This window comes from Homarus americanus, unplaced genomic scaffold (genome assembly GCF_018991925.1).
Source record: "Homarus americanus isolate GMGI-L3 unplaced genomic scaffold, GMGI_Hamer_2.0 scaffold52806, whole genome shotgun sequence".
NCBI classification, from domain to species: Eukaryota; Metazoa; Arthropoda; class Malacostraca; order Decapoda; family Nephropidae; genus Homarus; species Homarus americanus.
The window spans coordinates 1,906,874-2,051,052 of NW_024720773.1; the positions used below are offsets into that span (position 1 = coordinate 1,906,874).

At 43.5% G+C, this 144,179-nt stretch overlaps 3 protein-coding genes across 5 annotated transcripts; 2 read left to right on the forward strand and 1 right to left on the reverse strand.

Moving 5' to 3' along the window:
* Positions 1–18,338: 18,338 nt before the first annotated feature.
* Positions 18,339–63,659, forward strand: LOC121860893. Of its 3 annotated transcripts, XR_006087942.1 has the most exons (4): positions 18,341–18,455; positions 36,442–36,572; positions 60,743–62,206; positions 62,270–63,659. XR_006087942.1 is itself a non-coding variant. In XM_042358254.1 (3 exons), exons 1-3 carry the CDS (start codon positions 18,430–18,432, stop codon positions 61,156–61,158), a joined length of 573 nt encoding a protein of 190 aa, XP_042214188.1. In that variant the 5' UTR covers positions 18,341–18,429; the 3' UTR covers positions 61,159–63,659. The 3 variants fall into 3 exon arrangements, 1 of the variants encoding a protein (XP_042214188.1); XM_042358254.1 differs by having other exon boundaries at positions 60,743–63,659; XR_006087943.1 differs by lacking the exons at positions 36,442–36,572; positions 60,743–62,206; positions 62,270–63,659 and adding an exon at positions 33,391–33,519 and having other exon boundaries at positions 18,339–18,455.
* Positions 62,036–79,214, reverse strand: LOC121861111 (putative proline-rich receptor-like protein kinase PERK11). The gene is made up of 3 exons (XM_042358674.1): positions 79,061–79,214; positions 75,715–75,994; positions 62,036–62,285 (listed from the first exon to the last, which is right to left on the reverse strand). Exons 1-3 carry the CDS (start codon positions 79,212–79,214, stop codon positions 62,036–62,038), a joined length of 684 nt encoding a protein of 227 aa, XP_042214608.1.
* Positions 79,215–104,518: 25,304 nt separating this feature from the next.
* Positions 104,519–104,995, forward strand: LOC121861112. The gene has a single exon (XM_042358675.1). It carries the CDS (start codon positions 104,519–104,521, stop codon positions 104,993–104,995), a length of 477 nt encoding a protein of 158 aa, XP_042214609.1.
* The last annotated feature ends 39,184 nt before the right edge of the window (positions 104,996–144,179 follow it).

Sequence of the window (144,179 nt, forward strand, 5' to 3'; positions counted from 1 at the left end):
ACAGCCCAGAACAGCAGCAGGTGTACACCCACCTACAGCCCAGAACAGCAGCAGGTGCACCCACCACAGCCCAAGAACAGCAGCAGGTGACACCCACCCACATCCCAGAACAGCAGCAGGTGTACACCACCTACAGTCAGAACAACAGCAGCATTTGTACACCCACCTACAGCCCAGAACAGCAGCAGGTGTACACCCACCTACAGCCCAGAACAGCAGCAGGTGTACACCCACCTACAGCCCAGAACAGCAGCAGGTGTACACCCACCCACAGCCCAGAAAGCAGCAGGTACACCCACCTACAGCCCAGAACAGCAGCAGGTGTACACCCACCTACATCCCAGAACAGCAGCAGGTGTACACCCACCTACAGCCCAGAACAGCAGCAGGTGTACACCCACCTACAGCCCAGAACAGCAGTAGGTGTACACCCACCTACAGCCCAGAACAGCAACAGGTGTACACCCACCTACAGACCAGAACAGCAACAGGTGTACACACCCACCTACAGCCCAGAACAGCAGGTGTACACCCACCTACAGCCCAGAATAGCAGCAGGTGTACACCCACCTACAGTCCAGAACAGCACAGTGTACACCCACCTACAGTCCAGAACACAGTACACCCACCTACAGCCCAGAACAGCAATAGGTGTACACCCACCTACAGTCCAGAACAGCAGTAGGTGTACACCCACCTACAGCCCAGAACAGCACAGGTGTACACCCACCTACAGTCCAGAACAGCAGTAGGTGTACACCCACCTACAGCCCAGAACAGCAATAGGTGTACACCCACCTACAGTCCAGAACAGAAGCAGGTGTACACCAGGGCTGTGGAGTCGGAGTCGAGGAGTCGGAGGAAATTTCGGCTTGGAGTCGGTAAAATTGTCCAGACTCCGACTCAACTGAAGCTATTCTGTTCCTAAGAACAAATATATGAACTCAGGCATATTCATTGCAGTGATTCCACTGATCCCACTAATTTTCTTAAATTATTAAAAGAATTTATTTCCATTTTATAAGCATTATTATGAATTTATTGTACACACAGTATAGCACTATAATTTTGGACATAGTCTTCTTTACCATTTGAAATTTTGAATTATATCAAATTTTGTTTCTTGTGAAAACTGCACAGAGGCTCAGCTACAAAAACAATTAGCTACAACCTGTTTGGTGAGATTACAAATTTAATTTAATAACTTAATCATGTAAGGTTTATCCATTTTCCTTAATAAGGTATTCATTTTTAATGTACATAAATATATAACTTTACTTTAAAAGGAATTGTAGGATCATCATTTAGATCCACATCAGATTATGAGCTTAAACAAAATTCATATGCTGAGATCGAACTTTAGATACAATGTAAATGGTGTTTTCTAGTTAATATCTTGAATTCTTAATAAATTTATTTTCTATTGATTGAAACTTGAAAGTCGCCTATCATCTTTTGTAGTTCTTAAATATCGTCCAGATCATTAATAAAGCTGTAGCAGTATAGCCACGGTGTTTTACTTTTTACCTACGCAGGTTACAACATACAAATTACAATTAGGATGGTAGAAATAGTTGTTACAAATAGGCCAAGGAGTCGGAGTCGGAAGCATAAAAATTTGAGGAGTCGGAGTCGAAGGTTTTGTCTTCGACTCCACAGCCCTGGTGTACACCCACCTACAGCCCAGAACAGCAATAGGTGTACACCCACCTACAGTCCAGAACAGAAGCAGGTGTACACCCACCTACAGCCCAGAACAGCATTATGTGTACACCCACCTACAGCCCAGAACAGCAGTAGGTGTACACCCACCTACAGCCCAGAACAGCAGCAGGTGTACACCCACCACAGCCCAGAACAGCAGCACATATAGAACAGGTGCACCCACCCACAGCCCAGAACAGCAGCAGGTGTACACTCACCTACAGCCCAGAACAGGCAACAGGTGTACACCCACATACAGCCCAGAACAGCAGCATGTGTACACCCACCTACAGCCCAGAACAGCAGTAGGTGCACACCCACCTGCAGCCCAGAACAGCAGTAGGTGTCACACCCAACTACAGCCCAGAAGAGCAGTGTACACCCACCTAAAGCCCAGAACAGCAGCAGGTGTACACCTACATACAGCCCAACAGCAGCAACAGGTGTACACCCACCTACAGCCCAGAACAGCAGCAGATGTACACCCACCTACAGCCCAGAACAGCAGCACATATAGGAATAGGTGTTCACCCACCTACAGCCCAGAACAGCAGCAGATGTACACCCCACGTACAGCCCAGAACAGCAGCAACAGGTGTACACCCAACTACAGCCCAGAACAGCAGCAGGTGTATACCCACTTACAGCCCAGAACAGCAGCATGTGTACACCCACCTACAGGAGCATGTGTACACCCACCTACAGGAGCAGGTGTACACCCACCTACAGTAATAAACGAGATAAAGATCTGACCCAAAAAGAAACTTTCAAGTTTATGAGAGAATACGCTCTATGCCCTGGATCCATAAACGCTGCCCTGTGGTCGTGCCAGTAAACAGTACTGTACCACCATAAGCTAACACACATAACACTGATTTGTGAAAGTACTGAGACCCAGAAAAACAAAATAAGAGGCCAACAGCTCATTCTCGGGAGACAGAATCCAGCCATAGTTGGGGTCACATGCAGGACTGAGTCCCGGGTTGAGATGAGGACCACTCCCGCAGCTGTGAGCTGGCAGGTCACAGTCTCCACTCTGCTGAGCCTCCCACATGTTACACTTGACTCACTGTCAGAGCTATCCATAGGGTGAATACTGTAGTAGGAAGTGTATCTACGTCATGTTTATGTCCGGGTGTCATTCTCTGGTCATAATCTGTCTCTGGTAACAACAATGTGTGTTACTGTGTGCCATGTTCCTACAGTTAACTAATAAATAGTTGTTTACAAGGTAACCTCTTAGATCATATTAATGATATAAACTTGTGTCACAATCCCTCCTCCTATAACTCTCACTATAATGATGCCAATGGTGTCACAGGGACCCATTACAATGGTGCCAACAACAATAACAATAATAACAATGTAAAGAACATTAATAATAAAAAATAACCACAACATTAGCATTAATAATAATAATAAAGTAAAAACACTAACAATAACAACAATAATCGTAAAAAATTAATAACAACAATAACATTAATAATTAAAAATAGAAGAGAAAAAGACAATACTAATCTACACCACGAAGATGCCGGAAAACCGTCTTTTTGAAGTGAGACAGATTGTATAAGTATGGAAACACAGAAGAAGGCAGAGCATTCCACAGTTTGGCTGTGTGAGGAAAGAAGGAGGTACTATAACGCTATTCTAGTGTGACCGACATCCACACAAAGACGGTGGGCACCGCGGGCAAGACGAGAGTTATGAGCCCACGGCCTTGCTAGCGGTACACAGGATGCCAACCAATAACATACCTGGAAGAGAGAGAGAGAGAGAGAGAGAGAGAGAGAGAGAGAGGAGAGAGGGAGAGGAGAGAGGGAGAGGGAGAGAGAGGGAGAGAGGGAGAGAGAGAGAGAGGGAGAGAGAGGAGAGAGAGAGGGAGAGAGGGAGAGAGGGAGAGAGGGAGAGAGAGAGGAGGGAGGGAGAGAGAGAGAGGGAGAGGGAGAGAGAGGAGAGAGAGAGAGGAGAGGGAGGAGAGAGAGAGGAGAGAGGGAGAGAGAGGGAGAGAGGAGAGAGAGAGAGAGAGAGAGAGAGAGAGAGAGAGAGAGAGAGAGAGAGAAAAGATTATCAACTAAAGGAGGAGAGTTAATAAGACGAAATGCTTTTGATTCCACCCTATCTAACAGTTGGACAGAAGAAGAGGCACCCTTAGATATAAGAGCAGTACTCCAAGTTAGATGAATGAATCCCTTATAAACTTGGAGAAACTGCTCAAGAGTGAAGTAGCACATCTGTACAGTATTCCCAGCCGAGGCAGCTTTAGCAATGTTGAGTATGTGCAGCTTCCATGACATATTAGAGGAAATGGTGAGGCCTAGCATATCGGTTTTAGAATTTGGCAGAATGAATGCGTCCTGTAATGCGATTGGTGGGAGATCTTCAATTTTGTAAAGTGTAATTAGTAAATACTGTGTTTTATTACTATTGAATTTAACCAAATTTTTACTACCCCATTCAGAGATGCTGCAAAGATCTGCATTGATAGATGAAATGATATCGACTCTAGAAACAGATCTAGTTTGAGTTAGGGGGAATATGTGAAGAGTTAAGAGTAGAATCATCATGAAGAATGGATAGAATTAGTAGTAGTGTGAAGTCAATGATTGATAAAAAGAAGGAAGAGAGTAGGTGAAAGAACAGAACCCTGTGGACACCACTATTGGTAGAGAAAGAGCGAGAGATCAATCCCTCGACAACAACTGCCATGGATTGGTTCTCAAGGAAGCTAGAAATTAAAAAACAAAGTGGGGGAGAGAAACCATAAGAGGGAAGTTAGAAAGCAAAGACTTGTGCCATAACCTGTCAAATGCTTTGCAGATGTTGAAGGCCACGAATAAAGTTTCCCCATAATCCCTAAGAGAGGATGACCAAAGATGGGTGCAGAGAGTAGATCACCAGTAGATTACCGGCTAAAGCCATACTGGTGATCTGACAAAAAGAAAGGCATTCAAGGTGATGGAGAAAATGAGTTTAAGATAGTTTTGAAAATCTTAGAGAAGGATGAAGTTAGGGCAATTTAATTGGAGTTAATAGATCGGGTGCATGTACTGATAAAACGCTGACCGCCATGTAACTAGGGGAGACAACTGTTGTCGCTTCTCAGCAAATATTTTTTCTATTCAAATTGTCTTCCTGAAGTCAATAAGCTAAAAAGACTTCAAAAAGCAGGGGAGGAGGGAGGAGGAGGAAGACGACGCTTGACCTAGCCACGCAGTTTCATCCTCCAGGCCACACGCGTTGCGGTAATCGCATCCATTAAAACCCAGAAATGGCTTCCCCGCCGACCACCACTCCCCAGGAGAGAAACCTTCCTTGCCTGACCCAGCCGCCCTAAGCCCAAGAAGACACGACATTCCTTGTTACGAGAGTTAGAGAAAGCGAACAAGACAGGTTGGATGATGCTACTACATGGTGTGAATGAATCTACGATTCTAACAACAAAGAAGGATGCAGTTAAGATAAAGGAGCACATGAAGATCACAAAGTCTACAGGTGCTTCTATGATCAAGTATTTTCACAACCAGGTGCTTCTCACACAAGAAAATTACTAGAGCTACTTTGCGCCAGGCGCGACGAACATGGTGGTGGCGGTGGACACGCCGCCTACAGTTATGAGTGAATGACGTGAACTGTGGAAGTGCTGCAGTGTCACGAAAAGATGGGGAATTACATTCAAACTCTTTAATGCTTCCTCTGCGGTTACAGGTTTAAGATGTGGAACAAGATCACCAATATAAACATTGGTGGTGAAGAAGCCAGCTGACTGCGGTTATGGCGGGGAATTTCTCCATTTTTGAAGCGTGAGATTGCGGAGAAGGACAGTACACCGACGACCAGGTGTTTAACATGGACGAATCTGGTCTTTCTGGAAAAAGCTACCTTCCAAGACCTTCACAGAAGACTCGTCAGCAAGATTCTGGGCCTGAAGATGCAGAAGGAGTCGCGATCAGTCTCTGTTTACCACCAATGCCTCCGTACCTGTAAACCTGCTATCGGTGATCCACACAGCCCGCAAGCCGCGACGCTTATCAAGAACATGGACATGACCAGCTAATGTCCACTGGCTGACCAAGACGAAGCGCGTGGATGTTCTACACCGTCCCTCTCCAGGTTTGATGACTGTTTCTGTTCCCGATAAAGAAATTCAGAGCAACAGAATGCTATCTAATATTTTGTTGCTGCTGGACAACGCATTCAGACACTCTCGCCTTACCGTTAGGATCGCCCCAACGTAAAAGTGCAGGTCTTCTTCCTCCCCCGACTACGCTCTATATTACAGCCCATGACCAAGAGTTAATCTGCAATGTAAAAAGCTGCATTCTCAACAAAAAAATCTAGCTCCTGAAATCCATCATTACACCACCAGGGAAGAGTTGCGAATCTGAGTGACACCACCACCGATAGCAAGAGCGAAGACGAGGATCAACAGTTGGCAGAGCAAAAATATTCTTTTCAAACAATTCTGAGAATATTTACATCAAGAAAGCTGTGACCCTCTTGGTGGAGGCATGGGATCAGCTGTTCAGCAACTGTTCGCAGACGCATGGAGACATGTGTTGCAAGGCATTCGGGCGAAGGCAGAGTCATCTGACTGTGTTCAGACTGTTACAGTAGCAGTGGACCTTGCTATGAGAGCTGCGCTGAGTGTTAAGAAGCAGTAGGTTTCTCCCGAAAGACCTTTCACCAACAACGCATGTTCCTGGAGGTGATAAGGATCCGATGACACCGACGAGACAGTAGATGATGATGACGTCAGTGAAGAGGCAGGTGGTGCGTCATCCCAAGAAGAACACCGCTTATCCCACAGTAATGTTAGGGGTGCCATCGAGTGTGTCGAGAAAATCAAGCTCCTCCTTTCCGACGACCATGACACAAACAGGTATGAAATTGTTACTACCCAGCTGTTGCAGACTATGGAGCCCTACTTCAAGGTTTATCACGATAACATAAACACCAGCCGTCAGCAAAGCATAACAGAGTTCTTCTCCCGTAACCCACCACAGCCAGCCCAAGCCAGTGATAGTGACAGAGGTAGAGACAGTGAAGATGACTGAGGGATTTGTCAGGGAGGCCCTGACAAGTGTGGATGACAGTGACGGTGACTCACCTGAGGGCCAGTAGCCTGCCCTCTGCCTCGGAAACAACCTCCATCCCCGTACGCCGACCCATCTCTTCTACTAACGTAAGTGTTCAACCTAACTTTTAGTTTTCCTAACCTCACCTTTATTTTTCCTAACTTAACCTATATTTTTCCTAACCTAACCTCTTCTATATTACTTGTGTGTGCATACCATCATAAAGTTAAGATAAAATGTTTACTACAACATAGTTGTGTGTCGTCAAAAAGTGGAGTCTGGGGGTCGGCCCGGTCTCTATTTCAATTAATCCCACATGTTATGTTGTTCACTTTACGCGTTTCTCACTTTCTGCGGTACCCTCTGGGTTATATTAACCGCGTAAAGTGAGGGTTGACTGTATAGACATTGTTCTCAGGGGTATAATTTCCTTAAAACATCTTACATTCCGCTATTCATTTTTAATCCAAGTTAATGTTAATAACCTGACATGCCTATTAGCATAAAGACAAAAACATCAAAGGAAATGGGGCAGTTTTACTCTCGAGATGAAGGAATCGTATGCCTGAGATGCACTCATTCTGATTTCGGTAAAAACAAAACAGGTTTGTTGATATTAGTTCATATGTTGAAACTTGACTGTTTGTGTTAGTCTTCCATGATGATAACCTGATCTCAGTGTCTTATATTTAATCCTCGGATTATAATTCCACCCGTATCTTTAATCTTCTTAATCTTTTCACCAATTAATCCCAGGATTTAAAAGGCTCTCCTGCGCCCGGGGGAGAGACCTCAAAGTGATCAGCGGATTAAACTATTATTATGTTTGCCTGACATATTATCCCACGTGGTTAAGTTGTTTCTGTCACTTTGGAGTGAATTAAGTCAGAAACATATATTAGGTCTGTACAATCTAGCTTGTTCACACATTCTTATCTGAACGTCAGTACAGCTATATCAGTGTTACTTCCAAAACTGTGAAATGGCTCCCAGAAAAGTCCGTCGGTATCCTTGTGGTACTTGCAAGAAGAACTGCAAAGAGGAAGACTGGTCTGTCTTTTGTAATCTTAGTCAGTCATGGTTTCATGATCGCTGCCAAAATTTGACACCTGATCAAATGACGGCCTCACGAGAAATCGAACTGGAATTTCTTTGTACTTCTTGTACATATTTTGGTGGGTCATTCGACTATTGCGCATCGCTGACTAGGCTAGGTGCAGCAGCTACCCAAGCCAGTCTATCTAAACTGCGGAGTGCAGCGCAACTCGAAGCCATCATCCTGAGGAATGCAGAAAGTCCTAAAAGTGCATCCGATGTTATGTGTGAGGCCAGGTCAATAGACACCGTGGCAGCAAGGCTGCTACAGAAGATGGGTGGAGCAGCTGACCGAAAACCAGTGACCGTATCAGCAGACGGGAACTGTTTGTTCAACGCCTTGTCCGTGGCATCCGTTGGTGATGAGAGTCTTTCTGTGGAGATCAGGGTTAAGACTACGGTCGAATTGGTGAATTACCAGGAGTACCATGTTCAACAGCTGACACCTAGTGAAATTCACCTCGTTACTCCAGATTACGAGGAAGCTTGTATAGCCAGTGCAACCCTGGGTAACTATTCATCAGCATGGACGATCCAAGCTGCAGCAACCGCTATGAACAGACTGATAGATTCCACCAATCCTTCTGTCAATGGTGTTCTTGACCGGTGCTTCAGTATTCTAAACACCACTTTTAGACCCAGAGTGCATGAAACCCTTTCACCTATCAACATCATGTGGTCAAGGGTAGGAGACAACACATCGGCAACTTGGACTCCCAACCATTTCGTTCCACTACTGCCGACAACAACCCCACCAGTACTGGATATATCATCCGAAAGCGAATCTCATGTAAGTTACATGTCTCAACTTAACTTTCCTTAATGCATACCATACATTTGCTTATTTTATTCAAATTTTTGGATTTAAGTTGTTTTGTGTCCTAATTAACGAATTACGTGTATTTTTTGCATTACAGACCAGCTCCAACAGTCCGTACGAAAACCTACCACCGATACCCCTTTCACCAATTGAGGACGACCCCATGTGTGATTATTACCGCCAGGAGGGACATGTATCGGACACGTCTTTACCCCAAGAGACACCTAACACATCCAGTCCACGGGAATGCGTCCGCATCCATGTTGACGACCAAGATGGCATTTGCGACTTTCCTACACTTTCATCTCCCGGCAAATTTTTTACATTGTGTCAACTTATAGACGTTCTAAAATCTGGCTCTGAACTCGATTGTGTCCCAATGGGCGTTAAGAACAACGTATATTTCCTCATCTCGAATATCGCGAACGTTGCCAAGCGAAAGATGAAGGGGAGAAGTGATTATGTTGATGACTGTGGTGTATGGGACAGTTGCAAAGATATCACGGTTAATAGTTACGTTCTGCTAAATAGTGATGGTGGATCGAGGGTAATTTATTTGAAGAACAATGTGTATTGTACAGAGAGTCGCGTGGGAGGGAAGTCGAAGCGGCTTCCACTAGCTCCACAGCCACACGGACAGAATGTGATGAAGCTTCACCGTTACTACGCCACCCTGAAAGGTAACGCCTCATTTAAGAAGCGGGTAACATGTGTGTCGGGTGGTGTGTTTGATGGCTTGTCTGTGGTGGAGTACAGTGGTTGTCTATGTGGACACAACAGTGTTACATGGTAATGCAAAAACTTCTACCCAGGCGTACGTACAGAGTAATCCTACTGTGGTAGAGAAAATTAGAGAGGAGGTGAAAAGCAAGACACCCCACGAGGTGTATCAAACAATGGTTGAAGAAAATTCGTTGGAGGCACCAAGAGACTTTAAACAGATTCGCAATAAGATATACAATGAGTCGAGAAAGGACAGACCACAGAGAGCGAATATCGCGGATGATGTGCTGTCCCGTGTTGTCCATGCTAAACGATAATGCAAGTGTTCAAGAGATTGTTCACAAGAAAGGGAAGCCACCTTGTGTTATTCTATATTCCGAAGAACAGATGGAGGATTTGAAGCGGAATCTTTGTGTTGGTAGTGTTATAGGTGTGGATAGGACATTTAACTTGGGTGTGTGCTTTGTAACAACAACAGTCTACAAGAACAAATCAGTGCTACATAAGGAGTCAGGTGACTTTCCAATTTTTCTGGGACCAATGTACTTACACTAGGACGGTGCTTTCGAAACTTACCATTCCTTTTTTGCACACCTGAAAGCAAAACTTGTAGACTCCATTGACTCTATTGAAATATGCATAGGTAGTGATCAGGAACTGGCCATGATGAAAGCCATTAGGAGTTGTTTTCCAAAGGCAGTGTATATTCTGTGTAGTAAACACATGAAAGACAATGTTTCCAGGCATCTGTGTGATGTTGTTGGTTGTAACACACACGAGAGACTTGCCATTGTAAATAAGATTTTTGGTGAAGGGGGTTAGCTAGCTGTAATGATTTGCTTAGTTTTGAGGAAAATTTTTTAGAATTAGAACCCCACATTTAGAACATGTTTTAATAAATTGAAGCCATTATTGTATTCATATGTATGTGAGCCTCACCAGAAAGGCATTTCTGCAAAGCTCTGGACAAATAATAACTGAATCTGTAAATAATATTTTGAAATTGACTGTGAACTGGAGACCTCATAAACTTCCAGAATTGGTTGAGAAGCTGTGTAGCGTGAGTAGGCTACAAATGTTAAATTTGCGTAGGGCATTATATGGAAATGGTAATTTTATGTTACTGCCTAAGTACAGAAAGTATGTCCTAAAGAAAGAGGTTTGGGTAAAAAAGAGTGAAGATGAGAAAGCAAAATATTTACTTGATTTTTTGAGCAGGAAAAAACGTACAGGTTGACAATCCCTTATCCGAAATCCTTGGGACCAGATGCATTTCGGTTATTGGAATTTTTTCGGATTTCAGAATGGTTAGGTTTTTTTTTTTTTTTTGGCAGGGATCAGCCCACCCGGGCACAGCAGGTCACTGACTCACATTGGGGCCTGGGGGCTAAAATATAATAATAATAATAATTCATAGGTCTAGGTCATGTTTCTCACTTTTGATCTTTTTTTCATTCTTGCATCTCTTTATTATTATTATTATTATTTCATTATTACAGTATTATTGTTATTATTATTGTTATTCTTATTTTATTTTTGTGTATTTTTTATTAAAAATTCTATTTACTATGAATAATTATTATTATTACTGTATTATCATTATTATTATTATTACCTGTATTATTATAATTATTATTACTATTACATTTTCACCCCCCAGGCCCTGATGTGGGTCAGTGACATGTGCCCGGGTGGGCTAATACCCATTAAAAAAATAAATAAATAAATTGCTCCACAAATTTTTTTTCGGTTTTCGGAATTTCGGATAAAGGGTTGTCAACCTGTATTTCAAATAAGATAGAAGCCACATGTGTTAACTTTACAGTCCCCAATACAAGCCAAGTTGCTAAAAAACCCGGTCAAAGAAAACGTAGCCGTAGTGAGCGGGTTAGGTAATTGTACTTGCATGTTAATAGCTGTATTAGTGTATCTTTTTGACAACTGTATTATAAATGTGCATTGTATAACATTGATATTTTGAACATGTACTTAACTTTTGTGTAAATAAATGTATTTAACTGTCAACAAAAACGTATTTTCTTTGTTGGTAGATTTTTTATTTATCGAGAACAGATTGTGAAGCCTGCACCAGCAACCAATAGCAGCCGGAACCTCGGCTAAATTAGATTAAATTACCCAAATGTATATACATTTGTACAATGTACCCAAATGTACACAAGTGAAAGTGAAATTACATCATTTGCACCTGCTTTTTTTAAGCCAATTTTTTTTAGCTTATTGACTTAGTGCAAAAATGAAATCAACCATGGCGAAAAAACATGACACAATCGCTACCAATATACTGGAAATCAAGGGAGACAACTTGAATAGAAAAAATATTTGCTGAGAAACGACAACAGTTGTCTCCCCTAGTTACATGGCGGTCAACGTTCTATCGGTACATGCACGCGATCTATTAACTCAGTTTAAATTAAGTTTTCCAATTTTTTGTGACTTTGTGACACCAAATACAAGTCGAGAAGTGATTGGCAGTCCGATTTATTCATGTAGGACCATTATTTGACTTCACTGCGGCTACATTTGGGTACATTTGGGTAATTAGTCGGACCCACCTGGGACTTGAGTCACAATTTTTGTGATGACACATGTTCTCTGACTTTTCCATTTTTTATTCACGGTTTCTGTGCTGGTTCATATTTATTTACTAAAGTGGTTAATGTTTTAAAGCAAATTCTATTGAAATATGAATGGCAAATGAACAAAAATGAATAGAGGGAATTAAATGAGGTAGGTTAGGGATAGGTACTTTGAAAATGTATGTTTTATTCCGTAGACTTTATGTACTATTAACCGACCTTTCGGATTATCCGTCGGCCCCTTCCCCCCATATGTGGTCGGTTAATCGAGGTTTTACTGTACTTGGAAATGAACACAATAACACGTACACAACAGTCTCGATTAGGTTTGCGTTTCTGATCGTGAGTTGCACCTTTCGTTCGTTCTTCTTGCACCTGAATATCACCATGATATCTGCAGTATACCACATATTCTCTACATCATGTAAAGAAATAGGATGAATTGTGATACCATATGCTAAACCAATAACGTCACGAGTAACTCCGCTGATTTATGGCACCTTAGATACCATTTCAGCCCCCAGGGGATGGGTCGCCAAATAGGAATACAGTGGTCCCTCGGTTAACGAATTACCTCCCATAAGGATCTTCAATTCGGTTAAAGAATAAAACTTCGATTAACGAAATCCTTACGAACAACACGTTTTGTTGTGAGCATCAGTTGATCAGCTGATGGGCCAGTCTGCCAATTCAGTAATCCGTTCTATGTTTGCATTCGTTTCCAGTGGAGTAAATATCAAGAAAGTTGTGCTCTTTGATATTTTTGCATTTTTTATATTAAAACTATTAGTCATTTTAAAATTTGGTTAACATATTGATAATATATGCAGTACAGGGAACTAGTTTTTTGTGCGCCCATCAGCCGCATGACTCACCCTCCAGGCGTCAGTTTGGCTTTGTTGACAGTGGAGTGAACATCGATTTTGTTGGTGTCCTGAATATTTTTGCATTTTTACATTGAAATTATTGGTCATTCTGAAATTTAGTTAACATATTGATAATATACTGTATAGTGCAGTGTTGATTTAATAAAGTAATCTTGAATAACACTTAGTGAACTTAAAATTTGATTGGTGAAATGACGGCATCAAGCATGGGTCCCCTGAAAGGTGAGTTCTCCTTCATCCCAACTTCTTTCTCATCTCCCTTCTCCACCATCCCCACTTCCTTCTTTTCTCCTTTCTCCTCCACCCCACTTCTAATTCTCATCATCATCATCAACCAGGAACCTTCTACATACACACCTCAAAGCAAGTGTACTTTACTGCATTTTTTTTTACTTTGTATGTACTTTTCTGTAAGCTGGAACCAATTACCCAACATCCCATTGAAACAATGGATTCGGTTAACAAAATTTTCGGTTAACGAACGACTCTGTGGAGGGACCACCGTATAACGTTATTGTGTTTTCATGAAAGGAAGTTATGATGGAATCGCTTTGAACGAAATTTGAAACACTATGATCCGATATTACATTCATTTGCCAAATCCAATTACAATGACATTATGATTCAATGCATTTTGATATTATTTCTACGTCAATTGATGAGGTAATACAACGTATCATCTCATGACTGGTGCTGGCAACGGAACATTATCCGATACACACTACGAGACGATGTGGTCAAGTCCTCCCATAGGATTGACAGTCACTATGGAAACATCACAGGTAAAACGAGGGGGTGGATATACTAAATATTGACAGGTAGAAACTCTAATAATAAAATTAAAAAGTAAAAAAAAAGATCTCTATCAATATTGTTTTCATTTCCTGGAATGTGTTGTCATTGCCTAACATAGTGTTATTATTTAATAGTCATTGGCACTATATGACTATTATACTTATACCTATTACAGTTACAATGAGGTAAATAAAATGCTAACAATCATTGATTTATAGCTATGCTATTATTCAGAAAGTAACATTTCTCCATGTCTGTCGGTGCAAGTTGTGTTTTCCAATGAGTCTCGGGTACTATTGTTGGTCATGGATTTCCAGCAGAAAAGCCCACTATTTGACTACCACTGTTATTTTTTCGCTACGTTAATATCAATATATTATTGTACTAAAGATGGAGCACAGTGATTCACCATAATTACAACAAATGCCAGAAATAATAACTGGCTACCTCACAGTTACTAGGAAGGCAGACCTATCAACATAATGCAGGAATCACAATTAGTGATCAGAAATATTCCTCCATTGTGACACATTGTATCAATTAGGAAAGGGGCCGATAATTTTTGGGGAGAGTGCACATGTTAAATAAATATATAAAGAACATTAGAATGTGAATGGGGTAAATCTGAGGGAAAATTTTTTATTTATTTTTTTAAATATCAGAGTACAGTATTGTTACTATGGAACAATGTGATTATTATAGCAGTTTTGAGAGAATATATGGCTTTTAGTTCTGAATATCTATGTCAAAGTTATGAACTGGAACTATTAGTGGAGGAAGAATTTTGAATCTTTTATCATGAAACATCGAAGTATTCTAAAAGACCGACAGAAAAAACCGAGTCAACCATGCCTCCCTCCACCCCCAATCAAATGCATTTCACGTACGTTTTCTTTTTATAAATTCATGTGAAATTACAATATGCACTGCCATAAATTCTTACACCACCATAAGCTCTCACAAATGGTCGTCCAAGTTTTATATTGTTTCATGTTCATTATTTTATTTTTTACCATATATCCAATAAAAAAGAATTCATTGGACAGAAAGGACAATGATAATTAAATAATTAAGTTTTATTTTCATAAGTTTTGTAGGAGAATTAAGGAAGCCTGTATGCATTTAGGTAAATATGTACCAAGAAATAGGCCGAGAGAGGGGCTAAAAGAGCCCCGTCCAGCACCAGGTAGGGTTTAACCTTGGGCCACTGACAAATAATTTTGTTTAACATATTACCAGTTTTGTACTGACCACCACTAAGGTTTATAGAATTCATTTCCCTAATCAAACTCCCTTCAATCACAAGTCTTTCTGTGACACATGATGATTTATACACTTCTAAACAGTTTTCCAAATCCATGTGATGATTATTGTTCCTTCTATGAACGAACAGTGCACTGCTTTAAGATACTGTTCTAATATTATACTTGTGTTGTGTTATTCTAAGTTGTAATGCTTTCCCAGTCTGTCCTACATAATTTCCATTACAATTGCTACATGAAATACAGTAAACACTTCCATTTACTTTCAAGGTGTGGCTGTTCTTAATTAACATACTAGTAATAGTTGAGTCATACTTAAAAACAACATCAATGATTAATAATTTAAGGGGCTGAACTAACGAGACAACGATCAACAAACAATGTAGGGTAGCTAGGTTATTGTGCAATGGACAATGTGTTACAGTTCTTCAATAAATAAAGGGTCATATATGCAAACATCTCAAAAACATAGCAGAAAAAAATGACAAGCATGTGTGTTGATCATTGTCTTAAAAGGGGTAAAAGAATCCCTTTATTGTACTCACACTAGACAAGTCCCTACATTTAAGAATATTTTGACTACCTTATCGCAACGAACTTGTCCCATTAGTTGAGTCTCTTAAATCCTGCCCACATTTCCATTGTGGATCTAGTTGAAATATTAAAACAAATAAACTTTGAATTTTGTGAATCGGAAGTTTGAAACCGACAAGAAGCACTACGTAAAGTGTGATATGTGTAATGAATGGCTGCACAATAATGGTATATTATGGGACTTGTATAAAAAAAAAAAAAAAAGATTATCTTTCCTTGTAACTGGAAAAAATGGCCTCATATTTAAATCCTGACCGTTAATATCATTGTTCACCTCGGCCCACATCCTATGTGGGCCGAAGTCACCACTGTAACCGGGCCGAAGTCACCAAGGGCCGACTTCAATGGCACCCTAGAGTGTTGACAGTGACGGAGACACAAGGTACTGCCCGGGAGACTGTCCTTCACTACTACTGTAAAGTGACAGTGACACAAGTTGTTGGCAACACTATAGTACACTGCATCATACTAACAAGACAGGGACCAACTATGACACACCAACACGTCACTGTACTCTATATGTAATAAATTATTTCTCTTCATTCTTTATTTTCAACCTTTGGGCTGATACAACTGTTTCAATGAATGAGACAGGTAACACACGAGACAGGTAACACATCAGACAGGTAACACAAGAGTCAGGTAACACACAGGACAGGTAACACATCAGACAGGTAACACAAGAGACAGGTAACACACGGGACAAGTAACACACGAGACGGGTAACACACGAGACAAGTAACACACGAGACGGGTAACACACGAGATAGGTAACACACGAGATAGGTAACACATCAGACGGGTAACACACGAGACGGGTAACACACGAGACAGGTAACACATCAGATAGATAACACACGGGACAGGTAACACACGAGACAGGTAACACACGAGACAGCACGACACCACAACCGCATCCAGCCCATACGTGCACGAACTGATCGCTATAAGAACAGCCCAGTCCCAACCATTGTATAAATTATCAATAACTTGTAATAAATCAGTGTATTCACTCCCAGTAAACACTGCTCCTTACACTGTCACTATGTTGAAATGAACTGTAGTTTGAGCTTTTCCCCATCTAGTTATTATATATCTTATTTGTGTCACTTATGTTACTTGTATATTATTTGTAATTCGTAACCCATTCCCCAAATATGTAACTGTATATTTTCAGCCATCTGGCTGCCAAGCTCTTTCAATAAACCGTTAATTATTATTATTATTATTATTATTACATCTGACAGGTAACACATCAGACAGGTAACACATCAGACAGGTAACACATCAGACAGGTAACACATCAGACAGGTAACACATCAGACAGGTAACACACGAGACAGGTAACACACGAGACAGGTAACACATGAGACAGGTAACACATGAGACAGGTAACACATCAGACAGGTAACACATCAGACAGGTAACACACGAGACAGGTAACACACGAGACAGGTAACACATCAGACAGGTAACACATCAGACAGGTAACACATCAGACAGGTAACACATCAGACAGGTAACACACCAGACAGGTAACACACGAGACAGGTAACACACGAGACAGGAAACACACGACACAGGTAACACCTCAGAAAGGTAACACACGAGACAGGTAACACACGAGACAGGTAACACACCAGACAGGTAACACACGAGACAGGTAACACACGAGACAGGTAACACATCAGACAGGTAACACATCAGAGAGGTAACACATCAGACAGGTAACACACGAGACAGGTAACACACGAGACAGGTAACACACGAGACAGGAAACACACGACACAGGTAACACCTCAGAAAGGTAACACACGAGACAGGTAACACACGAGACAGGTAACACACCAGACAGGTAACACACGAGACAGGTAACACACGAGACAGGTAACACACGAGACAGGTAATAATTCTAAACAACGATAATATTAAAACAACTCCAGATAATAGTTTAAAAATGTGTTGCTTCATATTAATGGAGGTTAATAAATATAAAGACAATTAATGAGTAAAATAAACAGGTAAACATTGCCACTAAAATAAACATATTGATCACAAGTTAATTGGCTTTGTTGAGGTGATCTAGTATTGTTATGTGAGCTATAAGGTTATGTAGTTGTTAGTAAAGACCTGGTTGTTGTGTAGTGAGGGAGATGTAGAGTTATTTAGAGGAGGAAGTTGTTGACAAGGCGGACAAGAGGGAGGACAATGGTTCCCTCTCCTCCGTAACTTCTAGCTTATATTTACCTCGTCTAACTTTACAGGCGAGTCCATGGGGATCATATTCAAGTTTTATTGTCACTGGTTCCCCGTATTTATTTGTTCGGTTGCCCTCCTCGTGCCAAATATACACTGTGACCTTCTCGAACACCCGACCCGACGCCATTTTTCCTCTACTGTCACGGTTATACACCTTCGTAAATCGCCTGTATACATACTATTATTATTATTATCTATTTCCTTAAATACCTCTTAAAGTGAATAAATTATATCTAAATTAATATTTAAAATTATATAAAAGATAATTTATAATGAGTAAATTTATATAATATTTATTTTAATTAAATATGAAAGATGTATATTACTTAACCATTTGACAAAATTAAAAGATTATATATAACTCAATATTTAAATTAACACTAAGGAGTATTCATAATGAAGAAATTTATGTAATATTTATTTAAATAAGATATGAAAGATGTATAATTAGGTAGACTCGTTTTGATCAACGCTTCAAATTATACAAAGACGCAACAGACTATCCAAAACTAGTGTATGAGCCTCAGTGTCCTGGCAGTGTTGGTGCTGCTGAGCCACAACACTACAGGACCACACAAAGCCCGAGCACCACGCTAACACCTCACTCACACTAACATGGTGACAGATGATGAACTCTCCAGGTAATATTATCTCTTTCACCAAAGTTACTAGGGCCGTTTTGGTGTTACTATATGGTTAAACTTCTCTTCAACCTCCACTATGGTGTCTAAAGTCAGCCATCTCTATTGTTATATATATACTGTATATATTTTTACGGGAATAACAATAACTTGTACCTGGAGGTTAAGTGTTAGAATATTTTATTATGTATACTGTGTATTACTGTGACTATATGTTGTGTGGATAAACGGTAAATTTGCATTAGTTAACACAACTCTGTTAGAAAGTCAAAACTATATTTTTCTATTGTATTTTTGTGTGTTGATTGGTTTTGACCTTCATTTCCGTCGGAAATTTCCTGGTTTTTTTTTTGTTATCGGGGGTTTTGGGTGGGGCGTTTTCCAACAAAAATCATGGCCAAGCGAATACAAAATACACAAAAAATACTAGAAAAACAGGCACATAAACTGAACCTTTTTGGGGATGGGGTGACCTAACCTAACCAAAATAACCTCACCTAACTCACCATATGATGGAACCACTTATTTCTTACCTTGCTAGCTTGGTTATGGTTCGTTGTCGGATTTACCACAATGCCACATAATAATAATAATAATTAACAGTTTATTGAAAAAGTTCTGCAGCCCGAAGGCTGAAAATATACATTGGACATAAATGACTTATTACATACATTGGTGGTTTAAGGAAAGCCTTCATTAGAGAAAGGTAAAGGAACATACAGTGAACATACAGATTAATGTTTACAGTGGAGGTCACGTAGATCATGTGCACTGAGGTGTTGAACACCAAACACGTAGTGTAGTAACTCCCTCACAGATGGTGCTAGGAGGGACCTCACGTGGTGTAGTAGTTCCCTCACAGATGATGTTATGAGGGACCTCACGTGGTGTAGTAATTCCCTCACAGATGGTGTTATGAGGGACCTCACGTGGTGTAGTAATTCCCTCACAGATGGTGTTATGAGGGGCATCACTTGGTGTATGAATTGCCTCACAGATGGTGTTATGAGGGACCTCACATGGTGTAGTAGTTCCCTCACAGATGGTGTTATGAGGGGCATCACTTGGTGTAGTAATTCCCTCATAGATGGTGTTATGAGGGACCTCACGTGGTGTAGTAATTCCCTCACAGATGGTGTTATGAGGGGCATCACTTGGTGTATGAATTGCCTCACAGATGGTGTTATGAGGGGCATCACGTGGTGTAGTAGTTCCCTCACAGATGGTGTTATGAGGGACCTCACATGGTGTAGTAGTTCCCTCACAGATGGTGTTATGAGGGGCATCACTTGGTGTAGTAGTTCCCTCACAGATGGTGTTATGAGGGACCTCACATGGTGTAGTAGTTCCCTCACAGATGGTGTTATGAGGGGCATCACGTGGTGTAGTAGTTCCCTCACAGATGGTGTTATGAGGGGCCTGACATGGTGTAGTAGTTCCCTCACAGATGGTGTTATGAGGGACCTCACATGGTGTAGTAGTTCCCTCACAGATGGTGTTATGAGGGGCATCACTTGGTGTATGAATTGCCTCACAGATGGTGTTATGAGGGGCATCACTTGGTGTATGAATTGCCTCACAGATGGTGTTATGAGGGACCTCACGTGGTGTAGTAGTTCCCTCACAGATGGTGTTATGAGGGACCTCACGTGGTGTAGTAGTTCCCTCACAGATGGTGTTATGAGGGGCATCACTTGGTGTATGAATTGCCTCACAGATGGTGTTATGAGGGACCTCACGTGGTGTAGTAGTTCCCTTATAGATGGTGTTATGAGGGACCTCACGTGGTGTAGTAGTTCCCTCACAGATGGTGTTATGAGGGGCATCACGTGGTGTAGTAGTTCCCTCACAGATGGTGTTATGAGGGGGCATCACTTGGTGTATGAATTGCCTCGCAGGTGGTGTTATGAGGGACCTCACGTGGTGTATGAATTGCCTCACAGATGGTGTTATGAGGGACCTCATGTGGTGTAGTAGTTCCCTCACAGATGGTGTTATGAGGGGCATCACTTGGTGTATGAATTGCCTCGCAGGTGGTGTTATGAGGGACCTCACGTGGTGTATGAATTGCCTCACAGATGGTGTTATGAGGGGCATCACTTGGTGTATGAATTGCCTCACAGATGGTGTTATGAGGGACCTCACGTGGTGTAGTAGTTCCCTTATAGATGGTGTTATGAGGGACCTCACGTGGTGTAGTAGTTCCCTCACATATGGTGTTATGAGGGAACTGATGTGGTGTAGTAATTCCCTCACAGATGGTGTTATATGAGTGAGGTGTGGTCCCAGGCCTTCCTATCGTAGACGGATTAACACATCGCTGGTTGTTGCTGGGTCTCACAGGCAGTTATCACTGGGTACCTGGGACCTCAGTGTGTGAAGGTTAACTGTCTCGTGTGTTATGGCTCGGCTGTTACTGTTGAGTTGCACTGTTCACCTCTGTTCAACACTGGTTCCGTTCCTTTCCTAAATGAAATTGTAACTTCTGGCGAGAACTTGTTGATATTCCGATGGGGAGGAGGGTTCAGGGGAGGGAGTTGGTATGGGCCAACTTAACAGTTGACCTGGCTGCTCCCAGAGGAGTGCCAGGTACCTCTTGACCCTTGGGTGGTCTTGACGATATATGCACTCGTTCTTACACTTAGGACACTTAACTGATGTCGGGAGAACACCATGAAATCTAATAAATGCTATAGCTTGTTAGTTTTTTCCCCAAAACTCTCAATCAGCTCCACATAATTGAAGTGACACCCATCACAGACTTCCATGGTCGGAAATAAATTTGAATTTTGAAATATGAGAAACCCAAAATCACAATCGAATCTGACCGGGCAAAAAAATACCACGAATTAAACCACAATTCATTTTGATTGGTGGAAAAAAAACGCCTTTGATTGGCCGCGTGACGTGTATGGGAACGCATGCGAGTGACAATTTATGAAGGGAACAGGCAGAGTGGGAGGTGAGGTAGGGGATAATGGTGGAAGATTAATGGAATAAAATAGATAAAGATTTGGCAAGTGTTATCTCCGTTATTATACGTTTGCGATGGTAATGTAATAGAAGAAAATTATCTTAAAATTATCTTTTTCGAATATGATAATAGATTTGGGGGTAGGAAAGTTGTGTGAACTAATACAAAAACTGTACTGCATAAACCTCATCGAGTGAGGTAATTATCGGGCATAATACTCCATTGATTCTGAATTTGGTAATAATATAGGACAAACCCGCAAGCGAAATTGATTGAAAGCAATTATATAAACGTCTGATTTTCATTGTTATATTATAGTGGACACTGTTGTAGTTTGTGGAAATATATTAAAAAATGAATATTATAAAAATAAACGCTATTTAACATTAGTGGGTATGGAGAACAAACAAACCTACCTAACCTTACCTAACTTCTCCGGTATATTAAACAAAGAACTTACTATGACATGGTGAAATTTGAAGCATTTTCTGGACGTGAGATGATACGGCCACATTGGCAGTATGCAGCCCTGGCGGGTTAGTCCTATTATATATTAACCACCAATTATTGGTACAGCATGTGTTATCATATACAGTAATAAGTCTCTGTATTAAGCCTCCATTAATCTTCACTCAATAAATTCAATTCAGGGTAAATTTATAATAGTGAACCGTTCTCTCTTTGGGTATTAGAAATATGGGTAAAAATCCAACCTAACCTAATCAGGGAGGTCTACTTGATAAGGTTAGGTTAGATAGAATGGCGCACTAATATAAAGTGACCAAATAATTATTATAATGTTGAACGTAAAAACAACAATAATAATAATAATTATTATTATTATTTTTATAATAACTAATAACAATAATGTACTTACAATAATAATAATGTTTTTAATGGAATTTCAACATAATTTGTATTATTATAGAAGGTAATGGTTGTATTATAATTTTATTTTGACCTTTTCCTCATCACCAAACAATGTCCAAGAGCCATACCTTAACCTAACCAAACACTGTGTTATGTGTGTAATGAAACCGAGTTTGCCAGTACATAACTAAGTTCTTATAACTGTCCTACAGCAATACTGTACAATAGTATTTGAAACAAATCGATACAACAAAATTTGATTAAAGAATACTGAAACACAGATGGAACATTTAGGCAGAATGATAGTACAGTACAGAAATTCTTTATCCATAAAGCATTACATCCCTTATATATACATTAGTACATGAGAACAATATACCAGTACTGTACTGTACAGTAAACTCTCAGCACCCACCAGTACTGTACTGTACAGTAAACTCCCAGCACCCACCAGTACTGTACTGTACAGTAAACTCTCAGCACCCACCAGTACTGTACTGTATAGTAAACTCCCAGCACCCACCAGTACTGTACTGTACAGTAAACTCTCAGCACCCACCAGTACTGTACTGTACAGTAAACTCTCAGCACCCACCAGTACTGTACTGTACAGTAAACTCTCAGCACCCACCAGTACTGTACTGTACAGTAAACTCTCAGCACCCACCAGTACTGTACTGTACAGTAAACTCTCAGCACCCACCAGTACTGTACTGTACAGTAAACTCTCAGCACCCACCAGTACTGTACTGTACAGTAAACTCTCAGCACCCACCAGTACTGTACTGTACTGTACAGTAAACTCAGCACCCACTATACTGTACTGTACAGTAAAACTCTCAGCACCCACCAGTACTCTGTACTGAAGCAGTAAACTTCTCAGCACCCACCAGTACTGTATCACTACTGTAGGTAAACTCAGTACTCCACCAGTACTGTACTGTACAGTAAACTCTCAGCACCCACCTGTAGTACTGTACTGTACAGTAAACTCCCCAGCACTCCACCAGTACTGTACTGTACAAACCTCAGCACTCCACCAGTACTGGTATCACTGTATAGTAAACTCCCAGTACTGTACTGTACAGTAAACCCCAGCACCCACCAGCATTGCACTGTACAGTAAACCAGCACCCACCAGTACTGTACTGTACAGTAAACTCCCAGCACCCACCAGTACTCACTGTACAGTAACCTCAGCACCCACCAGTACTGTACTGTACTGTACAGTAAACTCTCAGCACCCACCAGTACTGTACTGTACAGTAAACTCTCAGCACCCACCAGTACTGTACTGTACAGTAAACTCTCAGCACCCACCAGTACTGTACTGTACAGTAAACTCTCAGCACCCACCAGTACTGTACTCTAAACTCTTAGATGCCTGCGTCAGCACCTACCATCTTCTCATGTTGTAAAAATAAAATTAGAAAAGGAAAAACAAAATTTGTAACTTGGTATTTAGTTTGTGTAAATCAAAACCTGGGATAGTAAAATGTGTAGCCACAGGTTTTCATGTAACTTGATCATTGTAAATTGTGTACTGTACCTTACACAGAGGTGCAATAACTGTACATACACAACACCACTGTGGTTGAGACTGGCATCATAACTGTACATCATAACAAACATTTACAGAAGGGTGAGCTCCACTGTTAAGCGGCAGTGGTCACACCAGCCTGGTCCATCAGTATTGGTGGATTTGGGAGGGTTTTGCTACTCCGCCTTCACTGGACAGTTACCAGTGGATGCTGAAAAGTAATGAGAAACTTTAGTATCCTTCCCTATTAAAATAAAAAAAAAAAATTTTCAGGTACATGATAATAATAATAAATGTACTGGTATGCCAAATTAATATTTAGAAATACAAATCTATTGTTAAGCATTAATTTATCGGGCAACACTCACTTAACCGTTGATGATAAACAACACCCACAGTGGCCAGCTTGTGTTGTGCTACAAACATTTTATCATGGAGCAACACATTTCTTAGTCTTAAGAGACAGTACTGTACTTGGTTTGCTTTAGTAAGTTAGGCAGGAAGATATTTTGGTGTCAAATTACTCATAGTTACTGTGGCTGAATTGTTAAAAAAATTATATAAAGTAAGACCTTCATGGGGTGGACTATATGGCTAGTCCAACTTATATGCTGCCCTTAATTTCAACCACCATTTTGCTGAAAAAAATCTCATCCAAAAATAAAATGAAAGTTAATAATATTTATTTAGTGTGTGCAGGAAAGTCTCCCATAACGACTGTTCTACTGGTAATGACGATTCATATTTGAGACCCTGGTTAATTTAGGACCCAATTTAATTTACGCCTTTATTTTCTTCGTATTTATGACGAAAATAGAATAAAAAAAATCATATAAATAATAATTAAATCCCTATGGGTATTATACAAAAAAATATAAAAAATAAACCCACCTTGCGCACGGAGGCTGCTGGGCTTGTGAGTGGTGACGCCAGCATCCCTAGTATAAACACTCGCAGCTTGGCGGGCCCTTTGTTTTCACACATCTGAACAGGAGAAAAACTTTCTCAGGTTTCTTACAGCATTTTTGTGTCCCTATTCAACATGAGCAAGAGAACAAGTGATAGTAGTGTTGTTTCAAAAGCTAATAGAAAGTGTCTAAGCTTAGCCGAGAAACTAGATGTGTTAAAACGATATGAAAAAGGTGAGAGGTCTGTGGATATTATAGGAGCAAGCAATGAACATATTTTCTGAAGTGGATCCATTAACAGAACAAAGCATTAAAATTTAAATAAATGCAAATGACCTCTACATAAAGATGTATAATAAGAAAATAAAGCAGCTGTGTAAGGTTCTTTCAAGAGCCTTATTATTCGAAGGCCTAAACCATCAACTTCAGCTACACCATCAAATTCAGCATCATAAGCAGCTTCAACAACAACTTTTTCAGCAACAGTTTTATGGAAAGCTACAGCTTCAGCCAGAGTTGAACCTGATGACTTCTTCATATGAGTAAAAACTCGCACTATATTCATTGTCTGCCCTTATGTTTTAGACTTTACCACCATTGTTGAGTAAAATTTTTGTTTTACATTCGTAAATATTATTTTAAACATATATGAACAGTAAATAAGTGTTGCTTTCATATTCGTATGTTGAGAAATGACGATATGTTTTCACATGTACGCACTTACTGTTTATACGTTGGCGTTCCCAATCGTCTCGATTTATTTCTCTACCATTAATGGTTAGCTACTTCTATTGTTCCATTTATTAACATTAAATAACATTACTTAAAACATACATACAGGTATTAAATTTTTTACATTAAGTTCACTACAGGTACAACCAGGGTCTTATTTTCTTCAGTTTCTTATGTAGAACCATCGTCACGGGTGTAAACACTAACGAAAACAATGCCGTCTTGTCTCCTCTTGTGTGTTTTAATATTCTATGTATTATTAATAAATTGTATTGTTCATTTCACAGATATAAACATTAATTCAATCAAATACATGTTCAGCAATAAACAATAATGAATCTTTTGTACATATTTTTAATAAGATAAATGATGCGGTTTCCTTAAAAACGCACATATATGTTGGCGTTCTCAATCCATCTCGCTTTTTTTCTTTGCCATTAGTGGTTAGCTACTTCTATTGTTCCATTTACAGGTACAGTGGTCCCTCGGTTAACGAGCACAATCCGTTCCAGCAGGTTGCTCGTTAACCGAAACCATTGTTTCAATGGGTTTTTGGGTAATTGGTTCCAGCTCACCGAAAATTGCCTAAATTCAACAAAAATGGTAGAAAAGTTCACTTACTTTGAGGTGTGTATGTAGAAGGCTCCTGGATGATGATGATGATGATGTGCATTTGAAGTGGGAGGTGGAGGAGGAGAAGGGAGAAGAGAAGGAAGTGGAGGTGGAGGAGAAGCATTTTACTGCTTCTTGGAAGGTGAGTCACCTTCCATGAAAATGTCAGGAACCTCTGGACTGACAGATTCTCCACCATGAACATCCTCTCTCTTCTTGAAGTGGAAGGCTGAGGGATAGCATCTTGTTCCCTCTGCCTTTTACTGAAGAAAGTGTCAATTGTGGTCTGTGGGGCATCTGTCCTCCTCACCATTAACTTATGTTTAAAGGAGACCACTGAGTCCTCAACATGACACAAAGTTAGTTTAGTTTTTTCCACATCTGGGTGCTTTGAAGCCAGTTCCCTGAACTTCTCCCAGTAGTAAATCACATCTTTCAACTGTTTAGCTGACATACGGTCATCACTTTCAATTTCCTCCTCACCACTGTCAGCCTCTACCTGTAACATCTCATCCAGTTGCTTCAAGTCATCAGGAGTAAGTTCCTCCTCATGAGACATCACAAGCTCTTCCACATCCTCCTCCTCCACTTCAAGGCCCAATGACTAACCAATGGACACACTCTCCTGGTCCAACTCTGTTTCTTCCTCAAATCCCTCAAAATCATGGACTACTGATGGCCACAGTGCTTTCCATAAAGAATTGAGGGATCTACTGGAGACTTCTTGCCATGATGACACAATCAATTTTACAGCCTCCAGGATGTTGAATTGTGTCTTCCAGAACTGTTTCAGTGTTAGTTCAGGATCAGTGGAAGTTGCCTGATGACACCTAAACATTTTCTTCATGTACAACTTCTTGAAGTTGCTGATCACATTCTGGTCCATTGGCTGTATGATTGATGTAGTGTTTGGAGGCAAAAACAACACTTTCACAAAGTCAAATTGATACTCCAAATTGCTGGCAAGGTCAGGGTCATGACCAGGAGCATTATCCATGAGGAGAAGAGCCTTTAAAGGGAGTTTATTGGTGGTTAGGTAGCTCTTGACAGAAGGGCAAAACACATCAACAGCCCATTCATTAAAGAGCTGTCTTGTCACTCATGCCTTACGGTTGGACTTCCAATAAACTCCAAGCTTTGTTCTTACCACTTTCTGTTGCTTGAACACCCTGGGGTTTTCAGAGTGGTAGACAAGCATAGACTTCAGTCGGAAATGCCCTGAAGCATTGGCACCAAGCAATAGAGTGAGACGGTCTTTCATGGGTTTATGCCCAGGTAAAGAGGCTTCATCTCTGGTGATGAATGTTCTTTTGGGCATCTTTTTCCAGAACAGCACAGTTTTGTCCACATTAAACACTTGCTGTGGAAGATAATTTTCTTCTTCCATCAGTTCTTTAAATTCATCTAAAAACTTTGCTGCCCCTTCCTTATCAGCACTCGCAGCATCACCATGCCTAACACTGAAAATGTCGCTTCTTTTCTTAAATTTTTCGAACCAGCCTTTGCTGGCCCGAAAATCTTCAAATTCTGTGCCTGAAGAACCAGGTTGATCTGTCTTTAAATGTTCGTAAATCTCCCTGGCTCTTTCACAAATGAATTCAGTAGAAACTGAATCACCTTTCATCTGTTTTTCCCTAATCCAGATGATAAGTAACCTCTCAGTTTCTGTGATTAGGGATCTACTTTTAAACACTTGTAGATTTGTCTCTCACTTTCACTTCTTTAAATTTGTCTTTCTGTGCAAGAATTGTCGACACAGTTGATGTCGACATGCCATATTCTTTGCATAGTGCATTTGTTCTAATGCCTTGTCATGTTTTTTTATAATTTCCTGCTTGGTTTGGATTGAAATAGCTTTTCTTGATCTCTTAGGCTCCATGCTGGATTCAAACAATGTCATCACGTGTTTTTCAAAGTTAAACTTGTTGTAAATAAAGAATATTTTCTTTAAAATAACACTGCATTGCGCTATATATTGTCAATATGTAAAATAAATTTCAAAACGACCAATAATTTGCTTGGAAACACAGAAAAAAAGCGTTTAGTTGAGTCTCAAGCAAGATGTTACCTCCAGTGAAAACAGAGAGAGACTAACGCCTGTTTGCTGTGTTAAGAGGCTGGATGCCTCGCATTAAACTAGTCACTTTACCTTCAATTATGTTCAATAATTGTTAAAATGACTAAAAAAATGAATATTAAACATTTAAAATTATTGAATAGTATAAACTTCTTGATATATACTAAAATAGTAAGGAATTTAAGCCCTAGAGCCGATTTATGTATTGGCGGACTAATACTACAGATGGTTGACCGGCCAGTGCAAGCGAAAACATGTTGAGGTCGGCTCGTAAGAAACTCGTTAACCGAGGGGTTGCTCGTTAACCGAATTTAAGAATCTTATGGGAGGCAGCTTGTTAACCGAAATCTCGTTAACCGAGGGACCACTGCATTAACATTAAATGACGTTACTTAAACCATACATATTCATTTTTTTTTATTAATTTTACTACAGGTACAACCAGGGTCTTATTTTCTTCAGTTTCTTATGTAGAACTATCGTCCCGGACTCCTGGGTTTAAACACTAATGTAAACAATGGCGTCCCATCTCCTCTTGTGTGACCATATTATTATTCATTTATATTATATAAGGTGCATTCAGCAACATTATTTAAAGAATGTAGTTTGCAATTTTCATTAATTGTATTGTTTTGGGGGGAAAAGAGAGTAAAAAGCCACACAAAAGATATAAAAAGGTCACACTTGGGAACACATCTCATAATTATTGCTTTATTTTATTGGTAATTAATGATTCGCAATACAATGATTCACCTTACACTGCAATATTGGGGGACACACTACCGTCATTAATCGAGGCTTTACTGTACTTACATTGTAGCAGATGAATCCTGATGACCTTTGAGTAATATCTCTGTTAGCTGGAATTCCCCTTAACTGGAACTCTCTTATAGCCGGAATTGAAATTTTATCGGAAAATCATTCCCAAATCTAGAATTTTCTGGAAAATTCTAGCTTTGGGAATGATTTTCTGGACAATTTTCCCGATACCCGGAAAATTCTGGGGGTGGGGGATTTTTTCGGCTTTCTGAGATGAAATAATGCATCATTCTGGAATGTTCCTGGGATGAGGGATTTTTTTGGGCTTTGAGAGAATCTTCTCGATACCCAGAAATACCTTACTATCTCCTTCCCAGATTGTTCCGGCTAATGGGGATATCACTGTATTTAGTTTATATTTATCTGTACAGTTACACTTAAATCAAGCATTTATTTCTTGTTGTAATCAGTCAGAATTGAGGATGTGAGGTGACAGGTCAGGGGTTACCACCAATTCTGACTGAGGTGTTGGGTGAATGATGGCAAACCCACAGACCCTAGGCCGCAGTGTTTCTCAAACTGGGGGTCACGGCAATATTTTAGTGGGGCCATGGCGGGCTAGTGTAAGTAGTATATGTTTGGAGAAAATGTGGAAATTCCGATTCAACTTTTTTTTTTTACTTGGCCGTGTTAGGGGAGAAGTATTTTATTGTTATTATTTTATTTTTTGTCATTGTGTGTAATCATAATACCCGTACGGTACAGTTTACACAGTATGGTGCAGCGGCTAGTTTTTCATTTCCAACGGATTCGCTCAGATTGCACGATTCTAGTTCCTGTCAGCAGGGTGAAGGGCACTGGACTGGGTCACTGATCTCACATGTTCTTTACATGTTTGTGTGTCATCGCTTCACAAGTGGTGATCAGACCGAATGTTCTCAGTCTGGTTCAAGATATCATTAGGAAAATATGTGAGTGGACTGTATGTGTGATTGCATAGGCATTTTATGTATGTTTACATACAGTATGTATGTACAGTAAAGCCTCTGATAACACCGGTTCAACCAACAATTTTTCATATTTAAGACCCTAGTTAATTTAGGACCCAATTAAATTTACGTCCTTATTTCATTCGTGTTTACGACGAAAATATAATAGAAATAAAATAATATTTTCATATAAATAATAACTAAATCCTGATATGTATTATAAAAAAATACTGTAAAAAAAAAGATCGCCTTGTGCAAAGAAGCTGCCTGGCTAATGAGTGGTAATGCGCATCACCAGTAAACAACAGTCGGAGCTTAGCGGGCCTTTTGTTTTCACGCATCTGAACAGGAGAAATACTTTCTCAGGTTTCTTACAACATTTTTGAGTCCCTATTCAACATGAGCAAGTGATGGTAGTGCTGGTTCAAAAGATAAAAGAAAGTGTATAAGCTTAGCCGAGAAACTAGATGTGTTAAAATGATATGAAAAAGGCGAGAGGTCTGGATATTTCGCGTGCTTTGAGGATGCCGGAATCAACAGTGAAAACTATCCGTAGAAATGGGGAAAAATTAAAGAAAGTGCTCTGTTTACAACTCCGTTAAGTGCAAATAAAGTTTGTCAAAGCAGGAGTGGGGTTGTGGAAGAAATGGAGAGACTTTTAAGAACCTGTACCCTGTATATGGATTGAAGACAAAAATCAGAAGCATACTCCATTGAGCACTATAATTATTCAAACAAAAGCCCTAGCATTGTTTAATGATATTAAAAATTCAAGTAAAAGGGGAAGCGCTAAAACAGAAAAGTTCAGTATGAGTCAAGGCTGTTATGCTAGGTTTAAAGAACGCCACGGATTACATAATTTAAAAGTCACTGGTGAGGCCGCAAGTGGTGATTCATCTGCTGCTAATGCTTATCCAGAAGAACTATGCAAATTAATCGAGGAATGCGGCTACTTGCCCAGTCAAGTTTTTAACGTTGATGAAACTGGACTACCTGTATTGGAGGAGAATGCCTTCCCGGACATTTATTTCCATGGATGAAAAAGCTGCCCCAGGATTCAAAGCAGCCAAAGATCATATCACACTCCTCTTGGGTGGTAATGCAGAAGGTGACTTTAAACTCAAACCTCTCGCTGTATATCACTCTGAGAATCCTAGAGCATTCAAAGGTGTGTGTAAACAAACTTTACCAGTAATTTGGCAGTCAAACAGTAAAGCATGGATGACAATGACTCTTTTTGTTGATTGGTTCAAAAAATATTTTTGCCCAGCGTTAAAGGAATATTGTGCCAAGAAAAACATAACACACAAGGCACTGCTTGTATTAGATAATGCTCCAGGCCACCCAGCTCACCTACTTGAATTGTCTGAACATGTACAAGTCATTATTCCTGCACCGAATACCACGTCCATGCTTCAACCTATGGACCAAGGGGTTATCTCATCAATGGACCAAGGCGTTATCTCATCATTTAAGGTCTATTATTTATGCCGTGCTATGTCTCAACTGATTGGAGGAACAGCTGGTGCTGGAATGCCGTCCATAAAAGAATTTTGGCGTAGATATCATATTCTAAAGGCTGTTAAAAACATTGGACAGTCATGGAAGGAAGTAACAGACGACAACATGAATGATGTGTGGAGGAAATTGTGGCCGGAATGTGTAAAAACCTTCAAAGGTTTTCAGGAAACCATGCCAAACACTTAAAGAAATATTGTTGAGCTTGCCAAGCACATTGTAGGATTTGAAAAAGTTGATGAAGAAAATGTTCAGGAGCTGTTAAACAGTCACGAAGAAGACCTAACCAACGAAGAACTTATACAACTTGAACGACACGACCGGACCACAAACACACCAACAGATACCCCCTACCTCATCTCACAAATGTATGACTAAGTGTTTGGCAGAAGCATTTGCTCACATGGAGCAAGGAATGAACATATTTTCTGAAGTGGATCCATTAACAGAACGAAGTAGTATTAAAATACACGGACGTGAAAAATGCATATGACCTCTACATAAAGATGTATAATGAGAATACTAAGGCAGCTGTGCAAGGTTCTTCAGACAATTTTATTATTCAAAGGACTAAACCATCAACTTTGGCTACACCATCAACATCAACTACAGCATCAACATCAGCATCTTCAGCTACAGCTACAGCATCTACTTCAGCTACATCAACATCAGCTACAGCATCAAATTCAGCAACTATAGGTTCAGTAACAGCTATGGCAACATTATAGAAAGCTACAGCTTCAGCCAGAGTTGAACCTGATGACTTGTCAACTTCGTCATCCGAGTAAAAACTCGCACAACAACATTGGCTGTCCTTATGTTTTCAACTTTACCGCCATTGGTGAGTAGAATTTTTTATAAATTCAGAAACATTAACTAAAACATATATGAACAGTATTAAGTGTTGCTTTCATATTCTTATGTAGAGTAATGACGATATGTTTTCACATGCGCGCACTTACATACGTTGGCAGTTTTATAGTAGAACCAGTCAGTCACGTGTGTTAACATTAACGAAAACAATTGCGTCTCGTCTCCTCGTGTGTGTTTTAATAATCTACATATTATTAATGAATTGTATGGTTCATTTTGCACACATTAACATTAATTCAATCAAAAAGACAATCAGTAATAAACAATAATGAATCTTTTGCCCATAAGAAAAATGACGCTGTTTACACGATTGTGCACGTATGAAAGTTGGCCTTCTGCAGTCTCACTTTTTTCTTTACCATCAGTGGTTACTTCTACTGTACATTCATTAAATAACATTTTTTTTTTACGTTACAGTGAAACCCCGCTTTACGCGGTTTCACTTTACGCGTTTCTACGTTTACGTGGTACCCTGCCGAACACGGAATGCTCACTTTACGCGGTGCGTGTACTCTTTTACGCGGAGAGCGGCGCGGGCAGGGTGCGCACAAGGTCGCCCAGTCATCAAAACATTACCGAGTTCTTCACCCGCCACCCACTACAGCCGGCCCAAGTCAGTGATAGTGATAATGATAGTGAGGATGTGGACTTATATGGACTTTGAGGGGTTTGACAAAGAGGCCCTGCAAGCCTCTGTGGTGGATAGTGATACAATTGATACAGGTGAGGGCCAATAATCTGCCCTCTGCTTCGGAACCAACCCCCCATCCTCATGTGCCCAGCCATCTTTTCTACTAACGTAAGTGTTAAAAAACATAATATTATTATTGATATTTCTCTTGATTATTAATTGTGTGCATACCATCATAAAATTAAGAAGTTATTTTTACTACAACGTAGGTATTGTCTGAAAAAGTGGAGTTTGTGGGTCGGCCCGGTCTCTATTTCAATTAATCCCATATGTTATGTTGTTCACTTTACGTGTTTCTCGCTTTACGCGGGCCGCCGTGGGTTCAATTGACTGAATAAAGTGAGGGTTCACTGTATTTTTACTACAGCTACAACAAATTTTATTTTCTTCAGTTTCAGATGCAGAACCATCGTCCCGGGTGTGAACACTGATGACAACAATGGCGTCCCATCTTCTCTTGTGATTCCATATTATTATTGATTTATATTGTATAAGGTGCATTAATAAAAATTATTTAAAGACTATGGTTTTTATTTTTCATTAATTTTCCTTTTGGGGGGGAAAAGAGGGTAAAATACCACACAACATATATGGAAAGGTTCAGACTTTGGATCGCATCTCATTATTATTGCTTTATTTTAATGGTAATTAATGATTCATTATACGATGATTCACCTTACACTGCAATATTGGAGGACACATTACCGTCGTTATTTGAGACTTTACTGTACTTTATGCATGTTTGTGTTTGCCATTTCGATTATCGTCTCATTTTTGTTTTTTAATATTATTTTTAGTCTTTATCATTCGTCTGTTTCTGTCTGTTTGGCATTGCTTTTTTAATTTCATTAGATTTGTGATGGCTGCCAGCGTTGCTAAGAAGCGGAAGTACAATGATGAATACATTAACGGATTTACATCATTCCTCGCTGATGGCATTGAGAAACCTCAGTGTGTGTTGTTTCAAAATGCTGGGGAATGATTCCATGAGGCCTAGTAAGCTGAAGCATCATCTGACGACAATCCACCCCCAGTATGAGGAGAGAAACCCTGATTTCTTCAAGTGCCATGAACTGAGTTTGGGAAAACAGACTGGATGAGAGTGGTGCCTTCCAACAACAGAACTTAAGTGTGGTTGAGGCATCATATGAGGTTTCCATTGAAATAGCAAAGAAGAAGGCCCATGTGCTTTAAAGATGGTCAAGTGGGTACTTGGACAGGCAAGTGAACGTAAGATTCAGCAGATTTCCTTGTCAGACGACACTGTGAAACAGAATTAGTGAAATGTTAGATGATATCATGGAACAAGTGTTACAGGAGATTAAATCATCTCCAACTGGTATGTTTGCAATACAGTTGAATGAGTCAATGGATGTGAGTTCTTGTGCACAGCTACTCGTGTTTGTTAGGTATGTATTCTTGCGTGACATCAAGGATGAATATCTGTTCTGTACATAGCTTGAAACTACCACAACAGCTTTAGATGTGATGGAAAAGTTGACTTCTTTCTTCACAACTAAAGGAATCGCCTGGGAAAATTTTTGTGGAGTCTGTACTGATGGGGCTCCGATAATGCTGGGATCGAAATCAGGTTTACAGAAACACGTCAAGAAAGTAGCTTCGAGTGCCAAAGGGGTTCATTGTATGATCCATCGTTTTGCACTGGCGTCAAAAACCCTCCCTGATGCCCTTTGCAAGATCCTGGAGGCAGTGGTAAAATGAGTCAACTATGTGAAAGCAGGAGATTTGAACTCTCCTTTTCTAGAATGTCTGTAGAGGCATGGATTCAGAGCATGAAACTCTCCTCTTTTACTCCAAAGTGCGATGGCTTTCCAAGGGTAATGTTGTGAATTGAGTGTTTGAACTTCGGGGAGAACTTAAGTTGTTCCTGGAAATGAAAGGGAAGGATGATCTACTAAGTCACTTCAACGAGGTGTTGTGGGAGCCACGTCTTGTGTACCTGACAGACATATTTGAGCAGCTAAACAGGCTGAATCTCAAGCTACAAGGCAAGGAAAGAAATGTTTCACCACATGGATTGTATTCGTCCATTTCTTGACAAACTCCAGAACTGGCAAAGGAAAGTCAGTGCAGGAAATGTTGCCATGTTTGAGAATATCTCAACTGTTCTTGACGAGATTGAAGAGGATCATCTACTCGACCCATTACTCAAAAATGAAATAATTCAGCACTTGAAATCCTTGGAAAGTGAACTCAAAAGGTACTTCCCAGAATTCGAGGAGGAAGAAGGGAAATTGGTGAGGAATCCTTTCTCTGCCACTCTTGATATTGCTGCCGTTCCCGACAATGGTCAGGACGAATTCCTTGATCTCGGGAACGAATCTGCTGCCAGAGACCTTTATGAAGAAATATCTCTGACTGTATTCTGGTGCTGAATGTATCAAGTCATATCCAAACGTTAGTGAGATTGCACTTCGAGTCCTCTTGCTATTTTCTACTATTTATGTGAAATCTGGTTTCTCCACTCTTCTTCAAATAAAGAATAAAAGCTGAAACCGGTTACATGTAAACCCTGACATGAGATATGCTTTATCAGGGACTCGACCTCGAATGAGTCGACTGACTGAAAGGAAACAATGTCATCCATCCTATTGAACTGTAATGAAATATGCATTCTGTTTGATGATTGTAAACATTAAAATAAAGGAAGGGAACCAAAACAGTTTATTTTCAAAATTATTTGTGTGGGACTTGGGAGAGAACTGAAGGGGAGCCATGTTGAGTGTTCCTCATGGGAGGAATGGAGTGAAAAAGGTTGAGAAACACTGGACTGGGGGGGGGGGGCTTTACTGTAAAGTATTACTAACAAAGAACAACTTCGAATTAAAAAATAAATAAAAATAATAATTACAAATATGAGAATAACTTGTATTGTAACATAACTTGTGTACACCATCCCTACCTAATTACTGTACAGTACAATTCTGTATACAGGGTACCTAACTTATCATAACCTCCATCCATGGTAACACTAGATTTGTTTTGACTGTGGCCAGCTGTGATGAGTGGATGGCTTCAACCCAGCCTAAAAATCACCCAGTCCAGGGATATCACTGGCTAGTGTGGCTCTAGGGTACAGTGCTGTACTGTTCTTAGTCAACATTTTAATGTTACTGTACAGTACTGGCCACATTAAAAGAGTAAGCATAGCTACTGTACTGGTTATAAAAAATAATGCACTGTTTTAGCATATTTTCACTTGTACCAGTGAAAAAAATTTTATAATAATTACCGGTACCTAAATTGTTGTACAGTAACTTTTGGGGTTTGGTTTGTAAATCAAAGTGGGATTTATTTATTTTTTATTTATTTTTTGGTAAATGAGGATCTATAGACCATTTTAGATGAATAGTTAATAATTTAAGAATGTAAACACAATGATAATTAAAAAAAATATTTTTATAATGTTATGCCTTTTACAGGTTAGCTGAACAAGCCATACTGAGGGAAGCCAAGAGAGGTGCTCAAAGGGCTGAAATCTCAGGTCCTTCTGGATGGCTCAGATGCAGACTTCCTTCCACCAACAAGACTTTCCTTCATAATACTCTCCATGGTGTGTTGACAACTGTGGCTCTTACTTTACTTAATTCCCTATTAAAAATGTCTTCTTACTGTACTGTACAGTTGGCAGTGTTAGGACCCAAGACTAAATGTGGCCCTCATCTGTGTGTTGGTACGACAACATGTTGGATTACTGGAGGCGTGAACATCCAGTAAGTTGTGAGGGTGAAGTGATACTGAACACAATAGTACAATGCTGGAATAACAACACTGATGAAAATATTGTGGTAAATGGGGACGTTGTACATGTCCAGGGTGAACATGTAGTGTGGCTGCCAAATACTGTGTATATTAATGCAGTGCAGTACTAGTGTTTGTAACTCTATGACACAGCTCACAGGTAGTCTTGGCTGGACTTATGATTGGTAGAATTAGGAATCAAATTAATAGTTAATTCCTCTCCATAACAGTCATCTCTGTGTAATAGTTGCCATCAAAAGCAAGAGGTGTACCATAAGTCTTGGAGTAGGTGTACTGTACCATGACCAGCAGCTGTCAGCTTCTATACCTTACTAATATTGGCTCGACCCACCAGTGTTGCCTGGTTAACAATACTGTACTCGCTTTATCTTCCTGTATCATGGAGCTAATCTGATGGAGAGACTGTACGGTACACAGTCCCGTTTTGGTGTAAATGGCAAATTTTACAAAATAATGCCTTATTATAAGGATGTTTGAACTTTATTTACCACCCAATTGATGGTTTCAACTAGTGGGACTGTCTGATGTAGTTTGTAGCATTGTACAATTTTTAAGGTGTTGATTACTGGAGACCATGGACCAAGACGTGAATCTCACCTGCATTGAGCAACAGAACCCTTGTCTGAGCTCAGACAGGCCTGTAATGTACATAAGAACATAAAGAATGGAGGAAACTGCAGTGGGCCTATTGGCCCATACTAGGCAGTCCTGTTTACACTCATATGTTCATCCAACCTATGTTTGAAGCTATCCAGCGTGTTCGAGTTAATGATGATGTTTGGTAACTTGTTCCACTCATCCACTACTCTATTTCCAAACCAATGTTTACCTATCTCTCACCTAAATCTAAATTTGTCAGATTTAAAACCATTGCTTCGAGTTCGTTCCTGGTTGGATAGTTTGAGTACCTTTGTTTAGCCCTGACTTCCATTTATACACCTAGATCATATTGCCCCTCACTCTACGTCTCTCGAGGGCATGCAAATTAAGATACTTTAACCTGTCTCTGTACTCAAGGTTCCTTATGCCCAGGATTAGTCTTGTCATTCTTCTCTGAATTCTTTCTTGGGATTCTATATCCATTCTGTAGTACGGTGACCAGAATTGAACTGCGTAATCCAAGTGAGTTCTCACAAGCTCAAGATATAGTTTAAGGATGACCTCACTAGTCTTGTAACTAAACTCCTTTGTATGAACCCAAGTACTTTGTTAGCCTTGTTTTGAGCAAATATGCATTATTGACTTGGTTTAAGATTCCTATTTATCATTGTTTCTATATCTTTCTCACAGTTGGATTTCTCTATAACAATGTTGTTCATCTGATATCTGGTTTCTCTGTTTACATCTCCTAGGCTAAATACTTTACATTTACTTACATTAAATTCCATCTTCCATTTTTCAGACCAAACGAAAAATGTGTTTAGATCTTCCTGTAGATTTGCCGAGTCCTCGTCAGATTTAATGACACGCCCTATTTTAGTGTCATCAGCAAATTTACTTATGTTGCTGTCTGTGCCTATATCTGTCATTTATATATATATAATAATTAGTAATGGTCCAAGTACTGAGCCTTGGGGTACTCCACTAGTGACATTACCCCAATCGGATTTGATGCCTTTTTTTTTTTTACGGGGATTATCCCAACCGGGCACAGGTCAAACGACCCACAACGGGGCCTGGGGGGGGCGAAAAAATAAGAACAAAGAAATTGAAAATAGAAAAGGAAAAGGTTATAGTGTATTAATCTACACCACAAAGATGCTGGAAAACCAGCTTTTTAAAGTGAGACAGAGTGTATAAGTATGAAAACATAGAAGAAGGCAGAGCATTCCACAGTTTGGCTGTGTGAGGAAAGAAGGAGGTACTATAATGGGTTATTCTCGTGTGACCGACATCCACAGAGAAACGTTGGGCACAGCAAGCAAGACGTGTGTTACGAGCCCTCGGCCTTGCTGGCGGTACACAGGATGCCAAATCCACTGAACATTGCCCGTTTAAGTACCTGTAAAAGAGAGAGAGTGAAGCAACATTGCGGCGAAGAGAAAGGGAAGAGAGATTGTCGACTAAAGGAGGAGAGTTAATAAGATGAAATGCCTTTGATTCCACCCTATCTAACAGTTGGACAGAAGAAGAGCCACCCCAGATATGAGAGCAGTACTCCAAGTTAGGACGAATGAATCCTTTATATACTTGAAGCAACTGCTCAGGAGTGAAGTGGCTACGGCATCTGTACAGCATTCCCAACTTTCGGGAGGCAGCTTTATCTATATTAAGGATGTGTGATTTCCAGGACATATTGGAAGAAATGGTGAGGCCTAGCATATTTATATAAGAATTTGGCAGAATGATAGCATCCTGAAATGTAATTGGTGGGATATCAATTAATTTAGAAAGTGTAATTAGTAAATACTCAGTTTTATTACTATTGAATTTAACCAAGTTTGTACCTCACCATTCAGAGATGCTGCACAGTTCCGCATTGATAAAAGTAATGATATCAGCTCTAGAAACAGATCTAGTTTGAGATTTAGGAGGAAGGGTAAAATGTGAAGAAGAGTGAAGAGTAGAATCATCAGCATAAAAATGGATAGAATTAGTTGTAGTGTGAAGTAAATCATTAATAAAAAGAAGGAAGAGAGTAGGTGAAAGAACAGAAGCCTGTGGGACACCACTATTGGTAGAGAAAGAGCAAGAGATCGATCCCTCGACAACATCTGCCATGGATCGGTTCTCAAGGAAGCTAGAGATTAGAAAACAAAGTGGGGAAGAAAAACCAAAAGAGGGAAGTTTAGAAAGAAAAGACTTGTGCCATAACCTGTCAAATGCTTTGCAGATGTCGAGGGCCATGACAAAAGTTTCCCCATAATCCCTAAGAGAGGATGACCATAGATGGGTGCAATAGGAGAGCAGATCACCAGTAGATCTCGCCTGGCGAAAGCCATACTGGTGATCCGACAAAAGAGAATGGCGTTCAAGGTGACGGGGAAAATGGGAGCTCAAGATAGTTAAGAAAATCTTAGAGGGGGGTGAAATTAGGGCAACGGGGCAATAGTTGGAGGGATTAGAAAGGTCACCCTTCTTCGGGATGGGCTGAACCAAGGCATGCTTCCAGGAAGAAGGAAAAGTTTGAGTTTTGAGGCAGAGGTGAAAGAGACAAGCAAGCACAGGGGCCAGAGCTTCAGCACACTCCCTCAGAACACGATGGGGTATTCCGTCTGGTCCATGCGCCTTACTCACATCCAACCTGGATAACACACCAACAACCCTGTGAGTGGAGATTATAGGAAAGTGCATAGGTTCAGTAGGAGGAGCAGGAGTAGGAGAGATAGAGTGGAAATCGTCTGTTTCCTGTCCTGTAACCACGCCCTAATCCATTTTAGAATATCTCCTCCAATTCCATGAGCCTCCACTTTACTTATTAATCTTTTGTGGGGGGGACTCTGCTGAAGGCTTTGCTAAAGTCGAGGTATACTACATTATAATCATGTCCGTCGTTCACCGATTCAAAAACAGTTGAAAAGAATGTTAAGAGATTAGTCAGACATGAACGCCCACTTGTGAAGCCATTGCTGGGAATCAGTGATTAATTTGTGCTTCTCTGGGTAATTTAAAATTGAGTTTGAAATTATTGCTTCCATCAATTTGTCTATAATAGATGTTAAACTGATTGGACGGTAGTTAGAGAATAGTGATCTATCTCCCTTCTTGAAAATCTGTATCACATTCGTTATCCTCCAGGATTCTGGTACTTCACCCGTTTTTAATGACATGATAAACTAGTCTGCCAAGGGCATACTAAGCTCTTCCTTACATTCCTTTAATTCTCTGGCAAAATATCTCATCAGGACCTGGTGACTTATTAGGTTTTAGTTTATCTACAGGTGTATTTGTTTATTAACATCTTTACTAGTCACTAATATCTCGCTTAAAGGATTTACTTCACTGTCTCTGTATATAGTCGGTGCTATGATGTTGAGGGATAGGAAACCATGTTAAGAGCTAAGCAGGCAACTGGATGTTGAGAGTATTGGTGAGGTAAACTGAGGTGGTTAGGGTATGTGGAGAGAATGGAGAAAACCAACTGGGTCAAGAGAGGCACGAGCCTAAATGTGGAGGGAGAGAGCCAGCGGAGGCGAGAATGATATGGGGAGATGGTTGTGAGAAATTATCCCAGAGAGAAGACTAGCAATGCAGGGTGCAGGCGTGGAAAGCTGTCATCAGGTATTTGTGAAGCCTAACTCATGCAAGAGTGGAAAATGACCCTAAAACTTAGATGATAATTTATGATGTTTCCTCTTTGTACCACTACCCATGGGGGTTATGCTGCTCTTGTACATGTGGTTGATGCCTTAATAAGATAACACAGACAAACAGAGCATCCACATGATGTTTGTATAGGTATTGTTACACTACACTAACAATACCCATAAAAAGAATGCACTAAGAACATGCCTGTACTGTAATGTGCAGAACACTACAGCACTGTACAGTATAGCACAGTACTGTACAGTAAAGCACAGTACTGTACAGTATAGTACAGGACAGCACAATACAGTATAGTACAGTATAACATAGTACAGTGCAGTATAGCACATTACAGTACAGTATAGCACAGTATGGCACAATACATTACAGTACAGCACAATACAGTACAGCATGGTTTCGCGGTTCTCGGTTATTAACGGATGATACCCTGGATGTACCCAAGAATGTCTGCGGGTAATTTTAAAATTGCCGGCATTTTCGTGGCTGGGACAGGGAGCCATTTCACCACACATACACCCTCCCGTTTCTGGCCGGGGGTTCGTTCTTAATCACCGCATGTTTCAAGGCAAAATTAAACATTTTACCATAAAATACATAAAATGAATGGGTTTGGGAAAAAACCATATAACTGTCATAATATTCTTTTACCTTATCATTAATAAAGAAAAAACAAAAGTAAATACATCTTAAATAACACTTTCATTGGCGACTTCTGTGACCAAAGGTGGAGTAGGGGAGGAGGTTATAGAGGCGAAGGTTCAGGCCAGTTGGGAGGAGGGTGAGGTATTGACCAGCGTGGGGTCATTACCCAGTGTGTCGATATCAGTCATACAGAGAGTAAAAGTTTTAGCTTATAAAATGTCACTGAATTGACTTGGGAGAATATAACATTGCTGGAATCCTTGTAAGACAAAATTTTTAGTAATTATTGCATTTTGGTATACAGTACTGCAGGTTTGCCCTTAGGACAATTATTTCTTTTACTTTTTTTCACAATTATGTATTTAGGATGGTGTGTGCATGTAAATGGCTAAAAATAAATTAAGAAAGTTATGTACAGTAAAGCCTTGAATAATGACGTTAATGTGTCCTCCAATATTGCAGTGTAAGGTGAATCGTCTTATTGCGAATCTTTAATTACCATTAAAATAAAGCAATAATTATGAGATGTGTTCCCAAGTGTGACCTTTTCATATCTTTTGTGTGGCTTTTTACCCTCTTTCCCCCCCAAAACAAAACAATTAATGAAAAGTGGAAACTATATTCTTTAAATAATGTTTCTGAATGCACTTTATACAATATGAATGAATAATAATATGGTCACACAAGAGGAGATGGGACGCCATTGTTTTTGTTTGTGTTTATACCCAGGAGTCCGGGACAATAGTTCTACACGAGAAAATTAAGAAAATAAGACCCTGGTTGTAGCTGTAGTGAAATTAATGTAAAAAAAGGAATATATTTTTAAGTAATGTTATTTAATGTTAATAAATGGAACAGTAGAAGTAACTAACCACTAATGGCAAAAAAGAAAAAAGAGATGGATTGGGAACACCAACATATATGTACGTGTACATTTAAGGATACCACGTCATTTGTCTTTTTAAGAATATGTACAAAAGATTCATTATTGTTTATTACTGAATATGTATTTGATTGAATTAATCTTTATATACGTGAAATGAACAATACAATTCATTAATAATACTACATAGAATATTAAAACACACAAGAGGATAAGAGACGGTATTATTGTCAGTGTTTACACCCATAATGTCAGTTATCCACCTGAAACTGAAGAAAATAAGACTCTGGTTGTTATTGTAGTTAAATTAATGTAAAAAATATGTATGTTTTAATTAATGTTATTTAATGTACAGTAGAAGTAACAACTGATATTAAAGAAAAAATGACTGATAGTGGAATGCCAATGTATACAGTCTGACCGGTCTCCCTTGTTCTTATAAATATTGATAATGGAGGCGTCTTTAACCCTTAGGCCCCAGGTGACGTTCCAGAACATCCGCTTATTTCCACCATGTATTTATTTATTTATTTTTTGGGGGTAAAGTTGATTTTTTCTTGATTTGTCCCGGGGAGGGGAGGGTGGGAGGGTACTGCCAACAGCACCCTAATCCGGGGCTTAAGGGTTAAGAGCTTGGGGGATTTCCTCCTTTTCCCATATATTCTCCAGGAGAGAGTGGAGGCGACTGGTAAGCAGAGGTCCTCCTGCTTTATACACCTCGGCTGGGACTCCATCAAGCCCTGAGGCTTTGTTACTTTTCATCTGTTTGATAGCAGTAGCTACCTCACCCAGGGATGGAGGATTGTTGAGGTGGGTCAGCTCTGGATGCTGAGGGACCTTCTGGGAAGTCAGGACAACCACATTGGTGTTTCGGTTGAGGAGCAAGTGGTAGTGCTCTTTTCACTGCTGATGGATGTGTCTTTAATCAGGGAGTTAACATCAGATGAGCAGAGGGGGGCTGTGCCATGAGTGATTGGCCCGTAAAATGTTTTAGTGGAATTGAAAAATTTTTGCATCTTATGTTCATCTTCAAGTTTTTGTGTTTCACATGCTTTATTTTTAAACCAGTCGTCCTTTAGTTTGCGAGGTTAATGCTGGGCCGCCTCTTTCTTCTTGTGGAAGGTATCAGCTTTGGTCTGAGACTGAGGGTTGTTTTGCCAATCAATTAAAGCAGCACATTTACCATTGACGAGTACATTGATTGCCGGGTCATTTTCATGAAATTAGTCCTGGTGTATTCTTTCGATCTGGCCAAGGGTCTCTCTGCAGGTTTTTGTCATTACAGTGTCGATAATACTTCATTCGGCACTGGGATTTAGAGTTGTTTGTTGTCGGGTTGTTTATTGTCCTATGTTCGAGTTGCTCTCTGAAAGCATGTGCTACCACTGGATCCTCCAGGCACTTAGTGTTAAAACCTCTTCTGGACAATACACTACACTAATAATGGTTGCCCCTCGTGTAACGAGGATGGCCACCTAGATATGAATTTGTTTAAGGTGTGGAAGCTGTCACCAACACAACACACTCAAGGAAACATAGTCATTTATCTTAAGAATATGTACAAAAGATTCATTATTGTTTATTACTGAATATGTATTTGATTGAATTAATGTTTATATATGTGTGAAATGAACAATGCAATTCATTAATAATATGTAGAATATTAAAACACACAAGAGGAGACAAGACGGCATTGTTTTTGTGAGTGACGATGGTTCTACATAAGAAACTGAAGAAAATGAGACCCTGGTTGTAGCTGAAGTGAACTTAATTTAAAAAAAAAATGAATATTTGTAGTGTTTGTTTTAAGTAATGATAGTTAATGTTAATAAATGGAACACTAGAAGTAGCTAACACTAATGGTAAAGAAATAAAGCGAGACGATTAGGAACGCCAATGTATGAACAGTAAGTACGTACATGTGAAAACATATCGTCATTTCTCTACATATGAATATGAAAGCAACTGTTCATATACGTTTTAAATAATATTTACAAATGTAAAACAAAAATTCTGCTCACCAATGGCGGTAGAGTCTAAAACATATGGACAGCCAATGAATATTGTGCGACTTTTTACTCAGATGACGAAGTCATCAGGTTCAACTCTGGCTGAAGCTGTAGGTCCAACTCTGGCTGAAGCTATAGCTTTCCATAAAGCTATTGCTGAAACTGTTACTGAGCCTGAAGTTGATGTTGAAGCTGCTTATGATGCTGAATTTGATGGTTTAGGCCTTTGAATAATAAAGCTGTTGAAAGAACCTTGCACAGCTGCTTTCTTTTCTCATTATACATCCTTATGTAGAGGTCATTTGCATTTATTTAAATTTTAATGCTTTGTTCTGTTAATGGATCCACTTCAGAAAATATGTTCATTGCTTGCTCCATATAGTATCCACAGACCTCTCACCTTTTTCATATCGTTTTAACACATCTAGTTTCTCGGCTAAGCTTATACACTTTCTATTAGCTTTTGAAACAACACTACCATCACTTGCTCTCTTGCTTATGTTGAATAGGGATGCAAAAATGCTGTAAGAAACTTGAGAAAGTTTTTCTCCTGTTCCTGTTCCAGATGCTTGAAAACAAAAGGCCCGCCAAGCTCCTTTGTTTACCACTCATTAACCAGGCAGCTTCTTTGTGCAAGGCGCTCGTACTTTTTTTTTTAATACATATCGGGATTTATTTATTATTTATATGAAAATGTAATTTTATTTTTATTATATATTGGTCACAAATATGAATGAAGTAAGGACTTAAATTGAATTGGGTCCTAAATTAACTAGGGTCTTAAATATGAAAAGTTGTTGGTTGAATCATTGTTATCTTAGGCTTTACTGTATAACGAATCTAATTGGTTCTAGAACCTTGTTCGTTATAGGATTAATCCGTTCCAGGCCCCCAAATACAACCACTTAACACTGAAAAATATAATATAAAATTGTAAAAAAGTGCATAAATGTGCATCTAAACCCCTGAAATAAAGAATATCATTAATACTTGTAATAAAAAAACAAAAAATTAGTAAAAAAAAAATCGTTGTAGGAGTTTCGTTTGTTATAGCATTCTCAATTTTATAGGTAAAACCATTCGTTATAGGAATATTCGTAGTAGAATCCATTCGTTATAGCATACCCCACTGTATCTATCGAAAAATACTTAAATGGACTAAAATTTTGGAACCTTGTGCAAAATGTATGATGTATATATTCAAATTATTCACTGTCTTGCAAGGATTCCAGAAATGTAAGTTATATTACTGCTGAGACACAACTGACGCCTCACACCTGCGTGGGTCAAGGTTTGGCCGTGTTCTGTAATGTTCGGCATCACTCTGGTTAAGTCACAATTATAATAAATTTGTTTCTGATTATTTTTGAGAGAATTTTCCCATAATTATATATTTGTATGTGTTTTGTGTGTAAAAGAAATAATTATCCTAAGGCAAAACACACAAGGGAATATACTGTGATTCGTTGTCATTTTGAGAACCTAACCCCCGCGAATTTGGGGGCCCCTGTACTGCACAATACAGTATAATACAGTACTGTCCATTACAGTATTGCACAGTACAGTTTTATATATATATATTTTTATATATATATATATATATATATATATATATATATATATATATATATATATATATATATATATATATATATATATATATATATATATATATATATATATATATATATATATATATATATATATATATATAAATATAAATATATATATATAAATATATATATATATATATATATATATATATATATATATATATATATATATATATATATATATATATATATATATATATATATATATATATATATATATACAGTGACCCCTCGTTTAACGAACACCTCGGTTAACGTAATTTCGATTAACGAACTGCCTTCCATAAGGATCTTCAATTCGGTTAACGAAAAAAAATTCGCTTAACGAACTTCTTACGAACCGACCTCAACATGTTTTCGCTTGCACTGACCGGGCAACCAGCTTTAGTATCAGTCCGCCAATACATTAATCGGTTCTAGGGCTTAAATTCCTTACTATTTTTGTAAATATCAAGAAGTTTATACTATTCAATAATTTTAAAAGTTTAATATTCAATTTTTTAGTCATTTTAACAATTATTGAACGAAATTGAAGGTAAAGTGACTAGTTTAATGCGCGGCATCCAGCCTCTTAACACAGCAAACAGGCGTCAGTCTCTCTCTGTTTTCACTGGAGGTAACATCTTGCTTGAGACTCTCTTCAACTAAATGCTTTTTTTCTGTGTTTCCAAGCAAATTATTGGTCATTTTGAAATATATTTTATATATTGACAATATATAATGCAGTGCAGCATTGATTTAAAGAAAATAATCTTGAATTAAACCAGAGAGCTAAAATTTTATGGGTGAAATGGCACCATGGGGTGACTTCTCTTCCACCCCAATGCCTTCTCTTCTTCCTTCTCCTCCACCCCCATTCTAAATCCCATCATCATCATCATCATCCAGGAGCCTTCTACATACACACCTCAAAGTAAGTGAACTTTTCTACCATTTTTGTTGAATTTAGGAAATTTTCGGTGAGCTGGAACCAATTACCCAAAAACCCATTGAAACAATGGTTTCGGTTAACGAACTTTTCGGTTAACGAACGACCTTCTGGAACGGATTGAGTTCGTTAACGGAGGGGTCACTGTATATATATATATATATGTACTGAATATACTATGTACAAAAAATGAATGTTCAATGAATTATTTATGGTGCATTAGGGTACTGGCCACTTCAGACACAAAGACGGGCTATAAATAGCCTTGTTATCTACCCCTACATCTCACCCTGAGCCAGAGGGAAGCGTCTTGGTAAATAACATTTGTTTGCTTATTTTCCATTTACTTGAAATAGATTTACCGAATTATTTGTTTATTTATTTATAATATACTGTAATATATTAAACACACTGTAATTATTTTCTTTAATTTATAAACTTGTTTTGCGACAAAGGAATGTTTCAGTGATGAAAGCGGTGTCTGTACTAACTGTTATAACTTAACATGTCTTTTAACCTACATCCTCCTCCCTGTCCTAATCCTCACCTCACCCACCTTACCCTTCCTCCCATCCCTGCCCCGCTCCGCCGTTCCGTGCCCCGCCCCGCAAAGCCCCGGCCTGGCCCGATCAACCACGCCTCGCCTCTTCCCCACTACACTTAACTACGCCTCACCCGCCTCGCACCGTCCAGTGTGACCACCAATCCCCATATGTTGTCCCGTGAGTTATGCTTCGAAATCGGTGGTTAGTGTTACTTAATATTGCGATAATTACAGAGCATCACTCAGTGTGTTTTTATGCAAGTATGATTTGTAATGTACTCTTTGACGTGTAGTGATAAATAGTTTCTTAAAATAAGGCCAATTCACTTCAAGTAATGGCATCAAATGTTACCAGCTAGTGTAGTGAAAACACTAGTGACGTCTTTTAAGCGTCTGTATTTAACTGTCAGTAGTTTCAAGAATTAATGCAGTCATTTACTGAATATTCCTTGTAAAAAAATAATTTTAAATTAATTATTTATAGGAGATAAGTATTATTATCAGTAAATATACCGATATGCATTACTGACCACCTCCATGGCTAAAAATAGCCCAATCTCGCGGTCACTTTTCCTTTCTTGTCTCCTCACTGGCAAATGGGGGGGGCGTGGGGAGGGGTGTGTGATGATAGCTGTGTTTATTACAGGGGTATAATTCTCTTTTACGGTATGTTAGACAGGTTTATAATACATTTTTATTATTTTAATATACCGATAATCTTAATTTGAATCCAGCTTGCCAAACGTAAGTTTCAGTATAAAATAATTAGTGGTAAGACCTTGTGAGTGGCTTACGATGTTTTCATCACCACTCTTGACACACTAAACCACAATATTTAAGAGGTAAGAATTTTAAACTTGGTGGTTTAGACGACCCCCTAACTTTGGGCAGATTTTTTTAATGTTCAAATTTCGTCTTATAGGCCGTGATATACGGTATATATATATATATATATATATATATATATATATATATATATATATATATATATATATATATATATATATATATATATATATATATATATATATATATATATATATATATATATATATATATATATATATATATATATATATATATACACACATATATATACATATACATACACACATATATATACATATACATACACACACATATATACATATACATACACACATTTATACATATACATACACACATATATATACATATACATACACACATATATATACATATACATACACACATATATATACATATACATACACACACACAGTTGGGTCTTCATTTACGCGGTCAATTGAACCTGCGGAGTACCGCGTAAATGGAATAACAGAACATATAGGATTAATTGAAATAGAGACTGGGCCGACCCCCAAACTCCACTTTTTCCGACACAATACCTACGTTGTAGTAAAAATAACATCTTAATTTTATGATGGTATGCGCACACAATTAATATTTAAGAGAAATACAGTCACCGGTTAATGTCCATTCAAATAATGGACTCAACCCCCCCACCCTCTTCCCACGCTCGCTGGCTCCTCCCTCTCTGAGAAATGTTTGGGTGAAAACAGAAGGCTTACATTTTTAGTAATAAATCATACCTCAGACTAAATTTAGGATCCCTCTAATTGACATTGCTGGATTCCTTGCAAAACCAGGAATATTTTGAATATAAACGTCATATATTTTGCACAAAAGATAAAATTTTGGCTCTTTCTAATCAAAATTCTTACATTAGATCTAAAATTTGTATGTCTAATGCAAATTCCATGATGTTTATATTTAAAATAATCACAATCTTATAAGAATTCCAGCAATGTAAATTATATTCTGGCCGGGTAATTTGTATGAATTTTATGAGCTAAAACAAATATCTTCAGTAAATAAACAAATTATACTTCACCCAGACACTATCTGTCAATCAAAATACCCCACCTCCACTCCCCCCCTCTTCCCACGCTCGCTGGGTCCCTCCCTCCCTCCCTCCCTACCCCTCACCTTCCCTCCCGACCAGTGAAAAGTTTGGGTGAAAACAGTAGGCTTACATTTTTAGTAATAAATAATACCTCAGACTAAAGTTAGGATAATATAATTGACATTGCTGGATTCCTTGCAAGACCAGGAATATTTTGAATATACACGTCATATATTTTGCACAAAGGTAACATATTTGCTCCGAGTAAACAAAATTTTACTTGGGACTAACATTTGTATGTCTAATGCAAAAAATCCATATGATGCTTTATTCAAATGATCATCATATTGTAAGAATTCCAATGTAAATTATATTCTGGCCGGATAATTTGTATGAATTTTATGAGCTAAACAAAAAAATTATACTTCACCCGCGTAGATGAGTAGATGCACCGCGTAAAGTGGGAATTCCGGTTCTGGCAGGGTACCGCGTAAATGTAGAAACGCCAGAACGAGAACTGCAGAAAGCGGGCATTACTGTACTACAGCTGGTGGACCGCCAAAATGCAAGCTTAAAACATGTTGAGGTCCGCTTTGTGAAACTCAGAATCGAGGGATTGCTCGTTAACCGGCTAAAAAATCTTATGGAAGGTAAATCGCTAACCAAATCTCTAACTGAGGGTTACTGTACAATTATCTTTTAATTAATTAAAAATAATGTGTAAAGTAAGCAAAACCATTTTTAATTGTGGAGTTAGGTTAGGTAGAATTTAGCCTTCTGGAGACAGCAACTGGGTGAATTCATTAGCTTACGGGAGACAACTTCACAAATAGGACGCAGGCTGATTTTTTAGCCCCCTTTCAGACAAAATAGTGTGTCTTATATGCCATGTAAAAATAGCAGTAATCATTTGTTAAAAAAGTTAACTCTAATTGCACAACATAAATCTTTTGTTTCAAACTTACACTCCAATGTCATATTTATTGACAGTTCTTAACACTTATTCCTCTATATAAATGATGATGTTCACAGTTAAACAATTTAGTGAGCACAAGGTTAGTATATTGACGCTGTAGTGGACGCCTCACAACTGCGTGATCCGCATTCCGCCGATGCGCGCCGGTGATCCCCGCAACCGTAATCACTGACTGAGGAGTACAGTTTGAGTCACAACTCTGGCAGCACCTCCTACAGTTCCTCGGCACGTCTAGACAACGCACTACAGCATACCACCCTCAAGCCAACGGCATGGTAGAGCGTTTTCACCGGCAGCTGAAGGACGCACTCAAGGCACAGCACGACCCTTACAGCTGGACTGATGCGCTTCCCTTAGTGCTCCTCGGCATCCGTGCGTCACACAAGGAGGCTATGGACTCTAGCCCAGCAGATCTGACACTAGGCGAGCCCCTTCGGCTACCCGGGGATTTCTCACTCCCTCCTGATCCCAACCAAACCACTCCAGCCGTTCGTCACGACTTACTCCAAAAGCTGCGACAAGCAGTTTCTGCATTCAGAGCTACTGCTCCACGCCAGCCTACTCGGCACCCTGAACACATCCCTCCTGCACTACTCACAGCCGAGTATGTTTTCGTCAGGCATGATGCTCACCGCAACCCATTACAACGCCCCTACGATGGACCCTTCCAGATGGTTACCCGTTCAGCAAAGTTCCTGACAATTATCCGGAATGGCAGACATGACACCGTCAGCATAGACCGAGTCAAACCGGCCGCCTTACCCGTCGGGCTCCCAGCCCAGCAGCACCATCAACAAACTACGCCTGCACCAGTCTACCCGCAGTTACCACCGGCAGCAACACCACGCCCACGACATTTCTGGGCACCCTCTTTTCACCCTCATGTACAACCTGCTCCTGTCATAGACCCTCCTCCTGTCATAGAACCTGAACCTGTAATAGACCTCCCTTCTATCATAGAACCTGCTCCTGCCATGGACCCTCCTCCTGACCCAGCCCCTGCAGCAGCAGGAGCACAACAACCATTGCTTGTACAACCTCCTCTAATCCCAAACCCTCTTTCTCCTCCTAATTCTCCCACAGGTTTTGTGTCACTAGACGGAGTTGTTACACGTAGCGGTCGAGTCGTACATACACCTGCCCGGTATGTGTTATGTGTGGGACACAACCCGGACAACATCCAGCCTCCCGCCGCGCCGGGAGGGGAGGGGGAGTATTGTAGTGGACGTCTCCCCTACAACTGCGTATCCGCATTCCGATGCGACGCCGTATCCTAGCAACCAAGCGAGCGGCGACACCAGATGTTACCATATCCTAGCAACGGAACCAGGGACCGGCGACTTTCTCGGGTTTTCCCAACATGACTCATAGAGGACTCACGGCTGCTGGGTATATAAGCTCTGTCTCTCCATTGAGATTCATTCTGGTCTCTCTTCTTGAACAAGCAACACCTCCTCCAGCAAGCTCCACGCTGTCAGCATTCATTCAACCAGGAGGCCAGCAACAGGCAACATCTTCTCTAACGAAGCTCCTGCACATCTACCTCCTTCAACACGCTACTCACCGAACGTCTCTACTGAGCAGCTCCTCACCACACGGCACCTCCAGCACCAGACTGTCTATCATATAACTTATATTATACAAGAAAACCACCTTAGAGTTTCCATCCATCCTGAGTGCTAGACAACATTATACCACGAATTCCTACAAATGGTGACTCCCTGAGATAAGCATTCACACAGGATGGAGGACGGACGGATCTCTCTGCCGACTTTCAACCACAACGTCGAGGACTGGCTAGACCATGTGGAAGCAGCCCTCGCCGGCTCACGAGCGACCGACGAGCAAAAGTATTGCGCCCTGCTCTGTGCCTTGCCCACGGAAATGGCCACGCGGGTCTCACAAACCATTTCCAACCCTCCAGATGACGACAAATTCGCTACCCTGCGGGCTGCCTTGAAGACGTGTTATCAACATTTCCAGCACTTCCTCGAGGCCCGTCAGTTGACCATCTTCACTGATCACAAGCCCCTCGTCCACGCCTTCGCTTCAGCTTCCCAGTCACATACACCTCGTGTCCTGCGCCACTTTGCTTACATCTCGGAGTTCTCCAGCGACGTCCAACACATTAAAGGCAGCCACAACGAGATCGCCGACGCCCTCTCTCGTTGTATATCCACCATTCTTCCCTCATCTCCACCCATTGATTATGGGCAGCTAGCCGCGGCTCAAGAGAAAGACGAAGACCTGGCAGCATACAAGACATCCCCCTCAGGCCTCATACTCCAAGAACTCCCTGTTCCTGGCACAAAGATAAAATTGTGGTGCGACGTATCCTGTGGACAGCCTAGACCGTTCGTGCCTCACGTCCACCGCCGCGCTGTTTTCGACCGCATCCATGGTCTCAGCCACCCGGGTGTGCGGGCCTCCCAGCGCCTCCTCACGCAACGTGTCGTCTGGCCCGGCATCAAGTCTGATACTAAGAAATGGGCTGCCCAGTGCCTGGCCTGCCAGTCCTCCAAAATACATCGTCACATACGGGCCCCCTTACAAGCCTTCCCTATTCCCAAAGGACGTTTTCAAGTAGTACACCTCGACATCGTGGGACCTCTACCATCATCCTACGGTAGCACCTACATCTTCACCTGCATCGACCGTTTCACCAGGTGGACAGAAGCAATTCCCATGCCCAACGCTACAGCAGAGACTACTGTCCGCGCCTTCATGTCCGGTTGGGTTTCCCGTTTTGGCCCCCCCGCAACCGTAATCACTGACCGAGGAGTACAGTTTGAGTCACAACTCTGGCAGCACCTCCTACAGTTCCTCGGCACGTCTAGACAACGCACTACAGCATACCACCCTCAAGCCAACGGCATGGTAGAGCGTTTTCACCGGCAGCTGAAGGACGCACTCAAGGCACAGCACGACCCTTACAGCTGGACTGATGCGCTTCCCTTAGTGCTCCTCGGCATCCGTGCGTCACACAAGGAGGATATGGACTGTAGCCCAGCAGATCTGACACTAGGCGAGCCCCTTCGGCTACCCGGGGATTTCTCACTCCCTCCTGATCCCAACCAAACCACTCCAGCCGTTCGTCACGACTTACTCCAAAAGCTACGACAAGCAGTTTCTGCATTCAGAGCTACTGCTCCACGCCAGCCTACTCGGCGCCCTGAACACATCCCTCCTGCACTACTCACAGCCGAGTATGTTTTCGTCAGGCATGATGCTCACCGCAACCCATTACAACGCCCCTACGATGGACCCTTCCAGGTGGTTACCCGTTCAGCAAAGTTCCTGACAATTATCCGGAATGGCAGACATGACACCGTCAGCATAGACCGAGTCAAACCGGCCGCCTTACCCGTCGGGCCCCCAGCCCAGCAGCACCATCAACAAAACTACGCCTGCACCAGTCTACCCGCAGTTACCACCGGCAGCAACACCACGCCCACGACATTTCTGGGCACCCTCTTTTCACCCTCATGTACAACCTGCTCCTGTCTAGCTCCTGTCATAGAACCTGAACCTGTAATAGACCTCCCTTCTATCATAGAACCTGCTCCTGCCATGGACCCTCCTCCTGACGCAGCCCCTGCAGCAGCAGGAGCACAACAACCATTGCTTGTACAACCTCCTCTAATCCCAAACCCTCTTTCTCCTCCTAATTCTCCCACAGGTTTTGTGTCACTAGACGGAGTTGTTACACGTAGCGGTCGAGTCGTACATACACCTGCCCGGTATGTGTTATGTGTGGGACACAACCCGGACAACATCCAGCCTCCCGCCGCGCCGGGAGGGGAGGGGGAGTATTGTAGTGGACGTCTCCCCTACAACTGCGTATCCGCATTCCGATGCGCCGCCGTATCCTAGCAACCAAGCGAGCGGCGACAACAGATGTTACCATATCTTAGCAACGGAACCAGGGACCGGCGACTTTCTCGGGTTTTCCCAACATGACTCGTAGAGGACTCACGGCTGCTGGGTATATAAGCTCTGTCTCTCCATTGAGATTCATTCTGGTCTCTCTTCTTGAACAAGCAACACCTCCTCCAGCAAGCTCCACGCTGTCAGCATTCATTCAACCAGGAGGCCAGCAACAGGCAACATCTTCTCTAACGAAGCTCCTGCACATCTACCTCCTTCAACACGCTACTCACCGAACGTCTCTACTGAGCAGCTCCTCACCACACGGCACCTCCAGCACCAGACTGTCTATCATATAACTTATATTATACAAGAAAACCACCTTAGAGTTTCCATCCATCCTGAGTGCTAGACAACATTATACCACGAATTCCTACAACGTGTGTCTGCCACAACTTCACATTGTAGGAGTGTGTCAGGGAGCATGGCTGGGCTCGCAGTGTAGTTACAGCCCACTGCCTCAACCTTTACGTTCACTTCACACACACATGCTCCTCATTTTTTTTTTTTTTTTAGTTTTATTTTATATTTTCTTTATTTCTAAGTCACATTAAAGTATTGAAATTATTTCTTTTTCTCATACAAACATGGACAAGTTCATGAAAATGCACGGATTTGCAGAAAAAATGGACTTTTGAAACAAGAATTTGCGAGGTCAGACTGTATAAAGGTTGTGGAAAAGTCGTTTCAATACTCTAATGTGACTTGGAAACAAATATAATATATTATCAAACTTTAAAATAAGAACTATGAAGAGCATGAGTGTGTATTCTGTGTGGGAGGTGATCATAAGTGTGGAAGGAGTGGGCAGTTTGTCAATAGTCCATCTGGCAACTTGGCTGGTTAGGACTACTTCAGTTTAGATGCCCACCACAACCACCTGTGCTGTAAGTTTCCTTCATCTTCTTTATTACTGATTGTCAAGTTGATTTCAGCAGAGAATATTTAGGAAAAATAATGAAAGCATAAGAAAGGTAAAGTTATACAAGATAGTGCACACACTGCATCACAATTTAGGCCGAGAGAGGTGCAGGTGGAAGCATCTCCCCCAGCCATACGCTCCTACACTCACTGGGTCTTTTTTTCCCTAATCAAGTCTGTAAAGTTGAATGTGCGTAAGATACGACACGACTATATAAAATATACACAAAAATAATTGATAATTGAATGACAATAGACACTCGGTATTCTACATTACAAAACAAAACAAAATCTATTCATTGGATGGTTTGAGACGAGACCAAACTAAAGTTGTATCCGAGTATATCAAAGCAGAGCCTTTACTAAATATTTAAACAAGTAGATTTGTACTGTAATGTTAGCTTAGTGAAGTCTACAAGTAATTACTTTTCATTGTTGCTTCCACACTGCAGCAACTAAAGAAATATATTTAACATTTCTTTCAAAATAAATTATGGAAGATTCACGTTGTTGAGAGGTGCATAATTGGCGAATCATGGGCCCAGGGGTGCCAAATTACTTGGCAAATTAAATACCAAAGGAACATTTTCATATCTTAAATTAACTGTGATTCTAAAATAAAAAAAATAAAAAGAAATTTAGAACAAATGTATATAATTTTTCAAATTATGGGAGGTTTCAAAAATTTATTTCAAGCCTTTACGTTTGGGGTAAGATTTTCAAGATTGGCAAGATATTTTAAGCAGTTACCTCTGGTAGCTGTCTGGTCATCCTCCCACCACACAAACAAGCAAGTTCAACATTTAGCTCTGATACTTCCATTTCTCAATAAGGACTGGGAAAGATGTCATGGTTTTCTTTAATAAATTCACAAAACAGTTTATCCAATCAATTTTTACATTATTTGACATAATGGTGCACATTAACAGACAGTGGGAATACTACAGGGGTAGACCAGAGCTGGTGGAGGCCACCCATGCTGGACAGGCTACAGTTCATCATTGAAAAGCGGAGCAGCTGGACTGGCTACTGAATGAATAATTTTGGTGACTGTGTTTTATGCTTATTTTCTTTAATCTAAAGAATTTATATTGTTTGAACCATTGTTTTACCTTTTTTAACTGTAAACAAAGATACTGAGCCTATACAACAACACCTAAGAACATTTATGGTTACCTAGACAACTAATAATAAAATATGGTCATGCTGTTTGTACCTTATTGTTCCCTCCAACCCAAATGAATGGTGTTGTGACCTTCTATAGTGCATTTTTCCCAGCTGAGAAGAGATCCGCCTCCCCCCCCCCTCAAGAGTTACACCTGATTGGCTGTTGCAAATCTGTCCAATTTTGTCCTGAAGTAATGATGTATTTCTAAATTATTTTATTCATAATGGCCATTTTTGACGAGAAAGATATTTAGCTAAATTATATAAAGATACATACTTTACTTTAACTACAGTGGTCCCTCGGTTAACGAGATTTCGGTTAACGAGTTACCTTCCATAAGATTCTTAACTCCGGTTAACGAGTTTCTTGCGAGCTGACCTGAACATGTTTTCGCTTGCATTTGGCGGTCCACCAGCTGTAGTATTAGTCCGCCAGTACAGTAAACAGTTCTAGGATTTAAATTCCTTACCATTTTAGTAAATATCAAGAAGTTTATACTATTCAATAATTTTAAATGTTTAATATTAAATTTTTTAGTAATTTTAACAATTATTGAACATGCCATCCAGCCTGCCAACACACCATACAGGCATCAGTCTTTGTGTTTTTTCAGTGGAGGTAACATCTTGCTTGAGACTCTCTTCATCTAAATGCTTTTTTTCTGTGTTTCCAAGCAAATTATTGGTCATTTTGAAATTTATTTTACATATTTACAATATATAATGCAGTGCAGTGTTGATTTAAAGAACATAATCTTGAATTACACCAAGAGAACTGAAATTTTATGGGTGAAATGGTGCCATGGGGTGACTTCTCTTCCACCCCAATGCCTTCTCTTCTCCTCAACCCCATTCTAATTCCCATCATCATCATCCAGGAGCCTTCTACATACACACCTCAAAGTAAGTGTACTTTTCTACCTTTTTTGTTGAATTTAGGCAATTTTCGGTGAGCTGGAACCAATTACCCCAAAACCCATTGAAACAATGGTTTCGGTTAACGAGTTTTTCGGTTAACGAGCACCCTTCTAGAACGGATTGTGCTCGTTAACCGAGGGACCACTGTATTTCAAACATAAGCACGTAGGAAGTTTATCAAAAATATTATAGTACATGAATTAACTGTTAAACTCGGGGAGGAAATTCACGCTTTCTTAGGATGCATTTAATATATGCTTATTTTTACCCACAATAAAGCATACTAAGACAGATTACATATCAGTAACACTACATTATGCAAAAACTAACATTTTAAAAGATCAGAATCACATTGAAATATTACACGGCCATCAGCAGAGGTGGGAAATACGACTGAGAACAACTGATGCGTAATTTGTCTTAGTATTATGTCTTATTGTGGGTAAAAATGAGTACAGTACAGTGATATCTCCATTAGCCGGAACAATTGGTGCAGAGAACTTCCGAGAACGAGAGATTTCCGGTAATGAGACGACTCTCAAAGCCGGAAAAAATCCCTTCATCCCCGGAATTTTCCGGGTAAAGTTAAAATGTTTTCAGAAGTTTCAGAAATAATCCAGTACATCATCTCTCAAACCCAGAAAAATATCCCTTATCCCCGGAATTTTCTAGGTAACGGAAAATTTTTCTCGGAATTTCTGGAGAATGGGCATGATTTTCGTATCTCAAATCCGGAAAAAAACACACCCACCTACGGAATTTTCCGGATATTGGGAATAATTTCTCAGGATTTTCTGGAAAATCGTTCCCAAAGCCGTAATTTTTCGGAAAATTTTGTCTTTGGGTACGATTTTCCGAGAAAATTTCAATTCCAGCTATTGGAGAGCTCCGGGTTTGAGAGATTTCGGCTAACGGAGATATTACTTGTACAGTCAACCCTCGCTTTACGCGGTCCCACATTCCGCGTTTCCACGCTTACGCGGTACCCTGCCGAAACCGGAATGCTCACATCCCGCGGTGCGTGTACCCCTTTATGCGGAGAGCGGCTGGCGAGCCGCGCCATTTTTGGATCCAAACCTCCCGCCATCCGCCATGTTGTGTAAGCGGCGCGAGCAGGGTGCGCACAAGGTCGCCCAGTCATCAAAACATTACCGAGTTCTTCACCCGCCACCCACCACAGCCGGCCCAAGTCAGTGATAGTGATAATTATAGTGAGGATATGGACTTATATGGACTTTGAGGGGTTTGACAAAGAGGCCCTGCAAGCCTCTGTGGTGGATAGTGATACAAGTGATACAGGTGAGGGCCAATAATCTGCCCTCTGCCTCAGAACCAACCCCCCATCCCCGTGTGCCCAGCCATCTTTTCTACTAATGTAAGTGTTAAAAAACCTAATATTATTGATATTTCTCTTAATTATTAATTGTGTGTGCATACCATCATAAAATTAAGAAAGTTATTTTTACTACAACGTAGGTATTGTGTCTGAAAAAGTGGAGTTTGGGGGTCGGCCCGGTCTCTATTTCAATTAATCCCATATGTTATGTTGTTCACTTTACGCGTTTCTCACTTTCCGCGGTATCCTGTGGGTTGAATTAACCGCGTAAAGTGAGGGTTGACTGTATAGTATATATTAAATGCGTCCTCCGAAAGCGCGAATTTTATACCAGAGTTCAACAGTTAATTCATGTATGAGATTTCTGATAAACTTCCTACCTGCTCATGTTTGAAATAATGAATGTATGTATCTTTATATAATTTAGCAATATATCTTTCTCGTCAAAAACGGTCATCCCAACAGCTATACATAAACTCATTTAGAAATACATCATTACTTCAGGACGAAATCAGACAGATTTGCAACAACCAATCAGCTGTAACTCTTGAGGAGGGGGCGGGGCATCTCTTCTCAGTAGGGAAAAAACGCACTGTAGTTTTGACACCCTTTTATATTAATTGTGTCACTCATATGTCAGTCATGCTCCCATCATGCCATCCTTTGTAAGGATCAAGCCAAGGTTACATACAGTAGACTCTATGATAAGACCATTATCACAGAGGGTGATAAAACATTCTCTTATGAACCATATTATTCCTCACATTCATGCTTGTTATACTCACAACCATTCTGAGGGACAATATAGCTTGAAGTTTTCTGATATTATCGTTATTAACTCCAGCCACCAAGACACACACGCTCCACTCTGTCATAATTATCTAATAATGATGTAACCTATTATGTTAAATAATGTAAAACTTGATTGGGTAAATTGTTTTGTGCATTTATTCAGCAAAACAATGACATCCTTTCCCAGCCATTATTGAGATATGGAAGTATCAGAGCTCGATTGTTGAACTGTGAGGGTTGTTTGTGTGGTGGGAGCGATGACTGGACAGCGGGCCTGCCGTCCAGTTAGGGCGGGGGCGGACTTTACACCCTCCGCCTTGACTGTATCAAACTTTGGTCTGGGACTGTACTGTATGTCCAGCCAGCACAACACTTATACTACTGTAATAAAGTCTGTAGATCCAGTCACCATATATCCTACAAGTACTGATCTCTGTGATAAAAATTTAGCAGCTTTATGGTGATATACACCAGATAAATGAGCAAACAACTTATTTTGACTCAATGAGAACAATGTTAAGTTAAAACATAGGGAGTGGGATTGGGCCTGAAGGTCGACCACTAGCATGGAAGATGTAACTTGAGTCATTGTGGTCATTTAGTATCATATTGATATGAGTGTCAAGGAAACTATATTCGTGCAAATGTTCTTATTAAATAACCCTATTCAACTGACACCCCCCCCCTCCACAGTAATTTTGTCCGGCAATTTTAGAGATTTTATATTTTCTTCGATCCCAGAAATAAGTCCTTATTATGGTGTGGGAGATGGGCAGCAACACCTGGCTGCAGCTTAATGCATTTAATGTACCAGTAACTGTCAGGTCCTGACACAGGCCATAGGCTAAGGTAGCGGGAGACTGCACCACTAATAACAGGTCACAGATGTCTTAATTAGGTGACAACACTCGACTTACAGGTGGCTATTCCCTTACCTGAAATGACGCTCTGCTGTTTCACCTCTTACAGTCACACTGCTCACCACTCCTACACATAAGGCTGTCCAATAGTTTACTGTACAACTTTGAATCAAGGGAATGTCTACTGACATTCCTCCAGCTTTTGAAATTTTATTTATTTTTAAAGACAATATCATTACAAAACTTATATTTTTTCTTATCTTATAATGACAGGAGCATTGGCTGCCAATCGTGCAAAGGAGAGACAAGATAAAAGTCGTAGTGAAGATGGGAAACGAAAACGACTCGTGGAAGAGAAGGAGAAAAACACTTACAAGAGGCTGTATATTCATGCCAGCACTAAGTCCAAGAATACTCAGCCAGTCAAAAATGGAAAGAGTTCCATACAAGGTTATGAACTTTACCACAAGAATGAGAAAAAGGTCGATGTAGGAAGTGATAAAGTGATTATATGGAATGAAACGGGTCTACAGCTCCAAAATTTTAATGGTGCGCGGATAATGAATTCGGAGCAACCCAAATCGTGTAATAAAGAGGGGAAGAGGAAAACTATTAATTCAGATTTATTACCCAGAAACATTAATTTTATCTCGAGCGCCAGTCAGGATAGTCGTGGCGATGAAAGATGAGGAGTTCTTGTAATATTACTTTACTCTACTTATTAGTTTTAACATTCTATTTAATATGGGTAAAAAAGAACTCTTGGTATTAAAAGTATTTCCCTGTGTGTGTGTGTATGTGTAGTACTTATTTAGCAGGGAGGTGTACGTAGAACTTTCTTCCATATTTTTACATGATGGTGAAGACTTTAACAATGTATCTCATATGCAAATTACTTAAATGACAAAAAGGATGCACAAAAGATGAATTACTGTATTGATAATGTGGAAAGATAAAGAAAAATGTACAAGAAATACATAGAAGACAGAAACATTTATTAAATAGTTAGTATGGCTTTAAATACAATGTAATGTGTGGCTAATTAAAAGTGGTGCCACTGTAGCTATGTGGAAAATAGGAGAACCACCATTTGAAGAATGTATGTACAGTACAGTAGAGTACGTCTTAAGGCGCTGTTTTGTGATGGTGCTTCTGTCAGCTTACAGAGGCAACTGATCTACGTAATAATTTGTTCAAAGACAAATTATTTTGTTAAAATTGTAGCCTAAATCATCAGAAATATTGTACTGTACATCTCTGGGGTTGGGGTTGGTCTTAACTTTGAAGATGTCAGAAATGAATATATGGAGAGTTACTGTATTGCTGAAAGTTGGTGAAGTTGATCTGAACTTTGAAAACATAGGAAGTTAAACTGTTATGTGATTGACAATGTTAAATAATTATTATCCAAATATTAACTAGCTACCTCACAGATAAGCAGTGGTGGCAGAGTACAGTATATACTGGTACTCTACGTGTCCACGATGTTTTGACATTGTATAAAGTGATGGCTGTATAACAATCAGTATTATGCAAGAGGCCCAGTAAACACTTAAAGCACAAATGTTATAACACAGCCTCTCCCCTGAGGTCCTCCTGGCTGGACCCGAGGTCCTCCTGGCTGGACCCGAGGTCCTCCTGGCTGGACCCGAGGTCCTCCTGGCTGGACCCGAGGTCCTCCTGGCTGGACCCGAGGTCCTCCTGGCTGGACCCGAGGTCTTCCTGGCTGGACCCGAGGTCCTCCTGGCTGGACCCGAGGTCTTCCTGGCTGGACCCGAGGTCTTCCTGGCTGGACCCAAGGTCCTCCTGGCTGGACCTGATGATCAACAATAATCTGTTAATGAGTGAAACTTTATAAAAGTATCTAGTACAGTACAGTATGTTACAGTACAGCACAGTACAGTATGTTACAGTACAGCACAGTACAGTATGGTACAGTACAGTATAGTGTTAGACTTCACCCAGGCATTAAAATTTGTTGTCTGAGAAAATTATGACATTAAAGATCACATATTATTTTTACTAGGTACGGTCCCCTTCACTAGTCAGTTTACAGGGGCTAGTCATATAAACATTCCATGAATAATTACATTGAGATATTTGTTTTAATATTGTTTTACATTGATTCCATAGTAGGTTTACTATTGCTAGTTCCTTTTGTCAAATAAATACAAACACAGGGCTTCCACACTACACAAAACCTGACAGGCCCCTGTAAATGCACTATTGAAGGGAACTGCCAAATGGAGAGTGTGATAGTTTATAAGTAAGTGGTTATGTCTCTTATTAAAGACTTGGTTTTATGAATCATGGCAATTACTGTACAGGTAATTCTTTCCTTCCTCCACAGATTGTCAACAGATTTTAACTTTGGGAATTTGTAATCTGTATTTTATGGCATATAAGATGCACATTTTTGTCTGAAAAATAGCTAAAAAAAATCAGCCTGTGTCCTATAGGTAAAGTTGTGTTCTCCTATAAGCTAATGAATCCTCCCAGTTGCTGTCTCCAGTAGGCTAAATTCTACCTAACCCAACTCTAGAATAAAAATATGTCATTGCTTATTTAATTATTTTTTATTAATTTAAAATAATATTTATTGTAAATATAAAAACTGGATTTATAACTACTGTACAGTACTGATGATGGTAACGTGAGACGATTAACATCCGTACGGCAGACTCCCAACTCTTCAAAGCTAAGCAGTAACCATTTCTGAACTCTTACAAGCATTACAATCTATTAATGTCATGCCTGCAACATTTATTTTTAAATCTACAAATACCTGATACAAATGAAGATTTACAGATAACATTCTTTTCACATTTGCATCTGTTAACATCGCTGGCAGCATTGTAGCCACGTTAGACTCATCACTGTAACCACCAGGCTACTGGGCCAAGCTGTGAGGTGGTATGGTTGTTTTTCGACTCTTATTTTTGGGTACAGTGGTCCCTCGGTTGACGAGCACAATCCATTCCAGCAGGTTACTCGCTAACCGAAACCATTGTTTCAATGGGTTTTTGGGTAATTGGTTACAGCTCACCGAAAATTGCCCAAATTCAATAAAAATGTTAGAAATTGACACTTACCTTGAGGTGTGTATGTAGAAGGCTCCTGGATGATGATGCTGATGTGAATTTGAAGTGGGGGGTGGAGGAGGAGAAGGGAGAAGAGAAGGAAGTGGAGGTGGAGGAGAAGCATTTTACTGTTTCTTGGAAGGTGAGTCACCTTCCATGAAAATGTCAGGAACCTCTGGACTGACAGATTCTCCACCATGAACATCCTCTCTCCTTCTTGAAGTGGAAGGCTGAGGGATAGCATCTTGTTCCCTCTGCCTTTTATTGAAGAAAGTGTCAATTGTGGTCTGTGGGGCATCTCTCGTCCTCACCATTAACTTCTGTTTAAAGAAGGAGACCATTAAGTCCTCAACATGACACAAAGTTAGTTCAGTTTTTTCCACTTCTGGGTGCTTTGAAGCCAGTTCCCTGAACTTCTCCCAGTGGTAAATCACATCTTTCAACTCTTTAGTTGACATATGGTCATCAATTTCAATTTCCTCCTCACCATTGTCAGCCTCTTAACATCTCATCCAGTTGCTTCAAGTCATCAGGAGTAAGTTCCTCCTCATGAGACATCACAAGCTCTTCGACATCCTCCTCTTCCACTTCAAGGCCCAATGACTGACCAATGGACACAATCTCCTGGTCCATTTCTGTGTCATCCTGAAATCCCTCAAAATCATGGACTACTGATGGCCACAGTGCTTTCCATGAAGAAGTGAGGGATCTAGTGGAGACTTCTTGCCATGATGACACAATCAATTTTACAGCCTCCAGGATGTTGAATTGTGTCTTCCAGAACTGTTTCAGTGTTAGTTCAGGATCATTGGAAGTTGCCTGATGACACCTCCTAAACATTTTCTTCATGTACAACTTCTTGAAGTTGCTGATCACATTCTGGTCCATTGGCTGTATGAGTGATGTAGTGTTGGGAGGCAAAAACAACACTTTCACAAAGTCAAATTGATACTCCAAAGTTCTGGTAAGTTCAAGGTCATGACCAGGAGCATTATCCATGAGAAGAGCCTTTAAAGGGAGTTTATTGGTGGTTAGGTATCTCTTGACAGAAGGGCAAAACACATCAACAGCCCATTCATTAAAGAGCTGTCTTGTCACTCATACCTTACGGTTGGACTTCCAATAAACTCCAAGCTTTGTTCTTACCACTTTTTGTTGCTTGAACACCCTGGGGTTTTCAGAGTGGTAGACAAGCATAGACTTCAGTCGGAAATGCCCTGAAGCATTGGCACCAAGCAATAGAGTGAGACGGTCTTTCATGGGTTTATGCCCAGGTAAAGAGGCTTCATCTCTGGTGATGAATGTTCTTTTGGGCATCTTTTTCCAGAACAGCCCAGTTTTGTCCACATTAAACACTTGCTGTGGAAGATAATTTTCTTCTTCCATCAGTTCTTTAAATTCATCTAAAGACTTTGCTGCCCCTTCCTTATCAACACTAGCAGCTTCACCATGCCTAACAACAATGAAAATGTCGCTTCTTTTCTTAAATTTTTCGAACCAGCCTTTGCTGGCCCGAAAATCTTCAAATTCTGTGCCTGAAGAACCAGGTTGATCTGTCTTTAAATGTTCGTAAATCTCCCTGGCTCTTTCACAAATGAATTCAGTAGAAACTGAATCACCTTTCATCTGTTTTTCCCTAATCCAGATGATAAGTAACCTCTCAGTTTCTGCAATTAGGGATCTACTTTTAAACACTCTGGTAGATTTGTCTCTCACTTTCACTTCTTTAAATTTGTCTTTCTGTGCAAGAATTGTCGACACAGTTGATGTCGACATGCCATATTCTTTGCATAGCGCATTTGTTCTAATGCCTTGTTCATGTTTTTTTATAATTTCCTGCTTGGTTTGGATTGAAATCGCTTTTCTTGATCTCTTAGGCCCCATGCTGGATTCAAACAATGTCAACACGTGATTTTTAAAGTTAAACTAGCTGTAAATAAAGAATATTTTCTTTAAAATAACACTGCACTGCACTATATATTGTCAATATGTAAAATAAATTTCAAAATGACCAATAATTTGCTTGGAAACACAGAAAAAAAGCGTTAAGTTGAAGAGAGTCTCAAGTAAGATGTTACTTCCACTGAAAACAGAGAGAGACTAACGCTTGTTTGGTGTGTTAAAAGGCTGGATGGCGCGCATAAAACTAGTGACTTTACCTTCAATTATGTTCAATAATTGTTAAAATGACAAAAAAAAAATTAATATTAAACTTAAAATTATTGAATAGTATAAACTTCTTAATATTTACTAAAATAGTAAGGAATTTAAGCCCTAGAACCGATTACTGTATTGGTGGACTAATACTACAGCTGGTTGACCGCCAAGTGCAAGCGAAAACATGTTGAGGTTGGCTCGTAAGAAACTCGTTAACCGAGGGATTGCTCGTCAACCGATGTTAAGAATCTTATGGGAGGTAACTCGTTAACCGAGGCGCTCGTTAACCGAGGCGCTCGTTAACCGAGGGATCACTGTATATACACTTAGCTTCCTTCATTTATTTTTACTCAGTTACATGCACACACCATCCTACATTAACACATTGTGAAAAAAAGGTAAAAGAAATAATTGTTCTAATGGCAAACACATAAAGGGAATATACATTTCTTTGCACACAAGATAGCTGACTCAGTGGGGGGGGGGTGGGTTTTGCTTGGGGATTGGCGGAGGTCGCGTTCTTGTTGGTCTCCGTTATTATGGTGAAGCAGGGAGTGTATGTAAATGGTGACAGTGTTAAACTTTCATTTGGCTTTTATTTATTCTTATTTTTATTTATTCCTCACATTTACTGGTACTGTATATATTATTTTAAGAAAACTATGGCTATAGGAGGAAAATACACACAAAGTTTTTTCCTAAATACTCCCTGCTGTGTGTCTTATATGCTGTAAGATAAGGTATATAAAATCCTTTCATATCTTGTTAAACTTGGGGTAGCTTATAAAGGATTGTAAAGGCAATTTTATCACTAATTACGTGCCTAAAAATTTTGTGTGGTCATATAGGTAACCCTTGTTTAACAATTTGGATGTGTTCCTGTTAAACCTGATGTTAAGTGAGGTTATCACCACATGAGGGATAACAGTGAAGCACCGACATGTTCAAACAGCAGGGCGGTTAACTCTGAGAACAGTACTGTATTGTACTGTACTGTACTGTACTGTACTGTACTGTACTGTTCTGTACTGTACTGTACTGCAATGTACTGTACTGTTCTGTACTGTACTGGACTGTTCTGTACTGTACTGTACTGCAATGTACTGTACTGTACTGTTCTGTACTGTACTGTTCTGTACTGTTCTGCACTGCACTATACTGTACTGTTCTGTTATGTACTGCACTGCACTGCACTGCACTGCACTGCACTGCACTGCACTGTACTGTTCTGTTCTGTACTGTACTGTACTGTACTGTACTGTTCTGTACTGTTTTGTACTGTACTGCACTGTTCTGTTCTGTACTGTACTGTTCTGTACTGTACTGTTCTGTACTGTACTGTTCTGTACTGTTTTGTACTGTACTGTACTGCACTGTACTGTACTGTACTGTACTGTACTGTTCTGTTCTGTTCTGTACTCCATAATGATAATAGTACACACAGTTATGAACAGTTTCAAAGTTAATGATTAATTCATAAACACCAAACTTCTATATAAACGATGTGGTTCAGAGTTAAACATTTTAGTGAATAAAACTGTTACATAGCATAACATAAAATACAATAGCACATATTTTATGGGGTGACGTGACACAGTTCAGCCAGGCAGTCAACCAGTGATATATGTGTGTGTGTGTGTGTGTGTGTGTACTCTGACATCTCATCAGGGGAGGAGTGCTTGGTGGCATCAACAACACAGTTACATTCATTTACACACATAATAATAATAATAATAATGGAAGCCCCTCGAAATTGAGGATGGCGGCCCAAGGACCTCCTATGCATGAATTTGTTAAGATGTAAAGTAGAAGCTGTCGCCAACACAACAACCACACCCTAAATTAACGAGCTGCATGACACAGTGTCAAGGAATAGTCCAAGACCGGACAACTCGCCAACTGCACTGGCTAACCATTACCCCGGAATACGATCCGCAAATCGATTAACATCCAGGTCCCCAATTACTGCTGGGTAGACAGAGGCAAATGGCATAAAGAAACTTGCCCATAGTATCAACACACACACACACACACACACACACACACACACACACACACACACACACACACCAATGCCCTACTTTGTTCTTGTATTGAAGTTTTATACAATATTTATTTCTAAGCCACATTACAGTATTGTAATAATATTTCCACAAATATTACTTCATTAAATGTAACACATGCCATCTCACACACCACCTCATCCCCAGTTTTCCCTTCCCAGTGAGTCAAACTGTCACTAAACTGAATTTGTTATTGCTAAACCTAATTAACATTAAGGGAATTAACACTAAATGAATGATACCTGTACAGTAATTGAAATTTTGAGACTGCATTAGTTTTGGACTTAGGGACTGGGGAAATATTATACGTTGTGTTGCATTTTTTCTTCTTGATTCACCTTTATATATTTATGTATAAGAAAAGATGGCTACTGTCTCTCAAGTCCTCTTAATATGATACTGTAGATTCACAAGACACAAATATATCTTTTGAACCTCTACTGGGCTCAGTATCACCGCCGCCACACCTGTAGCGGTGGGTTGTCCATACATTGATCTTGGATTCAAAACTTTGCCCATCATATTAAATTTGGTCTTATATTAAAGGACCCCAAAATATTGTAACAAGTATAATTTAACCCTACTAAGTTCTTATGTATGTTGTGTTGTACAGCAGTGAGATGGATAAACCACATCATTGATAAAAATGCTCTAAAGTAAAACCCTCTTAATCCAGACTCTTTTTGTTCGGATTTCTTCTTTATCCGGATTGGCAAACCATTGCAGACTAATTTATGTAAATTAGGATTAACATGAAATATATAGTCTGGAGCTACCCAGGTGGCGGTGGCAAAAATAAACACTTGAATCACTAACCTGCAGTATAATATGTATAATTCTTGTACATACAGTACTGGACACAGTATTCACCATAAAGTTGGTAATACTGTTACGAGTGTCCGCCATAAGTTTCTGTTCTGGGTATAAAATACGTTGGTTCAGATGGTGTGTGTGTGTGTGTGGGTGGCTCAGGCAGCTTTGCCAACACCATCTGACCCCTCTTATTAAATTATTTTTATGACATTATCACTTTGTGTATTTATTAATGCAACAGTTTCCTCTCATGTGATATTGATTGTAGTATGTTTGTATATAGGTAAGATCGCGGAACTAATGTCAGTAGGGTCATTTAGGTAAAGTTTACGTATTGGTCCATCCGGCTACGATACGTCCATACTATGTCAGTAGAGAGGTGGCGTGTGTGGCAGGCTGGTCCACTGTAGTGGACCTTTTGTTCAGGCATTTACAAAACAGGATCTTCAGGGGCTCGGCAAGCTCATTGCACAACTCTCCTAGCACTCTAGGATACACCATGTCAGGGCCATTACTCTTATCGACCTTTATCTTTGGCAGTTTACTTCTAATTCCCTCTTCTGTGAACACAATGTGGGTCAGTGCTGTGTCTAACTGTCTGTCCTCAAACGCAGAAAGGTTAATCGCATCCTCTCTTGTGAGCACTTAGGAAAAGAAGCTGTTCAATACCTCAGCTTTATCCTGGTCAGAATCTGCGTAACTACCATCTACAAGCCTCAGGTCTGATACTTCTACTCGCGTTTTTAATTTCGACTTTGCATAGCGGTAAAACGCCTTTGGGTTTGACTTGCCCTCGCTTGCAACCAGCCTCTGGAACTCCTTTTCAGCCCTTCTTCACTCTGCCTTTGCTTGGTTTCTGGCTCTTACATACATCCTCCTGTCCTGCTCACCATTTAACCTAACCCACATCTTGAATTTCTGGGTTTTCTTCTTAACTTTGTCGACCGCCGCATGGTTCATGTGTAGGGATCGCTTTGTATTCCTAGAGGCACTGGGTTTGGTCTTGGGTATATATTTATCGATCAAATGGGTCACTATACTAGTTATGATATTAAGCGTAGTGTCTGCGTTCTTGTGTTTTAATGAGTCAGTCCAGTTGATACCCCTTATCTCTTCCCTCATCCCGTTGTAATTTCCCTTGTAATATTTGCGCCTTGGCCTGGCCTTATCTTGAACCAGGTAACAGTTAAATCTGAATGACAACACTATATAGTGACTGGTGCCAACTGGGGCAAGGTGTTCCAGTTTGGCCACCAAACCCTCCTCCTTTGTTATGATGAGGTCTAGTGGCTTGGGTGTTTGCTCCCCTCTGTAATGTGATGGAACAGAAAATTATCTCTCAGTTTCTACAAAAAGAGTAGCAGGGTTATTCAAGTCATTTGGGGTGAACTCGTTTCTCCAGTCGATGTTACCATAGTTAAATTTCCCCCATGGTAAGGAGGTGGCTAGGGTTGGGCATCGCCGCATTGTCTATTAAGGCTCTTAAGTTCCTTAGATTTAGTGGGCCACAGTTTGGGGATCTGTAGATACACCCAACGATAAGTAAGTCACCTCCCTTTAATTTAATTTTACACCACTTGGACTTTTCAAAAACATCCTTTCCCTGAACTCTCGCCTGTCTGGCCCTTAGGTCTCGCCTACCATAGATAACTACACCCCTCTTGCAAGTTTCTTGAGAAAGGTTCGTAAATAAGTCATATCCAGCAATACTGAATTCACATTCCTCTGGGTTGATTCTCCTGTTCTTGTACAGCAGTTCTACAACTCCCACAATATTTGGTTGGTGTACCTTCAGTAGTGTTTCAAACTCCTCTGTTTTATTAAGGAACGTGTCAGTATTAGTGTACATGACATTCAAGCCAGAATTTGTTCTCGGTAACGTCTCTGCTCTTAGTAACAACCACCCCCCCCTCCCCGCCCCGCATTCTCAGAAGCTGCAGCATTTGTTAAGTACACTGTATTTTGCAGGGTGTGGTTAGAAATGTCATTGTTTACACGGCGCTCGCCTCCTCCTGTCTGGTAGGCAGAGCTGATGCCACCTCCCAGGTGGAGGGTGCGCCGCTGCCCCCTGGCCCTGTGTCGGCACACTTGGTACCACTATCCTCCCCCTGAATATAACCCATGTACACCTGTCCGTGTTCCTCCTTGACTCCTCCTGCTTTAAGTCCTGCAGGAGCTTCTTGTGCTGTTCCCTCTGCATTACCGTGCGATCTGGGTGAATGAATACACTCCGAGATGCCTCGCTCCTTGCTAAGTCTTTTGCTTGCCGAATAACCTCCCATATCTCCTCACTCACTAGTGTGATCCTGAGGGGGCGAGGCTTATCCTCCTGCTTTTGTCCCAGCCTCCTCACATCTTGTGGGGTTGATGGCATCTTCAGAACCTCTGTATAAATATTCTTAAATTGCATCTTATCGTGTGTTACCTTACTCTCAGTTCCCTCCACCAGGCTCTCAGGGACTCCCAAAACTATTACATAGTTCCTGCACTGGAAACGTTCCCGTTGTTCCTCCTCTCCCCTAACAGTAGGTCTGTGGGTTTTCGTTATACAAAGCATTTATCTCCAACACACTGCCAAATTGAGAGCTCTTGAACACATACACACTCTACAGACTGATGATAATATCACACAGACCATCTACACTGATGGATCTCTAAACACCGCCTGTGGGAGGGCTGGAAGTGCTATTGTTGTGACTCAACCTGACGGTAATATAATTGAGAAAGGAGTTAGAATTAACAACTGGGCATCCACTCTACAAACTGAATTAGTTGCCATACTCACAGCTATTAAATTCATTGAAACCACTGTTACTGACAGTCTCATCATCACTGACTCTCTATCCTCACTACTTGCCCTTGGTACCCTCGACTCAGGTTGTCACGCTCTTGTCTCTGAAGCCAGACACAAATATGCGTGCCTTGTTGACCGGGGTGTCAAGGTCAAACTGTTGTGGATCCCCTCTCACATAGGCCTCATAAAACATGACAGAGTTGATGCCCTCGCCAAACTCGCGTCTAACAAAGACACCGTTGAATACAATTTGGGTCTGTCAAAAAGAACCCTTAAAACTGTAATTAGGAAAGAACTTATTGATGAGTTTGACGCAAGTAGACAAGTGCAAACAGGCACTAGTCGATCCATAGGTTACCATGATGAGATGTATCAAGTGAAACATGTATATGGAGCAAGTAACAAGATCACTAGATTACAAGATGTTGTAACCGCTAGATTAAGGTTAGGATATAAGTACCTTTGGCAGTATGTTCCTCAAGCAGATGTAAACAAAACTAAATGTAACGTGTGTGGCCATACATATGGCCACACACTTGAACACTACGTCCTCGACTGTGTGAAGTTAGAACCTTTTAGGGACAGGTCCAAGCGCACTGTGTGTGAAATGGCACAACACTTCATCTCTAATGGCAAGATAGCCGACATACTGTATTAAGATTGTATCCACTTTTTTGCACTTAGTAACTATATCAATTCTCATGTACAGAACCAAATACGCAATGTGCTTGAATACCTCTCACGTAAATGTGAATAACAAAGTGTGAGGCCAGACATACTGCCTCACACGCCTGTACTCACGCATTTGTGAATAAGTTGCCCTTTATGTATAGAACTAAACAAATAATGTAAATGAAATACTGTGTAACATTCAGTGCCATAATATCCTGACAACGGGGGTTAATTATTATGACCCTTTGTAAACCCTACTCTGTAATCCTTTTGCGCTACCGCTCACAGGATGAGTGTGGGGTGCACAATAAAGTAGCTGCTGCAAGCGGCAAAAATAAAAAAAAATCAATGGAGAAAGGAAACTCACAATGCGTTTTCTGTATATATATTGTATTGGATGTACAGTGCAGTTTGGTGCTGGGAAGTTGCTGCGTGGTTAGAAGCGTAGAGTAGAGAGAGCTGGTTGGTGAGGAGCTTGCTCAGAGGAGGTGTTGCGGGACTCAGGTAGAAGAAGGGAGATCACGGCGAGGTTGAGAGCTTATATAGCGGAGGTAGGCATGGCTTGATAGCCGACCTCGCTTTGTTAGACGTCGCTAGTAGCCGACCCCGCTCTGTAAGACCACGAGGCCTTGGCTGGGAAACTCGACAAGGGATCAGTTGGTCAGCGACAAACGGCAGTTGTAGTTGTAGGAGAGAGTATCCACTGCAATACATCCCCCTTCCCTTCTGGCGGTGCAGGAGATTTGTTGTCGGCAGGGTTGTATCCCACATGTGAGACATAACGGGCAGGGGTGTGGATTAGCCGGCCGCTACGGGAGATGGCTCTGTCTAGAGACACGAGATCTGTGGGAGAAGGAGGGTTGTGGATAAGAGAAGGTTGTAGAGGCGAGGAATGTGGTGCTTCTCTCACGGCAGGTGCACAGTGCGCAGGGGTGCCGGGTGGGGTGTCTGGGTCCATAGGGCCGGCTGCAGGATCATCAGGAGCAGGGTCCACGTCAGGAGCAGTAGGTACCTGAGGATGAAAAGAGGGTACCCAGAAATGTTGTGGGCGAGGTGGTGCTGCAAGCGGCAATGGTGGGCAGACTGGCGGAGGAGGTGAAGGATGAATGTGTTCAGGGCGATGGGAAGGCTGGTGTGGGGCAGTAGCCTTGAATGCAGAAACTGCATGTCGTAGTGTTTGTAGTAGGTCGTGATGGGCAGCAGGAGTGAAGTGGTCAAGGTCAGCAGTAAGGTGTGTGATGTGCTGCTTGATAGTGACGGCGGTTATGGCGTTTACCAATCTCCGTCGATGTCGCTTCGTCGTGTGGTTGCAGGGAGCCTCACAGCGTCTAGCGTTAGCACCAAAACATTGATGGTACCAACAGAAGGTAGATACACTGTGCTGGGGGGCGGCATCTGAGGCAGGACGGGTGTTGGGAACGGTAGGACACAGTGCGTGGGGCAGGAACAGGAGCAGCTGCAGGCCTGGAGGAGCAGAGCTGCTCTAGGGTGTCCAACCTGCGGTGTAGGGACAGTAGCAGGTCCCACATGTCTTGTGAGGTGCTGGTCGTCTGGGGAGCGCTGATCTGGTTGACGAGACCGGAGGAAAGTGAAAGTGTGGCCGTGGAGTTGTGCGCGGACGCATGGCGCACAGCAGTATATTCGTGGAATACTCTGTCCGCCGTGGCTGCATAGGTCGCTGAGGTAGTAGAATAGTCCAATACTGAGAGGACAAGACGAACTTCTGCAGGGAGCTTCTAAGTGTGAAGCTGGCGCAGCATAGTGTCAGGAAGCCTATGTGTGTGTGGCGGGAGTTCAGTCTCCGCATCTCGTCCCACAAACGTGCAAGCGTGGAGCTGCTGAGGGCGAGACAGGATAGGTCTTGTAGGAGACTGGTGTCAGGCCGCTGGTATGGCCTCTTGAGAGCATCATGTAGAGCTGCGAATTTGTTATCAGCTGGAGGGTTGGTGATGGTTTCTGAGACTTGTGTGGCGACTTCTGTGGGCAGGGAACAGACCAGGGCGATGTACTTTTGTTTGTCTGAAGCTATAGAGCCGATGAGAGCTGCCTCCGTGTGGATAAGCCAGTCTTCAATGTTGTGATTGAACACTGGGAGAGTGATCCGTTTCTCCTCCATCCTGTGTGTGCGATTCTCCAGGGGTCACCATTTGTGGGGTTTCGTGATGTTGTCTCGCACTCTGGTTGGGTTGGAGAAAAGAAACTCACAGTGCGTTTTCTGTGTATATATATATATTGTATTGGATGTACAGTGCAGTTTGGTGCTGGGAAGTTGCTGCGTGGTTAGAAGCGTAGAGTAGAGAGAGCTGGTTGGTGAGGAGCTTGCTCAGAGGAGGTGTTGCGTGTTGCGGGGCTCAGGTAGAAGAAGGGAGATCACGGCGAGGTTGAGAGCTTATATAGCGGAGGTAGATGTGGCTTGATAGCCGACCTCGCTTTGTTAGACGTCGCTAGTAGCCGACCCCGCTCTGTAAGACCACGAGGCCTTGGCTGGGAAACTCGACAAGGGATCGGCTGGTCAGCGACAAACGGCAGTTGTAGTTGTAGGGGAGAGTATCCACTACAGGTCCATTAATTTTCATTTCTTTGACACACTTCTTTAGAGTCCCTAGCTGCTGTAGAACCTGTTCTGATCCTGCATTACCTGTACTCTCCGCCACCCCCCGCGGCCCTGTTAAGGCCTCAGCATTACTCCTTTTAGCAACCACCTCCATTCTATCGGCTACTTCCTCAGTCTCAGCAAGGATCTCTTCCCCAACTTGCTCTAATTTGGCAACCAGCAGGGCTCCAGCTTCATCTATTTTCGTCCCTAGGGAACTCGTTCCCTTATGACTTGCAATTGCCTCTTTCACCTTGACTATGCAGTCAGGACAACACCAGCAACAGCCTTCTTCCTTTACGGCAGTTAGCATCTTCCTAAACACTGCATTGTTCAGGCCTGTATCATCCATATCCGTCATCCCCCGCAGTTGTCACATGTCATCATATCCCGCATGGTTGTTGTTGTTATGGGGACGGGGGGTGCAGACTGTGTTTAGATCTACAGCTAAAAAAAAAAAAAAAAAACAGTACTTGGCTGCCCTCTGCTGAATTTAACCTCCCCTGTTGCCTTTAGGGATGTCTTCTGTTTTTCTTCTCTTCTTTTTATTTTTTTTAGTTCACTTTGGCGGTTTGTCAGTATTTATGTGCTATTGTAGCTTACTGTAGTGGCAGGTTGTCAGGGTCTCTTATTTGGCCTCACAACGTACGTACATGAAATATATCCAACACTCAGGATTGAGGTAGAAATAGAAAATCACAGTGTTTCTCGTATATATATTGTTGCACAGCACAGTGTTAAAGAGATACTAAGTCGGGCGAAGCTTGCTCAGAGTTCCTGTAGGGCGAGGAGCTTTCTGAGGGAGCGTGTGTATGGAGCTGTTGAGAGATGTTGCTTGTTGGTGGCGGTAAGTAGAAAGAGAGCGATGAAGGCCAGGTGAGGTCTTATATAACCACGGTAGGCGTGGCGTGATGGAAGGCCCCCGCTTTGTTCGGCGTCGCTGGTTACCTGACCTTGACCACGAGGGATACACTGGCAGATTTGCGGGGGTTGGCCAGTCAGCGACACACGGCGTTTGCAGGGGAGGCGCGACTGGGATGTTAGCCGGGTTACGTCCCTCACGTGATACATACCGGGTAGGTGTACGTACCACTCGGCCGCTGCGGGTGACAACTCCATCTAATGACACAGAACCTGTGGGGGAATCAGGGGGAGAAAGAGGGTTTTGGATTAGAGGAGGTTGTACAGGCAATTGTTGTTGTGCTTCTATAGCGGCTGGGGCAGCTTCCTCAGGGCCACTGGCTGGGTTGAATGGGTCAGGGGCGACGTCAGGAGGAGGGTCCATGACATGAGCAGGTTCTATAACAGGAGCAGGTTCTATGACGGCAGCAGGGTTCACGACAGGAGGAGGGTCTGTGATAGGAGCAGGTTCTACCATGGCAGCAGGGTCCAGGACAGGAGCAGGGGGCACCTGAGGGTGAAAAGAGGGTGCCCAAAAATGTATTGGGCGGGGTGTTGCTGCCGGTGGCAACTGCGGGTAGACTGGTGCAGGCGTCGTTTGTTGGTGGTGCTGCTGGGTCGGGGGCTCAACGGGTAAGGTGACCGGTTTGACTCGGTCTATGCTGACGTTGTCGTGTCTGCCATTCCGGATAATTGTCAGGAACTTCGCTGAACGGGAAACAACCTGGAAGGGTCCATCGTAGGGGCTTTGTAGTGGGTTGCGGTGAGCATCATGCCTGACGAAAACATATTCGGCAGTGAGTAGTGCAGGAGGGATGTGTTCAGGACGCCGAGGAGGCTGGCGTGGAGCAGTGGCTCTGAATGCAGAAACTGCTTGTCGCAGTTTTTGGAGTAAGTCGTGACGAACGGCAGGAGTGGGTTGGCGGAGGTCAGGAGGGAGTGAAAAATCTCCGGGTAGGCGAAGGGGCTCGCCTCGGGTGAGATCTGCTGGGCTACAGTCCATATCCTCCTTGTATGAAACACGGATGCCGAGGAGCACTAAGGGTAGCGCATCCGTCCAGCTGTAAGGGTCGTGCTGTGCCTTGAGTGCATCCTTCAGCTGCCGGTGAAACCGCTCTACCATGCCGTTGGCTTGAGGGTGGTGTGCGGTGGTGCGTTGCCTAGTCGTGCCGAGGAACTGTAGGAGGCTGTGCCAGAGTTGTGACTCAAACTGGGCTCCTTGGTCAGTGATGACAGTAGCGGGGGGACCGAAGCGGGAAACCCAGCCGGACATGAAGGCGCGGATGGTAGACTCTGCTGTAGCATTGGGCATGGGGATGGCTTCTGTCCACCTGGTGAAACGGTCGATGCAGGTGAAGATGTAGGTGCTACCACAGGATGATGGAAGAGCTCCCACGATGTCGAGGTGCACTACTTGGAAAAGTCCTTTGGGTATAGGGAAGGTTTCTAAAGGGGCCCGTGTGTGATGATGTATTTTGGAGGACTGACAGGCCAGGCACTGGGCAGCCCATTTCGTAGTATCGGTCTTGATGCCGGGCCAGACGACACGTTGCGTGAGGAGGCGCTGGGAGGCCCGCACACCCGGGTGGCTGAGACCATGGATGCGGTCGAAAACAGCGCGGCGGTGGACGTGAGGCACGAACGGTCTAGGCTGCCCACAGGATACGTCGCACCACAATTTGATATTCGTGCCGGGGATTGGGAGTTCTTGGAGTGTGAGGCCTGACGGAGATGTCTTGTATGCTGCCAGGTCTTCGTCATTCTCTTGAGCCGCGGCAAGTTGCCCATAATCAATGGGTGGAGATGAGGGGAGAATGTTGGACATACAACGAGAGATAGGGCGTCGGCGATCTCGTTGTGGCTGCCTTTAATGTGTTGGACGTCGCTGGAGAACTCCGAGATGTAAGCCAAGTGGCGCAGGACACGAGGTGTATGTGACTGGGAAGCTGAAGCGAAGGTGTGGACGAGGGGCTTGTGATCAGTGAAGATGGTGAACTGACGGGCCTCGAGGAAGTGCTGGAAATGTTTGACAGCCAGGTATATGGCCAGGAGTTCTCGATCAAAGGCGCTGTACTTGAGGTGTGGTGGTTGAAGCCGTTGTGAGAAGAAAGCAACGGGTGTGAGAATTCCGTTGATCTCCTGCTGTAAGACGGCGCCCACTGCAGTAGAAGAAGCGTCTGTTGTGAGAGTGGTCCGGGTGCTTAGGTGCAGGGTGGGCTAGGAGGGTAAGGCGTGTGATGTGCTGTCTGATAGCAGTGAATGCCGTAACAGCCTCTTGAGTCCACATGAGAGGCTTGTGAGACTTCTTTGGGAGTCCTTTGAGAAGGTCGTAGAGGGGAACTAGGACGGTGGCAGCGTTGTCAATGAAGCGGTGGTAGTAGTTAACTAAACCCAGGAATTCTCGGGAGTTTCTTCGCCGTTTCAGGTTTGGGGAACTCCCTGATGGCGGTTATCTTCTGTTGTAGGGGTTGGATGCCACTATGCGAAACTTTGTGACCGAGGAAATCAATGGATGGGGCTCCGAAGACGCACTTAACAGGGTGAACTTTCATGTTGTTGTTCTGCAGGCGTTGGAGGAAGAGTTGCAGGTGGTGATGATGCTCGGCAGGCGTCGAAGATCCGACGAGGATGTCGTCTATGTAGACGGTGACAAAATCGAGGTCAAGCGAAGCATATGGTCCATGTACCTCTAGAAAGTCTGTGCTGCATTGAGTAGGCCAAAACTCATGAAAGTATACTCGAAGAGTCCGAATGGAGTGGTGATGGCTGTCTTCTGGGTATCTGCAGGTGCTACAGGGATCTGGTGGAAGGCACGCTCCAAGTCGATCTTCGAGAAGATTGTCTTGCCATGAAGTTTGTGGTGGAAGTCCTGGACATGTGGAATAGGGTACCTGTCGGGTTTGGTAACGAGGTTCAGGGCTCTGTAGTCGCCACACACCCTCCAATCGCCAGATGATGGCTTAAGGACCATGTGAAGAGGCAATGCCCAGGGACTCTTTGAAGGACGAATGATGCCGTCTTGCAGTAGTCTGTTGAATTCCGCCTTGGCTGCGTTCAGGAGCTCAGGGCGCAGGTGGCGGGGGCGCGAGAAGACTGGAGGTCCTTTGGTCTCGATGTGGTGAAAAATTTCCGACGTAGGTGGTGGCGGTGGAGAGACTCGGGGTGAGAAAAGTTCCTTGAACTCTTCAAGCAGGGGGGAGAACTCATTGGACGGCGAAAGACAGGTGATAGTGTCGGTGTCATTGGCATGTGAACCCTGGATCTTGCGTGCTGTAGGCTCATGGATGAGGCGAAGGTGGCTTGGGTCGACTCCGAGCTTGTGAAAGGTGAGGAAGTCGAAACCAAGGATGGGTTGAGACATGTCTGCAACTACAAATGACCAGCGTAGAGTCTTGGGAAACCGAGGTCTAGGGCGAGGGTGCGTGCGCCGTAGGAGGCGATGGGAGTACCGTTGGCGGCGAACAGGTCATAAGAGGGTTGCCTTGACGTGTCTTGTCGTGAGGGAGGGATGATACTGACCGATGAACCTGTGTCGACTAGGAATTTCGTGCCGGAGGTGCGATCGGTGACGTGCAGTAGTGAGATGCCTGAAGGGACGGGGGCTGGGGCGTCTACCAACCTCTGCTGTTGCCGTTTCCCGAGTAGGTGCAGTGGGGCTCACAGCGTTGAGCATTGGGGCCAAAACGCCGGTGATACCAGCAGAGGGTATATTCGTTGTGCTGGGGGCTGGCGGCGGTTTCCGGGGCAGGAAGGGCGCGTCGGGGATTGTAGGGCGCGGTGTGTGGGTTAGGAACAGGTCTAGAGGCAGGCATGGAGGAGCAGAACTGTTCAATGGTGTTCATACTGCGGCTCAAGGTTTACAGCAGGTCCCTGACGTCTTGTGAGGTACTGCTTGGCTGAGGGGTGTTGACCCGGCTTACAAGTTCGGAGGTAAGTACTGCTGTGGGCGTGGGGTTGTCCGTGGCCGCCAGGCACGCAGCCGCGCACTCGTTAAATATTTTGTCTGCCGCGGTTGCGTAGAGTTCAGGTGTCGTCGAGTAATCTGCAGACAGGATGGTACGTACTTGTGTGGGTAGCTTTTGTGCGTGAAGCTGGTGCAGGATAGAGTCGGGAAGTCTGTCTGTGTGCCGGGAGTTCAGCCTACACATCTCTTCCCAGAGAAGTCCCGGAGTTGAGTTTCCAAGGGAGATAGAAGATATGTTCTGCAGGAGACTGGGGCGGGTCCGTCGGTAATGCGTTTTTAAGGCGTCCCGCAGGGTGGCGAATTTGTTGTTCTCTGGAGGGTTTGAAATAGTCCGTGATACATGCGTGGCGACTTCCGTGGGCAAGGAAGAGAGCAAGGCGCCGTACTTTTCCTTGTCAGTAGCTTGTGAGCCGATGAGGATTGCTTCCACATGATCTGACCAGTCCTTGACGTTGTGGTTGAAAGTCGGTTGAGAGATCCGTCCGTCCATTCTTGCGGAAGTGTATCACACGGTCGTGAGATGGTGTCATAGTGGGGGTAGCACGTGGTGCCGTTGGTGTCGTGTCGTAGTGGGGTAGCACGTGGTGCAGGTGGTGTCGTCGTGGAGGAGTGGGGTAGCACGTGGTGCGGGTAAGGCAGTTGGCCTATGCTGGCAGCAGGCAGGACGATCTTCTTAGCTCCAGGAGTCAGGCAGCAGAAAGGAGTGTAGTGTTCACGGCTCCAGGGGTCACCATTTGTAGCGTACTGTCGTGGCAGGTTGTCAGGGTCTCTTATTTGGCCTCACAACGTACGTACATGAAATATATGCAACACTCAGGATTGAGATAGAAATAGAAAATCACAGTGTTTCTCGTATATATATTGTTGCACAGCACAGTGTTAAAGAGATACTAAGTCGGGCGAAGCTTGCTCAGAGTTCCTGTAGGGCGAAGAGCTTTCTGAGGGAGCGTGTGTATGGAGCTGTTGAGGGATGTTGCTTGTTGGTGGCGGTAAGTAGAAAGAGAGCGATGAAGGCCAGGTGAGGTTGTGGGGTACGTTTGTTTGGGTTCACACTCAGGATGGGATGGAGAAAGGAAACTCACAATGTGCTCTCTGTATACATGTTGTATTGGATGTACAATGCAGTTTGGTGCTGGGAAGTGGCAGCGTGGTTACAAGCGTGATGTAGAGAGAGCTGGTTGGTGAGGATGGTCAGAGGAGGACAGCTTGTGGGTCGCCATGCTCGCCGGCGGGAGCGAGGGACGCCAGGCAGCGGTGGAGGAGGAGGTGTTGCTTGCTGCGGCTGTAGCTAGAAGAAGAGAGTTGTCACCACGAGGTCAGGTCTTAAATAGCGGGGTTAGGCGTGGCTTAGTAGTTGACCTCCGTGATGTATGGCGGCGCTGGTTGACCCAGACCACGAGGCATACACTGGGGAATTCGCGGGGTCGGCTACTCAGCGACAAACAGCGTTTGTAGAGGGGAAATCCACAACAAGGTCTTATATAACCGCGGTAGGCGTGGCTTGATGGAAGGCCCCCGCTTTGTTCGGCGTCACTGGTTACCTGATCTTGACCACGAGGGATACGCCAGCAATTCGCAGGGGTCGGCCAGTCAGCGACACGTGGCGTTTGTAGGGGAGGCTGTACTGCGCACATCATTGTCATTCCTAAAAACCCATTTTAATTCATATTACGCTACATAACATTCAAATCCACCGCGCTTGTAGAATCTCAGGAGAGACGTGTTTTTCCCATCTGTTTTACCCTCAGGATCACTCCCAGTAAGTCCCGCCTTCGAACACAGTTGTCACTACGTTTATTGCACTCTCTACTGGCAAACACAACCTTGAATTAGTCTGTGTAAATCAACTTTAGTAATTCGCCAAACCTTTGTCAACTGAAGGTCATCCTTAGATTGTTTGTAATTTCTGTCATTGCGTGAGTAGCGATCGCTGGCAACTCAGGGGTATATAAACCAGTGCGAGGCGGGAGGAATAAACCTCCCATATCATCTTTCACCTTCGTTACCAGGTATGTTCTGTGTTTATCAGCATTCAGTTTGATTCAGTCTATTGTAGTGAATATCAGTGTTCATGCTTTAACAGTGGAATTGTCATTCAACCAGTGTACGAAGTAATATAATGTAAATATCTGACGTGGCGAGACTGAAGATTTGTTTGTGACCCACCATGCTTCCCCAAAAAACCTCCCATATCATCTTTCACCTTCGTTCCCAGATCGAGGGTGGGCTTAATTGAAACCCACCGGTCGCTCGGAGCCGGTGGATACCCAGCAGTGGTCAATATAGGAGTGATGGTGCTGATTCGGCATGATTTATCAGCTCCACTCTACCTCGTGGGCCAAGGACCCCAGACCCACCTCGTGTTGGAGTGTAACAGACCACAACAGTAGTTGTTAGAGGCGCCAGTGCTATACCCTGGGACAGGCCTTGGAGTTATGGTCCAGGTCCACAGTGTGGTTGTATGTGTTTGTTAATAATTACCCCATGTTGGGTGGTGGACCCATGTCGGTGTGTGTATCAGTATTAGTGTATTGGGAGTAAGGACAAGGAACTGGTCCTGCGATGTAATGTAAGGTGACACCAGTTATTGTGTGCACGGTAAGAGTGTAATATCTGAGTAATTGCTGTTGAGTAAATAAGAAAGTAAGTAAATAAGGAATACAGAGTCTGCAATAGGCCCTGGAGTTGAGCCTGGTAGTTATATGTTAATAACATCTATTTTCCCCTTTGATTTTATATTAATAAACTTGTTCTTTGAGAATTTTAGGAGTATTCATTTCTCCCACAGTAGTTACCTTTATTTCCGTCCAAGTGACCCTGATATATGAGAATTACACTACCCATGTGCCTAGACCATCGACATGCTACCAAGAAGAACTGTGGTTAGGTAGTACCAAAAATGAACTGAAGTGAGTAGAAGGAACATTTGAAAGGACTAAGACAGGTTGTGGTTTCACCCTTCTTTCCCCTTATCGATCTGGTCAATGAAAAGCCTAACCCAATGCTGTCCAGAGGGGGTCTGGTGGCAGCGACCCTTAGAAATTAAGATTAGATTTAAGTATTCCCCCTTAGGATTAGTGACCCCAATCTGGCAGTATAAGGCCTCCACTACACTATCTCTAGGTACACTGCATTTTGCTATGAATAACGGATTTTATATGCCCACTCAGTCCTTTAGAAACACAGAAAAATAAAATACATCTTTCTTTAGGGCAGTAATAGAATGCCTTTAAGGATAGCCAAGCTTGTTGATTTTATTTATTTTTTATTTTAACTAGTATTTCCTTATACTTTCTTTTCCTGTTCTCATCGACGACTATATCTCTTTGTGCTATCCTTGTGTACATTGTATCTCCCTGTGAATGGTGTAATTGTAGGCACAGTTTCAGTCCATGAGAAAGCACACAAACAAAATAAAATTTAAAGTCTCTGTGGCACCTACAACACGACTTGGTTTCAACTGGCAGTGGTGCCTTTCCAGCTTGCTTGCCAATTTGTATTCACTTTGTTATTTACAACCTCTTCCGCAGTCACTGATGACACTATGAACTGATTTAACTAAAGGCGCAGTACTACACTCCCTGGTTGGCCTTTATCACAGCCATGACCACAACTCCGTATAAAAATAAAAAACAGTTTTGTCTTATGGCAATGATTTTGTGGTTGTATGCCTCTTGACCTGGGCTGTACCTCCAACTAGGTGGAGATTGAGTTTTCAAAAATACAATCGCATCTAGCATCAAAAATCCTACATCGATTTACACTTTAACATCACTAAGACGATCTTGATGATCTTTTGTAATCACTGTCCAATTTCTGCTGCTCAACAACGAAGACCCGAGTGCCAAACACACTTTGTTACAGAGACGCAACACGACCCGACCCAAGCCTAAAGGGTGTATCTTCCTGTGTTTGTGGAAAGACAGTTTGACACAGAACTGACCCACTTTGTGTTCTCGTGTCATAGTCCACGCCCACAAAACATGTGGATAACTGGTGAGTTGTCCCTAAGAAGAAACACAGTTTCTCTAGCTTAGATGCTGTCCATTTTCTCTAACTTCCTGAAACCAACCTCTGTATAAAGTAAATTTGAATGAGTGTGCGAACACCATTTTTTGAGTCAACTTAGATCTGTATGATTACAGATGAAACATTCAAGATCCCTTGTGACTGATGTTGAAAGCTTCAACTGTCTTTATTGTTAGTAAAACTTGTCAAATATGTGAGTGTTGAGTATGACAGTGAGAATGATGAAGTACGAATATCGCCCTTGGAGATAGTCATGAGAATGAAGAAGTACTAATCTCGCCCCTGGAGATAGTGTAGCGTACTGTGGTGTGGCCAGTAGTCAATTCTCTTTAGATGTCTATTTTCTCTTTGTATGGCCACGCAAACGTACGTACATGTAGATATCTCACACTCAGGAATGAGGTAGAATAGAAACTCACGATGCGTTTTCTGTATATATATTGTTGTACAGAGCAGTGCTAAGGAGTTACTAGGTGAGGAGCAGCTTGCTCTGAGTTCCTGTAGGGCGAGGAGCTCTCTGAGGAAGCTGGGTGGTGAGGTGCTGTATACTGCCAGATTGGGAGTCCCTAATACTAAGGGTAAATACTTAACTCTAATCTTAATTTCTAAGGGTCGCTGCCACCAGACCCCCTCTGGACAGCATGTAGCTCGTTAGGTAGCGTGCAAGAGTGGACTAGGCATTGGGTTAGGTTTTCCATTGACCAGATCGATAAGGGGAAAGAAGGGTGAAACCATAACATGTCTTAATTAATCTATTCCTTATAAAGCATACTGGTAAAAAACATACAATTGAATGGGTCTTCCTCAGAAGAACAACGAAAATGTTGGTTACCCAGATGGGCACCAGACGTCTTACATTAATGGCGTGTCATCCACATACTTATTGCATAACAATCTGTGACCTTACCTCGGTCATTCCTTCTTACACTATCCCTTAACACCTCAGACTGCTCCACCTGTATGGAATCTAGCACCGTCGGTTATCATACATAGTAGCACCATCTCAACACACATGTTACACTCCATACCTGCAGGTATGGGACTCCTTGTAACTTTTAGGTATACACAACAGGCACCTCGTTCGCACACCGCCCTCAGTGGGTAAAGACGAGGGCTTCACCCAGAGACATACCAGTACTATTTCTACGCCTGGCATTATAGGTCGCTCCAAGTGACGACCGCAGAGTTTCTCACAGTCTCCTTATTTGTTACTACTCATTTGGAGTAGTGTGCTGGAAATCCACAGGTTCACAGTGGAGTGGCATAGCTGGGAGCAGTCACCACCTGTTGGGACGCTCATAGGGATAATGGCTGCCGGGCAGCAAGGCACTCCGACCGCATGGAACCTGAGGTGACGGTAGAACGGAGGGTACTGAGAAATAATGCCGGACGGGCGGTTATCACACCCCCTAACACATTACTATTACACTTATATATCAGGCAAAGCTTTAAACTGTAATAACTTCTATATAAGCCTTAATTATAGGGCGGGATATAGCCCGATAGGACACTGACCTGAGGTGACGGTAGAACGGAGGGTACTGAGGGCAGTGCCCTGCCGCTCGTCACTGCATAGGCCTACAGTTTCCAATCTTTAATTTTTGCTTTTATTTCTTACGGTTCTCACCTGAACACTTTTCGGTATATTGTCACTCATACCATATAAACATATATTTTAATCCTAAATTACACACTAAGGTAAGGTCTTGGTTTGCTAGTTCGTGGGTAAATTCATTGGGTTATAATATCAACGCGGCACACCCGAGGCGGGTACATGACGCGGCTTAAAACAAAGGCTGAATGTTCATGGCGGGGGTGTATCAACTTCACTTAAAACTGTAATGAGGGATCCTCCTCTCACACAATGCACTATTTGAACACAGACATAAGATTCACTGATCACTGTACCTGTCGTGGGTATATGTCACGTGAGGCTACGAGGTGTATTAAGTTCATACCGACGCATACAAGATATTTCCTTTCAAGTATAGTTTCTGGGTCACTTCCAACACCTCACAGAGTTCTGATACATTAATCCTTTTTCCAGATCATTGTTCTCATGTATTTTCATATAATATCTGTAGAAGTTATGTTCGCTACACGTTCACAGACGTAAATAGTATAACCTCCAAACCCTGATCCACACTTAGTACTACAGTACATTAGTCCGGCTCAACTGGACTTTAACATTCATCTTATGGATACCCGGAGTTCTCCTTAATGCTATGAATACATACAATTAATATGATATAACTGTACCTGGGTACAATACAACACATGGTCTAGTATCATTGAGTAGGTGAGTTATCCTTTAACAGTGTTTCCCGTTTTCTGAGATTCTACAAGAGCGGTGGATTTGAATGTTATATAGCGTAATATGAATTAAATGGGGTTTTAAGGAATGACAATGATGTGCGCAGTACAGCTGGAGAGAGATCTTGCTGGTCCTGTAGTTCAGAGTAGAATGGTCTCCCTGGCCAGCCATGGCCGTATTTATACAATTTACGAGGATCAGGATTTGGGGTGAGCATAGCGAGAGGGCCAATCACAGAGGAAGAGGCCAGGCACACCCGGCACTCTGGTCCTAGCGTTGCTACGTGTGCGTCCGCACTGGAGAGTAGGTCTACTGGCACCGCTGGCTGTACGCTGATTGGCTGGTAGGCGCGGGGGAGCTCAGTCGTCCTTTGTAGGGGATGGAGTCCACTACAATACTCCCCTTCCCCTCCGGGCACGGCGGGAGGCTGGAGGTTGACAGGGTTGTGTCCCACAAGTGACACATAACGGGCAGGTGTACGTACCACTCGACCACTATGGGTGACGACTCCGTCTAGTGACACAAAACCTGTGGGAGAATCAGGGGGAGGAGGATTTTGGATTAGAGGAGGTTGTACAGGCAATGGTTGTTGTGCTCCTGTCACCTCAGGGGCAACGTCACTGGCTGGGCAGATTGGGTCACGGGTAGGGGCCATGGCAGCAACAGGGTCCACGACAACAGCAGGGTGCAGGACAGGAGCAGTGGGTACCTGAGGGTGGAAAAGGGGCGCCCAGAAATGTTGTGGGCAGGGTCTGGCTGGGTCAGGAGTCGGGGCCACGTCAGGAGGAGGGTCCATGACAGCAACAGGGTCGATGACGGCAGCAGGGTCCATGTCAGGAGAAGGGTACATAACAGCAACAGGGTCCACGCCGACAGCAGGGTCCACGTCAGGAGGAGGGTCCACTACAGGAGCAGTAGGTACCTGAGGGTGGAAATAGGATGCCAAGGAATGTCGTGGGCGGGGTCTGGCTGGGTCAGGAGGATGGTCCATGACAGCAACAGGGTCCAGGACGGCAGCAGGGTCCACGTCAGGAGGAGGGTCCACATCAGGAGGAGGGTCCACGACAGGAGCAGCAGGTACCTGAGGATGGAAATAGGGTGCCCAGAAATGTCGTGGGCGGGGTACTGCTGCAGGTGGTAACTGCGGGTAGACTGGTGCAGGTGTAGTTCGCGCAGGTGGTAACGGCGGGTAGACTGGCGCTGGTGTAGTTTGTGGGGATTGCTGCTGGGCTGGGGACCCAACGGGTAAGGTGGCCGGTTTGACTCGGTCTATGCTGACGTTGTCGTGTCTGCCATTCCGGATAATCGTCAGGAACTTCGCTGAACGGGAAACAACCTGGAAGGGTCCATCGTAGGGGCGTTGTAGTGGGTTGTGGTGAGCATCATGCCTGACGAAAACATACTCGGCAGTGAGTAGTGCAGGAGGGATGTGTTCAGGACGCCGAGGAGGCTGGCGTGGAGCTGTGGCTCTGAATGCAGAAACTGCTTGTCACAGTTTTTGGAGTAAGTCGTGACGAACGGCAGGAGTGGGTTGGCGGAGGTCAGGAGGGAGTGAAAAATCTCCGGGTAGGCGAAGGGGCTCGCCTCGGGTGAGATCTGCTGGGCTACAGTCCATATCCTCCTTGTATGAAACACGGATGCCGAGGAGTACTAAGGGTAGCGCATCCGTCCAGCTGTAAGGGTTGTGCTGTGCTTTGAGTGCGTCCTTCAGCTGCTGGTGAAACCGCTCTACCATGCCGTTGGCTTGAGGGTGGTATGCTGTGGTGCGTTGCCTAGTCGTGCCGAGGAACTGTAGGAGGCTGTGCCAGAGTTGTGACTCAAACTGGGCTCCTCGGTCAGTGATGACAGTAGCGGGGGGGCCGAAGCGGGAACCCAGCCGGACATGAAGGCGCGGATGGTAGACTCTGCTGTAGCATTGGGCATGGGGATGGCTTCTGTCCACCTGGTGAAACGGTCGATGCAGGTGAAGATGTAGGTGCTACCACAGGATGATGGAAGAGCTCCCACGATGTCGAGGTGCACTACTTGGAAACGTCCTTTGGGTATAGGGAAGGTTTCTAAAGGGGCCCGTGTGTGACGATGTATTTTGGAGGACTGACAGGCCAGGCACTGGGCAGCACATTTCTTAGTATCAGTCTTGATGCCGGGCCAGACGACACGTTGCGTGAGGAGGCGCTGGGAGGCCCGCACACCCGGGTGGCTGAGACCATGGATGCTGTCGAAAACAGCGCGGCGGTGGACGTGAGGCACGAACAGTCTAGACTGCCCACAGGATACGTCGCACCACAATTTTATGTTCATGCCAGGAACAGGGAGTTCTTGGAGTGTGAGGCCTGAGGGGGATCTCTTGTATGCTGCCAGGTCTTCATCGTTCTCTTGAGCCACGGCGAGCTGCCCATAAACAATGGGTGGCGATAAGGGAAGAATGTTGGATATACAACGAGAGAGGGCGTCGGCGATCTCGTTGTGGCTGCCTTTAATGTGTTGGATGTCGCTGGAGAACTCCGAGATGTAAGCCAAGTGGCGCAGGACACGAGGTGTATGTGACTGGGAAGCTGAAGCAAAGGCGTGGATGAGGGGCTTGTGATCAGTGAAGATGGTGAACTGACGGGCCTCGAGGAAGTGCTGGAAATGTTTGACAGCCAGATATATGGCCAGGAGTTCTCGATCAAAGGCGCTGTACTTGAGGTGTGGTGTTTGAAGCCGTTGCGACAAGAAAGCAACGGGCGTGAGAATTCCGTTGATTTCCTGCTGTAAGACGGCGCCCACTGCAGTAGAAGAAGCCTCTATTGTGAGAGTGGCCCGGGCGTTAGGTGCAGGGTGGGCCAGGAGGGTGAGGCGTCTGATGTGTTGTTTGATAGTGGTGAATGCCGTAACAGCCTCTTGAGTCCACATGAGAGGCTTGTGAGACTTCTTTGGGAGTCCCTTGAGAAGGTCGTAGAGGGGGACTAGGACGGTGGCAGCTTTGTCAATGAAGCGGTGGTAGTAGTTGACTAAACCCAGGAATTCTCGGAGTTTCTTCGCCGTTTCAGGTTTGGGGAACTCCCTAATCGCAGTTATCTTCTGTGGTAGGGGTTGTATGCCACTGGGCGAGACTCTGTGACCGAGGAAATCGATGGCGGAGGCTTCAAAGACGCACTTAGCAGGATGAACTTTCATGTTGTTGTTCTGCAGGCGTTGGAGAAGGAGTTGTAGGTGGTGGTGGTGCTCAGCAGGCGTCGAAGATGCGACGAGGATGTCGTCAATATAGACGGTGACAAAATCGAGGTCGCAAAGCATATGATCCATGTACCTCTGGAAAGTCTGTGCTGCATTGCATAGGCCAAAACTCATGAAAGTATACTCGAAGAGTCTGAACAGAGTGGTGATGGCTGTCTTCTGGGTATCTGCAGGTGCTACTGGGATCTGGTGGAAGGCACGCTCCAAGTCGATCTTCGAGAAGAGTCTTGCCATGAAGTTTGTGGTGGAAGTCCTGGACATGCGGAATAGGGTACCTGTCAGGTTTGGTGACGAGGTTCAGGGCTCTGTAGTCGCCACACACCCTCCACTCGCCGGGTGTTTGCTTAGGAACCATGTGAAGAGACGATGCCCAGGGACTCTTTGAAGGACGAATGATGCCGTCTTGCAGTAATTTATTGAATTCTGCCTTGGCTGTGTTTAGGAGCTCAGGTCACAGGATGCGAGGGCGTGAAAAGACTGGTGGTCCTTCGGTTTCGATGTGGTGGAAAATTCCCGACGTAGGTGGTGGGGGTAGAGAGACTCAGGGTGAGAAAAGCTCCTTGAATTCGTCGAGCAGGGAGGAGAACTCGTTGGAAGGTGCGAGACAGGTGATAGTGTCGGTGTGTTTGGCACGAGAACCCTGGATCTTGCGTGCTGTAGGCTCATGGATGAGGCAAAGATGGCTTGGGTCGACGCCGAGCTTGTGGAAGGTGAGGAAGTCGAAGCCAAGAATGGGTTGAGACACGTCTGCGATCACAAATAACCAACGCATAGTCTTGGGCAGACCGAGGTCTAAGGCGAGGGTGCGTACACCATAGGAGGCGATGGGGGTACAGTTGGCAGCGAACAGGTCATAAGAGGGTTGCTTTGACGTGTCTTGTAGTGAGGGAGGGATAATGCTGACCGATGAACCTGTGTCGACGAGGAATTTTGTGCCGGAGGTGCGGTCGGTGATGCTCAGTAGTGAGACGCCTAAAGGAACGGGGGCTGAGGCGTCTACCAATCCCCGTTGTTGCCGTTTCCCGGGTAGGTGCAGTGGGGCTCACAGTGTTGAGCATTGGCGCCGAAACGTCTGTGATACCAGCATAGGGTAGATCCGTTGTACTGGGGGCTGGCGGCGGTTTTCGGGGCAGGAAATGTGCGTCGGGGATTGTAGGGCGCGGTGCGTGAGCCAGGAACAGGCCCGTTAGCAGGCGTGGGATTGTAGGGCGCGGTGCGTGAGCCAGGAGCAGGCCCAGCAGCAGGCATGGGATTGTAGGGCACGGTGCGTGAATCGGGAACAGGCCCAGCAGCAGGCCTGGAGAAGCAGAACTGTTCAATGGTGTCCATCCTGCGGTTCAAAGTCTGCAACAGGTCCTTTATGTCTTATGAGGTATTGCTCCGCTGAGGGTTGATGACCCGGCTTACAAGTTCGGGGGTAAGTACTGGTGTGGTCGTTGGGTTGTTCGCAGCGGCGAGACCTGCAGCAGCGCAATCACTGAATATCCTGTCTGCAGAGGGTGCTTAGAGTTCTGGTGTCGCAGAGTAATCTACTGCAGACAGGGTGACGTGCACCATTATGGGGAGCTTCTGTGCGTGAAGTTGGCGCAGGATAGAGTCGGGGAGTCTGTCTGTGTGACGGGAGTTCAGCCGACACATCTCCTCCCAGAGACGTCCCGGGGTTGAGTTTCCGAGGGAGATAGAGGATAGGTCTTGCAGGAGATTGGGGCTGGTCTGTTGATAACGCGTCCTCAAGGCATCCCGCAGGTTAGCGAATTTGTTGACAACTGGAGGGTTGGCAATGGTCTGTGAGACCTGCGTGGCGACTTCCGTGGGCAAGGCACAGAGCAGGGCGCCGTACTTTTGCTCGTCAGTCGCTTGTGAGCCGACGAGGGCTGCTTCCACATGAACTAACCAGTCCTCGACGTTGTGGTTGAAGGGTGGTAGATAGATCCATCCGTCCATTCTTGCGGAAGTGCGTTAAACCTGTTAGGGAAGGATGAGGGATGGGAGCTTGTTCCGACCCCCTTCCGTGTTCACAATCTCCTGGGAGGGAGGTGAACAGTTGCAGGGGGGACTTCGGGATGAATACACTTTTTAGGGTGCAGGTCCTTAGGCCAGAACCAAAAACACAAAAGAAAAATAGGAAACTAGGCAAAAGAGCTCAAACCACGTTTGGAATATCGCACAATAGTTGCTCTCCAGCTGTGATGTGGGTCACTCACATCGCCAGTGGGGAGAACAGACTAATGCTTTATAAATCTTACGGTCGTGAGATGTGGAGTAGCAGGTAGGGCAGTTGGCCCGGGCTGGCAGTAGGCAGCGATCCTCACAGCTCCGGGAAAAAGCAGCAGCAGAGGGAGTGTGGTGTTCACAGCTCCGAGGGTCACCAATTGTGGCGTACTGTGGTGTGGCCAGTAGTCAATTCTCTTTAGATGTCTATTTTCTCTTTGTATGGCCACGCAAACGTACGTACATGTAGATATCTCACACTCAGGAATGAGGTAGAATAGAAACTCACGATGCGTTTTCTGTATACATATTGTTGTACAGAGCAGTACTAAGGAGTTACTAGGTGAGGAGCAGCTTGCTCAGAGTTCCTGTAGGGCGAGGAGCTCTCTGAGGAAGCTGGGTGGTGAGGTGCTGGAGAGAGATCTTGCTGGTCCTGTAGGTCAGAGTAGAATGGTCTTCCGATCGATCGATCGATGGATGAAGTAAAGTATGAAGAAATCTTGATGCAGGTGCATAGATTGGTGGTGCGGGAACTGGACTTGAAGAATAATGGTGGAATTTGGAGGGACTTGGGGTTGGTGGATAGTGCAGAAGAAAAGCGAGGAAATTGGAAAATAGTAGTAGAATGCTAGGTCTTGGGGCTCAACCCAAGTGCTTCTGTTTTCTCATGTTTGTGTTTCAGCTAATTTTCGTCTTAGGTATTATATTTATGTCAGGTGTTTGTATGTTTAACAAATATTGCAATTTTATGCCTTACATTTACGGGTCTTATGTCCTAGCCAATGGTGAAGAGTCTAGGGCAGGTACTTGTGTTTCTGTCAAGAACATCCCGTCTTTTTATGATCTAATGTTGTAAGTGGTAGGGCTGCCAAGGTTGTCACTGGGGTAACGTTGCATCTTTTAATAGAGTGGAGTTGGCGTGGGTTCTAGGGCTCTTCTTTTACTTTTAGGGAACCACGAGTGTTCTCTTCTTCCGTCTTCTGTCTCTTCCATCCATTCTTTGATTGGTCCTGGCTCTATTTCTTCTAACTTTGTCCATATTCTTTTTGAGTGTTCGTGTAGGTAAACGTTTAGGGGTTCTATTTGCGCTCGTTGGTGTAGTTGACGGTTGGTGACTATGTCAGGATATCTGATGTTATATACATCCCTTAGGGCTAAGTTTTGAATTGTCTGCAGTTTCTTTATGTTTGTTTGTTTTATTGCATGTAGGGGAATTGGCGGATATACTAGTCGGGATTGGACAAAGGCTCTATATAACTTTAACTTGTTTTTTGCTGACAGACTTCTGAAGCGTTTTAATTTAATTACCATGTTTCTGGTTTTTGCAAGTTTTTCGGTGATGAATGTTTTGTAGCCTTTTGTTGTTATCTTCAGCCCTAGGACAGTGCCTTCCATGGCATATGGAATCACTTTGTTGTCTACTATAATGGGGTCTTTTTTCCTTTTAGCGATTGGGATTATTTTGAATTTGTTGGTGTTCGTTTGTATCTTCCACTTTTTTTCGTACTGGTTGATGTTCTCTATTGCATTGGCAGTATGTTGTGCCATTATTGCTGTTGATTTGCCAGGGTATGTGATGATTTGTGTGATATCGTCTGCAAAACTTATGTATTCACTGTAGGGAGCTGGTTCCGGTAGGTCTGCTGTGTAGATATTGTACAGCGTGGGTGAAAGGACACTGCCTTGGGGTACTCCACTTTTCAGTTTTATGGGTGGTCCACTGGTCCTATATAGCTGCCAATTTGTATTTGTGCCGTGCGATCGTCTAGGAAGTCACAGGCGATTTTTTCTATTGGTTCTGAAAAATTTAATTGAAGCAGTTTAAATTTTAATCCTAGGTGCCATACTTTATCGAACGCTTTCTTAACGTCTCTTAGTACAATGTTGACTTGGTTTCTTTCTGCTTTCTTGTTGGCTAACGTTTCCGTGATTATGGCTAGTGCAGTGTGTGTTCCCTTTTTTTCAGTGAATCCATGTTGTCTGGGGTTTAGTAGTCCGTTTTCACTTCTGTGTTTTCTGATTCTCTTGTTTATTGCCTTTTCAAATAGTTTTCCTATAACTTCGAGTAGGGAAATCGGTCTGTAGTTAATTACTTGGGTGTGGTCTTTGGCTGGTTTCGGTATGAATATGAGTTTTGCGTTTTTAAATGCATCAATGAAGTATCCACTTGCCAAAGCTGAGTTAAATATTTCAAGGATGCCTTGTGTGCAGTTGTTGGGTAGGTATAGGATCATATTTCTTGTGATTTTTGTAAATCCTGGTGCTTTTTCTTTAGTGTGCCTGATGTAGTGTAGCAGTTCTCCTTCTGTAATTGGTTCTATCGGGTTGAGCCTGGTTTTGTCCACCACATGGTATGGGGTTATCCTATGTATCATTTCAGCCATTTCTCTGCAGATGTGATTTTCGTGTTCCTCATCAAATTCCTCATTTTCTTCTTCTGATATTTGAAATACTTTTTTCCATTCTCTCCTGTATGCGGATTCTATCTCTTTTTCTTCAAAGAGTTTTTTCCCGTTTTGGTCTTTTATGTACTTTTGTTGAGGCTTGTCGTTTCCTAGAATTTTGTTTACGTTCTGCCAGAAGTTCTTGTCATTTCTTGTGGTATCCAGGTTGTTTATTAGTTCGTTCCATATCTGTTGGTGTGCTATCAGGCTTTCATCTCTTAACTTTTGTTGTATTTGCCTTAAGTTTCTAATAAGCTCTGTTGTTGGTGGATAGTTTTGTATGTACGTCATTATGTTATTGTATTGTACTTGGAGCATTCGCAATTCATGGGATGTCCTGATGTGTGGTAGCGTTCGACATGTTGTGATTGGTATGTTGTTCTCTGTTGCCTTTTTGATGTTACGTATAAGGGTATCTGTTTCGTTGTCAATATCTTCTAGTGTTTTGCCTTGGAGATCTGGGATATTAACTTGTTCTAGTTGCTTCCTGTAGCCTTCCCAGTCTGCTTTTTGCATTTGGAAACGTGGGGTTGTTGGTACTTGGATTGGGCTTGTGGATAGTTTTATTATCATTGGAATATGGTCGCTGGTAGTTAGTGGTCCTTGTTTTATATGGTAATTCAAGAATGCCTTGTTATTGGTGAAGACTTTGTCTGGGGTTGTTGTTTTGTTATTGCCAATGAATGTGGTGAAGTGTGGTCCTAGGTGGATCAGCTTCCCTGTGTTCATTATGGTATGCAGTGCAGTGCCCACCCTGTTCCTGTTTCCGTGGCCGAATATTGGATGTCTTGGGTTCAGATCTCCTATTATATATGTTGGGCAGTTGTAGTTCAATAGTTTTATCAAGTCTGGGGCCGGCAGGTAGTTCCGTCTTGGCGGTAAATATGCTGTGGCTATTGCTATTTCTCCTAGTGTGGTAGTTATTTTGATTCCCAGGAATTCATCCTGGAATTCGTCGATGATTTGATGTTTGAGTATGTGTTTTACAGCAATGGCCACGCCATCATTTAATTCTTCTGTTTTATTTCTTTGGTAGGCTGTATATCCAAATATTTTTATTTTCTTGGAATTTGAATTGCCGTGACTATTTATTAAAATTATGTCCGGATCAATGCTGAGGTATGTGTTTGCAAGGTTGTTTTTATTTGTTTCCCAGTTGCGGACGTTGTGTTGTATGATGGTAAGTGTTCTGGGTTTTTCTTTATTCATTGTGTTTTGATTTTTTGTTTCTTGTTTGTTGCTCGGATGGCGATCTCTTGTCCGGAACCAGTCCGTTACGGATTCTTTGGAATTTCCATTGTTCTTCTTTTTTGAAGTTATGTCTCCTTATTTTAATCCTTTGGTTTATCAGGTAAGCTTCCACTAGTGCTTCAGAGTATTTGTCGTTAGAGTAGGTCCATTTTAGTTCTTGTTTCGTTATGGCTTGTATAATGTCTGGCATCGTTTTGCATTCATTAGGGATAAATATTTTGTCACACCAGTGAAGCTGTAGTTCACAGTCATCTGCACATTCTAAAGTCAGTAGCGTTTCCTCGCCCTGGGTATCCATGGTTGCTGTTGAGACTTTTTTCCTTACGGCTCCTGTCTCTCTTTGGATGTTATTTTGAAGGTCCTGCCTCTCTGCTGTACTTTGGGTGGATGTTTCAATCATTTGTGACTTTGCCTTGTCAGCTTCGTTTGTTTCGTGTACTGTTGCGGCTGGTGTTTGCTCCGTTGCTCCTTTTTCTTCTGCGTTGACTGTCTCCTGTGGTGTATCTGGGTTGGTTAAGCGGGACGCTTGTAGCACAGATCCGGAAGCTGGGTTCGCTGGGAAACTCATTGTTGGGAGATTGTTTCTTCCAAGCATTTTGTTCATTTCTATTTCGAACGTGCCTGGGTTCCCTATGTTCATTATGTGAGAGTATAATAGGCAGATGAGCACTTTGTAGTCTCGTATTTCGCTCAGTACAATTTTGGTGGTATTCTGTGGTTGTGTTGTTTCTTCAACTACTTTCTTTGCAATAGCAGCATATGTTGTATTCTCCTTCTGTTCTTGTTGTTGTTTTTCCTTTGCTACTTTTTCATTTATTATTTTCTTTTTGTATGGACAGGCCATTGCTAGGGTTCTGTGGGTCTTATATCCTGGTTCCTTCTGATTTTTACAGTTTATACATGCTTTGGATTGATTCTTGCAGTCCCGGAAGGTATGGCCTTCTTCTGCACATTCAGAGCATATTTTAAGTTCCTTTTGAGGACAGTCTTTTGTTGCATGTGATTCATGTGCATAGCAGATAAAGCAGGTGAGAATATTAACATATTTCTCCCTTTCTAGTTGTTTAGGGAGTACTGACATGTTGAACCCTAAGATTCCAGATTCCAGGGCCTTGTCTGCCATTGAAGTGTCAGTGAATCTCAGCTTTAGGCAATGAGTGTATTGCTTTATTTTTACCACTTCTTCGATTTTTAACCAGTTGTTTTTTATTTCTAGTTCTTCTTTTATTTCTTGTGCCGAGTGCTTTCCAAATTCGTAGTCAAGTCCACGTACAAATACTGATCTTTTTGCTTTAACCTCTGGTGGCATAATGACCTGGAGTCCTATGTCTCCAAAGGCTTGCATTCCCTCAGGGCTCAGAATGGTATCCGCATCCCTGTAGTCCCTGCATATTGCAGTGTATCCATCGTTCGACGAGAAAATCCTTGTGAAGGGTACATTGAGTGTACCATACGCTGTTTCAGTTATCTGAGAACGTGAAGGGGCTGTTCTCTTGTCTATAATCTTGAGTCTAACCTTGGTAGCCATTGGTTTATTTGTTTGTGTCTTCCTAGCATATAATTGTGGGTGATAAAGAAGGTTATTGAAGACCCTTCTTAGTGTGCCTATAGGCGACCCCCGGACAGTGGTGTAACTGCACTATCACTGTTTTTCCACTGCCGGATTGGCCTGTGTTCCCCCGACCTCCAACGGACACACACAATCCCACCTACTGTGAGGTGTGCTCCACTGGAGGGGCTCTAGCACGAATACTTAAATATAAGCAGGTGCCTCGGCCAGGGTAAGTAAGGAAGGATTTAAGCAAGAGAGAAAGACCTCAAACCACGTCAGTACTGCCAATCAATAGCTGCCCTCCAGCAGGAGTGTGGGTCACTCACTCTACCCGTGGGGAGGGCTAACTAGAGTTGACAGTCCTGAACGCTCGTGAGGTAGTCCGGTGACAGTCGTGGTCGTTTCCAAAGGCGGAGGCCCCCAAGGGGCGTTGCCCGAAAAAAGATTTCTGGGAAGGCCAGTGGTAGACAGAGAGGTCGAGTTGTAGTCAGGTCGTCAACAGTAGAAAGAAGGCTGGCTGCTTAGCAGTGAAGGGTCAGAAGAGAGGTCCGTTCACGGCGAAGGCTGGCTGGCGAATCTTCCTGGCCAGCCATGGCCGTATTTATACAATTTAAGAGGATCAGGATTTGGGGTGAACGTAGCGAGAGGGCCAATCACAGAGGAGGAGGCCAGGCACACCCGGCACTCTGGTCTTAGCGTTGCTACGTGTGCGTCCGCACTGGAGAGTAGGTCTACTGGCACCGCTGGCTGTATGCTGATTGGCTGGTAGGCGCGCGGGAGCTCAGTCGTCCCTTGTAGGGGATGGAGTCCACTACAATAGTCATGAGTTTCCAAGTACTACAGAAAGCAGATTATTTTGATGCCCAAACCTCAGAGAGTCTGATTGTAGTATCTTACATGATTTAATGGGCGAAGGAGAAGCCACATGATAACTCTTACTCAGGTGGTTTATTGTTGTTGTTGTTGTCGTACCACATGCCCAACACATTCGTGATTACACAGGCCTAAACACATTCTAACTTTGGTAAGAAGTAACATAATATATAATGTATATATAATCATTAAAGGCAGCATATAAACATACACATATATAACACTATTTCTCCCTTTCAAAAAGAAAGCATGGATTCTACAAATTCTAAATAAAGAAGGCCAAGTTGCAAATATTACAAGGAAAATTACAACAGGTTGAGGGAAGAGATGAGGGGTATCCACTGGCCTGACTTATTAAGGCACAAGAATGCAGACACTACGCTGAATATCATAACTAGTATAGTGACCCATTTGATCGATAAATATATGCCCAAGACCAAACCCAGTGCCTCTAGGAATACGAAGCGATCCCTACACATGAACCATGAGGCGGTCGACGAAGTTAAGAAGAAAACCCAGAATTTCAAGACGTGGGTTGGGTCAAACGATGAGGAGGACAGGAGGATGTATGCAAGAGCCAGAAACCAAGCAAAGGTAGAGTGTAGAAGGGCTGAAAAGGAGTTCCAGAGGCTGGTTGCAAGCGAAGTCAAATCGAACCCAAAGGCGTTTTACCGCTATGCAAAGTCGAAATTAAAAACGCGAGTAGGAGTATCAGATCTGAGGCTTGAAGATGGTAGTTACGCAGATTCTGATCAGGATGAAGCTGAGGCAGTGAACAGCTTCTTTTCCTCGGTGTTCACAAGAGAGGATGCGATTAACCTTCCTGCGTTTGAGGACAGACGGTTCGACACAGCACTGGCCCACATTGTGTTCACAGAAGAGGGTATTGTAGTGGACGTCTCCCCTACAACTGCGTAGCCGCATGCCACCTGCTATGTCTTCCCTAGCAACCAAACGAGCGGCCCAGGGGGGCGTCACCAGATGCCACAGTATCCTAGCAACGGAGTCAAAAGACCGGGGTTTCCCACGGTTGACTCACGGGTGACTCACGGCTGCTGTGTATATAAGCTCTGTCTCTCCATTGAGATTCATTCTGGCCTCTCTTCTTGAACACGCAACATCCTCCTCCGCCGCTGCCTGGCGGCCCTCGCTTCTCCTCCGCCTGCCTGGCGGTCCTCGCTCCCGCCGGCGAGCATGGCGACCCACCAGCTCTCCTTCTCTGAGCGTCCTCACCAACCAGCTCTCTTATTCTGCTCTCGGTTCCTGAACACGCAACACCTCCTCCAAGCAAGCTCCTCGCTGTCCCGTTCTCATTCGACCTGGAGGCCGACAACAGGCAACATCTTCTCTAACGAAGCTCCTGCACATCTACCTCCTTCAACACGCTACTCACCGAACGTGTCTACTGAGCAGCTCCTCACCACACGGCATCTCCAGCACCAGACTGTCTATCATATAACTTATATTATATAAGAAAACCACCACCTTAGAGTTTCCATCCATCCTGAGTGCTAGACAACATAATATCACGAAACCCTACAGTATTAGAAATAAACTGTCAAAGCTAAAAATCCATAAGAGTCCCGGCCTTGACATGGTGCATCCTAGAGTGCTAAGAGAGATTTGTGCAACGAGCTTGCAGAGCCCCTGAAGATCCTGTTTTGTAAATGCCTGGATGAACAAAAGGTCCCCAGTGAAAGGAAAGTGGCTTATGTGAGTCCTATCTTCAAGAAGGGTGATCGTCACTCCACGAACAACTATAGACCAGTGAGCCTGACCAGCATAATATGTTAAGTACTTGAGAGTATTATCAGAGATGCCGCGATGGAACATCTACTACGAAACAACCTTGTAAAGGATTGCCAACACGGTTTTATGCCGTGGCGCTCCTGCTTAACACAATTGCACAAGGTATTGGATATTTGAACCCATATTCTGGAACGGGGTGGAAATATCGACATTATTTACCTAGATTTTGCCAAGGCTTTTGACAGTGTACCCCACGAAAGGCTGAAAATTAAACTGGAAGGGTACGGAATTCGGGGAAATGTCCCAGCGTGGATAGAAGACTTTCTACATGACCGCAAGCAGTGTGTGGTGATTCATGGCACGAAATCATTATCCATACCTGTCACAAGCAGGAAACCACAGGTCAGTGTATTGGGCCCGTTGTTGTTTGTTTGTTTCATAAATGACATGCCTGATGTTGTACACTCCTCCATACAAAGGTTTGCCGATGACGCCAAGTTATTTCGGGAAATGAAGAACCAAGCGGACTGTGAAGAGCTACAGAAGGATCTCTTTGGGCTCCAAGAATGGTCGAAGAAATGGCTGCTGAGATTCAATGTCACGAAGTGTACGAGGATGCACCTGGGGCATACCAACGGTAAGGAGGCGTATCATATGTCCCAACGGGATGAAGAAACTGCACTATTTGAGACTGAATGTGAGGACCCAGGTGTGTATGTTGACAATGAGCTGAAGTTCTCGGGCCATTGCGAGAAGGTAAATCAGGCAAATAAATTATTGGGTCTTATAAGAAGGTCGTCCAGATATCTAGATGGTCCGTCCGTCGTAACGATCTTCAAGAATGAAGTGCTTCCCCATCTGGAGTACTGTCACCCCGTCTGGTCCCCGAGATATGCTAGGGACTGTCGGTTGGTTGAAAATATTTAAAGGAGGGCCACCAGACTGGTGCCTGCACTTCGGGACCTCAGCTACCCTGAGAGATTGAAGCGCCTGAACTTGCCTAGCTTATACTACAGACGGACAAGGGGTGACCTAATAGAGGTGTATAAGCATCTCAAGGGGCACTACTCAGTTGAGTGTCCTTACTTGGAGCTGGCGGACGCTCGCCCCACAAGGGGTCACAGCTCAAGATTGAAGAAGCCACAAGTCCAGAAAACTGTGAGGGCAAACTTTTTCGGAGTGAGAGTTGTGAACTCTTGGGACAATCTACCAGAAAGTGTTGTGACGGCACCGAGTGTGATCTCTTTCAAGACGAGACTTGACCAACACTGGAGCGGATTCAGGTACATTCAGGAGCCGGTGCATGCCCAGTACTTACCAACAGTGTGTAACAGAGATGTGACCGATCGTCCAAGCTGCTAACGAGCTGATCTTTTGGTGAAGAGGATAAAAGAAAAGTAATTAATTTTTCATTATTGATTACTTTTACTGTACTGTATTTAATTTTAGAATTTCTATGTATTATTTTCGCCTTTTCAACTTACGACCTGGTCGTCGGGACGGAACCCCGTCGTAAGTTGAGAAGAGACTGTATACTGTATAATAAATAGTAATGGTTCAAGTACTGAGCCTTGGGGTACTCCACTAGTGACACCCCAATTGGATTTAATGCCGTTAAAGCTTGCTCACTGTTTTATGTACTGTAACCACGCCCTAATCCACTTTAGACTATCTCCTCCAATTCCATGAGCCTCCACTTTACGTATTAGTTTTTCGTGGGGGACTATGTCGAAGGCTTTGCTAAAGTCGAGGTATACTACATTATAATCATGTCCGTCGTCCACTGACTCAAAAACAGTTGAAAAGAATGTTAAAAGATTAGTCAGACATGAACGCCCACTTGTGAAGCCATGCTGGGAATCAGTGATTAATTTGTGCTTCGGGTGATTTCGAATTGAGTTTCAAATTATTGCTTCCATCAATTTGCCTACAATAGATGTTAAACTGATTGGAGGATAGTAATCTATCTCCCTTCTTGAAAATCTGTATCACATTATTTATCCACCAGGATTCTGGTACTACACCCGTTTTTAATGACATGTTAAACTAGTCTGCCAAGGGCGTACTAATACTGTTGTACTGTGCACATCATAGTCATTCCTAAAAACTCCCTCTAATTCATATTATGCTACATAACATTCAAATCCACAGCGCTTGTAGAATCTCAGAAAACGGGAAACATTGATAAAAGCTAACTCTCCTTCTCAATGTTACTGAATCATGTGTTGAATTGTACCCAGGTACGGTTATATAATATTAATTGTATGTATTCATAGCATTAAGGAGAACTCAAGGTATCTATAAGAGGATTGGGAAAGTCCAGTTGATCCGGACTAGTGTGCTTTAGGACTAAGTGTAGATCGTGGGTTGAAGGTCATACTATTTACGTCTGTTAACGTTTAGCGAACATAACTTCCGCAGATATCATCTGAAAATACATGAGAACAATGATCTGGAAAAAGGATAGATGTATCAGAACTATGTGAAGTGCTGGAAGTGACCCAGAAACTATACTTGAAAGGAAATATCTTGTATGCATCGGTGTGAACTTAATACACCTCATATCCTCGGGTGACGTATACCCACGACATGTACAGTGATCAGAGAATTTTATGTCTGTGTTCAAATAGTGCAATGTGTGAGAGGAGGATCCCTAATTACAATTTTAAGTGAAGTGGATATACCCACGCTATGAACTTTCAGCTTTTGTTTCAGGGCAGCGTCCCTTGTACCCAGACTCCAGGTGTGAGTTAATGATATAGCCCAATTAATTTCCCCAGGAACAGTCAAACCCGAACCGTATTCTAGTATGTAATTTAGGAATAAAATATGTATTTATAAGACATGAGGTTACAATATACAGGAAAGTGTTCAAGTGAGAACCATAAGAAATCAAAGTGAAAATTAAAGATTGGAAACTGTAGGCCTATGTCGGTGAGAGGAGCGGGGGACATCGGCCTTCATACGTAACTGCTCCTTCCCCAACATAGGTCAGTGAACTTCATCGGACTGTATTCAGCCCTAAAACAAGACTTATATAACAGTTATTACGGCTTAAAACTTTGCCTGATGTATAAAGTGAAATAGTAATGTGTTAGGGTGTGTGATAACGGCCCATCAGGCATTATTTCTTATACGTGCCTGCTCCTTCCACAACATAGGTTCCCCGCGCGCTCTGAACTCACCAGAACGGGGACCATTATCCCTGTGAGCGTCCCACCATGTGAAATGACTACTCCCAGCTATGCTACTCCACTGTGAACCTGTGGATTCCAGCATACCACCACAAATGAGTAGGAATACATAATGAGATCTTTGAGAAACTCCGCGGTCGTCACTTCGAGCGACCTATAATACCAGGCGTAGAAACAATACTGATATGTCTCTTGATGAAGCCCTCGTCTCTACCCACCGAGGGCGGTGTGCGAACGAGGTGCCTGATATGTGTACCTAGAAATTACAAGGAGTCCCATACTTGCAGGTGTGGAGTGTAACAGGTGTGTTGAGCTGGTGCTACAGGGAGGTGAGATGGTGTTACGATGCATAATAACCTAAGGTGCCATATTCCATACAGGTGGAGCAGTCTGACGTGTTGAGTTTTATTATAAGAAGGAATGACCGAGGTAAGGAGGTCACTCATTGTTATGCAATAAGTATGTGGATGACACGCAATTAATGTAAGACGTCTGTTGTCGAGCAGGGTAACCAAAATCATCGTTTTTCTTCTGAGGAAGGCCAACTCACTTGTATTTTAACGGAATGCAGTATGTTTTATAAGGAATAAACTAGTTATGACATGTTATGGTTTCACCCTTCTTTCCCCTTATCGATCTGGTCAATGAAAAACCTAACCCAATGCCTAGTCCACTCTGCCCGCTACCTAACGAGTTACTGCCCAGAGCGGGTCTGGTGGCAGCAACCCTTAGAAATTAAGAATAGAGTTAAGTTATCCCCTTAGACTTAGTGACCCCAGAATCTGTCAGTATACGGTACTCTGGCAAATATCTCATCGGGACCTGGTGACTTATTAGGTTTTAGTTTATCTCTTTGTTTACTAACATCATAACCAGTCACAAATTTCTTGCATTTCCTTGTAAATGTTAGGATACATAATGGGGTCAAACATACTGTAGATAATGTTTCAGCAGCAGTTGCTGGGAGAGGTTCACCTATAAAGACCATTTGACTGCATTTCTCATCCCAAAGTCAAAGCTCAGTTAGTATTTCTTTATATATTTTGCCTGAATGAATTTTTCCAACCAGACAGTTTTTTCACCATCTCAGGAAAGGCTGCTCACCCCTGAACTACATCCTCTTGGCCATCTTTAAAGTGGCTTTCAAGCCTGGCTCAAGTGGTCCAAAAATGATATTGTCATGTTGATTTTGTAGTAGACCTCTGGATTGGTAGATGGTGCATTAGCCCTGTTCTTCTGGTGACCACAGATCTTGGGAGTGTCTACTGACACACTGAGACTGGTAGCATGGTCAACTGCCTTACTGTAAATCTGCTTGTTGGTGTCCTCCACATTTCCTTTACAGCACCAGCTACAATCTGCACATCCTGATGGGCTGTCACGATGTCCATTGCTTTGGCTTGGAGCTTAGTTGTCAACCCTCGAAACCAGGGGTCCACAACCTCTATACACTAGTCAACCACTTAATGGTACAAGTAATCAGTGATCGGCCGCAGGTGTACTAAGCCAACATAAGTCAGCACTGTGTTCCACAGAACTGAATGTAAAATTTTAATGCAGGAATATATTTTATTGTCAGAGAATTGTTATAAACAACACTGATATTTAACACTAAACAAAGCTTTCGTTTTCACCATATACAGTACATATGCTGAATTGAAATACTGTAATATCACTAGTCACTAGCCTAGTCAAATATTCTGTAAAGAAATTAGGGAAACATTACTTTTAGCGATATAAAATATGGAAATATGAAACTGTCTTTGAGCAGTACAAAATAATGGTTTAATAACCGATTCTCACCTGAAATACAAGCATACAGGGGAAATTGTTTTATAATTGTCATCCTACAGTACACAGTACAGTAACCCCCCCCCCCCTCCCCACCAAAAAAGGATTTGTTATTGTAGCGACTGAAGAATAATATAATGTATTTATGTAATGTAATATAGTTAACAAATGCCTATAATTGTTGTAAATAACCATTTTGATCATGCAACTGTTGTTGAGTCAGGTGGCTGAACTTGGTTCGAGACTTGAGCCGAGATAGCTTCTTTCAGTTAGCCGGTATATATACTGGTGGGCGGCATCGAAACGGCCACTCACTCTCGCTCCGTGTTAGAGCACAGTTCTCGTAGCCACACCAATAAACTGGTAAATGTTACATGTCCTGTTACATGTCAATACCAGGCACATCCGGTGCTGCTCCAGCTGCCGACGACGCTGCTGTGCTGTCTACTGTCGCCCGTCCTGCCTTCATTGGCTCTGACCTGGAGCTTTGGCTACTGCAGCTCAGCAGCTACTTCATGGCATGCCGAATAACTGCATCTGCCATGAAGTACCACCGTGCCATGTCGAAGCTACCACCTACTGTCAACATGGAAGTGCGCGACATCCTCACGGCACCCCCGGCGGAGACGCCTTTCCAGAAATTGTGTTTGGCATTACGGGCGCGGCTGGGCACATCGTCTCGACAGCGTATGCAGCAGTTGTTATGGGGCGAATTCCTTAACGACCGCAAACCTTCCCAGCTCCTGCGAAGCCTCCGCCACTTGCTCTCCACCACAGGCACCACATCGGAAGACCTCATTTTCCGTCCGTTGTTCCTACAGCGTTTGCCATCCAACGTTCAGGCAGGACTATCCACGTTTTGAGAGAACACCTCATTGGACATCATGGCGGAGTCTGCCGACTGCTTCATGGAAGCGTCTAGTTCTATGACCGTCAGCGTCTCGTCCGTGACACCAGCACCACAAACCTCTCCTTCCTTGGCACCAGACCATTTGTTGTCGTCTCCACAGCCCGAGGAAAACCAGCAGCCGGCCACGTGCCCTTAATTCTGTCCAGATAGCATTACGGCCTCCCTGTGAATGTCAACACCGCCCAGACAGCCACTGTGGAAATTCAAGGCAGCGTCACCAGCAGTCAAGCCGATCGCCCTCGCCTGCAGACCGCAGATCGTCAGGACAGTCCAACAATCTGTGCTTCTACCATCGACGCTTTGGTGACCGGGCCCTCCGTTGCCAAATGCCCTGCTCTTGGTCGGGAAATGAGTCGTCCCGGTCATAAGCGTGGCAACCATCCGGGAGCCAGAACCTGGCCACCTCTTCAACCCCTCACAGATCACTGTACAGGTATATGCTTCTTGATCGACACTGGAGTGCAGTTCAGTGTCCTGCCGAAGCCCATCTGCCAAGCAACACCCACATCAACCACCAAGCTATTGGCGGCAAATGATACCTGCATCAACACCCATGACTCCAAGTCGGTCAGGCTGGATCTCAACCTTGGCCGACGTTACATGTGGAAGTTCTTAGTAGCTGATGTCAGCTTTCCTGCAGCATTACTGTTCCTCAATCGACTTGCAACACCAAAAGATCTGTGTTCCAACCACCCAGTGCTGAGTCAGCGGGCAGCCAACCACCATTGCATCTATGGGATTCACAGCCAACTACCCAGAAAATTTCCCTGATATCAAGCTATTGGAAGAATTTCCGTCTCTGACACATTACAGTGACAGCCCTCTGCCACTCAAACATGAAGTGATACCACCATATTGAGATCAAAGGCCCGCCAGTCTTCTCCCGCTTTCGGCGCCTAGCACCAGACAGACTCCACATAGCAAGGAGGGAGTTCAATCAGATGCTCAGCCTGGGCATAATCCGCCCATCAAAGAGCACCTGGTCATCGGCGCTGCACATGGTGCCCAAAAAGCAGCTCGGAAGCTGGCGCCCCTGTGGTGATTACCACACACTCAATGCGGTGACAGTCCCTGACCGCTATTCATTACCACATATCCATGACTTTGCCGCCAATCTCGCTGGAGCTCCCATCTTCTCAAAGATAGACTTCATGAGGGCGTACAACCAGATACCCGTCAACCCAGCTGATGTTTGTAAAACTGCTGTAACTACTCCTTTCGGCCTGTATGAGTTCGTCAGGCTTCCATTCGGCCTGAGGAACGCCAGCCAGACATTCCAGCATTTTATCAATAACGTGCTGAGAGAACTGCCACTCGTCTTCTCTTACGTTGATGACTGCCTCGTGGCCAGCCATTCTGAGGAAGAGCGTTTGTAGCATCTTCGCCAGATCTTCGACCGCTTCAGACAGTATGGGATCATCATCGACAAAGAAAAGTGTCAGTTTGGCATCCCCGAGCTCTCGTTCCTGGGATACCACATCTTGCAGCACGGAACAAAACCCCTGCACGATAAGATCGAAGCCATCATCGCTTTCCCACTGCCTCAAACACAGAAGCAGCTCAGACGGTTCCTGGGACTCGTGGCATATTACCACCGTTTTGTCCCTCGCTGTGTTGTCTTACTTCGCCCACTCTGTGCTCTTGTACTGAAGAAAGACAAGACCATAATGAGAGCCGTGTTCTGGACGACAGAGGCAACACAAGCTTTCGAAGAGGTGAAGAAAGCCTTGGTCAATGCTACACTACTGAGCCACCCTCACTCTGGTGCACCTCTCAGCCTAATAGTGGACGCCTCTGATACAGGCGTCGGAGCCGTGATTCACCAGCACATTTATGGCCGCTCCAAACCACTGGCCTTCTACTCAAAAAGCCTGCAGCCACAGGACACACGCTACTCTACATTTGGTTGTGAGCTGCTCGCTGCATACCTGGCTGTAAAGCACTTCCACTGCTTCCTGGAGGGGCGCGATTTCTGCCTCTACACCGACCACAAGCCCCTTGTGTCGGCTGCCATTAACGCCTCGGGTCTGCACTCACCACGGGAGCAATGGCACCTGGATTTCATCCACCAGTTTATGGCTAACATTCGCCACATCAAGAGTGAAAGCAATAACATCGCCTACGTCCTCTCGCTCATTTTCGTGCTCTCGGATGACGACTCTGACACCTCCAAACTGACTTCACGCTGCTTGTTGATGCTCAACACTGCGACAGCAACATACAACAGCTACGGACCGCAGATATGGGGCTCCAGCTTCGTGACATTCCTCTCTCCAATGGCAAGACGTTGCTCTGTGTTACATCAACCAACCGACTCCGTCCACTAGTTCCCCTGGATATGCGCCAAGTTGTTTCAGTTGCTGCACTCGTTCTCTCACCCTGGCATCGGTGCAACGCAGAGACTCGTCAAAGAGGGCTACGTCTGGCCCTTCATCAGCAGTGACGTGCGATGCTGGACCAAGGCGTGCATGGCCTGCCAAAGCTCTAAAATCTTAGGGCACACTAAGTCACCTGTTGGTACGTTTCTGCCACAATCAGCTCGCTTTGACCACGTCCACATCCACATTGTTGGACTACTACCTCCCTCAGAAGGCTTACGACACCTTCTAACAATTGTCGACTGCTCGTTCTCCGGTCAGCCCTTAAGACCGATTTAGGCTGTTCAGCGGCTGAGCTCGTCTACGGCACTGCCTTGTGCCTTCCCGGAGAGTTTCTATCCTCCACATCTACTCCATCATCTCAGCCTGGTTCGTACATGGATACACTCCGTGACTGTATCTGGTCCCTGCATCTTACACCACCAAGACGTAGCTCTCAGAAGCAGGTTTTCATCGTCAAGGCACTGGACGAGGCAACACATGTATTCGTACGACGAATGGCACCTGGACCACCACTGCATCGCCCCTACGACGGTCCCTTCAGGGTCCTCTGCCGGTCGTCTTAAGTTTTTTACGATCGACTGCCAAGGGGATCGGCACACAGTCTCCATCAACCGACCAAAATCGGCCCACATCGACGAGGACGCAAATATTCCTAGTCCCAGCATAAACAGGCCGACCAACGCTGCCTCCGCAAGCGACGCAGAACCTGTGACTATGTCACCACTACGCTCATGTTTGTGGACGAGGTCCGGCCGTGTGGCACGGCCTCCGCTTCGGATTTGACGCATCACTTTTCTTACAAGTGATCGAAGGGAGGTGGCTGATGTAGCGACTGAAGAATAATATAATACAGTGGTCCCTCGGTTAACGAAAACAATTCGTTCCACAGAGTCGTTTGTTAACCGAAAATTTCGTGAACAGAATCTATTATTTCAATGGAATATTGGGTAATTGGTTCCAACTCACAAAAAAATTACATTCAAAGTACTGTATACCAGTAATAGAATTAACAAAGCATTAAATATAAACTAAATACAGTATTGTACTGTACAGTATACTGTACAATAATAAATAAAAAACAATAGAATACTGTATTTTAACTTACTTTGAGGTGTGTATGTCGTACTACCGTTAGCTTTGTTTACATATCAAACAGCTGATTGTAGATGCAGTCGATGACGTGCCATATTCTTTACAGAGTGCATTGGTTCTAATGCCTTCTTCATGTTTCATAATAATTTCTGGACTGTATATTATCAATATGTTAACTAAATTTCAGAATGACCAATAATCTTAATGCAAAAATGCAAAAATATTCAAGAGACCAACAAACTGGATATTCACTCCCCTGTAAACAAAGTTAAACTGAGAAGAGTTGTTGGGTGATTCAATCAGCTGATGGGCGCACAAAAACTGTTCTCTGTACTGCATATATTATCAATATGTTAACTAAATTTCAGAATGACCAATAATTTTAATATAAAAATGCAGAAATATTCGAGAGACCAACTTTCTTGATATTTACTCCACTGGAAATGAATGTAAACATAGAACCAATTACTGTATTGGCGGACTAGCCGATTAGCTGATGAGCACAACAAAACGTGTTTGTCGTAAGGATTTCATTAATCGAAGTTTTGTTCGTTAATCAAACTGAAAATCCTTATGGGAGCTAATTCGTTAACCGAAATTTCGTTAATCAAACCGTTCGTTAATTGAGGGACCACTGTATAATGTAATTATGTAATGTAATGTAATATAGTTAACAATGCATATAATTGTTGTAACTAGCCATGCTGATCATGTAACTGTTGCTACTCTTGGACGGCCTCGGAACGGCCACTCACTCTTGCTCCGTGCTAGAGCAGTTCTCCTAGGAGCACCAATAAACTGGTAAACATAGCCCGAGCTTTCCTGGACCAAATACTACATTATTATAAATGACATAAAAACATGTCCTCCATCAGGTAAAATACAGTTTGCTTTTTGAATAGAAAAATAAGGACTTCAATTTCACATACAAATACACAGAACAATACCAAAACTAATGTGAGGGTTGAGCCTGGATGAGATTTGTAATTTCAGAAAAAGTTGGTTCAAAATATTACAGCAGCCTTCAGTGGTGTTGTGGGGTTTCGAGATGTAGTCTCACACTCAGGATGGGTTGGAGAAAGGAAACCCACAATGCGCTCTTTGTATATATATTGTATTGGATGTACAGGGCAGCTTGGTGCTGGGAAGTTGCTGCGTGGTTGGCAGCGTGGAGTAGAGAGCTGGTTGGTGAGGGGCTTGCCCAGAGGAGGTGTTGCGTGGCTGTAGGTAGAAGGCAGGTCACGGTGAGGTGAGGTCTTATATAGCGGAGGTAGGCGTGGCTTGATAGTTGACCTCCGCTTTGTCAGACGTTGCTAGTAGCCAACCTTAGACCACGAGGCGTTGGTTGGGAAACTCGAAAAGGGATCGGTTAGTCAGCGACAAACGACAAACGGCAGTTGTAGTTGTAGGGGAAATATCCACTACAGTGATATTTCCGTACACTCCGAACACTCAGAAATCGACACTGTCCACAACACTCGTAACACGGCACATGTTCAATGTCCCTCATTGTCTGTAAATAACAAAGTATTAACTCGAGTGATCACAACAATTGCTATGGTACCAGTGCAGAAAGGCACCCAAAAAAAAATTTACCTTGGCATACAACCAACACTTTTCTGAGATTTCACAAAAGACTGCAAAAAAAAATTAGGTAGCTAACCTCTGTTTTCAGACATTTTCAGACACTTTTCAATACATTTTACTGTACACTGGGAAAAATTTTTTACAAGATTATTAGCACCCTGAAATATTCATTAGTTACAGTGACATGGTTAGGTAGATGCACGGAGAAATGGTTATTACAACTCACATTCAAACACAAAAATTACCCACAGTATCACATTCATTCCTCCTGACCTTGATACCATATAAATTACATCCCACCGCTGCCACCAATGTGAGGGGGCGGGTTCTTCGGTTGCCACCAATGTGAGGGGGCGGTTTCTTGGTCTGCCACCAATGTGAGGGGGCCGGTTCCCTCTCGGTTTCTACACCACCCTCATCTTACTTACTTCTCTTAGTTCTTACTCTTACTCAGTTCCGTCACCTATTCTAGGGTAGCATGGACATTCTTTTGGTAGCATGGTCATTCTTTTGGTAGCCTGGGCATTCTTTTGGTAGCCTGGGCATCCTTTTGGTAGCATGGTCGAGGGTCTAGGCACGTGAGTATGGTAATTTTGGTATCAGGTCACTTGGATGGAAATAAAGGTAAAATACTGTGGGAGAAATGAATACACCTAAAGTACTCACAACATTACTGGTGGTACATTACATGGCACTCATTGTAGATTATTCAACATATACGTAAACAAAGACGCTAGTATATGCAGGGGTCCACTACCCAACATGGGATAATTATTTCCAACGAATTATCCCTAACAATGAAGCCGTGGGGCACATTAATCAGGCCGCATCGGTGCCATCTTCTCATATATGATCCCGGCTGGACATCTAATACATCCGAGGCCGTTGTTGGATGGTAGAGCGATTCAAGAATCACCATGGGATCTGTATGGATGAAGGGACGGGCACTCACTAACAGTGACAACAACATCACGTTTCAGGGGACGTTAAAGACATAAATATTACTTCACTCAGAGCATATCAACTACGTTACTGTAACACTTACACAATCAACTATTAATTGGGTCAAATCACTTAAAGAAGGGCCAATTACAACACAGAGTGGAATGGCATACCTGTATGGATGAAGGGACGGGCACTCACTAACGGTAGAAATGCCCGCGGGGCCCTCACTCAAAACAGACCAGGGAGTCCACCTACTTCTATTCCGATGAATTAATTTACTGTACACTCTGACGTTGAAATTGAGACTATGAACTCATTTTCATTCCCTACTATTATCTTCACTAACAATGCTCTGACTCAGCTATCAAAAGCAAAATTAAATTGATTACAAAGGGTTGGATGGCAACAGGTCCCAACATACAGCGTCTGCTACTAAATCCGCGGATTATATTCAAGGTTCCCTTAAGAGAAAGACGGGGCAACAGAGAAAACGGGGGACGTTTCCACTGGGGGACTCGGAAGGTTTTGTGGACGTTTGAGCGTAATATGAATCCTTAAGGTTTTCAGGTTAGCCGTCATCACGATCATGACAAAGCTTCCCCCTTCCCCAAGATTTATATTATGCGGTAACGTTCGCAAAACATGTACGGTAATTACACAGATTCTTTAAACAACTGTTACCTTTCGTCACGGTTTCACACTACATACACTCGTAAAACACATCAGGACTCTTACAGGTATCTGGTACAAAAACATACAAAATAAAAACAAACAACGGTTACATACATTGGATAAACAGTAGCAAAAAAAAAATTAATCCATTATCATTGACAACATGGCATAGGGAAACAAAATACAAGTAATAAAACATACATAGGAAAATAATGCAACAATAAAGAAAAAACATAAAAAATGGGGTTACATACATAACATAAAAAATTTGTTACACAATACAAACTCTGAAGACACCGTTTCTCATATCATAGTTCAAAGAGGAGACTGATCAAATGCTTACTCGACACCACTGAGATTTAACTTAGACTTCTCAAGCTAGGACGTAGATGAACAGACCCCATCAAGTCGAAGGAATGACATGTTGGGCTTTAAACTAAAGAGCCCTCTCCTACTCGCGAAAGGCAGCAACCTTCGAAGGATCCCCAACGAGCAGAGATTCCTTGTGGGAGTACAGTCAAACCTAACTATCTGTACTTATGGCATTAGCCATGTAGTAAAATCAGCGCCATTGTCGAGGCCTGACTCCACCTAAAAGTCACGAACATTACTCCTATACACATCCACAATAAGCCTAGCTAGGGCTTTACCGGCAAAACTTGAGAACTCTCAACTGGTATCTTTACTCAACTAGTAACAGATACCCATCAGATGATTGCATAACAGCCAATCCATCTTCCAATCTCTGTGTCTACTGCACTTGACAATCCCCATAAAAAAAACCAAAGAAAAAAAAATCACAAACACCTACACACTCCCAAACATTCCCAACTCACATGGCAACAACGTACTCACTTACCAGTTGTACTTCTCAATTGCAACACATGTATGCAAAACATCACTCTTCACCATGCATGTCAACAATCAATTCCTTCCAGTCAAAGTCTACAGCCCTTTAAAGAAATCTCGGTAACACTGATGCTCGTCTCTCACATAACTAGCAAGAGAGGCATTCCACACTCTTCTTTTCTACACTTCCTTGTCCATCAGGCCATGCACCTGATGAAGCAACTGGTGGTGAAACCTGGGTGTCATTCCTGAGAATGAACATGTCTCCATCCTCATACTTCTCAAGTCTACACATCAACTTACTGGACACAGGTTCTGAGCTGACTGCCCTGAATTGTTCTCTTGTGACGGTCATCATGCCTGGAGGTCACAACTACTCACTGTACCACACAACACGGGCACAGTGCACACTTTCAAAAATAAATGGATTACTGCCTAACTGTCCTTCTAATACATGAGAACACTTGAAATACTGGCTCAAAATTATTGCACAAATTTCAACTCAACTCATTACTCATTACCCGTAGTAATAATACTGAAATGTGAACTTGTACTTTGTTGTCACTTTTCAAGACAAATTTACTGTGCACACTCAAAGGCAATGGTACTTGTTATTGTCAATCTCTGTAGGGTGCAACACTGTATTAACTCTTCCGGAATTACACCGTACTATAACAAATCAACTTAAAAAAGAATCAGACATTTCCATTACTGAGTGTCACTTTCACAAAAATAAAGTGGTAATACTGTAATACTTTACGAGACTGTCCCCTCAGTACTCAACAAATACTCACTGTCTTTTCAATTGCAATGATTTCAACACTTATCACTTCACAATTTACTCTGTGGTACTCACAAATGGGGGGTCCTTACATGTACTTTCACCAATCAATTTTCAAAGATTGCGTTCTTTTACAGATGTCCATATCACCATAGAGTCCTCAACTCATCAAAGCAATTGCTGAAATTATACATGTATTAGATCTCAAATAAACATAAAACACACTTAATGACATTGCCTGTAAGTCTACACTGCTAGAAACTAATGCTCTATGCACTAAAAATCATACTAATAGAAACAATACAAAAAATACAAAATACTCAGGTATCTAACACAACACAGGTTATACAAATAAATTCACTTTCCCAATTCTGACCTCAACTTATAACTAAAACACTTCCAATTAAAATTAAAACAACTACACCCATATTATGTCAATTACAAATAACAGTTACATAACCTTAATATAATTATGGCCTTCCGGTACACTCAGAAATCGACACTGTCCACAACACTCGTAACACGGCACATGTTCAATGTCCCTCATTGTCTGTAAATAACAACAATTGCTATGGTACCAGTGCAGAAAGGCACCCAAAAAAAAATTTACCTTGGCATACAACCAACACTTTTCTGAGATTTCACAAAAGACTGCAAAAAAAAATTAGGTAGCTAACCTCTGTTTTCAGACATTTTCAGACACTTTTCAATACATTTTACTGTACACTGGGAAAAATTTTTTACAAGATTATTAGCACCCTGAAATATTCATTAGTTACAGTGACATGGTTAGGTAGATGCACGGAGAAATGGTTATTACAACTCACATTCAAACACAAAAATTACCCACAGTATCACATTCATTCCTCCTAACCTTGATACCATATAAATTACATCCCACCGCTGCCACCAATGTGAGGGGGCGGGTTCTTCGGTTGCCACCAATGTGAGGGGGCGGTTTCTTGGTCTGCCACCAATGTGAGGGGGCCGGTTCCCTCTCGGTTTCTACACCACCCTCATCTTACTTACTTCTCTTAGTTCTTACTCTTACTCAGTTCCGTCACCTATTCTAGGGTAGCATGGACATTCTTTTGGTAGCATGGTCATTCTTTTGGTAGCCTGGGCATTCTTTTGGTAGCCTGGGCATCCTTTTGGTAGCATGGTCGAGGGTCTAGGCACGTGAGTATGGTAATTTTGGTATCAGGTCGCTTGGATGGAAATAAAGGTAAAATACTGTGGGAGAAATGAATACACCTAAAGTACTCTAAAAACAAATTTATTAATATGCAATCAATGGGGGAAAGATATTGTATTAATCATATAATTACCAGGCTCACCTCCTGGGCTTAGTGCAAACTCAGTACCTTCTTCTTTACTCTTACTCACAACATTACTGGTGGTACATTACATGGCACTCATTGTAGATTATTCAACATATACGTAAACAAAGACGCTAGTATATGCAGGGGTCCACTACCCAACATGGGATAATTATTTCCAACGAATTATCCCTAACAATGAAGCCGTGGGGCACATTAATCAGGCCGCATCGGTGCCATCTTCTCATATATGATCCCGGCTGGACATCTAATACATCCGAGGCCGTTGTTGGATGGTAGAGCGATTCAAGAATCACCATGGGATCTGTATGGATGAAGGGACGGGCAATCACTAACAGTGACAACAACATCACGTTTCAGGGGACGTTAAAGACGTAAATATGACTTCACTCAGAGCATATCAACTACGTTACTGTAACACTTGCACAATCAACTATTAATTGGGTCAAATCACTTAAAGAAGGGCCAATTACAACACAGAGTGGAATGGCATACCTGCATGGATGAAGGGACGGGCACTCACTAACGGTAGAAATGCCTGCGGGGCCCTCACTCAAAACAGACCAGGTAGTCCACCTACTTCTATTCCTATGAATTAATTTACTGTGCACTCTGACGTTGAAATTGAGACTATGAACTCATTTTCATTCCCTACTATTATCTTCACTAACAATGCTCTGACTCAGCTATCAAAAGCAAAATTAAATTGATTACAAAGGGTTGGATGGCAACAGGTCCCAACATACAGCGTCTGCTACTAACTCCGCGGATTATATTCAAGATTCCCTTAAGAGAAAGACGGGGCAACAGAGAAAACGGGGGACGTTTCCACTGGGGGACTCGGAAGGTTTTGTGGACGTTTGAGCGTAATATGAATCCTTAAGGTTTTCAGGTTAGCCGTCATCACGATCATGACAATGGCATCATCTCTGTGTCCTCGTAGGGCCACTCCTTGCTTACTAAAAATGATGATGGTTTTGGTGACAAACAGGAGTACAGTTGTCATGGTCACGTTGACTGCTAGTCTGTTTTAACTACTGATTCTTATTATACTCCACGAATGCAAAACATGAGTGGGTTAGCAATCCCTGAGAAGACGTGTTTTTCGACGCTTAGACTCATGATCCCTCCCAGTAAGTCCCGCCTTCGAAGACAGTTGTCACACAGTTGTCAATACGTTTTTTCCACTTCTGCTGGCCAGCTCAATCTTGAATTAGTTTGTGTAAATTAACTCAAGTAATTCGCCAGACCTTTGTCAACTGAGGGTCATCTTTGAATGAGTAACAGTTGGTTTGTTTGTAATCTCTGTCATTACGTGAGTAGCGATCGCTGGCAACTCACGAGTATATGACCACGGGGGAGCTGGAAGAGAGACGTCCTCTGTCACGTTGTAAGGGCGCGTGTTTTCCTACACCTACACCACCCTTATCTTACTTACTTCTCTTATCTAGTTCTGTCACATAGTCTTTTGGTAGCATGGACATTCTTTTGGTAGCATGGTCATTCTTTTGGTAGCATGGACATTCTTTTGGTAGCATGGTCGAGGGTCTAGGCACATGGGTATTGTAATTCTGGTATCAAGTCACTTGGACGGAAATAAAGGTAAAATACTGTGGGATAAATGAATACATCCAAAATGCTCTAAGACCAAATTTATTAATATGAAATCAAAAGGGAAAAAGAGGTATTATTAATTTATAGCTACCAGGTTCAACTCCTGGGCTTATTGCAGACTCAGTACTTTCTTCTTTACTTATTTTTTTATTTACTTATTTTCTTATTTCTTTACTCAACAGTAATTACTCAGATCTTACACTCTACTGCACACAACCTTACTGGTGTTACATTACATTACATAGCAGGACCAGTTCCTTGGCCCTACTCACAATACATAGTACATGGCACTCATTGTAGATTCCTGTACTTCTCACACCTACTGGTGGTACTTGGCATTACAGTACAGATACAAGACTTTACTCAACATACACGTTAATACTGAAACCAGCCGATACATGGGTCCACTACCCAACATGGGATAATTATTTCCAACTAATTATCCCTAACATACATATTACAACACCCTCTGTTGACATATACTTCCAAGGTGCGTCCCAGGGTAGAACACTGAGATTCACGACAGTTGTTATGGTCGGTGGTAGCCAGACACATGGCGAATCTGGGGTCTGGCACCACGAGGCAGTGGAGCATACTAATCAGGCCGCATCGGTGCCATCGTTTCATATATGGTCCATGTTGAGTATCTACTACATCCGGGGGGCGGTTGTCGAGTGATCCAAGAGTCACAATTGGATCTGGAGAAACAGGTTGGAGAGTGTCAGGGGACGGACTGGGAAGCATGACAACACAAACAAATCTCTTGTCTAGACGACGGACATATTTACGTTAGTACTTCTTACACTGGGTGAATGACAATTCAACTGTTGAAGCATGAACACTGATGAACACTGATATTCACTACAATTGACTGAATCAAACTGAATAGCTACACATAAACATACCTGGAGAAACAGGTTGGAAAGCGTCAGGGGACGCTCGCCCTGAGTGATGCTCTGGTATATATCCCTGAGTTGCCAGTGATCGCTACTCACGCAATGACTAGAGTTGATTTACACAGACTAATTCAAGATTGAGCTTCCCAGGAGAAAGTGGAATAACAACTGATCGACAACTGCCTTCACAAGGCGAGGGAACACAAATGTAGCATCTATAGGAATAAACACTTCTTCTTCTCAGGGGTTGCTAACCCACTCATGTTTTGCTGTCGTGGAGTTTAATAAGAATCAATAGTTAAAACAGATTAGCAGTCAAGGTGACCGTGACAAAACTCCCCCTTTTCCCAAGATTCTTATTAAGCAGTAACGTTAGCTAAACATGTACAGTAATTACACAGATTCTTTAAACAACTGTTACCTTTCGTCACGGTTTCACACTCCATACACTTGTAACACACATCAGTACTATCACAGGCATCTGGTACAAAAGCATACAAAATAAACACAATGGTTACATACATGGGATAAACGGTAGCTAAAAAAAATCTATTATCATTGACAACATGGCATAGGGAAACAAAATAGAAGTAATTAGACATACATAGGAGAATAATGTAACAAAGAAAAAGCATAAAAATGGGGTTACATACCTAACATAAAAATATTTGTTACACAATACACACTCTGAAGATACAGTTTCTTATATCAAAAGTCAAAGAGGAGACTGACCAAATGCTTACTCAACACACCTGAGATTTAACTTAGACTTCTCAAGCTAGGATGTAGATGAACAGACCCCATCAAGTCGAAGGAATGATATGTTTGACTTTAAACTAAAGAGTCATGTCCTACTCGCGAGAGGTAGCAACCTTCGAAGGATCCCGAAGGAGCGGAGAATCCCAAGAATACATGCAAATCCTAACGGTCCTTATGGGAGCACAACCAAGCCTAAAACTATCTGTACTTATGGCATTTGCCATGTGGTGAAATCAGTGCCATGTCGAGGCCTGACTCCACCTAAAAGTCACGAACATTACTCCTATACATACCCACAACAAGCCTAGCTAGGACTTTACCGGTAAAACTTGAGAACTCTCAACTGGTATCTTTACTCAACTAGTAACAGATACCCTTCAGATGATTGCATAACTGTCAATCCATCTTCCAATCTCTGTGTCTACTGCACTTGACAATCCCCATCTAAAAAAATTCAATGAAAAAAAATTCACAAACACCTACATACTCACAAACATTCCCATACAACACATTCCACAACTCACATGGTAAACAACGTAATCACTTACCAGTTGTACTTCTCAATTGCAACACAAGTATGCAAAACATCACTCTTCACCATGCACATCAACAACCAATGCATTCCAATCAAAGTCAACAGCCCTTTGAAGAAATCTCGGTAACACTGATGGTCATCTCTCACATAACTAGCAAGAGAGGCATTCCACACTCTTCTTTTCTACACTTCCTTGTCCATCAGGCCATGCACCTGATGAAGTAACTGGTGGTGAAACCTGGGTGTCATTCCTGAGAATGAACATGTCTCTACCCCCATACTTCTCAACTCTACACATCAACTTACTGGACACAGGTTCTGAGCTGACTGCCCTGAACTGCTCTCTTGTGACTGCCATCATGCCTGGAGGTCACAACTCACTGTACTACACAACACGGGCACAGTGCACGCTTCAAAACCAAACGGATTACTGCCTAACTGTCCTTCTAATACACAAAAACACTTGAACTACTGGCTCAAAATACTGCTCAAATTATTACTCAACTTATCACTCACTCCCCTAGTGATAATACAGTACTGGAATGTGAACTTGTACTTTACTGCTTCACTGATGAATACCCGAGAAAAACATCACTGTACTCTTTTGTCACTTTTCAATAGTACTGTTATTGTCAATCTCTGTAGGGTGCAACACTGTATTAACTCTTCCGGAATTACACTGTACTCTAGCAAATCAAACAACTTGCAAAAGAATCATAGACATTTCCATTACTGAGAGTCACGCTCACAAAAAATAAAGTGGTAATACTGTAATAATTTATTAGACTGTCCCCTCGGTACTCAACAAATATTCACTGTCTATTCAATTGCAATGATTTTACACTGTTATCACTTCACACTGTACTCTGTTGAACTCACAAATGGCGGGTCCTTACATGTACTTTCACCAATCAATTTTCAAAGATTGCGTTCATTTACCGATGTCCATATCACCACAGAGTTCTCACCTCATCAAAGCAATTGCTGAAATTATACATGTATTAGATCTCAAATAAACATAAAACACACTTACTGATAGTGCCTGTAAGTCTACACTGCTAGAAACTAATGCTCTATGCACTAAAATAAAAAACTAGTAGAAACAATACTAAAAAACAATGTAATCGGAGATATAAAACAACTCGTGTTATACAAATAAATTTACTTGTCATAACTGACATCATCTTATAACTAAAACACTTCCAATTGAAATCAAAACAAATACCTCCAAAATATGTCAATTTCAAATAACACTCAGTTACATTGTAGTGGATCCCTCCCCTACAAACGCTGTTTGTCGCTGAGTAGCTGACCCCGCGAATTCGCCAGTGTATGCCTCGTGGTCTAGGTCAACCAGCGCCGTCTTACATGACGGAGGTCAACTATTAAGCCACGCCTACCTCCGCTATAAAAGACCTGACCTCGTGGTGACCACTCTCTTCTTCTAGCTACAGCCGCAGCAAGCACCACCACCTCCTCCGCCGCTGCCTGGCGGCCCTCGCTCCCGCCGGCGAGCATGGCGACCCACAAGCTGGTCCTCCTCTGAGCATCCTCAGCAACCAGCTCTCTCTACATCACTCTTGTAACCACGCTGCCACCTCCCAGCACCAAGCTGCACTGTACATCCAATACAATATGTATACAGAGAGCACATTGTGAGTTTCCTTTCTCCATCCCATCCTGAGTGCGAACCAAACATCTCGTACCCCACAACATAACCTTAATACATGTACAGTATGGCCTTCCGGTACACTCAGATATCAACACTGCCCCAACACTCTTAACATGGCATATGTTCACTGTCCCTCATTGTCTGTAAATAACAAAGTATTAACTCGAGTGATCACAACAATTGCCATGGTACCAGTGCAGAAAGGCACCCCAAAAAAATTACCTTGGCATACAACCAACACTTTTCTGAGATTTCCCAAAAAGACTACAAAAAAAATTAGGTAGCTAACCTCTGTTTTTCAGACACTTTTCAATACAGTACTTGAACATTACAATTATCCACATTTTACTGTACACTTTACTTTAAAACAGATTTCTAATTTTCTGGAGGCATTTGTTCAAACCTAACTCCAAGTGAAGTATTTGCTTTGAACTGTTTAATTTCTCCACAACCACAAAAAATTTTGCACAGAATTACAAACTATAGTGTACACTGGAAAAATTACAGAATTAAATTATTAGCACTCTGAAATATTCATTAGTTTCAGTGAAATGATTAGGTACCTGCACGGAGAAATGGTTATTACAACGCACACAAACAAAAGTTACCCACAGTATCACTGTTATTCTTCCTGACCTTGATACCATATAAATTGCATCCCACCGCTGCCACCAATGTAAGGGCGTGTGTTTTCCAACACCTACACCACCCTTATCTTACTTACTTCTCTTATCTTAGTTCTTACTCTTACTCAGTTCTGTCACATAATCTTTTGGTAGCATGGACATTCTTTTGGTAGCATGGTCATTCTTTTGGTAGCATGGTCATTCTTTTGGTAGCATGGACATTCTTTTGGTAGCATGGCCGAGGGTCTAGGCACATGGGTATTGTAAATCTGGTATCAAATCACTTGGACGGAAATAAAGGTAAAATACTGTGGGATAAATGAATAGCCTACACCCAAAATAGTCTAAGAACAAATTTATTAATATGAAATCAAAAGGGAAAAAGAGGTATTATTAATTTATAGTTACCAGGTTCAACTCCTGCGCTTATTGCAGACTCAGTACTATCTTCTTTACTTATTTTTTTATTTACTTATTTTCTTATTTCTTTACTCAACACTAATTGCTCAGATCTTACACTCTACTGCACACAACCTTACTGGTGTTACATTACATTACATAGCAGGACCAGTTCCTTGGCCCTACTCACAATACATAGTACATGGCACTCATTGTAGATTCCTGTACTTCTCACACCTACTGGTGGTACGTGGCTTTACAGTACAGATACAAGACTTTACTCAACATACACGTTAATACTGAAACCAGCCGATACATGGGTCCACTACCCAACATGGGATAATTATTTCCAACTAATTATCCCTAACATACATATTACAACACCCTCTGTTGACATATACTTCCAAGGTGCGTCCCAGGGTAGAACACTGAGATTCACGACCGTTGTTATGGTCGGTGGTAGCCAGACACATGGCGAGTCTGAGGTCTGGCACCACGAGGCAGCGGAGCATACTAATCAGGCCGCATCGGTGCCATCGCTTCATATATGGTCCCTGCTGGGTATCTACTACATCCGGGGCGGTTGTTGAGTGATCCAAGAGTCACAATTGGATCTGGGGAAACAGGTTGGAGAGCGTCAGGGGACGGACTGGGAAGCATGACAACACAAACAAATCTCTTGTCTAGACGACGGACATATTTACGTTAGTACTTCTTACACTGGGTGAATGACAATTCAACTGTTGAAGCATGAACACTGATGAACACTGATATTCACTACAATTGACTGAATCTAACTGAATGGCTACACATAAACATACCTGGAGAAACAGGTTGGAGAGCGTCAGGGGACGCACGCCATGCGTGATGCGCTGGTATATATATCCCTGAGTTGCCAGTGATCGCTACTCACGCAATGACAATAATTACAAACAACTCTAACTGTTACTCATTCAAGGATGACCCACAGTTGACAAAGGTTTGGTGAATTACTAGAGTTGATTTACACAGATTAATTCAAGATTGAGCTTCCCATTAGAAAGTGGAATAACAACTGATAGACAACTGTCTTGACAAAGGCGAGGGAACACAAATATAGCGTCTATAGGGAAAAACACTTCTTCTCAGGGGTTGCTAACCCACTCATGTTTTGCAGTCGTGAAGTTAATAAGAATCAGTAGTTAAAACAGATTAGCAGTCAATGTGACCATGACAACGTCCTCTCCTGTTTGTCCCTAGGTATGTACTGTAGATGTGTTCCCTAACCATTTAGTTTGATTCAGTCATTGTAGTGAATTATCAGTGTTCATCAGTGTTCATGTTGTAACAGTGGAATTGTCATTCACCCAGTGTAAGAAGTAATATAAAGTATATGTCGTCTGTCGTTGCCAGACGAGAGATTTGGTGTGATCGTGATGTCATCATGCTTCCCAGTCCCTTGCCTCCCTCTTTCCTCACGTCAACTTCGTTTGTCCCCAGATTCCAGGGTGTCCTATGAACACCCCATCGGCTGCTGAGCCGGTGGGCAACCAGCAGGGATCAATATATGCATCGATGTCGTTGATTCGACACGATTGAAATGGCAGGTCCGCCTCATGAGCTACACCCGAGACTCGCCATGTGTCTGGCTACCACCGATCACAGTATACTGCCAGATTCTGGGGTCACTAATTCTAAGGGGGATAACTTAACTATAGTCTTAATTTTAAAGGTTGCTGCTACCAGACCCCCTCTGGGCAGTATGTAGCTCGTTAGGTAGCGGGCAGAGTGAACTAGGCATTGGGTTGGGTTTTTCATTGACCAAATCGATAAGGGGATGAAGGGTGAAACAAAAACATGTCTTAACTCATTTATTCCTTTTAAATCATATTGCATTCCGTCAAAACACCAGAAGAGTTGGCCATCCTCAGAAGAACAACTATAATTTTAGTTACACCACACACTAGTACACTATGACTCCACTTTATAACATCAGGCAAGGTTTTAAGATGTACAAACTGCTAGATAAGTCTTTTTAGGGCTGAATAAAGCATGATGAAGGGCACTGACCTGTGTTGGGAGAAGTCGAGGCATCACTAAGGGTGATGTCCTGATTCCCGCTCTCCTCTCTGTCTAGGCCTACAGTTTCCAATCTTTAATTTTCACTTTGAATTCTTATGGTTCTCACATCTCCATTTTCCTATCTATTTTGACCTTATGCTTTATAAATACATATCTTAATCCTAAATTACACACTAAGGTAGGGTTCTGGTTTGCTAGTTCCTGGGTAAATTCATTGGGTTATAATATCAATGCGGTATGCCCGAGGCGGCCTAGGCACCAACCCGAACAAAGCCTAGCATCGTATTTTCATGGCGTGGGTATACAAGATGTTTTCTTTGAAGCATAGTTTCTGGATCACTTCCAACACTTCACATAGGTCTGATACATTAATCCTTTTTCCAGGTCATTGTTCTCATGTATTTTCATATGATATCTGCTGAAGTTATGTTCGCTAAACGTTCACACTTTGCCCGGATAGTACACTAGCCCGGATCAATTGAACTCTCACAACCATCATATAGATACCTTGAGCTGTCCTTAATGATATGAATACATACAATTAATATTATATAACCGTACCTGGGTACAATTTAACAAATGATTCAATAACATTGAGTAGGTGAGTTATCATTTATAAATGTTTCCCGTTTTCTGAGATTCTACAAGTGCGGTGGATTTGAATTTTATGTAGAGTAATATGAATTAAAGGGGGTTTTTAGGAATGACAATGGTGTGCGCAGTACAACAGCAACGGTCATGAGCCCCAGTGTCCTACCCTGGGATGCTCCCTGGAAATTATGGCCCACAGTGTTTGATGTATATGCTTGGGGATAATTAATTGGAAATAATTACCCCATGTTGGGTAGTGGACCCATGTATTTGCTGGTATCAGTATTAACGTGTTGCGTGTGAGTGCATCTCCTATGCACTGCCAACCCTCTGTGAAGTATCTTAAGTAAGGTTTGTGAAATTTTTGTGAAATGGTAATACTAAGAGATTTTTATGGTAATGGGTGGGCTTGGGATCAGTTCTATAAAAAGATTTCTTAGTAATGTTCAGGCATTTGTCTTATAAGGGCCGTGCCTCTTATAACATTTTTCTTTACTCTAATACTTATAACCATTGGTAGCGTGACGAGAGGAGGCTCGTGGGTATATGGAATGATAGTATCACGTAATAGGGAAGAAATAACGGTAAATACTATAGGTAAATAATAGACACAATATACAAATACAAAATTTATTTAAACATTAATATGGTGGTAGGAGAAAGAATATATGTACCAACAGACGAAATCTGGTACTAGGCCCTCAGGCTCAACATACTCACGCCACTACTGGGTGGACGTCCTCAATAACACAAACTCTTACAGTAACTTAACACCATTAAGACCAGGGGCAACTGCCACTACAACACTCAGTCGTCAGGAGTGATACTCAAGCACCCGCCATGGGGTCCTGCCACCATGGGGTACTTTCCAATGAACTCTGAAGATCCCAGTGGAATAACCCCACCACACAAATAGCCCTACTGAGTTAGACACTCATCCACCAATGATGGGGGCTGGTAGTGGTGTGTGGCTTGGTGATCCGGGGTCACCTCGCGGGCAGAGCGTTAGGGCCAGACGAGCCAGCTATGGGGGCCATAGGTAGTCTGAAGTGTCTGATGGTCGGGTCTCACGAAGGTAACTGATCCTACTGGACCTCGGACATCTCCCCAGACAAAGTGGATACAACATCCACGCTACAGACACGGCCTAGGCTGCGTTAGGGACCTGTATGGATGAAGGGGCGAGCACTTACTAACTGTGACAACGATATCACGTTTCAGGGGACGTTAAAGACGTAAATATTACTTCACTCAGAGCATATCAACTACGTTACTGTAACACTTGCACAATCAACTATTAATTGGGTCAAATCACGTAAAGAAGGGCGAATTACAACACAGAGTGGAATGACCTACCTGTATGGGTGAAGGGGCGAGCACTTACTAACGGTTGAAATGCCCGCGGCACCCTCACTCAAAATAGGTCAGGGAGTCCACCTACTTCTATTTCGATGAATTAATTTACTGTACACTCTGACGTTGAAACTGAGACTATGGACTCAGTTTCATTCCGTACTATTATCATCACTAACAATGCTCTGGCTGAGCTATCAAAAGCAAAATTAAATTGATCACAAAGGGTTGGATGGCAACAGGTCCCAACATACAGCGTCTTGCTACGAAATCCGCAAATTATATTCAAAGTTCCCTTTAGACAAAGACGGCCTATCGATGACGTCATCAAGGAAACAGAGAAAACGGGGGACGTTTCCACTGGGGGACTCAGAAGGTTTTGTGGACGTTTGAGCGTAATATGAATCCTTAAGGTTTTTAGGTTAGCCGTCATCACGATCATTACAGTCTATGAAAGATCTAGGGTAGTTAAGGTTTGAGCCAATATTATAGATATATTTATATTCCTCATCAATGAATTCCGGGCTGCAAATTCTCAAAACACGTAAAAACATTGTTGAAAATACTGACTGTTTGACTCTATTATGGGGGGCAGAATAATAATGAATGTATGAACACACATTAGTAGGTTTTCTATAAATACTGAACTTAAAGGTGTTACCTATTCTGTGTATCAGACAGTCTAGGAATGGCAATTTACAGTCATGCTCTAATTCCACAGTGAATTTGATCGAGGGGGCTAAGTTATTAAGTTGTGGCAGGAAAGCTTTTAGGTCCTCATTACTTGGCCAGAGACATAATACATCATCTACATATCTAAACCAGACTGCTGAAGGTGGTAAAATATTACTTAATAGTTTCTTTTCAAAGAATTCCATATATAGGTTGCTTAATACAGGTGAGAGTGGATTACCCATTGCCATACCAAATTTTTGAGCATAACATTCTCCAATGAATTCAAATTTACAAACCTTAATACATAGTTTGATGAGTTCGATGAAGTCATCTTTCGAGACGGGCAATGAAATATTATCCAGGGAATCTATGAGGAACTCCAGTAAATCATCAACTGGGACCTTTGTAAAGTGATGTTACATTAAAACTGACCAGTTTAAAATCATAATTAATGTGTAAGTTATTGAGTTTATCAACCAGATCCATATTATTCTTTATATTAGAGTTAGAAATGTTGCCAACTAGGGGATTTAGTAAAGAAACTAACCATTTAAATAATTTATAAGAGATTGACCCAACTGAGCTAATGATGGGTCTTGCTGGGTTATTAGGCTTGTGGGTCTTGATTAAACCGTACATGTATGGCAGTGGAGGGAACGTTGAAGTAAGATGTTTAATGAGAGTAGCTTTGCCTCTCAATAGAGACTTAAGTTTTTTGTTGAACTGGGTGTTAACAGTGTTGAGAGGATTATTTATGAGCTTAGAATATGGTGCAGCATCACATAAAAGGTCATCCATTTTAGAAATATAATCATCTTTGTTTAAAATCACTACTGTGTTGGCTTTATCTGCTTTAGTGACATGTAGATCCTTCTTTTTCTTAAGGGATTGGATTGCTTTGGTGAATCTTTCTGGACAGTTTGGAACACAAGGCTTAGACATAGATGCATACACAACACCTTTACACATGTTCACTTCTTCACTTGTCAAATTGCTGAATTTCTCCAAATTGCAAAATGCTCTGGCTATGTCCACACTGTCGACTCCCTTGCTAGAGCCATCAAAACTTAAACCATAACCGAGGGCACACAAGGTATCATTGTCTAGTTGTTTAGAGGAGAGATTCACTACACAGTTGCGATTGGCATCCTTAGTCAAATCACTATTCCTAATAAGGAGAGCCAATTTGTGGTCTTGTAGCATACTGTATGTGGCCAGTTGTCAATTCTCTTTAGTTGTCTATTTTCTCTTTGTATGGGCACACAAACGTACGTACATGTAGATATCTCACACTCAGGAATGAGGTAGAATAGAAACTCACAATGCGCTTTCTGTATATATATTGTTGTACAGTGCAGTGCTTAGGAGTGACTAGATGAGGAGGAGCTTGCTCAGAGGCCCTGTAGGGCGAGGAGGTTTCTGAGGAAACTGGGTGGTGGGGAGCTGTGAGAGATGTTGCTGGTCCGGTAGCCGAGTGTAGAATGAGTTCCCCAGTTGTTGTTGTGTTGTTGTTGAGATTGTCGGACCGTAGTCCGACACGGGCCTTTGCCTATAGGCGGCCCGTTTGGTGGTTCCGGCTGGAGCTCCAGGAGCAGCCAGACCGGATTGGGATTGGAGGTGGTCCCACCTGCAGATTGGAGGGATACTGCAGGTTGCAAGTGTGAGCGGACCCCCGATCAGTGGACGCTTACCACCAGCCCCCTTTCTTGGACGTGGTCAGCTTCGGAGTGGCGCGCCCCCCGAACTGGGGTCCGCACTTGCTGGTAGAGGATGCTTTCTAAGCTATCTGGGTGGTGGGTATCGTGTGATGACCCGGAGTAGGTGGTGAATGTGGTCTGTATGGGCCTTTCGGGTTAGAGTGGCCGCTGGTGTTGTGTGTGTTTCTTGGGAGATTTGAGTTCTGTTTCGGAGGCTTTGTGTGACCTCGCAATCGAGGAGATAGTGTTCAAGTGGGTTGGCTGCTGGCTCCTGACAGTAGGTGCATTCCATGACGTCATTTCCGATCATCTGCCAGGAGCACTTGTACCCTAGTCGTAGTCGATGAAGGCTGACTTGGGTTTGTCTTGGAGTTTTCTTGTCAGCGAAAGGTGGTTCCCCTTTTGTGGCCGCCAGGTACCATTTGGCTGATTGGGAACCAGCGTTGAGTGCATGAAGGAAGCTCTTTTTGATGTGGAGCTTGGTAGTCTTTCTGAGGTGATTCTTGATCTGTTGCACACTTGCTGGAACTTGGATGTGTACGCTACTAGAACGTGTAGCTGCCTTGGCTGCTTCGTCTGCCACGTCGTTTCCTCCGATCCCTACATGACTGGGAATCCAGTGTAAGACGACTGGTCGGTTTTGGCTTTGGAATTCCTGTAGCTGTGCGAGGATCGAGGTGATGATGTGGACGTTGTCTCTTGGTTGACTGTGTTGCAGCGCCTGCATGGCCGATTTCGAGTCCGTGTGAATTATGATGGACTTGTTGTGTTGTGTTGCAGCGTGTTGTAGGGCCTTTGAGATTGCTACCAGTTCTGTTTGTAGGGTGGAGCAGTCATTGGAAAGTCTCCATTGGAGGGTCTGACCTTGGGTGTAGAAGGCCGCTCCGGATCTATGATGTTTTGGGTCCACCGAGCCGTCTGTGAAGTATGATGCTGCATCAGCCGGTGTCTCGGTGGCTATGGCTTCGAGAGTTATTTTTTTGAGGTCCTCCTTCTGGAGGTTGGCTTTACTATCGCCTAGGTCGGTAAATTTGAGTGTGGCTGGTGGAGGGCTCCATGGTGGAGGAACAGCGTAACCATTGTCTCGTGTGTCTTGGTTGTTCTTGACGAGTGTTTCTGCTTGCAGGTGTCGGATGACCTCGCTTGCCTCGTGCGACCAGGTGGCCCCTCGCACTCTGTGGTCGAGGTGGAGGGAGGCACTGATTCGAATCTTGGCAACTGTGGGCTTGTCTGCTCTACAGATTTTGGCGAGGAGACCGGCTGTCACCTGCTTGACTCGTACTGCCAGGGGTGGTAGTTCGGTTTCCATTTGCAGATTGCAAATTCTGGTCCACATGGGTGCTCCGAGCATGGTCCTGAGAGCATTGTTTTGGATGACTTCTAGCTTAGCTATTTGGTCTTCTCTCAGTCCAATGAGTGCTGGAGCACTGTAATCTACCAGCGATCTGATGGCGGCTGTGTAGTAGGCTTTGAGCACATGAAGGTTTGCTCCTGCGGATTTGCTGGTGAGCGACCTCATTATATTGTGTCTGCTCTTCGTCCTGTGCCTGAGATACTCGAGTTGCGGCTTGAAGGTGAGTTTCTGGTCAAACCAGATTCCAAGACACTGGTGGGCGTTGGTCCAGACTACCGGCGTGTTTTGTATGGAGAGCATCTTGTCTGGTGTGTCTGTGCAGATGGCCATCGCTTTCGACTTGGCTGGATTTATCTTGAGTCCAAGTCTGTTGCACTCCTCTTCTATAAGTTGGAGTGCGTGTTGCGTGTTGGCTAGTCTGTTCGATCCTCTTACTATAAGCTGTAAGTCGTCTGCATAGCATAGGAGCTTGGCTGTTTGTCTGAAAGGAAGTTTGACTAGATTTTCCATCAGGACATTGAACAGCATTGGACTGAGGATGCCTCCTTGTGGGGTTCCGTTTTCATGGACCCTGTAGCTTGAGGTTGCTCCCTGAAAGCGTACTCGTGCTTCTCTCTGTGTGAGGTAGTTCTGGATCCACCCCAGCAACCTTCCTTTGACGCCTTTTTTAGCGAGCGTAGTTGTAATGGCCAATGGATTTGCTAGTTCGAAGGCTTTCTCCAGGTCGAGGAAGACCACCAGAGCTGGTTTGTTGTCCACTGTGCTGAGTATCTCGGCGATGTTGTTGCCTGTGCCGGTGTTCTCGGTGTAAGCAAAGATGTGAGGGTGTGGGCTGCCTACTTTCCACTTGAGTCGGTTGAGAGCCATTCTTTCTCCCGTCTTCGCTATGCAGCTGAGAAGGGAGATGGGCCTCGGTTTGTCTGGTTCTCTGGGCTTCGGAATGGGCTGTATATCTGCCTTCTTCCATTCCGGTGGGAGTCTTTGTGCTGTCCACGAGGCATTGATGGCTTGCAGCAGAGCCTCGTGTCCGGCTGTACCGGCATGAGAAAGCATGGAGTAGGTTATCCTGTCGGCCCCTGGTGCTGTGTCCTTGCTTCGTTTTAGCGACTTCTGGAGTTCTTGCTGGTTGAATGGTCTGTCAGTGTCATCTTCACTGTTGCAGGCCTCTTCGATCATCTGGAGTCTGACCTGTCGCAGACGCCGTTGTGTCTCCTCCGCCTGTCTCGGGAGGTTTTTCGTTGCTGCTCGGTCAGAGAACAGTTTTGCAAGTCTCTCGGCTTCCTCTTCTGGGTTGGGATGGGTTGGTGGTGGTGGTGTTGCCTTCCCAGATGCCCTTCGGATCTGGGCCCACATCTTGCCAAGGGAGGTGTGCTCGTTCAGTTCGGAGCACCACTTGAGCCAGCTTACGTTTTTTATTTCTTCCTTCTCTTCCCTGGTATCCTTAACTATGACTTGCAGGAGATGTCTGTTTGTTGCCGTGGGATGTCTCCTGTAGTTTCTTCGGGCCATGTTCACTCTGTGGTTGAGTTCTTTCACCCTGGGACAGTAGTACCAGTAATCATTGTACTGTCTTGATGTGGGTTTTGTTTTTGGGATAGCCTCTTCTGCCGCTTGGTGAAACGCCTCGACCAATTGGTGGTGGAGGGTTGTCTCATCCACGGGTGCTGCGCCGGCCGGCTGTGATTTTTCGCGCCACTTAGCCAGGTGTTTCTTAAAGAGTCCCCAGTCTGCCTTTTGGGTATTGTATCTCCATCTCGGGGGGGGTGGAGTGGGGAGTTTGTTCACCTTCAGCGTTGTTAGGGTGGCGAAGTGGTCGCTGGTCAGCGTGGGGTGTATCTGCCAGGAGGCCGAAGGCTGTAGTGCACTGGAGACGAAGGTTAGATCTAGCCTTCCTCCCCTAGTGTGGGTGGGCTCTCCGGTGTTCAGGAGGCAGATCTCGGGTGTATCTTGAAAGGTGGTGTATAGGTGTAGGCCGTCTTCATTTGTGGGGCTTGCCGAGCTTAGGAAGGGATGATGTGCGTTGAAATCCCCTCCTATGAGTGTGGCGTGGTCAGCGGCCGAAGCAAATAATTGAGTAACCTCCAGTGAGCCCCTTGGGTTCTTGTAGATGTTGTGAACAGTTAATTCCCGTTCTTGGAGGGTTACTTTGACGGCCTGTGTCTCGATGTTTTCCCCACATGGAAATTGCTGCGTGACATCGGCGGAGGGTATGCTTGACTTGACCAAGATCATACATCCTCTTGTTGACGCCTGCGTGAAATGCCTCCTGTATGTCTTGTAACCGCTGAATTTGAAACAGTGGTGTTCTTGTAGAAGTGTTTCTTGTAGCAGTATGATGTCAAGCTTGTCCTTGGCTGCTGCTTCTTGTAGGAGGTGTTTCTTGTTTTTGATGCCCTGAGCATTCCATGTTAGGATGTTCAGGGTGCTGATGTTTTCCACCACTGTTTCATCAGGGACTTCTGGTGGTCCTCGATGGAGATGTCCAAGTTCGATTCCAACTGGATCAGGTTCATATCTTCGTGTTCTGTGGTTTTTGCCTTCTGGGCCGTGGTTCGGTTCAGGGGAGTTGAAACGTCCAGTTTCTTTCTGGGAGCTGTCGGTATCTTGGGTTCTCTGGTGGCCTTCTTCGGTGTAGAGTGTACCTCGGCTGTCACTCGTGTGAGGACCGGCGTGGCTTCCTCCACTGAGTTGGCTGGAGCTGTGGCGACTTGCCCGAGGACGCTCCCCATGAGTATTTGGAGCTGTGTGGGTTGGATCTTGTGGCCCAGTAGTCCGGCTAGGCCCTCCGCGAAGGTTGTCAGTACCTTGGCTAGGTCTGATACGTGTATCATTCCTTCTGGTGCCTTGGTGTGTGCTTCTTTTGTCTTTCTCGTGGTTGTCGTTGTCTGCTGCTTGGGTGGCTGAGGTGTGGCCGTAGTGAGGCCAGGAAACTGGGCTGCACTTTGGGTGTTGACTGGCTGAGGAGGTTGTCTTTGTTGTTTTGGCCTTTGGGTTCCCCACACGAAGGTACTTGGTGGGGCTGGTGTGTAGGCGGTGGGGGCCGGTCTTGCTGCTGGTCGGTTTGCCTGGACCCTCTTTGTTCTCTCGGAGCATCCAGGATTCCAGGCGTGGTGTTTGCCCCCGCAGTTGGCACACTTGGGGGCAATTTTTTCCCCATTTTTCAACTTGGTGAGGCAGGAGTGTGTGCCGTGCTTCTGTGCGCAGACTGCGCAGATTTCCTTGTACGTGCACCTTGTCTGATGGTGCCCGTATTTCTGGCATCTGAAGCACCGCAGGGGCTCTGGGACGAAGGGCCTCACTTCGTAGATCCCCCAGGTTTTGAGGTCTATGGTGCTGGGGGGTGAGCCGTAGTGCGTTATGAGCACTTGTTTCGTGGTGGCCGTCTTGTCGGACAGGGGAGAGCATCTCTCGGCTTTTAAGATCTTCGGGTGGTTCTCCAGGGGTTCGAGAGGTAGTTCCTTTGGGTACCGGAGGACTACCGACTTCATCAGTTTCTGGGCGGGGTCCAGCTTTGTTGACGCAACGGTGGTGGTGTTTTGCAGGTAAGTGTCGAGGGTGGTGGCAGAGTCCTTGTCTTTGGGGTGAATAATCATCTCCCCCTTTAGGTTGGGCCGCACTGAGAACTTGGCCAGTGGGTTTTGCTTTTCCATCTCTGTGACGGCGGCATATGTTGTTTTTGCGTCCGTTTTCGTGATTCGGAATTTTGGCAGTGTCGTTGGAGGTGAGCTGGTGGTGGTGATGGGTGCCTTTTGTGCTGCTTGACGGCATTCGTTTCCCGAAAAGGCACGTCGGCGTTTCTTGTTTTCTACCTTCGTCCAGTTGTCCTCAGTGGCGGTAGCAGTGGTGGTGGAGTTGTTGGAGGTGGTGGCAGTGTTCTTACTTTTCAGGGCTTCATTGAAGGCGCGTAACTGGTCCGCTTTCTCTGTGCGAAGCCTGTCGTAGTTCGGGTCGTCAGGTTGGCGGTTCAGGCGGGGGTCGCGGTTAGGAGGGTGTACGCGCTCCATAACCGGGTTTTTTTTTTTTTTTTAGATCCTACCTATTCCGGTTGAGTAAATAGCAGAGGAATTACAGCACTCCCCACTGGCTGGTGGTCGTAGAGTGGTTCCTGAGCTTCTCTCCCGGAGCCCCGTTGGGGAAGCCTACTTCCTAGTGTATGTGACTGCTCACTTATAGACGTGAGCTAAGTGTGCCTATTTGGGAAGGATAAGGATTGCTACCCTCTTTCCAGGTGGACCCGCACGATCACGGTTTTCCTGGAAAGACTCGGCTGGGATGGGTTTTGCTCCAACCCCCTTTCGTGTTCACAATCTCCTGGGAGGGAGGTGAACAGTTACAGGGGGGACCGCAGGACGAATACACTTTTGAGGGTGCAGGTCCCTAGGCCAGAGCGAAAAAGGAAAAATAGTAGTAGAAGGAAAAGAGCTCAAACCACGCCGGGAATATCGCGCTATAACTGCTCTCCAGCTGGAGTGTGGGTCACTCACACCACCAGTGGGGAGGGCAAGCTAATGCTCGATAAACCGAGAACGCTCGTGAGTTGTTGTGGACGATGACGGTCGTGGGTGGTCCGGTCCGCTGAGTGTAGCTGAGTGTAGAATGAGTTCCCCAGTCAGCCAGGGCCGTATTTATGTGATTTAGGAAACTCAGGATATGAGGTGCTCGTAGCGTGAGGGCCAATCACGGCGGCTTAAGCGTAAGGTGTGAAACGCTCTGATCCTGAGCTGGAGGTTGAAGGTCGAGACTAGGTCGGCGATCGTACCCCTACGTCCACTGCATAGACCTAGTCTTTCGGCGTAGCTGGCTGTAAGTTGATTGGCTGGTAGGCACGCGGCCGGAGCTCAGTTGGGAGCTGTAGGGAAGAGGATCCACTACAATACTCCCCCTCCCCTCCCGGCACGGCGGGAGGCTGGATGTTGTCCGGGTTGCGTCCCGCACATGACACATACCGGGCAGGTGTACGTACGACTCGGCCGCTACGTGTAATAACTCCGTCTAGTGACACAAAACCTGTGGGAGAATTAGGGGGAGAAAGAGGGTTTGCGATTAGAGGAGGTTGTACAAGCAATGGTGGTGGTGCTCCTGTTGCTGCAGGGGCTGCATCCTCATGGTCTCTAGCTGGGAGGACCGGGTCAGGGGCGACGTCAGGAGGAGGGTCCATGGCAGGAGCAGGTTCTATGACAGGAGGAGGGTCTACGTCAGGAGTAGGGTCCATGACAGGTGCAGGTTCTATGACAGGAGGAGGGTCCATGGCAGAAGCAGGTTCTATGACGGGAGGAGGGTCTATGATAGGAGCAGGTTCTACAACAGCAGCAGGGTCCAGGACAGGAGCAGGGGGTACCTGAGGGTGAAAAGAGGGTGCCCAAAAATGTAGTGGGCGGGGTGTTGCTGCCGGTGGTAACTGCGGGTAGACTGGTGCAGGCGTCATTTGTTGGTGGTGCTGCTGGGTCGGGGGTTCAACGAGTAAGGTGGCCGGCTTGACTCTATCTATGCTGACGGTCTCGTGTCTGCCATTCCGGATAATCGTCAGGAACTTCGCTGAACGGGTCACAACCTTGAAGGGTCCATCGTAGGGGCGTTGTAGTGGGTTGCGGTGAGCATCATGCCTGACGAAAACATACTCGGCTGTGAGTAGTGCAGGAGGGATGTGTTCAGGACGCCGAGGAGGCTGGCGTGGAGCAGTGGCTCTGAATGCAGAAGCTGCTTGTCGCAGTTTTTGGAGTAAGTCGTGACGAACGGCAGGAGTGGGTTGGCGGAGGTCAGGAGGGAGTGAAAAATCTACGGGTAGGCGAAGGGGCTCGCCTAGTGTGAGATCTGCTGGGCTACAGTCCATATCCTCCTTGTGTGACGCACGGATGCCGAGGAGCACTAAGGGAAGCGCATCAGTCCAGCTGTAAGGGTCATGCTGTGCCTTGAGTGCGTCCTTCAGCTGCCGGTGAAACCGCACTACCATGCCGTTGGCTTGAGGGTGGTATGCTGTAGTGCGTTGCCTAGACGTGCCGAAGAACTGTAGGAGGTCCTGCCAGAGTTGTGACTCAAACTGGGCTCCTCGGTCAGTGATGACGGTTGCGGGGGGGCCAAAACGGGAAACCCAACCGGACATGAAGGCGCGGACGGTAGTCTCTGCTGTAGCATTGGGCATGGGAATGGCTTCTGTCCACCTGGTGAAACGGTCGATGCAGGTGAAGATGTAGGTGCTACGGTAGGATGATGGAAGAGGTCCCACGATGTCGAGGTGCACTACTTCAAAACGTCCTTTGGGAATAGGGAAGGTTTCCAAGGGGGCCCATATGTGACGATGTATTTTGGAGGACTGGCAGGCCAGGCACTGGGCAGTCCATTTCTTAGTATCAGACTTGATGCCGAGCCAGACGACACGTTGCGTGAGGAGGCACTGGGAGGCCTGCACACCCGGGTGGCTGAGACCATGGACGCGGTCGTAAACAGCACGGCAATGGACGTGAGGCACGAACAGTCTAGGCTACCCACAGGATACATTGCACCACAATTTTAGGTTCGTGCCAGGAACAGGGAGTTCTTGGAGTGTGAGGCCTGAGGGGGATAATCTTGTATGCTGCTAGGTCTTCGTTGTTCTCTTGAGCCGCAGCGAGCTGCCCATAATCAATGGGTGCAGATGAGGGAAGAATGTTGGATATACAACGAGAGAGGGCGTCGGCGATCTCGTTGTGGCTGCCTTTAATGTGTTGGACGTCGCTGGAGAACTCCGAGACGTAAGCCAAGTGGCGCAGGACACGAGGTGTATGTGACTGGGAAGCTGAAGCGAAGGCGTGGACGAGGGGCTTGTGATCAGTGAAGATGGTGAACTGACGGGCCTCGAGGAAGTGCTGGAAATGTTTGACAGCCAGGTATATGGCCAGGAGTTCTCGATCAAAGGCGCTGTACTTGAGGTGTGGTGGTTGAAGCCATTGTGAGAAGAAAGCAACGGGCGTGAGAATTCCGTTGATCTCCTGCTGTAAGACGGCGCCCACTGCAGTAGAAGAAGCGTCTGTTGTGAGAGTGTTCTGGGCATTAGGTGCGGGGTGGGCCAGGAGGGTGAGGCGTGTAATGTGCTGTTTGATAGTGGTGAATGCCGTAACAGCCTCTTGAGTCCACACGAGAGGCTTGTGAGACTTCTTTGGAAGTCCCTTGAGAAGGTCGTAGAGGGGGACTAGGATGGTGGCAGCGTTGTCAATGAAGCGGTGGTAGTAGTTGACTAAACCCAGGAATTCTCGGAGTTTCTTCGCCGTTTCAGGTTTGGGGAACTCCCTAATGGCAATTATCTTCTGTGGTAGGGGTTGTATGCCACTGGACGAGACTCTGTGACCGAGGAAGTCGATGGAGGAGGCTCCGAAGACGCACTTAGCAGGATGAACTTTCATGTTGTTGTTTTGCAGGCGTTGGAGGAGGAGTTGTAGGTGGTGCTGGTGCTCGGCAGGCGTCGAAGATGCGACGAGGATGTCGTCAATGTAGACGGTGACAAAATCGAGGTCGCGAAGCATATGGTCCATGTACCTCTGGAAAGTCTGTGCTGCATTGCACAGGCCGAAACTCATGAAAGCATACTCGAAGAGTCCGAACGGAGTGGTGATGGCTGTCTTCTGGGTATCTGCAGGTGCTACAGGGATCTGGTGGAAGGCACGCTCCAAGTCGATCTTTGAGAAGATAGTCTTGCCATGAAGTTTGTGGTGGAAGTCCTGGACATGCAGAATAGGGTACCTGTCAGGTTTGGTGACGAGGTTCAGGGCTCTGTAGTCGCCACACACCCTCCAGTCGCCAGGTATTTGCTTAGGAACCATGTGAAGAGGCGATGCCGATGGACTCTTTGAAGGACGGATGATGCCGTCTTGCAGTAGTTTGTTGAATTCTGCTTTGGCTGTGTTCAGGAGCTCATGGCGCAGGCGGCGAGGGCGTGAGAAGACTGGTGGACCTTCGGTTTCGATGTGATGGAAAATTCCCGACGTAGGTGGTGGGGGTAGAGAGACTCAGGGTGAGAAAAGCTCCATGAATTCGTCGAGCAGGGAGGAGAACTCGTTGGAAGGCGCAAGACAGGTGATAGTGTCGGTGTGTCTGGCACGAGAACCCTGGATCTTGCATGCTGTTGGCTCATGAATGAGGCATAGATGGCTTGGGTTGACGCCGAGCTTGTGGAAGGTGAGGAAGTCGAAACCAAGGATGGGTTGCGACACGTCTGCAATCACGAATAACCAAATCAGAGTCTTGGGCAGACCGAGGTCTAAAGCGAGGGTGCGTACGCCGTAGGAGGCGATGGGGGTACCGTTGGCAGCGAACAGGTCATAAGCGGGTTTCCTTAACGTGTCTTGTAGTGAGGGAGGGATGATGCTGACCGATGAACCTGTGTCGACGAGGAACTTCTTGCCGGAGGTGCGGTCAGTGACGTGCAGTAATGAGACGCCTGAAGGGATGGGGGCTGAGGCGTCTACCAGCCTCTGGTGTTGCCTTTTCGCGAGTAGGTGCAGTGGGGCTCACAGTTTTGAGCATTGGGACCGAAAGTCCGGTGATACCAGCAGAGGGTATATTTGTTGTGCTGGGGGCTGGCTGCTGTGCGTCAGGACTTGCAGGGCGTGGTGAGTGAGTCAGGAACTGGCCCAGCAGCGGATATGGAGGAGCAGAACTGCTCAATGGTGTCCATCCTGCGGTTCAAAGTTTGCAACAGGTCCCTGATGTCTTGTGAGATATTGCTCGGCTGAGGGGTGTTGACCCGGCTTACAAGTTCGGTGGTAGGTACTGGTGTGACCGTGGGGTTGTCCGTGGCGGCAAGGTGCGCAGCAGCGCACTCGTTGAAAATTCTGTTTGCCGCGGTTGCATATAGTTCTGGTGCCGTAGAGTAATCTACTGTAGACAGGATGTTGCGTACTTGTGTGGGTAGCTTTTGTGCGTGAAGCTGGCGCAGGATAGAGTCAGGAAGTCTGTCTGTGTGCCGGGAGTTCAACCTGCACATCTCCTCCCAGAGAAGTCCCGGAGTTGAGTTTCCAAGGGAGATAGAAGATAGGTTCTGTAAGAGACTGGGGCGCCCCAGTAGGGCGGGTCCGTTGGTAATGCGTTTTTAAGGCATCCCGCAGGGTGGCGAATTTGTTGTTCGCTGGAGGGTTGGAGATGGTCAGTGAGACTGGTGTGGCGACTTCAGTGGGCAAGGAACAGAGCAGGGGGCCGTACTTTTGCTCGTCTGTAGCTGTAGAGCCGATGAGGGTTGCTTCCACATGAACTAACCAGTCCTCTACGTTGTGGTTGAAGGTCGGTAGAGAGATCCATCCGTCCATTCTTGTGGAAGTATGTCACACCTGTTAGGGAAGGATGAGGGATGGGTGCTTGTTCCGACCCCCTTCTGTGTTCACAATCTCCTGGGTGGGAGGTGAACAGTTGCAGGGGGGGACTTCGGGATGAATACACTTTCTAGGGTGCAGGTCCTTAGGCCAGAACTAAAAAAACAAAAGAAAAATAGGAGAATAGGCAAAAGAGCTCAAACCACGTTTGGAATATCGCACAATAGTTGCTCTCCAGCTGTGATGTGGGTCACTCATACCGCCAGTGGGGAGAACAGACAAATGCGTTATAAACCTTACGGTCGTGAGATGGTGTTGTTGTGGAGTAGTGGGGTAGCGAGTGATGCAGGTAAGGCGGTTGGCCTAGGCTGGCAGCAGGCAGGACGATCTTCTCAGCTCCAGGAGTAAAGCAGCAGAAAGGAGTGTGGTATTCACGGCTCCAGGGGTCACCAATTGTAGCGTACTGTATGTGGCCAGTTGTCAATTCTCTTTAGTTGTCTATTTTCTCTTTGTATGGGCACACAAACGTACGTACATGTAGATATCTCACACTCAGGAATGAGGTAGAATAGAAACTCACAATGCGCTTTCTGTATATATATTGTTGTACAGTGCAGTGCTTAGGAGTGACTAGGCGAGGAGGAGCTTGCTCAGAGGTCCTGTAGGGCGAGGATGTTTCTGAGGAAGCTGGGTGGTGAGGAGCTGTGAGAGATGTTGCTGGTCCGGTAGCTGAGTGTAGAATGAGTTCCCCAGTCAGCCAGGGCCGTATTTATGTGATTTAGGAAACTCAGGATATGAAGTGCTTGTAGCGCGAGGGCCAATCACGGTGGCTTAAGCGTAAGGTGTGAAACGCTCTGATCCTGAGCTGGAGGTTGAAGGTCGAGACTAGGTCGGCGATTGTACCCCTACGTCCACTGCAAAGACCTAGTCTCTCGGCGTAGCTGGCTGTACGTTGATTGGCTGGTAGGCGCGCGGCTGGAGCTCAGTTGCGAGTTGCAGGGGGGAAGATCCACTACAGTCTATCTTAGCTTGAAGATCAGAATGCGCACGTCTCAGATTATCAAAACAGTAATCCAACATGAACTTTTTCCAATCACTCGGTATGGTCATATTAAAAACATGCTTTTTTTGTCTTACAATACGAAAAGCTTCATCCACTTCAATTTTTTTTATTTCAAAATGTTTCTTTAGGATGATTTCTTGGAAATCATCAAAGGGGCGGTCTGACATCTTCAGGACACGTTGTGGGAGAATTGATCTAGGCATAACTTTTTCACTAAGGCATGTCTGGAGAAATTTCAAGCGTATTTTTAATTTGTGGGCCTTGATCATCGAAGAGGAGTATTCAGTAACGAAAGGAGACAGTCCAGGACAGCTTGTAGAGAAGGAAAAAGAAAACACGAACTCTTAAATCACTATACGTGATTAATTTTTATCTCTTGTGCAAAATATATGACGTTTATATTCAAATTATTCACTGTCTTGCAAGGATTTCAGCAATGCAAATTATATTCTCCTAACTTTAGTCTGTAATATTATATAAGATAATAACTTAAAGCCTACTGTAACCACCAAACCTTTGCTGGGAGGGAGGGAGGGGTGACAGTGACATGTTTGACAGTTAGGCACCGAAGGTCTAGTGAAGTATTTATTTGTTTATTTATGTCCTTTTGATGAGCTTTCGTTTTTTGCTTGTAAAATGTCATAGAATTGACAGGGAAAAATATAATTTACATTGCTGGAATTCTTATAAGATAGTGATTAATTTGAATATATACGTCATATATTTTGCACGATAGAATTTTTAGTATACAGTATAACCCCACTTTACGCGGTCAATTGAACCCACGGAGGCCGGGAAACGTGTAAATGGAACAACAGAACATATGGGATTAATTGAAATAGAGACTGGGCTGACCCCCAAACTCCACTTTTTCCCGACACAATACGTACGTTTTAGTAAAAATAACATCTTAACTTTATGATGGTATGCACACACACATAATATATAAGAGAAGTATCAATAAGAGAATAATACACTGTACCAGGTAAAAGAAAAATCAAGGTTTAACACTTACGTCATGGTAGGTTAGGTAAGAAAAAATCAAGGTTTAACACTAACCTAAGGTTAGGATATGTTAGGAAAAATCAAGGTTTAACACTTATATAAGGTTAGGTTATGTTAGGAAAAATCAAGGTTAGGTTTAACACTTACGTTAGTAGAAGAGATGGGTCGGCGTACGGGAATAGAGGCTGGTTTCGAGACGGGGCAGGCTACTGGCCCACAGGTGAGTCACCATTACTGTCATCCGCACTTGTCAGGGCCTCCCTGACAAATCCCTCAAAGTCACCATCACTGTCTCTGTCACTATCACTGGCTTGGACTGGCTGTGATGGGTTGTGGGCGAAGAACTCGGTAATGCTTTGTTGACGGCTGGTGCTGATGTTGTAGTGATACACCTTGATGTAGGGCTCCATAGTCTGTAACAGCTGGGTAGTGAAGACTTCATACCGGTTATCGTCAGGGTCGACGGAAAGGAGGAGCTTCAGTTTCTCTTCACACTCGATGGCACCCCTTACATTACTATGCGATAACTTGTGTTCTTCTCGGGATGACGCACCGCCTGTCTCTTCACTGACGTGATCGTCTTCTAACATCTCGTCGGCAGTCACATCAGGATCCCTTATCACCTCCATAATGTCGTCGTTGGTGGTCTCGGAGAAGCCTGCAGCTGTAACACTCTGCGCAGCTTCTCTGGCAAGGTCCACTGCTACTGCAACAGTCTGAACCTCACCAGTCACAGGTTGACTCTGCCTCCCACCTGGGATACCTTGCAACACATGTCTCCATGCGTGACGAACCGTTGCTACAAACAGCTGATCCCATGCCTCCACCAAGAAGTCCACATCTTTCTGGACGTTAAATTTCCTCCAAAAGTGTTTGACGAGAACTTCTTGCTCTGCCAACTGTTGATCCTCGTCCTCGTCGCTCTTGCTATCGGTGTCACCCAGGTTACGCAACTCATCCTTGGTGTTGGTACAGTCGTTCAGGAGCTTAAACTTCTTTGCAGAGAATGCAGCCTTAACGTTGCATATCAACTCCTGGTCCATGGGCTGGATTAATGACGTAGTGTTGGGAGGAAGGAAGACCACTTTTACGTTGGGGTGACGATCCAACAGTAGGGGCGAGTGTCCTGGTGCGTTGTCAAGGAGCAACAAAATCTTGAATGGAACATTCTGTTGCTCACAGAATTTCTTCACGTTGGGAACGAAACAGTCATCAAACCAGGAGAGGGACAGAGCGGAGAGCATCCACGCCTTATGTGCGGTCAGCCAGTGGACATTTAGCTTGGTCATGTCCATGTTCTTGTAGGCATGTGGCTTGCGGGCTGTGTGGATCACCGATAACTTGAGTTTACAGGAACCGGAGGCATTGGTGGTAAAGAGGATGGTGATGCACTCCTTCTGCAACTTCCGGCCCCGACACTTGCTGGCAGACTGGACAACGAAGGTCTTGGAAGGTAGCTTTTTCCAAAACAGACCGGATTCGTCCATGTTGAACACCTGGTCGTTGGTGTACTGTCCTTCCTCCATAATCTCACGTAAGAACGGAAGAAAATCCCTAGCTGCAACACGGTCAGCACTCGCTTCTTCACCACCAATGTTAATGTTGGTGATCTTGTTCCTCTTCTTAAACCTGTGCAGCCACCCAGAGGAAGCATTGAAGGGTTTGGGCTCTGCAATTCCCATCTTACGTGACACTGCTGCGTACAGTTCACGTGCGTACTCCTGAACTGACCAAGTGTCGACCGCCATGTTCCATCTTGTCTGACGAATCAAGTAGCTCACAAGTAAATTCTCCGTCTTGAGAAGCACCTTGTTCTGGCAATACTTGATCATTGAAGCACCTGCAGACTTTGTGATGTTTACGTGTTCTTTTATCTTGGCTGCATCCTTCTTTATCGTCCGGATCGTAGATTCGTTAACACCGTGCTGGCGCGCCAAATCAACCTGTCTTGTTCCTTTCTCCAACTCTTGGATGATCTTGTACTTCACATCGTAGCTTAGGGCACGTCGTATCTTCTTTGGCTTAGGGCGGCTGGGTCCAGGTAATGCAAGGTTTTTCTGTGGTGGTGGTGGTCCGGTGGCAGCCATTTTTATGTTACTGAGATGGCTAGGTCAAGCGGCTTCATCCCTCCCGCGGCGTGACATGTCATATTACATTAAACCAATCACAGCTAGCGGGGAGGGAGGTAAGGATGCGTGGCCCAATCACAGTCCGATACGTCATATGACGTCACCGATAACGCAACAAAGACAAACACTGCACAACCTACTCACGCCGCTTACCCAACATGGCGGAAGGTTTGAATCCAAAAATGGCGCAGCGCGAGAAGACTGCCAGCCGCTCTCCGCGTATATGAGTAGATGCACTGCGTAAAGTGGGAATTCCGGTTCTGGCGGGGTACCGCGTAAATGTAGAAACGCTTAAACCAGAACCGCTTAAAGCGGGGTATCACTGTATGGTACATTTTAATAATGTAAAAATTTTTCAATTGTATCTTTGGGTAGATTTACATAAATTTCTGGGTGTTTTTTTTCTTCTCAGCACTGAGAACTCTCACTTTTACGCTTGCCAGCCACTTTAAAGGGAATTACAAAAAAAATTTGTCTGTGTACTGACGTTGGGACTCAAAAATACGTAATTTGTCAAAATTTTGGTATGACTGAGGCAGGTCGTAAGCGCGGGTGGTCGTAAGTCGAGTTGGTTGTAAGTCAGGGAGGAGCTGTATACAGTGAGTTCTGCTATAACGCGTGTTTTGATAACGCGAATTTGCTCTAACGCGATTTATGAATTAGGAACGATATTTGTATAACGCGAACGCTTGTTTGCTATAACGCGATTTTTGCTTACTATTTCTCCAATTTTGTGGTATATTAACTGTGAATATAGTAAAGAAGAATATCAACAAGAAGCGTTCTGGTGATAGAATTCCCGGTGATGATCGTAAAAGAAAGGATATAACACTTGAAGAGAAGCTCGATTTTATCAACCTCAAAATCACCCTTCTCCCCCATCAAGTAAAGTGTTACATTTACTGTATGATTTCATTATTAGATATGAATGTAACATTTATTTAGACTGTGCTATCCTTTGTGTTAGGCTAACTACTAAATTTTTTCGATTTTGAGTAATCTGCACCTAACCCTATTTTCTCCATAAGCCCTGTTATTTCTATTACGCGATTTTCTATAACACGATATTTACAAGAACACAATTATCGCGTTATAGCAGAACTACCTGTACAGTGATCCCTCGGTTAACAAAATTTCAGTTAACGAATTACCTTCAAGAAGAATCTTCAATTCGGTTAACAAACAAAAATTCGGCTAACAAAATTTTTACAAAATCATGTCAACATGTATTTGCCTGCTCAGCAGCTGGAATAATAGTCCGCCAATACAGTAATCGGTTCTAGGGCTTAAATTCGTTCCCATTTGAGTAAATATCAAGAAGGTTGTACTATTCAATAATTTTACAAGTTTTATATAAATTTTTTTTAGTAATTTTAACACTTATTTAACATAATTGCAGTACAGGTAACTAGTTTTGGGTGAATTACACCTAGTGAACTTAAAATTTTATGGGTGAAATGACGGCATCAAGCATGGGGTGATTTCTCTTCCACCCCCACTTCCTTCTCTTCTCCTCCACCCCCACTTCTAATTCCCATCATCATCATCATCAACCAGGAGCCTTCTACATACACACCTCAAAGTAAGTGTACTTTACTGCATTTATTTTTATTTTGTATGTAATTTTCGGTGAGCTGGAACCAATTACCCAAAATCCCATTGAAACTACTTATACATAAAAATATTGTAGACTACGTATACAGTCCATAAAAATTCCCCGAACTTACGAGGATTCCACGGATGAGATAACATAAGAATGGAGGAAACTGCAGCAGGCCTATTG

What these genes read in the sequence shown, in the direction of transcription:
- LOC121860893 (XM_042358254.1), top strand. Translation starts at nt 18,430, where the DNA reads ATGGTGACAGATGATGAACTCTCCAG. An exon ending in ACAGATGATGAACTCTCCAG is followed by an intron (nt 18,456 to 36,441) that starts GTAATATTATCT and finishes TGCCTTTTACAG; the next exon opens with GTTAGCTGAACAAGCCATAC. An exon ending in CCTTCATAATACTCTCCATG is followed by an intron (nt 36,573 to 60,742) that starts GTGTGTTGACAA and finishes TTATAATGACAG; the next exon opens with GAGCATTGGCTGCCAATCGT.
- LOC121861111 (XM_042358674.1), bottom strand. Translation starts at nt 79,214, where the DNA reads ATGCTCAACGCTGTGAGCCCCACTGCACCTACTCGGGAAACGGCAACA. An exon ending in TAGTCGACACAGGTTCATCG is followed by an intron (nt 75,995 to 79,060) that starts GTCAGTATCATC and finishes CTCCTATCACAG; the next exon opens with ACCCTCCTCCTGTCGTGAAC. An exon ending in GTGGTACGTACACCTACCCG is followed by an intron (nt 62,286 to 75,714) that starts GTATGTATCACG and finishes GTTGATCATCAG; the next exon opens with GTCCAGCCAGGAGGACCTTG.
- LOC121861112 (XM_042358675.1), top strand. Translation starts at nt 104,519, where the DNA reads ATGTCAATACCAGGCACATCCGGTGCTGCTCCAGCTGCCGACGACGCT.